This window comes from Amphiura filiformis, chromosome 14 (assembly GCF_039555335.1).
Source record: "Amphiura filiformis chromosome 14, Afil_fr2py, whole genome shotgun sequence".
Lineage (NCBI taxonomy): Eukaryota > Metazoa > Echinodermata > Ophiuroidea > Amphilepidida > Amphiuridae > Amphiura > Amphiura filiformis.
In genome coordinates this window covers 7,158,173-7,282,904 of record NC_092641.1, presented here as the reverse complement: position 1 = coordinate 7,282,904, position 124,732 = coordinate 7,158,173, and the positions used below count along the sequence as shown (strand labels likewise).

General features: G+C 35.3%; 1 protein-coding gene across 1 annotated transcript; it reads left to right on the top strand.

Moving 5' to 3' along the window:
• Nucleotides 1-5,476: 5,476 nt before the first annotated feature.
• LOC140169154 (MAM domain-containing glycosylphosphatidylinositol anchor protein 1-like) lies at nucleotides 5,477-111,176 on the top strand. The gene is made up of 14 exons (XM_072192411.1): nucleotides 5,477-5,648; nucleotides 6,981-7,127; nucleotides 47,665-47,814; nucleotides 65,845-65,868; nucleotides 69,328-69,501; nucleotides 78,954-79,265; nucleotides 80,360-80,528; nucleotides 90,095-90,127; nucleotides 94,714-94,814; nucleotides 100,279-100,439; nucleotides 103,179-103,389; nucleotides 104,297-104,344; nucleotides 105,218-105,235; nucleotides 109,168-111,176. Exons 1-14 carry the CDS (start codon nucleotides 5,477-5,479, stop codon nucleotides 109,314-109,316), a joined length of 1,869 nt encoding a protein of 622 aa, XP_072048512.1. The 3' UTR covers nucleotides 109,317-111,176.
• The last annotated feature ends 13,556 nt before the right edge of the window (nucleotides 111,177-124,732 follow it).

The following is a 124,732-nucleotide window of genomic DNA, read 5'->3' as shown; positions in this document are numbered from 1 at the left end:
ACTTCAGATTTAAATACGCTTACATTTAAGGTTTGATTCCATACCTGCTGTCCACACCAACATGTGGAAATTGTTACACTATTATGGTAATTCACTAGGGTACACAGTGGTGGCATACGCTGGCAGATGATGACAATGTAATGCATTGCATACTGTTTTAAATTTATCAAATTTATTTAAAGAATACTTTTAAACCGCGAATTTCAAACCTTAGAGCCACTTATCATATAACTTTGGTGTGTTTTGTACTTATTTGAATGAAGAATTCAAATGTTATGGAAATGAATAATTTTAGTTTTTTTACATCTTGTAATAAAATTGTTCAAGTATCGTCTGGAATTTGACAACCATGCGATGCGTAGAGTAGGGTAAATACTCTCTCAACAAGATAGTAAGAACACAACATCTTACCATCTAACGATTTTCACATCAAAGTCAGGACAACCCCTGAAATTCATTTCCCCTGAGATTTCATATAAACGTGATTTCAGTATACCACCATACGCCATACCGCTTTTTTGTGCGTTAAATAAAACCGTTGCCATGATAAAGTCCTTTCTTATTTAAGTCAATTTTATTATTTTATTATCAAGTCCCCGTCGTGTTATATAGACGGTAAAGACACTATCTGCTCAAGCAGCAAGTTCTCTTCCATCGTATTTATCGCGATCTTTATTCCTTTTTTATATATCTGAATTTAACCGTAAAAGCGTAGCTGTTAGATGATGAATTCATTCTAATACCGTTCTTTGATATGTCGCTTGAAATGTTTATGATATCAATTACGGTACCTTTTGAAATAAAATGAGTTTATTATCAATTGTGTTGTACATGGATGGTTTAAGAGCACCTTACCAACTAAATTAAAACAGGGAGTAGCTTGCTTTTATTTCTGTATACGTTGACAAGGTTAATCATTATGATTGGTTATCAGGATTATGAAATAAATAATAAAATAAGCATTCATTTCAAATAAATACAATAATTTATGTGTCTGTCAGCAGTTCTGTCAGTCCGCATCTGTCTGATTGTTTCCCACCCTTTCCCTTCCCCACTCTCGATTCCCGGTCTCGATTCCTCTCTCATTGTCTCTCTATCTTTCTTGTTTATTATGATGCAATGAAATTTAATGCGTAATGTGTACAAAATCTCTACAATTAAAATATAGGCTATTCCAGTTATAATCCATACACCTCCTGTGGAGGAGATGACCTTAATCTCCTGCAGAGGCGATGTAGATTTCAAATGGAGTCACACATTTAAGTAGCCCATTTGAAAATTCATCCTCCCTGTATGGGAGATTTAGGTCATGTCTTCCATAGAGGTTGTATAGATTACAACAGGAAAAGCCCAATTATAATTTACCCTTTATCGTCTTTTCCTACTACAGAGCCTGGCTCATGTTTGCTGAACTAAACAGAGTTGACGTTAAAATAATTATGTGGCATTCAAATAATTATACATTTTTGATGTTATACTAAATAATGCGTAACTGACTTTATAGCATTACAGTGACTCTAAGGCATGGTATATTTTCTATAAATGGTAGGATTTCAATGTTGCACTCGGATGCCTACAAGACCAATAGTTGATAAATAATATGAGACCGATGTCAAATTACATGAAACATGGTTTGTGACTGTTGGTCCAAACTCGAAAAACACACGAAATAAATATTTTAGTTCCGTCACCAGTTGAAAGATTACCAAATGCACTTGATGGTTTTAATAAACCCAGTCCTAGTCCGGCAGGAGGTACCCTAGGAACACCTAACTGATCTGATGCCCAAACCGAGCACAAATTAACTACATGTACTTACATCCCTTGGTCCAACGGGTGCTTGATTAGTCCGAATGAATAGGTTACTTCCCCAGGGCCCACTTTAAAGGTGACGCGTATGAAGGACTGTCCCTTTTTCAGCGTCGCTGTCACCCGAAGACCCCCTATTTTTCCATTTGATCTGTTACCCAAAGACCCTTATTTTTCAATTTGAACCGCAACTTTCATTTATCACTCATTTTGTTACTTATTTGGAAAAAACATAGAAATTTGAAGCCATTTAGAACTAGAAATTCGATGTTCGAGGTTTCTGTGGCGCTGTTTCGGCACTCTTCACCCAAAGGTTCCATTTAAAAAAGGTCATGTTCTCACCCATTGACCCCTATATTTTTACATTTTGCTCTCACCGAATGCCGAAAATCATGTTCTCACCCAATGACCCCATATGTTTTACATTTGTTACATAAATGCCCTAATACTGCGAAAGTGCCAGCCCAACACCTATTTGCTTCTTGACGGACTACACAGTCAGATGAGATGACATTGTCCATTGCCATCTTGCTGATGGGCTACTACTACTGACCAACGCTGTAATGGTCAGTAAACATTGACTAGGTGATAGTGAATTAATAATAATTACAGTAAACATTTATTTTATTCCATTGTATATATATACCCAACGCATTGTTTAAGTTCATTTCAGTTCAGTTTGCAGCTTGTTGCTGGTATTACTCTACTTGCTTGTGTCCCCATGTTTTGGTATTTTTGAAAGCTCTCAGAATACCTCTAAATACGGCTCTATAAGAATGTTTAATGCAATATGAAATTTTAGTCAAACCTTTCCTTTATATTTTTGAATGCTAATAGTCAATTTGAAAGGGTAAACAAATATTGTGTAAATGCAAATATATTAATTTTCTTTCCAAATGGACTATGAAGGTCACCATCGGTGTGCACTTTTTCTCTTTGTTTTCTATTTATTTATTCCCTTTCTAATGAAAGGGACAATTTATATTAAATTAATTTAAATTGTATATAGTCTTTGATTCACTTTAAGATTACAGACAATACACTTTGGAACCTTGGAATGCAGGAGTCTATATTACCAGTTAAGTCGCTCTGTTAAATTATTAATAACCTGTTTACGGCCACTCTAATATCAAAAACATTGTACGACATCACTCATTCTGAACAGAGCTACCCAAGTAGAAACAAAAAGTACAGTGACCTATCGCTTCACTTTATGTATGGTAATTTTCTGTCTGTAGATTTACATACCAAATACATTGTGTAGGCATTCTGTAATATTTATTACATATGTGTAACAAAAATCTCATTACTACGAATGTTTTAATGGGGTTAGTTGCTTTTTCAAGGACGTTATAATGGACTATTCCAGTTAAAATCCATACACCCCCATGACAGGCATGAACTTAATCTTCCACACAGGGAGTCACTCGTTCAGTGTCGTCTGCTCCAAAATGGGTTTTTCCAGTTGAAATCCATACCCAGCAAACACAAAAATGTTTTTAAAACGTTTCAGACTGTTATATTTTTTGGTTTTGGTTTATCTGAAAACGTTTCAATAACATTAAATGTCGGGTTATATAAAGGTCATGGAAACGTTTTAAAACGTTTTGTAGGATATTATTAACAATATTGTTGAAAAACATTTTCAAAATGTTATTGTAAACTATTTTTGAAAGCTTTTTTTGCCAAATATTAACGCTTAAATAACATTATGTTGGAATATTTGCAGGCAGTAGGTTATCAACAAATGTTTTTGAATGTTATGAAAACGTTTTATACCCTTTATATGTCCTTTATATAATCCGACATTTAAACGTTTTCTGGCAACCTTTTTCAAAAACGTTTTGCGAATGATGTCGAAAACGTTTTGTGTTTGCTGGGTAAACCCCCAATGAATACACTACTTTACGAGCGTATTCCTCCACACAGGAGTGTGAATATCAATTGACGAAATTAATTTCAAACAAGAGAAAACTTTTATATGTTTATCTATTTTTCAAAATAGGAATGGAATAAACATGACCTTTGAATATGTCGGGTACAAAAGGTCGCACTCTACCTCAAAAGTCAAGAGTCAAATGTTGAGCTATGATTAGTGAATGATGCAGGTTTTCAAAAGTGGAAGGTCAGTGGTTTGATTCCCCGACTGCTCAAACATTTTCGACTAACTTCGCTAGCCACAATTTATAGCCCACAATTTACCCCCAATGGGTGTATTTCCTTAAAGGCCCATTCAGTGATTCGCTCATCTGGGCAAAATAATCAAAATTCAGATTTTGGTACCTTTGTCATTGTCATAGATGTGCTAACATAGCTTGCTAATGGTTCAGCCAAAAGCCGTGTATTTAAGACAAAATCAGACATTATGCATGAATCTGTAATTTATATTGTGTGCTCATCCACTCAAATAAGAAAAAACAACCACGTAATTGGGTTATCAGGCCAGTAACAATACCGTAGTGTGAACCAATGACATACGCAATCAACACCTGCCGGTTTCAGTATCTTAGTCGCAGTATGTACGTGTAAATATTACTGCAGATAATACTTTTTTACAGCTCCCTTACTAAAGGGATAATTAGTGTAGCCTATATTAAGCCCATGGTATATAGAAATAAAATTGTATGTGTAATATCTACATTTGCACTGTAATTTATGTCTAATCTTGTGGTGATATCAAACGTTTAAAAAATAAATATGTGTAATATTGAACATAAAAGACCCAAAAGCTTTCAAACATTCCATTGTTTGAATAATAAATTAACTTAAATATTCGATCGCTTTGTTTCAATTTCAATGTAATACTGCGAAAATTTTAAATTCTAAACTTGATTTGTTTTTAGATATTTCGAGCAGTTTGCTCAAATGATAGGTAAGGGGCTAAAACAAATTGAAACTGACAGCTATCCATATGGTTCGCCAGTCTAAAATAAAAACTTGTGGTTATGGTTATGGTTATGGTTAGGTTTAGGGTTAGGGTTAGGATTGGTGTATGTGATTAGGGTTAGGGTACTATCGAACCTTTGGACTAGCGACCATTAAAACTAGCGAATCTCAGGACTAGGGGACCTTAGTACTAGGAAACCTCGGGTCTAGTGAATCTTAGGGCTAGCAAACCTTGAGACTACCGGATGTATACCGTCTAAATAGCAGGACTACACATTTTGTAACGATTGTTATTATCAAGTATTGATTAGCTTACTAAATAAGAACAGTGAATGCATGGTAGTTAGGCCAGTAAAAACAAACTTCATCAAACTGCTGCAAAAGTGTTCTACTCTCGTTTCATGCTCCGCAACCAGCCGTGACAATGTAACATATAAAAGAGTGTAAAAAGGTTCATGTTACATTTACGGAAGCTTAAAAGTGCACTTTGTTTTATGCATATTTAAAACAAAGTGCATAACTTGTTCATGTGCCATGAACTAGCGGTATTATAATATGCGTACGTGTTTGATATCGCTTAATGCTGCAATCATTAAAGGATAATAAAATCGTAACCGAAACGTTTTGTGCTGAAAATTTATCTGAAACAAGTGGATACACAATAACTAATGAAATATCAACAAATGTTATATGGGATGTTGTAAATACCAGGAATTATGTTTGTGATATTGTTAATGTTTGTTAATGTTTTAATGTTTCACATTATGTCTTATCACCCATAATGCATTGCACTTCGCTCCGTAGCACAGGAAAAGACACCATTATAGCAGGGTCAACGACCTTTCCTCTGAATGACCGTTCAGAGGACTGTATTCAGAGCTTAGCCCCTGAATTCGAAGGGGCCGTTGGTGTCGAGCTTAAACGGTGTATAAGAGAAATCCACACGACTGCAGGTAAATTCAGTTTACCAACTATCATCTACATCCATTGTCTTGTGTGTGTTCATGTTAGTCCATCCAGGAGTACCCTCGCCAGACAGCCCAATGGAGTACCCACGGTATAATACTACACTTTGGTTCACCAAAAGATCGATAGTGACGTCTGTGCGTATTTATTGCAGTATTGAATCGCGCTAATATAATAATCATGCAGAGCGTACACGCTCGCGTACAAGGACGGTTTGTCGGCACGCTTCCGGCGCAACCGCGTAAAAGCATTGACGTCACTACAGAACTTTAGGTGAAACAAAGATGAGAAACTCTGTAACCGGATTGGCTCGTTTGGGCGCTTTGTCGAGATTACTACGCGACGGATTAGTTCATGTTTGTGCTCAGTGTATTTTAATTGTCTTTCTATATGTTTGTTCAAACCAAAAATGGCTGATAACATATTTGAGTTTAAAATAAGTTTATTCTCAACATTTTTGTTTTGAACATTATTATATAATAGTTGTTAGTTACTATGGTAACACGTTCTTTGTTGTGCACGACAACGCTATGATTCTAAAATGGTAAATTCATAGGAGTTGTGTGAAATAGTGTAAAAATATAATGCTACAATGTACAAAATGAATGGTTGGGTATGTAAACGTCTTTACATGTGAGAATAGCTGAGATGAATGAATGCCATGGTCATCTCATAGGCAATAACACATATTGTCACAGATTGATGCCATACAAAATAATGTATACAGAAAGAGTTGTAGATGAAACACTATGTAGTCGAATATGTTTAAGCACAAACACTGCACTGGCTGTACACACCTGCATATTTCGTGCATATTCCTTAACTCTGTGTGCATCTTACACCGTAAAGCTACCGTAAATTACGTCAAATGTGGTACCGTAAATTACGTCAAATTTAGAAACTGATGAACAATGTATTTGATTGAATAGCTGACTGATACCTGCAGAGAAGAAAGGAATATGCTTGAAAGTTGACAATGCCATAAATGCACCAAGTAAATGTTCACATCAAAATGTAGCTGTAGAAAGTTCGGACGTCATCGGTCTACGTATTGGTACAGACGCACCCTTAAAATAAGCACACAGATTTAACCCAGCACCGTAGTGACATTATGCTTTCAGCTGCGATTGGGAGTCATATATATTTAAACAAAAGAATGCCCCGTTTACTAACATGCAAATTAATGTCTTATAACATATAGCAGTAAAATACTTTGAGATGTTTCATTGCTGCTTATGAATACACTGGTATGATTTCAAAAGATTCACGGACTGAATAAATATATTGCTATATATATGTCTGTATATATATCATAATAGGGCAGCAAGGACAGATTGTCAGCGGCTCAACAACCTTTCCCTTAAATGAGGAAGTGGAGAATTGTGCCAACAGGGTACAGCAGGGGAATCCCCGGAAACCTGGTTTGGCTGTCAGTAAATGTCTACGGACGCCTTTGTCTACGCCAGGTAAAAAATACAACCTGCAGAACTTAGAGCTCTTTCATACCGATCATCCACGTGTAGAGTTTAGGTACAAAACCATTTCTATTTGAAATGCATCTTGTGGAAAATATAGAAATGGTCTTGGAGACTGTATATGAGATCAATTGAGTCAGTGAAACATTTTTCCATAAGAATGGATAGGAACAATTAATCGCTGGTACAATTTACATGTGGTTGTATTGTTTCTTTTCATTCTTACAACACAAAGGTAGAACACAATTGATCTTGGATCTATTTGCATACTGTATTCATCATAACATATTGACCTTGTGGCGCTGTGAGTCACATCGTCACGAACCTGATAAATTTTGCGACTAATTTTACATTTTTCTCAAAAAATAACTACACACTGGTAACAAAAGTTATGAATATTATAGGGGCAAGGAATCCAATTACGTCACTGAAATTTCAGTGCTTCAAGACAAGTGGTTCATTATATATGTTAAGAAATTAAGTACATTCTAGCGGTACATCTTTTCTTATCATAAATAACGTACTGCTTGGTCTTGAGTCACTGAAATTCCAGTATAGTAACTGCATTCTTTACCCCTATAATATACATAAATTTTGTTAACAGTGCGTAATTTTTTTTGAGAAAATGCAAAAATAGTCACAAATTTATCAAGGGTGTGATACCACCTTAAGCGATATTGTGGCGCTTTGTGTCATAGTTCAAATGTCATGTTCAAATACATGTGACTGTAGCTGCAGTTTCCTGAACGATACCGTGGTACGGAAATATATTGAGCTCTCGGTGACCCCTATCTTGATCCTTGCATGGACTCATAACCTAACCTCGTCCATCCCACTTTATACCAACTAACACCTAATAATACCATATTTTCTTTGTTGAATCATTATTTTAGAATGCTGCATTATAACCTTGGATGTTTCATCAATGACGTAGCATAATGCATGTTTGAAAAAGTCGCAAGATAGACAAAACTTTATATGTGTTTAATACGCCAAGCTGTTAATTAATATCACTTGGTACTTATTTTTGATACGACCTTATTATAGACAATTTTATTGTTATCCATTATGTCAGTTGCAATTCTTAAATTCGATGACTTTAGCGACTGTAAATCCTGTGAATCTGTAAAGCAAACAACTGAATTTATAATGACCGTATATGACCGGGTTATAGATTTAAGGCCTAAATACCGACAGTATTTGTACCATTTATACTATATTTACAGCATTTGATACTATTTATTGCTTGTCAACATTAAGCGTAAACACAAATCAAAAATGCATTAAAATGAGTACAAATAAGCCTAGTATTGGTTTAGTGGGTCATGGGCTAGCTTTTGATGTTTTGAGAAAATAGCTTAAAATTTGGACTTTTTATGCTGAAGTCTATGGCTAGCACGCAGAGCATGAAGCAGAAAAGTTAGTAATGCTCGTAACTCATCAATAACCATATTATATCATGTATATTATGGCCAAAACAATGCATGCTTCCAGCATGACACCTGTTACCAACTGTCAACATTTAAAAACCGATTGCCGCAGAGAAAGGTCACTTTCTGGAAAGTTGGACTGAACATTTAATTCCGGTCAGTGTTATACATTGCCATGGTTAGACCAACTGCTATTAACATGATTAACTTGTTGTCATATCATGGATATGGAAAGAATCATTTGGGACCTAAAGCTATCAGGAGAATTGTTTTTAAACTTAGAGGACCTGTAGAATAATATACGTTCTATCCAAGTCGTTCTTCCCTCTCTACTTTCTAATCCTGCTCGTGCATGATCCTAACCCATCATTCCACTAACATCTAAGTCATTTACAAAAATTCCCATTCATATTTTAACATATTTTGACTAATAATTTGAATCAACTTCAAACATTGTATATCCTGCGGGCATACCATTCAATCGCAGTTGGATGCATTCATTCTTTATTTATCGCATCTTATTGTATCATGCATGTATTCATTCAGGAACTCGCATCCCTTCGTAACAATCTCGCAATGCTTCGTTTGGTATCAATCAAGATTTAACATACCGTAAAAAAGATCTTTGACTATAAGTAATAAAAATTTAGAAATTATTGGATTTATTAAAAGTATCATTTTAATAGTAAAAGTGATTTTTCCTATAAATTAGCCTTCGGTGCTTATTAAGAAGAATTTCGCTATAATTAATTAATGAGAATTGATGAATATAAGATTTTTCGATTACATATTATTCAGAAAAAATGCCTTTATACATTCAATTAGAATTATTTTAGCTCATGTTGTGTGTCTTTGCTATATAAATGTTGCATTTGCTGATCATTGTTCCTAAAAAATAATTCAACTAAACTTGATAGAAATATCAACAAAAATAGCTCTAATTTATATTCTTGCTGTTTATAGCACCCGTGGCCAACACTGCTTTTCAGGAAAGGTCCAAATCTAAAAGCCTATGCGAGTTAATCCTAGATACATCGCGCAGATGCGCACAATCACCGTGCGCAATAAAGATGGGCGCTACAGATGTGCACATATCGACGTGGTGTATAGTGTTAGAATTCAAAAATGTCGAAATGTTTTATTTATGAAAGTAATTAGTAGAGATCACTTACGAAAGAACTCAGTATGTACCTTATGTAGTATGTAGGAAAGAACAGATCATTTGAACTTGCACAACTTTGTTTGCCCAAACGTAAAATCTGACTATCATTTTATGCAAATTATTTGATTTAGAAGACGTCGTATCTCTTACTATCGCCGTTCTATGTGTTATTGTTTCATTATACATCTGTGTATTATTCATATATTTGTTTGGTTTGTAAACATGGTAAATGCATTGTATATATTTGATTGTTGTGCTTGTTCTTATCAATATGTTGCTGCTGTACATGCTGTAACTGGTATTTGTCTGTGTATTCATGACAACATTTTGTATTCATCTTTTATTCATTATTAATCGTCTGCATGTGTTTCATCATTGATGTTAGTAGTGTTTCAATGTCTTGCAATGTTTTGTATTATGCTGGTTTCATACTTTCCTGCCGCTTGCCGCTTTGACGATTATTTTGCTTCACTGCGCAGTTGCACCAGAAACGCTAGCGGTGACCAGCGGCAAGCCGATATGTCGATCACTCCACCGCTTTGCCCAGGCGGCAGCATCGCTAGGAGTTCAATTCAAGTCAACTCGGAGCGGTGCCGCACTGACGTATAAGAACAAAATACGATTTTGAGGGGTGCAGAGTGGTAACATTGGCTTTCAGAGTCATGCCGTTGCCGCTTAGTAGCGTGCCGCTCCGCTTGCAGAATAATTCAACCGACATTATATAGCGTCACACCGCTCAGCGGCAAGCGGCAGAAAGTATGAAACCAGCATCAGTACATAGTTACATGTATTAACTATTTTTAACATTGACATAAATGTATATTGATTAAAACAATAGTTAATAATCTACAAACAATTACCAATTGTAAATGCTTGGGCAAACTGTAATTAAGATATAATCACCCCGAAGGTCTGTGCCCTTTTATTCTCACTCAATTACACTATACAATTAATGTGACACGATCAAATACCCATAGTTATAGTAGTTTTGGGCACCTCTATGAAATCAAATACACCGGAACCGCTACCGTGACGGATAAGATATCGTGACACTTGAATGCTTATGTTGCTGTATAGCATTATCAGTACAAAATGGCCGGATGAATTCATTCTTAAATATATATAAAACTATACTTTATCCACACTACACAATAATTATCTTTACCAATAAAAATGGACAATAGTTAGAACTGTTTGAACTAAAAACATCAGCAAACAGTAAAAAAGGTTATTTTGAAACTGGTTAGCTTCACAACCTTGCAGTATTGCTAGATACCCATATAACGCTCGGTAAAAATCTTGATATATTGACAATTAGAAATACCATTTAAAAACTGACCGAATCAAAAAAAAAAATGTATGTGAAGAATATAGCAAAACAATAGGAGTTCAAATAATCAAATTGACTAAGGCGGTTCAGAGGGAACCATGACCTAGCTCAAATATTGAAACAAATAAAGCTGACATACAAAGAGATTGGTGTGGGTTCTATAAAGGAAGGGCGTCATTTGTGCCTTGTGTGGATGATTATTCTCGAGAAGTGGGAAATGTCCAAAACGTCAGTACTTTTATTTAACGGCTAAAAGTGGACAAATATGCCTCCTGCCATAACACATGCCTTTTAGATATCCACGAAAAAATCTTATTCTCAAAACTTCAGTTGATTCCGATTTTGCGTTTGCGAGTTATGCATGATTATGTGTATTGCACTGCTCCATATGCCACTGTGTTTACTTATGTCCTAGTAGTAGTACACCAGAACGTAATACAAATTTGACGATATTTTTGCTAAACGAATTAATCTGCAAGCAATCTTTGTACATAAGCAACCAAATATTTCCAGTGGTATAAAAATCTCATTGTTTAAGGAAAGTGGGAGATGAGGCTATGGATCAATCAGGATCATGAAATGCCCCTTTAAGTATTTACACTACATCTGTTAAAACGATATTGTAGTCGGTTGCCTCGGCATATTGTCGTACATTGAATAATACATAACATGATTTCATTCTGTGAGTGATCTGTATTGTAGTTTGTGTATACAGTTGCTTGTTCTTCTCTTCTAAGATTCATTTAACGTTGGGCAATTCTATTTGAAATACCACTCCCCTGTGGAATAGTTAAGAAAGGTCTTGCAGGAAGGGCGTATGTTTTTCAAATGGAATTAGTTAGGGTTAATTATTTTGAAATCCTTACTCCCTCTGTATAATGGCTTTGCCTATATCTTCCACAACTGGAATGAGAATTTCAAATGGAAGTTACCTAATTGTCTCTTCTATTTGAATATCATACTCCCTCTATGTACGATTTTAGCTAAAGCTTCCACATGGAGTCCATTTTAGAGTCTGCGTGTACGCATAGTGACAGATATCGGGTGTCTCGTCATAACATTCTAGAAAATTGTACCAAAATAGTGTAATGATATCTTTTTAATTTTTACGCAAAGAAGAAAAGTAAATTTTAAAAGAGAATATTCTGAAAGTGATAATTGTAAGAAAACCAACTTGTGCTGGGCACAACTTACAAAATAGATTACGAAATAATAACACGTATTCCCTTCCCACATCAGACACAAAATGTTCATTATGCTTTCATAATATACGATACTATTAAACGTTACTTCCCATTAAAAAATAACTTTTACTGTTATATAGCCATAAATATGATTTATAAATTACTAAACCATTTAAAATCATCTGTGTTTCAAATCCGCAATTAAAAAAGAAACACCTTCTAACAATAACAACTAACGCTACAAATCAATAATCATGAACATTTTTAACCTGATATTCTCTTATTAAATCCGTCGTGCTCATGCCCCAACCTGGCGTCGTCGGTCCCTGACAAGAGCGACGGAAAATAAGGTGTACACAAGTGACGGTATTTTCCGCCTGGGATCTGCTTTACGGGCGTATAAAATCACACAGTAGCCTGGGAGCAAGGATTGTGTTTCGCGTTTTCGCTCAATTTTCTTTCAAGAGTTCCGATCATAATTCCCTTTTGATTTTAAGCCATAATATAGGCATAATAAGTAGGGTGCTTCACAAGAACGGAGTCTATACTTCAGGTTTGAAGTTGGAATACATGTTTTCTTCTTCTTACTCTCGTTTTCTTTCTTTTTTCTACTTTTTTTTCTTCTCCTTTCTTTCTTCGTCCTCTTCTTCTTCTGCTTTCTTTTTTTTCTTTTTCTTTTTGTTCTTCTTCTTTTCTTCTGCTCCTTCTTGTTCTCCTTCCCTTCTCCTTCTCCTTCTCCTCCTCCTCCTCCTCCTCTTCCTTCTTCTTCTTCTTCTTCTCCCTCTTTGCATTCTTCTTCTTCCTCCTTCTTCTCCTCCTCCTCCTCTTTCTTCTTCATAAACTTTCTAAATTGAGACAAAGACATCTAAGACGTGTGTGCTGTACTTATGCAGTAAAAATATAATAGTCAACATAGCAAATCAGTAGCTTAATATCCGAAGGGTAATCTGATAAATAAAAGCCCTGGTAAAAAGTAAAAGTAAAAATGTATATCAAAAATCTTGTCAATAAAATTATTAAATCCAATTTGCTGTACCATAGTTACCTGATATAATAGGCGACCGATATCGAAATTGATGTTATGTCATTCTTTACAGTAAAGTAAACGGTTGAAGTATTTCGTACACTGAGCAGGACAACAACAGCCCATATCTGACGGCCATTTTGAAACATGCACCTCATTCAAACCATATATGTTCTCTATATTACTTATTACATTCATGCAATATTCAAATCTCAAAGTTGTGAATATATTTCCCTGTAGGGCTCCCATTCCTTGCATGCGCGTCGTAAGTATACAGTTACAGAGCTCATTTAAGTTGAATGTGTTAGGCGTGTAAGACATAGTTGTATTTCTGCTCCAGATATCCACGGTGTCCAAGAAGCTATTGATACTATCAGCCAATGTTTTGAGTTAGCAGCACAACCTTGTCCCTATAGACCTGGTACAGGGTGTCCCTGAAAGAACTGTACATCGTCGCAAACTGAATTTGTTGGGTATTTAAACGTATAAACATAACTAAATAACTGATGTGGTTGAGGTTTTTTTGTGGTTTTGGAATTTTTACAACTGACCGCTCCGTTTCTGAAATAAAAGAATTTTACGAAACTACCCCCATTTTCAGCCCTTTCCACGGAGTCAAATATCTGTCAATGACAAGACGCCTCATGCGCTGATGATGCACAGTGATTAGCACTCCGAATACAGACCATCGATTGATATTTGAATCCGTGGAAATTAATGTTTGAAAATGAGGGAGTTTCGTAAAATTCTAATATTTCACGAACGGTGTGGTCAATTGTCAAAATTCAAAAAGTATGTAATAGCTGATTTATACCTCAACCATACCAGTTATTTAATTGTGTTTAGTTGAGGCTTTAAAATATCCAAACAACTAAGTTTCCGGCGATACAGTTCTTTCAGGGACATGTTTAACAGCGTTTGTAACGACGCTGTTCATGATTCGTAAGATGAGGCTTTTCATCCATGTGGTGTTTGTAGATTATTATTGTAAATGGGAGGGCAAACTGGTCTAAGTAACAAACCACACCATATCTGGCGGCCATTTTGAAACATTCACCCATTCAAACCATACATGTCCTCTTTATTACTTATTACATTCATGCAATATTCAAATCTCAAAGTTGTGAATATATTTCCCCGTAGATCTCCCATTCCTTGCATGTGGGTTACGAGTATACAATTACAGAGCTCATTTGCGTTGAGTGTGTTAGGCGTGTAAAACATAGGTGTATTGTCGCTCCAGGCATCCACGGTGTCCAATACGCTATTGATACGAGCAGGTACTATATAAAGTTAGCGCCACAACCTTGCACCTAAAACTGTACGGTATTGCCTGGTGCGGAATTGCAATTGAGCCTGTTTTTGTTTTATGTAAAACATGCTTTTCTGAATATTTTCAAAAGCGCGGTTGCTGATTCAAAAGTTGACTCCTCCACCTAATACTAGTAAAGTTATCAGCCACATTGTGTTTTGCAGTTGTTTATAGTACAGTATTATCCTTTCGCTCTTTTACATTTGTATTATTTTTGTGGCTTGACAAAGAAATATTTTGTATGGAACTGTATTAGAGACAAATTCATATAATTTTATGACTTGAAAGTTTATTTAATTCACGATGTAATCGAGTTTTGAACTAATGACGTCAACAACAAACACTCTAAAAGTTAATTTATGTTAGGAGTGAAAACAATTTAGAACAATTTATTCTTTTATTACATTTGATGGGCATGTGAGCAAAATAAATTTCGTATGTAATATGATTTTATTAATGTAACTATTCATTCCAATAGTTCATATCAAGAACAGCGTAATAAGACATCCTCCAAAAGCCTTCGTACCAGAGTAGAATTATGGCATAGCTGTTAGCAAGTAATCGTATGGAAATCACGTTAACATGGAAAATACTTCACGTTAATAAACAATAGACGAAGTTATTAATAGACTCGCAAAAAGAAAATTAAAGGTTTACAAAGTTTGTTAAATTATATTTAATTTTTGGAATATAACAAGAATTATTTCAAAAATAAGCCCAGAGTTAAAATGGTATTCGTATGTGCAATGGCAAGGTTCTTCAGTGGGTATTGTATTGAGCGACGTAAAAACCCACCTACTTATATATTCTATAAGATTCAGGTAGACTTTTAATAACTGCACATGAGCGCACAACAATGTATACATATCATGTTACAATCCGAATAACATCGCATAAATACACACCAGGGTGTCTCGAAAATTTCGTACATTCGTTCATACCTTTATCATGCAGATCGTTAATCAAATCTGCCATAAGAAAAACCATCGTAAACCATTCACTTCATCCTATTCAATAATTTGATTTAAGTTGACAGACATCCTAGCAATATATTTACCTGCTTAAGAGGCTTATTTAGTTTATACAAGCCTTTAAACCTGTTTTGATCTTATGAAATAAGTAGTATTATCTTTATGGTATAATGAGATAACTGGGTTTAAGCACACAGCTAACTATTAATCCGGTTTAGTACACATATGCAGTCCACTAACCTGATTAAGACTTTATAGCGCCAATTATTTTAACAAAGTATAACACAGATTTAGAGCCGCGTATCAGAACGCAAGTGTTAATGACTTCTAAGTAAGATTAAAGTATGCCAACTTGAAGAAACAATTGTATTCTTTAATCGGTTAAAGGCTGTGCTGTCAAACTCATTTATATCGCTCTGTGGTTCTGCATAAAGATGTCGTTGAGTGTGATATCAGAGTTTTGTGAATATTTCAAGATTTGCATAAAAACAGGAAATCGTTATCCTTTTGTAGAAATTCTATAAATACTCGTACCTATAACTATTACAATTTTTACATGATGCAGTCATGTCTACAGTAGAATTCACCACGACCTTTGCAGGACTTAAACCCCATTAAAAGCTATTAAACCAAGATAACACTCATTGAAAACAGCTCAACTATGTTACATCAGATCTTCTCTGGTTAAATCCACACACACATGTGTCTGTTTTACCTGTGCAATGAGCTGGTATTATAGTTTCAGTTGGGTGAACGATTATAAACCAAACGCAAGGTAACAATTACCGTGTGGCCTTTGTTCACGAAATGAGACAATACTGTGCATATTGTTAACCACATTCTTGAAAATGAGAAACATAATGGCTGTGGGCCGTAACACGGTTTGGAAATAATTTCTTCATATTTTTTGGTGTTATCTGTCGTTTGCATATCCTTCCTAAAACACCAAAGTGCGAATATTTCCAAACACCTAAATTAGCTAAAAATTTAGGACATGTTACAAAACTATATTTTTTAGAATTTCAGAAGAGTACTTTAAATATTGGCCGGTTATTTTTCACATAGTGACGTTAACTAGGCAATGTACTATTACCTATAACATACACTAAAACACCAAAGTGCGAATATTTCCAAACATCTAAATTAGCTAAAAATTTAGGACATGTTACAAAACTATATTTTCTAGAATTATAGAAGAGTACTTTTAATATTGGCCGGTTATTTTTCACACAGCGACGTTAACTAGGCAATTACCCATACTTCTAACATACACTATTTGTAGAGGTTACGCGTAAATGGTATGAGCACTGTGTATTGTGTATAGGAAAACGGACAGTAACTGCAGTATGATTACTACGTTGTTTTGAAAAAGACGGGATAGTTTATAACACATCTGATTTTCCAAAAGAAACGCTCAATGCATTCCAATCAGAGTATCATTTTCATTTATGTGACTCTCTTTTACCTATTTATACCAAAATAAGTACCAATAATGACGGAGATGTCATGTATTATGTCACTATGACACCATAAACACCAGCGGTTGATGGCCAAACTTGTTGTCAAATATCCTACAAACATCAGAAAATCACAGGCTATCGTAGGAAATGACAATTTATAAATTCTTTTCATTTTTCTGTTCTTTTAATCGAAAATAAATTTGTTGGTAGCAAATTGATTAAAAATGGAAAAGCTATAAGTAATAGTGACAATCAAATTCGTAAATAAACACTTTTATTAAACCTTTCCCAATAATCACCGTCTTATCATCAATATTCTATATTACGAATACGATATACCTGCTAAATCTAACTGACTGAAGTGCGTTGTTATAGTGCAACGCTCATAAAGTATATGATACCATTTAAAGTATGATGCTCTTTAAAGCGAAAAAATCGCATATCCTGTACGTCAAACACATTTACAATTCATATATTTTAGCTGAACGTATCACAGAACATTCACATGCCTTGTCACACATAGCATACTACAGAAGCTAAAACATCAATGTATGTGAGAAAGAAGATAAGAGTGAAATGTTTTTTGATATGTTTTGAAAATCGGGTTCATGTTATGTGATGGCATAATAATGAACGATCAATATACAAGGTGTATGTATATTATGATAATTTGACAGAAAGAAATTATAATTTTACTATGCAAACATGTCTATGATGCAAACCTCGTCTTTAAAAGTACAAATCTCATCTTTTTGGGTACCAATCTCATCTTGTAGACAACTTATCTTTTCTTGTCGAATACAAATGCCTTCTTGTTGAATACAAATCTCATCTTTTTGAATATCAAGTTTCTGACTGTATTACACATTTTCATTTTACAACAGTGAGATAAAGTGATAGCAGCACGCTGGTGTGCCACAAAACATGCACAAGAGCATTTACCATGTTTACTGCATGTGCCAATGCGATATAAATATTGTCCGTGAGCTTGAACTCAAACCTTTAAATAATAATGTTTGGTTGATGAGTCTCCATGTATAAAGGTTAGAAAACATCAAGTGATAAAAATCGGACAACCCAGCTTTTAGTGATAAATATTTTATGATCTGAGAAATAGGTTAAATTCTTCGAATGCTAATATTTTTAAAGAAACTTATGTTTAAGCCCACCAGTAATATTTCTATCCGTGGAAAGTTAATATTACTAAAATAAATACTGGCTAATTAATTAAGTAGAAACATTACAAGAGAATAAATCCATTAAAAATAAAAGCGTTTCACAAAACCCACACCAAGCGAACTACTTTCAACTAAGTAGTATCAGTCTTCTTTGATGGACGCGTGACATTTTTAACATCATGAAACCATGAACTATCATGTGCTCCAATTGGCTACAACATGATTTGATGAATATCTCATTTAGTGATACATAAGGGCTTTTATCATTTTCGTGTCCGTTGGGAAATATAATTATGCTCAGTCATGTAGGACAAAACGAGGTGGGAAAGATTCAAAATGGAGCTAATACAAAAGGATTTTAGTGAAATATAATAATATTCATGGTTGCGTCAAGAACTGGTGACCATATCTTGAATTTTTATCATCGTTTTGGATACCGATGTAAGAAAGAAAGAAAGATCAAAAGAAAGAAAGAAAGATCAAGAGAAAGAAAGAAAGATCAAAAGAAAGAAAGAAAGATCAAAAGAAAGAAAGAAAGATCAAAAGAAAGAAAGATAAAAAGAAAGAAAAAAGAAAGAAAGACAGAAAGAAAGAAAGAAAGAAAGAAAGAAAGAAAGAAAGAAAAAAAGAAAGAAAGAAAGAAAGAAAGAAAGAAAGAAAGAAAGAAAGAAAGAAAGAAAGAAAGAAAGAAAGAAAGAAAGAAAGAAAGAAAGAAGAAATCCTTATTTCAAAATTTTACTGTAATCTTTGCGACCCGAATCAAGACAGATGACTTCTGATAATCATAAGCTCACTTTAAAACACATGTAAAGCACAACAAATCTCGCTCGCCATTACCTTCTTTTCAACCATGCAAAAGGTGTTAGAATATTCTGATTATTCCCGCTACGGGTTATAGCACAAGTAGGACATGCTAGAAATGTGATCTAGTAGCGCGGATGTAGCCTGATAGGGTATAAAGTGTTTAGCCAACCTAAGTTCTTTTAGCACAGGAAATGCTAGTAAGTCTCCGTAAATGGGGAAGGATGCTTTGCGCTCACCATCGGCAGTTAACTGAGGGAATTTTCTTATCTATTGAACAGATGATTTATAATGCGGTTTGCAAGTGTCCATAGGTTTCGATAGGAAATACCTGTTGCACAATTCAGAGAAGCCTATTTTATATATAAAAAATACATATCTTAGGAAACAGGACTTTCGTATTGCCTGAAGTAAATTTTCCATATGTACTTAAATAATTACATGAAATTATTATATATTTGAGTCAAAATGTGACCAAATGCTTCAATGCCTTAATAATACAGCAATACATACCTACTTCACGGTTGTTTGATGTGATCATTTATTAATTTTTCTAACAAAACATTATTAAAATAATGTTCAATTATAGACCTGAATAATTCCGAAAGCTATCACAATAATAAACAGTATATGTAGCAAATTTAAACATATGTGACCGTACAGCACGAATGAGCCGTAAATGTCCTCAATTGTATTCCGAGTTACAGTGTAAAATGGGCATGAAGGTCGTATTCATTGGTACCTCAATTTGGTGCTACGTGTACCTCATTTAATGAGATACACGTAGCCCCAAATTGAAATACCTATGAATATGACCTTCATGCCCATTTTACACTGTAACTCGGAATACAATTGAAGACATTTACGGCTCATTCGTGCTGTACGGTCACATATATTATCATTTCTGTATCAAATAATTCATCTTTCTCTGCTTTTTTGTGGTAATTTTATTTCTATAAACTGTATTTGTGTGCAAATTGAGGGCGCTATAATTTACATTAATTTAAATTTAAATTGGCCAAATAATATGAGTTATACCTTGTACACTTGTCATTTGTTAGTCTGTTTGCTGATGTTCTAATACCAGTATGTAAGTGTGTACCCCTTTTAAAGATGCAAACAAGATTTCAGATAAACAGCGCCATCATTGTTCAACTTTTCTTTAAAATGACTCAGTTTTACATGCCATCAAACAACCGTGACTTAAGAAGCCCTTTTAGTTCTAACAGTTCTTGGAGTGTTTAGCTCAGGAAATGCTATAAGTCTCCGTAAAATGGGGAAGGATGTATTTGCGCTCACCATCGGCAGTTAACTGAAGGAATTTTCTTTTCATTTGAGCAGATAATTTATAACATGTATAATGCGGTTTGCACGCGTCCATAGGTTTCGATGCGGAATACATGTTACACAATTCAGAATAGCCTATTGAATGTAACGAGATGATACTTACCTTAGGAAACACAACTTGCGTGATGCCTGAAATTAATTTCCCATATGTTCTTAAGTAATAACATGAAATTATTATGTATTTGAGTCAAACTTTGATCGACTGCTTCAATGTATTAGTAATACAGCAATATATACCTGCGTATTTTTATTTCTAACAGTTCACCGGTATTAATCAGATGAAAGTAATACTATCTTTCTCGTTTGATGAGATAATTGGTTTAAGTACACAGCCAACCGGTTTAGTACACACATGTAATCCACTAACCTAATTAAGACTATATAGCTCCAATTATTTTAACCAAGTATAACACAGATTTAGAGCCGCGTGTCAGAAAGCAAGTGTTAATGAATTCTACGTTAGCACGACGGAGGTGTGATTCTGTCTTCGCGCTTGAAGTAGGCCAACTTGGGGAAAACAATTGTATTCTTTCATCGGCTAAAGGTTGTGCTGTCAAACTCATTCATATCGCTCAGTGTGATTCTGTATAAAGGTGTCGTTGAGTGTGAAATCAGATCTTTGTGAATATTTCAAGATTTATTTCAAAATTTGCATAAGAGGAAGACGTATTTCTATAGATACTCGTACCTACAATTATTACAATTTTGCCTGAAACTTCTTACCAAGCTATATTACTACGTTGTTTTGCACAAGGTGGGATAGTTTGCAACCCATCTGATTATTCAAAAGAAACACTCTCTATGTATACCAATTTGAACATTATGTGACTCTTCCTCAAATTTATACCAAAATAAGTACCAACAATGACAAATATGCAAAGTATTACGTCACTATGACATCATAAACATCAGCGGCGGACTTCGAATTGGTTGTTTTTATAACATGGCCAAACTTGCTGCCACGTATCAGAAAATCACGGAGAATGTTGTTTCACAAGCTATGGGATATGACAATTTGTAAATTCTTTCGATTTTTCTGTTATTATGGTCGAAAAGCAACTTCTTGGTACCATATTTATAAACAATGGAAAGCAAGGGGCCAATTTTGGGCAGGATCGTAAATGGAGCAATAGCCCAAAATCTGCTCGGGAGTAAATTTTTCACAATTCGGGTTTGTTGCGAATTTGTGATGTTATTAATGTTTAAAATATTGTCTGATAGTTTCAGATCGGAATATAATCGTAGTTTCAGATAGGAATATAATTTGCATTTGGTATTTTTTGAGACATTTTTTAAGGTAATTTCTACTCTCAACATTGTCAATATAATACATAACTTACGAACTGAATATCTTTGCTTAGGAATATCTGATTTCATTGGGGAAAACGGCGTTGTGGAGCAAAATATCTCTATATTTAAGATATGTAAAAACCTCAAAATTGATGACCTGCCCAAAAGTGTCTCCTTTTGACATGACACGTCACATTTGTCATTCACAGTTGTTTGATGTGACCATTTATTAATTTTTCTAACAAAACATTATTATAATGTTCACTTCTAGACCTGAATAATACCAAAAGCTGTCACACTAATAAACTGTATATACACCTAATATTTTGTAGCAACTTTTAACACAGATTTTCGTTTCTATATCAAATTATTCATATTTTTCTGCTACTTTGTGGTAATTTTAATTCTATGAACTGTACATTTTTGTGCAAATTGAGGGCGCTATTTACATATATTTTACATTTGAATTAGCCAGATAATATGAATTATACCTTACATTTCATGATAAAAAGTTTTTTGTTTGCTGATGTTCTAATATCATTTTACAAGTGTCTACCATGTAAATATACAAACAAGATTTTAGATAGATAGCGCCATCATTGTTACCTTTTCTTTAAGGGGGTACTGCACCCCTGTGGTAAATTTGTGACTATTTTTGAATTTTTCTCAAAAAATAATATCACACTAGTGACAAAAGTTATGCAGATTATTGGGGCAAGGATCCCAATTATTACACTGAAATTTCAGTGACTCAAGACAAGCTTTTTTGGATTAAAAATGTATTATCTTGTTTTGCCAAATGAGACATCTGTGGAAGATATTTCCAAAATCTTCCACATTAGGGGTGTCGATTTTAAATGGAACATTCCATTACGCTGGTGTGCCACTTAAGAGTATTTATCATGTTTACTGTCATGGCCCACTGCGATACAAATATTTGTTTCCAATATCAAAACCGCGAGTTTGAACTAAAACCTACCTTAATTGATGTGTCTCCATTGTTAAAGGTAAAAAACATCTAGTAATAAAAATGTACCACCCATATTTAATGCAAAATACCGTTACTGTTAGGTGCCAATGCGATACAAACATTTGCTTCTAATTTATAAAATATCAAAACCGTAAGCTTTAACTCAAACCTTTGAATACTAATAATGTTCGGGTGGGGCTCCATGGTTAACGGTAGAAAACATTAAGTGGTAAAATTTGACCACACCCCTTTTAGTGTAAAATGCTCTTAAAATCTTAGAAATATGTTTTAAAAATTCTAGAAAAGTTGATTTAATTCTGATTATGTTAATATGGTTGAAGGACATTACGATCAATCCCATCATTAATAACTTCTACCCATTCAATGTAAGAAGAAGGCGCAGTCGGAGGGTTAATATATTGGTATTATAAATATTGGCTAATTAATTAAGTAGAAATATTGAAGAACAAAATGTAAAAGCATTTAATAGAAATCACACCAAGCGAACTACTTTCAACGAAACAGCATATCTCAATACGCTGATTGACGCGTGACTCTATTAACAACATGTAACCACGAACTCTCATGTGCTGCCAATTTAATAGCCAATTTTTGGCTACAACATCATTGATGAATAGCACATAGCGATACATAAGGGCTTTTATCATTCTGGGTCCGTAGGGAAATTAATAATACTTAGTCATGTAGAAGAGAAATAGGTGAGGAAGATTAAAAATGGTGCTAATGCCAGAGGATTACAGTAAAATACCATTATAGTCATGATTGCGATAATGAGGTTGAAGAACTGGTGGCCATATCTTGAAATTTTAACCATCTTTTGGGGTACTGATGTGGCACGTTTTGCTAATTGGTTGTTATGTGTGATATAAAAACTCACAAAAACTAACTCAGTCGTTACAAATATTGGTTTAATAGCTTCAGAACTATAAATTGCATTCATAATATTTATAATAGAAAGAAAGTTGGTTCATGTACGCGCATTTTGATACCACATTCGTCCAACTTTGTTCAATATATTGTAAAAAATGAAAAACCAAGAATTTAAAAGTTGCACTTACAGAGATCAATGGTTATTAAAAGCAAGCATCGTGTCATGTAAAATCCGCCATTATCTTTGCACTGAGTTCGAATCAATACATTAATTTACTGCAACCTTTGAATTCGGATGATTTTTTTAAAACCAAGAAGGCAATAGAAACAGTCTGATCCCAAAGTGAAAGATAGTATGAACTGGTAATTAACAAAGCATATAATTGCTTTTTTTTATTTTGGAGGGTAAAGGTGAAACATTTGACATACAAAATGTATCGGTGCTTCAAATGATTAGATCATTTATGATTACCATTTTGTATGCACCAAAAGCCAAAATATAACATTTATCTACACATCTTGTATATGCCTTCTAAACAAAAATTACATTTGTGCCACATTATATGCTCAAAATTAAACACCACCTTTATGTAGATCTATTATAAAAACACATATTTATATGTCAAGTGCGCCATATAGACAAGTGCACTAGTTGTTTTAGCAACTACTGTATGTATAAATGTAACGCACTCAGCATTGAATAATTAATTTGTAGATGGAGATGAAGTCTACTACATAACAAACTGTGGTAACGTTTGACCTTCACCGTGAATCAGGAAGTGGAAAAAGTACATTGACATCCTCACGCTAACTATTGTGCGTTATACATGTTGATGGATAATGAGAATCTAAAAGCAATATAGCCTACATACTAACTAAATGAATGGGAAACTGTGTTCTGTCGTGAGATATGTTACCATTCCCAGAATCCTTTGCAACACGACGCATCACCTCATTAGATCATATGTGACTCCTCGCCACAACTGAGCCCGGATGTCGCCAATCATCATATTTGAGATATTCAACCAAAATATTCTGCTTGAAATTAGCTTTAAAATGATGTATATCATGTCTATAGTACTTGACATTTAAGTAGTGAAAAATCAATAAAACAGTCAATAAATCCTTTCTTTCCTATTGTTTATTGTTAAGTTCGATGGAGCATATCTCAATAGTGGCACTGGCGACATCCGGGCTCAGTTGTGGCGAGGAGTCACATATTAGCTTTCTGGAAACTGGAACGCCTTTGGAGAAGCCCGTCCCTGCCAATCGAAACAAAAATCAAGCTGTTTCAGACAACGTGTGTTACTGTCTTTCTGTACGGGTGCGAGTCATGGGTAATTACCAAGGACATGGAAAACAAGATCAATGCATTTGCAACATCTTGCTACAGAGTCATGTTAAACATCAAGCGTGTGGATCGGATTCCAAATGAAACCATCTACAACCTGACCAACACCACTCCACTGGTTGCCAGAGTCAAGATTCATCAACTCAAATTTCTCTGCCATGTACTGCGTCTTGAAGATGGCGAGCCTGTGAAAGAATATGCGTTTTATATTCCACCACATGGGAAGAGGAAACCGGGACGGCCGCGCACACTGTACTTGCAGTATGTCCAGCACCTCCTGGGAGATACTGAAGGGATGCTGCAGCCAAACAAAATTGTTTCGCGTGCCCAAGATCGCATTAGTTGGAGAAAGCTTGTAGTCCGCAGCCGACTGATGATGATGATGATGATGATGATGAGATCATACGACACTCCTATTCTGTCTTTTGCACTGATTTGCTATCTAGTGAAACTGGTAATAATGAACAAAGCACATCCAGATCTTGTAGAATATGTTTATTTCTTGATTATCGACCCTCGTTTAGCCAGTCTATTCTCAACATGAAAACAAAGGAGGCCTGCACAAAGTAATAGAAGTGCCATTTGAGGTGATGCATCATGTTGCAAAGGATGCTAGGAAGGGTAAGATATGCACTAGTTTGTAATGCATTCTGGGATTACATTGAATCTTGCTTTGTCGTAGTGTGTTACATTATAATATACATTCATTGTGTTGGGTGCAATAATATTTTATCAAGAAATGATAAAGAATAAATTCACCCTTTGTGTAGACATATGAAGTGAATTTAAATTTTTAGCAATTGAAAACCTAATATTTATTATCTAATATCATTTCAACAACTCTTCCTATACCTTTGTACAGGAGCCAACCGTTGTTAATCCGTGATGAACCAACACTTTTACTGTAGCGTATACGCGAACGCGAGCGAGACTACGCGTTACGCGAGAGCGCGTAAAATTCGTCATGCCTGGAACCTTTGTGCGTGTGCCAGCTTACAAGTTGAATTCAGTATTTATCAGGAAGCGGATAACATTGCCGTTTTATTCTGTTATGTAGTTTTATTGCTGATATCAAAAGAGAAATCATCGAAGTTTTTGTAAGGCTGAGTGGCATTGATTAACTGATATTCCTCGTAAAATAATCGTGAATTATACGATTTTTAGCTTCTTTTCGTTGTTGAAAGGATTCAATCATGTTTCACCGTTTTTCATCACCATTTAACAACTCGCGTCCGGCGCGTCTGCGTGGTTTACTTCGCTCGGGCAGCTAAAGCTGCCCTCGCGAAGTAAACCACTCAGACGACGCGGACGGATCGTTGTTAATCGGTGATGAACAACGGTGAAACATGATTGAATCCCTAATTTAAACATATAATATTCTGTGATGAGTATATTTTTCTAAATTGATTAGTGCCGAAATACATTCCCACAATTCAATACGAGAGCTAAACCATTAATGTGATCGTTAGATTGATAAAAAAATGCTTGTTTTTTGGACGATGCTTCAAGTTTCAAATAGAGCATGAGAATAAAAACATCTGCGCCAGATATGGTTCCTTAATCACGACATTACTTTTTCAGCACCTAGTACGATTCGCGCCAACTTTTGTCACGATCTGTCTGAGCTGTCCAACTCAATAGTCTAGTTTAGGTAAAACAATGGGTTAAATACCCATCTGAAGTAAACGGGGTAAAACTACTGTCACAGTCATTCATTTAAAGTTTGGCAGCGCACGTTGAAGTAAGGATCCGATTATACGATCAAATCCCGGGCGCAAATTGGGTCATATAATAATAAACCCAAATGTTCGATGTTTTCGATAATTATTATATTCTGGCAATTTGTAAAGGAAATAACGTGAAATAGAGGTTATTATGGGTTTTGCTTCACATGGGTTCCTCTGTTTAAAATACTACTGTAACCGATGTGGTTTTTATGGGGTTATGCCAACGATTCAACCGTGGGGGCTTTTGCTCGGTGCACTAAAATGATACTGGAACGCAGGAAAAATACACAAGATGACGTGTTGATGAAGTTGTAGATCTCTTTATTTATTGCAATTGTAGATGGAGTAACAATGTAGATTGATGTAAAATAACTTGATTGAAAACTTATGCACAGTGGTTACAGCTAGATGTTAATCAGTTCGAAGCTTGGATGGAAGTGAAGTGAAAATGATCTAGGGGCACATTCTGCAGAAAAAAACCCTGAAAACCAACTTAAGAACCATCTCTGCAACAGCATAAATAATAACCCTAACTAAGCATTTACTTTATGATAGATCTTAACAATACATAACCTGTTAAAGAGATGATTAATAAGATAAGTGATCTTTTCAAATTAAAGATAAACCATGATCTATTAAAATAATTTCAACGACAATATGATGGAAAATAATAAGTTTACTTGATAATGATCATAATCAATTACAGATGAAAATATAATTTGATGTGAAACCAAAAACCTACATGCAGAACACATTTATGATTCTACATACATTAATTAAGTCATGTGAAAATGACACAATCAAAATAAATAAAATAATAAATTTGCATTTGATGGAAGCAAGTTATATTAAAACAAGTTACATGATTCAGCCCAGGTGGGTGGTTCTTGAGGCTATTACACTACCTTCAATGATATAATGATATATGATCAAGAATGCCTCTTTTCATCTACGACACGAGTCTCGCAATAAGAAAGAAAAAACAAATCGCGTTACAGATAAACGTACTTATAGCGTGAGTGTATAGCCTATAGCAAGCTAAGTGATAAAAGTACTTCTCAACACCATGAAGTGTCTACCCCATGAGCAATAATGTCTGACTCTCATCCCACCTACCATATAAATACAACTGAATATCAAGAATATTTAAGAATAATACATAGCAACAAGTCCCGCTAGACTTTGCAAGGAATTGATTCGATTTGGATGCCTTCCGTTCTGTTGTATCCCTGTTTTATTGGCCCCATAGAATATGATTTTAGAAAATTGTCAAGTCTCCGTCGGAAGTGAATACTAATATCTTGGCACGCGTAGCATAACACACACCGACATCGCCTGGCTAATATTTACTTGGTACAGCAGAGATACTAAAATAAATGCCCGGGATCGATACACGTAAATGTGCTATGCACGATTTTGATATCAGACGAAAATCTTTGGATACCGGGGTAGAAAATGATGAATATCTCCCGTAAATTATTTTGTCTAAAGAAACCAGATCTGGTTCCTTACACTTGAATATACGTGTTGAACAGATATGATAGTCGTTAGCTAGCGTCTTGAGAAAGAAGCGTGCGTCTTGAACTCAAAATCTGACCAAAATTCTGATTTTATATTGCGTTGGTCCTGTATGGACTACAACGCGCAGGCTATAGCTGCACTCACTACTCCCGTGGAGGCAGTATAAAAGTCGATGACCATTGACCTCAATGTCGTATACAAGCTTACTCACACAGAGATAAAATCAATTACCCGGCTATTGTCAGTAGCCTTAGTCAGGTCCCTCGGCTAATTATGTGTCTCAAAGGTCGGAACAAAATGGCCATGCGTGGCTGTGGATTCAACCTACCATGGCGATTTCTGCCATGAAGATATCGGGGCGATGACACTGTGCAACAGATGTCATTAAAATATATCAATCAATCAATCCCTGAAACATATATAGCGCCTAAAACCAAGAAAACTTGCACTAATGCGCTGGACACATACAAAGATCAATCATATGCAAACAAATGAAAAATACATACATGATACCAATTCAAAATATACACAATGAAAAAGAAAGTTAATGCTTATACGCAATTCCAAACAGGTGGTGCTTAACAGGTGATGCTTAAATATACCAAAGTATTGGGGTAAAAGTATTATAATTTATTCCAATACATTAGTAAAATTACCACTTTGAAGAAAGAAAACACAAACTTGATTGTTAGATTGCAGTAAAAAATACTTGTCTTTTCGGACGATGCTTCAAGTTTCAAATAGAGCATGAGAATACAAAAATACATGCGCCAGATATGGTTCCTTAATCACGACATAACCTTTTTCAGCAACTAGTACGAGCCGAGCAAAACTTTGTCACGATCTGTCTGAGTCGTCTAATAGTCTGGTTTAGGTAAAACAATGGTTCAAATACACATCAGAAGTAAACATGGTAAAACTACTGCCACAGTCATTCATTTAAAGTTTGGCAAAGCGCACTGAAGTAAGGATCCGATTATATGATCACATCCCGGGAGCAACTTGGGCCGTATATCAAACCAACATTTCATGTGTGTTTAACATTATATTCTGGTAATCTTTAAAGGAAAACGGTGAAAATGGGTAATTGGGTCTTTTGCTTCACATGGGTTCCCCTGTTTAAAATATTACCTTCAATGATGTTTGATCAAGATTGCCTCTTTTCATCTACGACACGAGTCTTACGATAAGAAAAACAAATCGCGTTACAGTTAAACGTACTTATAGCATGAGTGTATAGCCTATAGCAAACTAAGTGAAAAGAGTACTTCTCAACACCATGAAGTGTCTACCCCATGAGCAATAATGTCTGCCTCTCATCCCACCTACCATATAAATACAACTGAATATCAAGAATATTTAAGAATAATAAATAGCAACAAGTCCCGCTAGACTTTGCAAGGAATTGATTCGATTTGGATGCCTTCCGTTCTGTTTTGTATCCCTGTTTTATTGGCCCCATAGAGTATGATTTTTAGAAAATTGTATAATGTCTTAGCACAAGCAGCATAACTGCGTGTTGTGGCACATCCAGTGCAAGTAACCTCAGTTTTGGACAGATTTAATTAAGATATATCAAAGTAATAGGATGAAAATATTATAACTTTTACCATTAAATTCGTAAATTACCACATTGTAGAAGGAAAACACACATTTGATTGTGAGATCGCAATAAAAATAATTTTCTCTTGGACAATGCTTCAAGTTTCAAATAGAGCATGAGAATACAAAAACACCTGCGCCAGATATGGTTACTTAACCGCGACATTACCTTTTCAACAACTAGTACGAGCCGAGCAAAACTTTGTCACGATCTTTCCGAGTCGTCTAACTCTGTTGATAGTCTGGTTTAGGTAAAACAGTGGCTCAGTTACACATCGGAAGTAAACATGGTAAAACCACTGTCACAGTCATTCATTTAAAGTTTGGCAACGCACGTTGAAGTAAGGATCCGATTATACGATCAAATCCCGGGCGCAACGGGTCATAAAATAATAAACCCAAATTTTCTATGTTTCCGATAATTATTATATTCTGTTTCAAGAAGTTTAAACTGACTTTCAGCACCAAAATTCACTAACCTTGAATTTTCGATGTGTGACACACATCCTCATCAGAAGAAGTCCTAAGATGTTGTGATGGACTTGCCCATTTGTTGACCATTGGCGACTTTTGGTCGAATGAGGGCGTTGTATAACTTACATTTGAGTATTATATTCTGGTAATCTATAAAGGAAATACCGTGAAATAGAGGGAATTAGGTCTTTTTGCTTCACATGGGTTCCCCATTACCTTCAATGATGTTTGATCAAGAATGCCTCTTTTCATCTACGACACGAGTCTCGCAATAAGAAAGAAAAAACAAATCACACTACAGTTAAACGTACTTTTAGCGTGAGTGTATAGCCTATAGCAAACTAAGTGATAAAAGTACTTCTCAACACCATGAAGTGTCTACCCCATGAGCAATAATGTCTGACTCTCATCCCACCTACCATATAAATAACGACTGAATATCAAGAATATTTAAGAATAATACATAGCAACAAGTCCCGCTAGACTTTGCAAGGAATTGATTCGATTTGGATGCCTTCCGTTCTGTTTTGTATCCCTGTTTTATTGGCCCCGTAGAATATGATTTTTAGAAAATTATATATTCTCCGTCGGAAACGTTTATTAATATCTGGGCACGAGCATCGTATCTCAGTGCGGTTGCACTTCCAATGTAGCCATACTGTCAGTTCTGGACAGACGTAAGTCAAGTTAATGTAATAAAAGATTTGAAAATTGTACCATTTTTTTTTTTCTTTTTTTTTATAGAAAATTGTATAGTCTCCGTCGGAAGCGAATATTAATATCTTTTCACGAGCAGCACGACTGCGTGTTGTGTCACATCCAGTGCAAGTAACCTCAGTTTTGAACAGATGTAATTAAAATAATTATATGAAAGTAATGGGATGAAAGTATTATACATTTTAACAACAAATTAGTAAGTACCAATTTGAAAGAAAACACACTTTATTGTTAGATTGCAATTTCTTTTGTACGATGCTTCAAGTTTCAAATAGAGCATGAGAATACAAAAACACCTGCGCCAGATATGGTTCCTTAGCCACGACATTACCTTTTCAACAACTAGTACGAGCCGAGCAAAACTTTGTCACGATCTTTCCGAGTCATCTAACTCTGTTGATAATCTGGTTTAGGTAAAACAATGGGTCAAATACACATCAGAAGTAAACATTGTAAACCTACTGCCACAGTCATTCATTTAAAGTTTGGCAACGCACGTTGAAGTAAGGATCCGATTAGATAATCAAATCCCGGGCGCAACGGGTCATATAATAATAAGCCCAAATGTTCTATGTTTTCGATATTTATTATATTCTGTTTCAAGAAGTTTAAACTGACTTTCAGCACCAAAATTCACTAACCTTGAATTTTTGATGTGTGACACACATCCTCATCAGAAGAAGTCCTAAGATGTTGTGATGGACTTGCCCATTTGTTGACCATTGGCGACTTTTGGTCGAATGAGGGCGTTGTATAACTTAGATTCGAGTATTATATTTTGTTAATTTTAAAGGAAATACCGTGAAATAGAGGTAATTAGGTCTTTTTTTTTCACATGGGTTCCCCATTTTACCTTCAATGATGTTTGATCAAGAATGCCTCTTTTCATCTACGACACGAGTCTCGCAATAAGAAAGAAAAAACAAATCACACTACACCTAAACGTACTTATAGCGTGAGTGTATAGCCTATAGCAAACTAAGTGATAAAAGTACTTCTCAACACCATGAAGTGTCTACCCCATGAGCAATAATGTCTGACTCTCATCCCACCTACCATATAAATAACGACTGAATATCAAGAATATTTAAGAATAATACATAGCAACAAGTCCCGCTAGACTTTGCAAGGAATTGATTCGATTTGGATGCCTTCCGTTCTGTTTTGTATCCTTGTTTTATTGGCCCCGTAGAATATGATTTTTGAAAATTGTCAAGTCTCCGTCGGAAGTGAATATTAATATCTTGGCACGCGTAGCACAACAGATGTCATTAAAATATACCAAAGTAATGGGGTGAAAGTATTATAATTTTTCCAATACATTAGTAAGTTACCACTTTAAAGAAAAAACACACACTTGATTGTTAGATTGGAGTAAAAAATACTTGTCTTTTCGGACGATGCTTCAAGTTTCAAATAGAGCATGAGAATACAAAAATACCTGCGCCAGATATGGTTCTTAGCCACGACATAACCTTTTTCAGCAACTAGTACGAGCCGAGCAAAACTTTGTCACGATCTGTCTGAGTCGTCTAATAGTCTGGTTTAGGTAAAACAATGGTTCAAATACACATCAGAAGTAAACATGGTAAAACTACTGCCACAGTCATTCATTTAAAGTTTGGCAAAGCGCACTGAAGTAAGGATCCGATTATATGATCACATCCCGGGAGCAACTTGGGCCGTATATCAAACAAACATTTCATGTGTGTTTAACATTATATTCTGGTAATCTTTAAAGGAAAACGGTGAAAATGGGTAATTGGGTCTTTTGCTTCACATGGGTTCCCCTGTTTAAAATATTACCTTCAATGATGTTTGATCAAGATTGCCTCTTTTCATCTACGACACGAGTCTTACGATAAGAAAAACAAATCGCGTTACAGTTAAACGTACTTATAGCATGAGTGTATAGCCTATAGCAAACTAAGTGAAAAGAGTACTTCTCAACACCATGAAGTGTCTACCCCATGAGCAATAATGTCTGCCTCTCATCCCACCTACCATATAAATACAACTGAATATCAAGAATATTTAAGAATAATAAATAGCAACAAGTCCCGCTAGACTTTGCAAGGAATTGATTCGATTTGGATGCCTTCCGTTCTGTTTTGTATCCCTGTTTTATTGGCCCCATAGAGTATGATTTTTAGAAAATTGTATAATGTCTTAGCACAAGCAGCATAACTGCGTGTTGTGGCACATCCAGTGCAAGTAACCTCAGTTTTGGACAGATTTAATTAAGATATATCAAAGTAATAGGATGAAAATATTATAACTTTTACCAATAAATTCGTAAATTACCACATTGTAGAAGGAAAACACACATTTGATTGTGAGATTGCAATAAAAATAATTTTCTCTTGGACAATGCTTCAAGTTTCAAATAGAGCATGAGAATACAAAAACACCTGCGCCAGATATGGTTACTTTACCGCGACATTACCTTTTCAACAACTAGTACGAGCCGAGCAAAACTTTGTCACGATCTTTCCGAGTCGTCTAACTCTATTGATAGTCTGGTTTAGGTAAAACAGTGGCTCAATTACACATCGGAAGTAAACATGGTAAAACCACTGTCACAGTCATTCATTTAAAGTTTGGCAACGCACGTTGAAGTAAGGATCCGATTATACGATCAAATCCCGGGCGCAACGGGTCATAAAATAATAAACCCAAATTTTCTATGTTTCCGATAATTATTATATTCTGTTTCAAGAAGTTTAAACTGACTTTCAGCACCAAAATTCACTAACCTTGAATGACACACATCCTCATCAGAAGAAGTCCTAAGATGTTGTGATGGACTTGCCCATTTGTTGACCATTGGCGACTTTTGGTCGAATGAGGGCGTTGTATAACTTACATTTGAGTATTATATTTTGGTATTCTATAAAGGAAATACCGTTAAATAGAGGTAATTAGGTCTTTTTGCTTCACATAGGTTCCCCATTACCTTCAATGATGTTTGATCAAGAATGCCTCTTTTCATCTACGACACGAGTCTCGCAATAAGAAAGAAAAACAAATCACACTACAGTTAAACGTACTTTTAGCGTGAGTGTATAGCCTATAGCAAACTAAGTGATAAAAGTACTTCTCAACACCATGAAGTGTCTACCCCATGAGCAATAATGTCTGACTCTCATCCCACCTACCATATAAATAACGACTGAATATCAAGAATATTTCAGAATAATACATAGCAACAAGTCCCGCTAGACTTTGCAAGGAATTGATTCGATTTGGATGCCTTCCGTTCTGTTTTGTATCCCTGTTTTATTGGCCCCGTAGAATATGATTTTTAGAAAATTGTATATTCTCCGTCGGAAACGTTTATTAATATCTGGGCACGAGCATCGTAACTCAGTGCGGTTGCACTTCCAATGTAGCCATACTGTCAGTTCTGGACAGACGTAAGTCAAGTTAATGTAATAAAAGATTTGAAAATTGTACCATTTTTTTTTTTTTTTTTTATAGAAAATTGTATAGTCTCCGTCGGAAGCGAATATTAATATCTTTTCACGAGCAGCACGACTGCGTGTTGTGTCACATCCAGTGCAAGTAACCTCAGTTTTGAACAGATGTAATTAAAATAATTATATGAAAGTAATGGGATGAAAGTATTATACATTTTAACAACAAATTAGTAAGTACCAATTTGAAAGAAAACACACTTTATTGTTAGATTGCAATAAACAAAAATACTTTTCTTTTGTACGATGCTTCAAGTTTCAAATAGAGCATGAGAATACAAAAACACCTGCGCCAGATATGGTTCCTTAGCCACGACATTACCTTTTCAACAACTAGTACGAGCCGAGCAAAACTTTGTCACGATCTTTCCGAGTCATCTAACTCTGTTGATAATCTGGTTTAGGTAAAACAATGGGTCAAATACACATCAGAAGTAAACATTGTAAACCTACTGCCACAGTCATTCATTTAAAGTTTGGCAACGCACGTTGAAGTAAGGATCCGATCAGATAATCAAATCCCGGGCGCAACGGGTCATATAATAATAAGCCCAAATGTTCTATGTTTTCGATATTTATTATATTCTGTTTCAAGAAGTTTAAACTGACTTTCAGCACCAAAATTCACTAACCTTGAATTTTCGATGTGTGACACACATCCTCATCAGAAGAAGTCCTAAGATGTTGTGATGGACTTGCCCATTTGTTGACCATTGGCGACTTTTGGTCGAATGAGGGCGTTGTATAACTTAGATTCGAGTATTATATTTTGTTAATTTTTAAAGGAAATACCGTGAAATAGAGGTAATTAGGTCTTTTTGCTTCACATGGGTTCCCCATTTTACCTTCAATGATGTTTGATCAAGAATGCCTCTTTTCATCTACGACACGAGTCTCGCAATAAGACAGAAAAAACAAATCACACTACAGCTAAACGTACTTATAGCGTGAGTGTATAGCCTATAGCAAACTAAGTGATAAAAGTACTTCTCAACACCATGAAGTGTCTACCCCATGAGCAATAATGTCTGACTCTCATCCCACCTACCATATAAATAACGACTGAATATCAAGAATATTTAAGAATAATACATAGCAACAAGTCCCGCTAGACTTTGCAAGGAATTGATTCGATTTGGATGCATTCCGTTCTGTTTTGTATCCTTGTTTTATTGGCCCCGTAGAATATGATTTTAGAAAATTGTCAAGTCTCCGTCGGAAGTGAATATTAATATCTTGGCACGCGTAGCACAACAGATGTCATTAAAATATACCAAAGTAATGGGGTGAAAGTATTATAATTTTCCAATACATTAGTAAGTTACCACTTTAAAGAAAAAACACACACTTTATTGTTAGATTGGAGTAAAAAATACTTGTCTTTTCGGACGATGCTTCAAGTTTCAAATAGAGCATGAGAATACAAAAATACAGATATGGTTCCTTAATCACGACATTACCTTTTTCAGCAACTAGCACACGACGAATAAAACTTTGTCACGATCTGTCTGAGTCGTCTAATGGTCTGGTTTAGGTAAACAATGGTTCAAATACACATCAGAAGTAAACATGGTAAAACTACTGCCACAGTCATTCATTTAAAGTTTGGCAAAGCGCACTGAAGTAAGGATCCGATTATATGATCACATCCCGGGGGCAACTTGGGCCGTATATCAAAACAACATTTCATGTGTGTTTAACATTATATTCTGGTAATCTTTAAAGGAAAACGGTGAAAAATGGGTAATTGGGTAATTGGGTCTTTTGCTTCACATGGGTTCCCCTGTTTAAAATATTACCTTCAATGATGTTTGATCTAGCACTTGTTCAGTGCCTAGTATATCAGTATATGGGACCATGACAACCCCTCTCTGACATTACAAAATCCACCAGTCCTATACCCGCTGGCGCGCCTCGCTGGCCGCTTCGCGGCCATGCGCGCTTCGCGCGCACCCCCTCGAGGAACTAGATCTAGTTCTAGTTTGATCAAGATTGCCTCTTTTCATCTACGACACGAGTCTTATAGAAAAACAAATCACACTACAGTTAAACGTACTTATAGCATGAGTGTATAGCCTATAGCAAACTAAGTGATAAAAGTACTTCTCAACACCATGAAGTGTCTACCCCATGAGCAATAATGTCTGACTCTCATCCCACCTACCATATAAATAACGACTGAATATCAAGAATATTTAAGAATAATACATAGCAACAAGTCCCGGTAGACTTTGCAAGGAATTGATTCGATTTGGATGCCTTCCGTTCTGTTTTGTATACCTGTTTTATTGGCCCCGTGGAATATGATTTTTAGAAAATTGTATAGTCTCCGTCGGAGGCGAAAATATCTTGGCACGCGTTGCACAACTGAACTGAGTGTGGTGGCACATCCAGTGCAAGTATCCTCAGTTTTGAACAGATGTACTTAAAATATATCAGAAAAAGTGATGGAATGAAAGTATTATAAATTTTATCAATAAATTCGTTATTTACCACTATGAAGAAAGAAAACACACACTTAATTGTTAGATTGCAATAAAGAATACTTGTCTTTTGAACTATGCTTCATGTTTCAAATAGACCATGAGAATAAAACCACCTGCGCCAGATATGGTTCCTTACTCACGATATTACCTTTTCAACAACTTGTGCGAGAAGAGTAAAACTTTGTCACGATCTGTCTGAGTCGTCTAACTCTGTTAATAGTCTTGTTTAGGTAAAACAATAGGCCAAATTTACATTTGAAGTAAACATGGTAAAACCACTGTCATAGCCATTCATTTAAAGTTTGGCAACGCACATTGAAGTAAGGATCCGATTATATGATCATATCCCGGGCCCAAATCGGGTCATATTGTCACGGACCAGGGGTTTTGGAAAATGAATAAAAGTCCGACTTATGACGAAGTCGGACAATTCCCTGGCCGTGGGTAGCGTGGCCGAAAGGAACAGAAACAAAAGGTGATGCGGCGGGAAAATTTGAATAATAATGAGCACAGCGAAGCACAATAAAGTTCTATTAAAGACAATAAAATATAGCATATCAGACAAAAATATTTAATTATCAAGTTCATTTTTTTTTTCATATATTGCACATAATTAATATTTCTATTTCATGATTTTTATTTTATTGATTTGCAAATGTTTTATATAAGCGAACTTTTAACATTTAGACATTTAGAAAACAAAGACATAATGTTGGCATCAAATGGATTTTAAAAAGGAAATGGGCCAAAAATACAAATGAAACCCCGACTTGACCAAAGAAAGCAAAACTAACTAAATAAATCCTAAATTAATTACTAACTTAATCTACTGACGGAAACCTAACCTACAAGCTTCAAAATTAATTTAAATAAAGCACAGGCCTTTGCACATTAATATTTCACAATAAACCAATCACAAAACCACAATAAAGCAATAAATGGGCGGGGTTCTATCTACAAATCTAAAGCCCCCCAAATTTGCAACTGAACTTATTTTGGTGCAGGCACAATCCGCGGTCGGCAGAAACGGGCGGGGCTTTTTATACAGATAGGCGCCCAGCCACCAGTATCTACCGAACGTGCAAACAAATAAACAAAAGCTGAATCAGCAACAAAAGCTGAAAAGCTAAATACACATTCAGCGTATTTTACTGAACAAAATTCAGCGTGTACTGAAAATTTCAGTGTGTATCACTGAACAAAACTCAGCTTTACTCAGCGTATAAATTCAGCATAAATGCACTGAACATTTTTTTTTATCGAGACACAAAATAATAAAAGGCCTAAATTAATTATGAAAATCATCACCAAGTCCAATTTCCTACAAGTGTTGGCTTAAAGGACAAGGTGATAAATAATAAAGGCCTAAATTGATAATAAAAACCAAGACCAAGTCCGATTTCCTACAAGTGTAGGCTTAAAGGACAAGGTAATTAAACAAAAGCACGACAAGGGATGGGTTTTGTGAAAAGGAAGCGGTGACGTTCCAATTACCTGAAAGGGAAGGTAAAAACGTCAACTTCCTAAAAATGCATTCAGAAATACAAATAAGATTTGGAATTACAAGCAAGCTTATCGTGCAAAACAAGTCAGAAAGGGGATCACCCTAGACTCGCCGAGTCTCATGGACGCCGTTCCTATGTCCATCAGACTCGTATTTCCCATTTTGGATGTCAATGGGAAATACACACTTAACGATTTGCGCCGGTTAGAAACTTGAAAAAATATCTTTAAAATTTCATCAATGTATATAAAAGTGGTACCAACCGTATTGTGCTTGCTAATTTAAGACTCGGTTGAAACAAAATTAAGGATCGAAAGCATTTTAGTGTCTAAAAAGGCAAAATTATCGTCAAAGTTCTGCCGAAATCGGCACCCTTGCGAAGGGTTCAGAATTCGAATCGGGAACGAAAATATCCGATCTTTGCGATCAAAAACACAAAATTACAACTTTAAACATACTATTGGCAAAAGACATTATTACCAAACAATACAGAATAGAAAATTTGACATCATTTTCTCAAAATATTGAAAAAATTTGCTCACTAGACATCGAAAAAGTACGCAATCCAATTCCCGTTCAAACGAGTGAGAAACTGAAAGTGCATAATCCCGACTAGATCACCCGGAGTTCAAGACTCCTTTTTAAAGGTGATGCACAAAACTTTTCATGCAGAAATTGCGGCCAACCAAATTTTAATATCAATGAATTATGAAGGAAAAAAAAAAATATAGGCCTAATTAATTTTCTTAATGAAAAGATTTTTGCAACTAAATTTCATGTCTCGAGAAAACAAAATTGCATACCAAAATATCTCCAAACATCCATTTCAAAATCAGTATCAAACATATCCAAAACTTCTACTTCAAATCATCAGAAAACAATTTTTTGCAAAGGCCTGAAATTACTGCCAAAGTATTCTACACTAATTAAATTCCGTCATCCTAAAATTACTTACAACTAACCTAAGAAAAAGATTAAATAAATACCCCAAATTATTTTTATGCAATCTCCGGTCAAGGAAGGGTTTACAGTATAAAAATTAGCTTTGTTTTAGGATGCCAACATTACTCACATTCATCAGCTTTCATACATCCATTTACACACAAAAATCCTGCAGGAAAAAATTTGGCCTCACACTCCCATGTATATCCATCTCGTTCAGTCATCAGCTCACATCCTCCCCAACTAAAAAGAAACATGCATCAAACTCCTAAACAAAATAATCCTTTCCAAATCAATACACAGGCAAACAAAAGAGACAATACAGAAAATGCAAGATGCACCAATCACAGAGTGAGAGAAGCAGTGAAGTGAAGCAAGAGTGAACAATAAAGTAAAAACAGGTGTTCAACAAAAAGATGAAATTGAAAGGAGATGAAAGGTAAAAGGTCAGAAAGTTTCAGATAAAGACAGAGGGCAGCAGAACAAATCAGTAGAAGTAAAAGCAGAGGGTGATGGCACATCCAACATAAAAAAAAAAAAAACATTTTGTAAAATTAATCCAATTATCTATTTGCGACAAAACTCCCCCGCCCAACAAGATTCGTCCCCGAATCTTACTATATAGAAGTAAGTTCAGAGACTTTTTTTTTTATAAAAACAAATTGAAGATGCAAGATGCAACATAAATCAATATTGATCATTGACTATGATGCGAAATGTTCATTGTTCGTTTAAAAAAGGTATGTTGCTGCACAACGCCACCTGTCTGGTACCCGATGTTGAAGAATAGTTTGGTTTGGTAAGTTTGGTCGAAGTTCACTGGACGAACTTGTTAACTTGTTAAACCTGACACAAACTACATCTCAGATTGGTGTTCGAAGCGATGAAAAGATGATCGAAGTAAAGACTTGGTTTTCGAAGAGTCCCTAGAAACGAAGATTTGGTTTAAAGTAAAAGTTCCATTTCTGAAGATAACAGCCCAGCAAATGATATCGATGACGATGTCAGCATTGATAAAAGTCTTAAATATCAGCCACCAGACTGCACACCAAAGAATTGATAACAAAGTTCTTCAAATTCCTTGTTGTATGTAAACCAACCATGTACAAATGTATGTATGGCCATCACGATTGGTAAACAGCTTCAAAAACAAAGTTTATTTCAGGAAGAACTGAAGATGGAGAACAATGTGACAAAGTTCAAGTTTGGTTTGAATTTGACGTTGTTGAAGAAACGCCGGACTCCCAATATCAAAGTTATAACAAAGTTTATTATACGTTGAACTGCTCATCTCGGAAAGTGGTAGCAACTTGAACTGTTCTGTGCCATGTACATCTGAAGTTCTACCCAAAGTTGTTATATCCCACCGCTGCCACCAAAAATTATGTCACGGACCAGGGGTTTTGGAAAATGAATAAAAGTCCGACTTATGACGAAGTCGGACAATTCCCTGGCCGTGGGTAGCGTGGCCGAAAGGAACAGAAACAAAAGGTGATGCGGCGGGAAAATTTGAATAATAATGAGCACAGCGAAACACAATAAAGTTCTATTAAAGACAATAAAATATAGCATATCAGACAAAAATATTTAATTATCAAGTTCATTTTTTTTCATATATTGCACATAATTAATATTTCTATTTCATGATTTTTATTTTATTGATTTGCAAATGTTTTATATAAGCGAACTTTTAACATTTAGACATTTAGAAAACAAAGACATAATGTTGGCATCAAATGGATTTTAAAAGGAAATGGGCCAAAATACAAATGAAACCCCGACTTGACCAAAGAAAGCAAAACTAACTAAATAAATCCTAAATTAATTACTAACTTAATCTACTGACGGAAACCTAACCTACAAGCTTCAAAATTAATTTAAATAAAGCACAGGCCTTTGCACATTAATATTTCACAATAAACCAATCACAAAACCACAATAAAGCAATAAATGGGCGGGGTAAATAATATAATAATAAATCAAAATTTTCTATGTTCCGATAATTATTATATTCTGGCAATCTTTAAAGAAAATATCGTGAAATAGAGGTAATTAGGTGTTTTGCTTCACATGGGTTACCCTGTTTAAAATACTACCTTCAATTATGTTTGATCAAGAATGCCTCTTTTCATCTACGACATGAGTCTCGCAATAAGAAAGAAAAAGCAAATCGCACTACAGCTAAACGTACTTATAGCGTGAGTGTATAGCCTATAGCAAACTAAGTGATAAAAAGTACTTCTCAACACCATGAAGTGTCTACCCCATGAGCAATAATGTCTGACTCTCATCCCACCTACCATATAAATAACGACTGAATATCAAGAATATTTCAGAAAAATACATAGCAACAAGTCCCGCTAGACTTTGCAAGGAATTGATTCGATTTGGATGCCTTCCGTTCTGTTTTGTATCCCTGTTTTATTGGGCCCGTACAATATGATTTTAGAAAATTGTATATTCTCCGTCGGAAACGTTTATTAATATCTGAGCACGAGCATCGTAACTCAGTGCGGTTGCACTTCTATATATAGCCATACTGTCAGTTCTGGACAGACATAAGTAAAATATATCAAGTTAATATGATGAAAGATTTTATAATTCTACCGATAACGTTTCTAATTACCACATTTATATATGGATACTTCTTATATACACTTTTATATATAAATACTTGGTAGAACTCATAAGTCAGGGTGTATAGCCTAGGGTGAGGTCTATGCTCTTTCAAGAAAGAAAACCACACTTTGATTGGTAGAAAACCGCAGGTTGCAATAAAATACTTGTCTTTTCCTGTTTTAAATTGTGAGAGCCTTTGAACATAAACAAAACAACACTTGAATTGTTTAATCGTGACTTAGAAAACAAGCATTGGGCAAGCAAAACTTGGTCACGTTCTGTCTGAGTTGTCGGACATGATTGTCTGGTTTATCTAAAACAAAACGTCAGATACCCATCTGAAGTAAATTCACTGTCACAAAGTTTGTTACAGCACGTTTAAAGTATAGATCCGGCCGGTTGTATTATCAAATCAGCAAAAACAGACAAACAATCGATTGGTTAATATATAAAACAATTATAAATCACTCATCGCGTGCTGCGTCTCTTTCTACCAACTAAAACCGAGTGTTCGTTCGTTCGTTCGTTCGTTAGGTTCGCTCTCGTAGGAGCAGGGTCATTGCTAAAAGCTTGTCCCTCTGGTTGCAAAAAATCTGTTCAAAAGAACAGGAACTGGGTAACTTTTGGTCGCTGTATAAGCCGACCCACTCTGGTTGGTCAATCTGAAGTGACTTCTTGAAGACTTGTGTTTCAGCGTAGCCCCTGTGGCAGCCATGTAAGGCGCGTATCGGTTTTATACTAGCTCGCACTAGTCCGAGTCGTCGGTTCCCTTATAGCAAACTGCCAAGTCTTGTGAATAGTAAATTATTCCCCAGTCCGTTAACCGGTCAAGCCAGTACAACGAACCATAATGGGATAATGTTACTATTCGGTATAACTTTGGTTCGACCTTATGCTGCTGGAAAGCTCGGGATAGCTTGGGTGCTTCGACACAACAGGTAGGCTCATGTGCAGTGACACGGCGGTATGCACATTCAAACGTCTAGCTGTTGCCGCCCTCGTCACTATCCTTAACCTTCTTAGCGCAATAGGTCTTGCCTCTATTGTACCTTCACGTGCTCGTACCGTAGTCACTTCCCGACCGCCACTCACGACGAGTCGGTGACTGATGATGATTGATTGAAATCTACGCCCTTTATATATAATGACACGAAGTATTTTATGACACGAAGTAACCGTTATTGTACGTGATCGACGCACATTCCTGACCACATTAAAACTAGTGGGAACAGGTGTTTTGACCGTTAGATAGGTGCTAAAACATGAAACTAATTGAAATTAAAAATTGAAAACACAATAAGAGTACAGGTGTCGGCTGGTCAAATCGGTAACTTGGGATTAATTAAGGCCATAAGTTGTGAGATACAAGTGTCGATAATGAGTTCCATTATGGTCTACTTGCGTACATCCAGGTACATTTAATGCGATAACTTGTGAAGAATGCGTGGTCAGACTGTCACAACACTTTTTGCATCTTAATGTTGATTTAATTTTTAAAGTTGTACGATTGTGTCACCTTGACGCGTGTGCAATAAGCCATTAGATGATCGTTGGTCAATCTTCCGATGCTAATGGCTGTTATAACACCAAACAAGTATATAATGTCACTTCGATACCTTACGCTGAATTTATACTCGATCGCTAAGCGAATGCGATGAACAACTTTTGGAAATGGGCAATCGAATTTTTAGGGCGCTGACATTTCAGCCTCTAGTATAGACAGGATGTCTGGAAAAGTGACCTTTGGCACAGCGAGTGGTCTTCCTATATATTTCAATTGGAAACGCGGGATGCAATTTTTCTAGCAAATTTGTAATTTTTTGCAAATTTGTAGTACTATTGTAAGAGTTTCCGTCGATAACTTTTTTTCCGTCGGTAAAAACTTCCAAAATTTAGTTCTTGAAAACATACCAAAAACAGAATCCCCCAATGTGTAACTAAGTTGCCTTATACATTTTTAGCGATTTTGATGAAATTTGTCTCAGCACATCTACTGACCACTTGGTGGTCTTGGAATGGCGGCGCCCATGGGTCACGTGGGCATTAAATGTAGTGCCTTTTATTAAATAGCCTATGGTGACTGATCATGACATTTTGAAATGTAAACATTTTAACTTTGTAGAACTTTGGAACAGTGATGTTATCATGTTGGTATCTAACTTGCTTGAATATGATATTGACAAAAGTGTGTAAAATTCTTTACACTTTTGGTTATAAATTTCAAATGATAGCATTTCTTTAATTATTACCACGAATTGGTACTTTCTATTTGTTTTTGAATGAAACAATCCGTAGTGTGATTTTCTAATAATGGATTAAAAACGCTCAAAGTGTATCAAACTTCGAAACATAAAACAATTTCACCAACCAACGATACCCCTACATACCCCACACTCGTGAGGGCATACGCACCTTCTATCCACATCCCTTAACGCACACCCGAAAGCGGGACTTCACAAAAACAAACAACAACAACAACATCACGACGCCATATGATGATAAAATAAGGCCAATGTAATTAGCAATATTGATAGCAGCGTGCACTTACCGCTGACCGGTGAATCGTGCACAAATTCAACTTATATTAGAATTTGTTTTTCTTATAAATTTTAGTTCGTTAGTCTCTGCATTAATTCTCATGCTGCATTTACTTTATATCTGTACTACAATTTGCCTATATTATTAATGCGTACTGGGCATAGCCTTCAACAGAAAAGTTTTAAGACATGTTCTCAAAATATCAAGAGCTATCCAGAGAGCATCTGAACCAATACTAGGCTTGTTTGTACTTATTTTAATGCATTTTTGACGCTGATTTCAGATTTGGTCATGAAAATGTATAATTCTGACATTTTTGAATTTTCTTCTTTTTTTTTTTTTTTTTTTTATTTAAAATTGTCGTCTGCAGTCAACACCTGCGTGGAAAGAGTTAAACTACCATTTTTTACGCAATCGGATGCAACCAGATCAAAGGAAGCAATTTTGACATTTGCGTTATTGTCATCCTCAATTCACACTGTAACCAAGTGTACTACTACTGAAAACCTTACATTCCTAGCATAATTAGTTGCCAAGTTATTAGCTTTTATCATGCAATATATCATAATGTCATTGTTTTTTACTTCATATATTTGTCTATATCTCAATTTAACAATTGCCACCTTTGGGCTGAGCGCTGCTATGATCAGGTCGTGTCACATTTGATAATTACAACACAAATGAAGCTTTCCTTAGAATCAGTCATAATTGAATTGAAATAGTAATCTGCGCTGGCGTCACAAAAAATCATTACGCTATAACTGTTTCCTTTTTGTCTGGCGTGTAGTCTATTTATTCCGTCATATATACTACGGCATCTCTTTAACAGGTGATAATGACCTGATTATGGTATTTTCAAATTTCTTTAAACACCCAAGTTAAAATACGGTATCTGAATAGAAATAACAAAGCATTTACTGCCTTTTAAGCGGAAGCAGAATAGTGTTTGAATCAGTCTGTTATCAAAGTAGAAATGAAGTATCTCCAAGGAAATAGTGTAGCAAATACTGTGTTCTTATCTGGGATGCAGATATGTTTTAACGTGTGATTGTAATTGGCTTAATTTGTTTCAAAACTAGAACATAATATTAATTTTGTTCGTGATGCAGTGCAGATGCTGGTCTTTGTACTTGGGTAGAGCAACTATAAATCGCTATATCATTGTCAGCTTCCAGGGATGCTGTGTACTTTTATACACTGTTTATTCCATCGATTCTTATTATAGGACCGATTCATTCATGCAGTTTGATGCGAAATTACACAAAATAATTACATAAAGAATCGACCCAAATTTGGTCTCCAATTTGCTTTTCTTAACTGATAGAAATTTTTGGCATTTTCCCGAAAGCGTTTGCAATTGAAACCGAGATTACGTCATCCTCGATACGTCAACCATGTGCACATCGGAGGTTTCAATGCAAAGGCTTTTGGGACACTTTCAAAAAGTAATAGTCAAGCCATCGCTCGCTTTCTGCATCGCTATGCTTATTTTTGTAGTATAAACAATCAGTCGCCGATATCGTGCATGAGACCAAGATCAAATTCACCAATATTTCAATCTAGGAAGACTAAAAAATGCCACACAAATGTCAATGATTGTCTAATTTTACCGAGCTAAATGTATTGAAGCAATTTATCAAAATTTGGACGCAAGTAATAATTTCCTGTAATTTTATCAGCGCATATGGAAAATCAATTTCAGTCAATACAAACGTTCCATTTCCTAGGATAAGTATTATTTTTATATGATAGAAAATATGCTACTCTGAATTGTGTAACAGGTATTTCTCATCGGAAATTATGGACGCGTTCAAACCGCATTTAAATCATCTGTACAATAGATAAGATAATTCCCTCAGTTAACTGCCAATGGGGAGCGCAAATGCATCCTTCCCCGTTTTACGAAGACATACTAGCATTTCCTGTGCTAAAAGAACTCAGGTTGGCTAAACACTTTATACCCTATCAGGCTACATCCGCGCTACTAGATCACATTTCTGGCCTGTCCTACTTGTGCTATAACCCGTAGCGGGAATAATCAGAATATTCTAACACCTTTTGCATGGTTGAAAAGAAGGTAATGGCGAGCGAGATTTGTTGTGCTTCACTTGTGTTTTAAAGTGAGCTTATGATTATCAAAAGTCATTTGTATGATTTTGCTTCTTTCTAAACTAACTTTTATCATTATTTTTTTCATTTCATTCATTCATATATATTCTTTCTTTCTTTTCTTTGGTTCATTTCTTTCATCAGGTAAATATGAAATTTCTACGATATTTTTGCAAATGAGTTCAAAATGATATTGAAGACTTCTTGAGTTTGTGCAATAGTAAATTTGGATTAAATTATAAATTAAAAAGAGTACAGAAATGCCGAAAAATAGCACAAACCACCATATTCTTAAGTCCGCAAAAGTTCAATTTTACACACTAATACTGTATACGTGTGGAAAATAGAACAGTGGCATGGTTGATAATATAAATATTGCATGCTGAGCTGGGGTGGGAAGAGTACTACCAAAAATATTATGAAACACCGTCACGAAACAATGGCTTTATCAGGCAGCAAACAAAAGCAAAGGCTTTACTATAATAAGCGCCGCCTATTTTTTGTCTCCTTAACTAAACTTCCCTCACTCTTTCAACATCATTAATAGGCTAATTTTATAGTGATAATATATTATGTAACATTACCCTGCATGTATGCACGTTTTTACAAATAAAATAACATAATGTTGTATAAAAATATCTATCTCATATGTAGACTATGCAAAAAAGTGTAACACTCTCATGAATTCGTAAAAATTATTTGAAATTTAAAAGCCATTTATCTGTTATGTTTAAGAAAACCTCTCATCCGCAAAGAATGTGAAATCTGTGAGTCCATTTAGTGCACCTTTGTTAATGAACACGGCAAAAATGAACAAAGAAGGAAAAGTGTTCTATTAACTGGCTTTAATTGTAGCTCCAGGCGAGCTGTTAAAAGTCCACCTTTATCCACAAAAGGATACAGCTTTTCTCCATCACTGTACCTCCAAACATAAAGTCATAAATAGATGAAACCCTCATCATATTTTAGGATAATTACAGCCCACTCCGCTCCACACTTAACGAAAAAGTCCCCCATCATACATTTTCACCTCTCCATTCGTTCTATTCCCACATAACCTCATGAAAATTAATACCTTTTATATTAACCAGTTTTTACCTTTCCTCTGTTAGCTCCTGATGAACCCTATTTCGATCCTGCTGGATGCTCTGAGATTAAACGATCACCGCAACAAGGACAGACCGTCTCCCTGGGATGCAAAGTGAACCAATTGGGAACCAATCAGATCACTTGGCTTAAGACGATCAAGGGACATCCTACTAGTAAGTACTAATATTTAAAAACGTAGTATCCACAAACATGTTATAAAGCAGATGATGTCTTCTTGCACTAGCACAGCTCAGCCAGATTCCTGATTGTGCCAATTTTGTTCATTGTTATTCCTGATGGGACCTGATTCAGTATTATCAGAGAAACACATACATTCACCACTCCTGATAATTCCTGAAACTTCCTCATGATGAGCGGCTAAAGAGGATTACATAGTTGTGAAATGTTCTATTATTATGTTGTCAGTAGTATATAATACGCCGTAGAAGTGACGTCATAATCGGATTAACTACCATAGCAATAGATGAATACAATTTTTGAATAGACCGCCCTGCACTACAAGCAGATTGCACTAATCACCTGTGTATGGGGAGGGCGAGTTAGTGTAGTGGTCTTCTCACTCGCTTCTCACCACTGTGGCCCGGGTTCAATTCCCCGCGGTGCCACATGTGAGTTTGGTTGCCGATCCATGCTCGTCCTCGCAGGTTTTCCCCGGGTGCTCCGGTTTTCCTCCTGCTTCTAAAATCGGACCTCTTCCCATATTCCTGTCCCGTCATATCTGGAGGCATCCCTTGAATTTAGTAGCCCCTGAGCACTATTGGGTTTAGCCTGGCTTCGGCCGAATGTTATAAATAAAATAAAAAATAAATATGTCAGCAAAAATAGATTGAATACAATACCGCTCTTTTCAAAGATACTTATCTTACAGGTGCGAGTGATCAGCCTTTCATTTGACATCTATATGGTTCAATGCATCGGTACCGCGTGAACGTTGTAGTGCAGGGCGGAATAGTCAAAAGTGTATTCATCTATTGCTATGGTAGTTAATCTAATTAACTACGTCACTTCTACGGCGTATTGGGTTACTTAACTTTAAGCATGAATGATCACAATTATGAATATCCTTTGTGCTAATTAAAAACCGATCAAATAGTAAGTAACCTTTTCATATAAAGCATATATATCATTCGATTTCATAGCCAATAATTTGTATTTGCATTTCAGCTACCTCAAATAAGTAACATTAGATCACAAATCCTTAACCAGGAATGACAAGGAAAAACATGTGTGGCAATAAATGATTCTAAAACAGATTTCCATGTTTGTCATGATTTTTGTCCTTGTTCCTGATGCTGTATTAGGCAGTGCTTGGAAATCCACAAAGAATATATCCCATGATCAAAAAGGAATGCAAGGGAACATTAAGGGAAAATATTGGTACAATTAGGAAAACTGGCTGTGCTAGTGAATTGCTTGATCTCAACACAAAATTAAGAATTACCTTATGTTTTGGTCCCCACACATTCGTCAGAAGACTTTCATCCCCTGGAGCAGATAAGTGATGGTTTGTTTATTCTAATGTTAGTTACCTCATTCAAACGGAAAACAATTTGAGGTACACCTCAATTTTGTGTTGACATAGCGGGTCAAAATAACAATATATATGATAAGGGTGTTAGCTAGCCACCCGTTCACATGTCAATTTGGATGGGCAGTTTACTCCTGGGACATGCAAAATTAAAGCCGGCGGTTATAAATGCTAAATTCTAAAAATAATGCTTATATAAGTTATGTAAACTCAAAATAAGCCGAAACTAATCAATCAAGGCTATAGCAATAGCTATTTGAACTCACTGAACACCCAGAAGGTGAGAAGTTTGGTTTATATTTTCAAAGTTAAATTTTGGACAGGCACTTGTCAAAATCTAGTTAAAACCCTGATTATGATGTCAATATTGTGTAACAACTGACACCTATTGACTTTTATACAGAAACTATATATAAAGTTTTGTTGTGTAATAAACGTTCCAGTTAAATTCCTATCATTAACCTGTTGTATGTTGCATTCAGCCGTTACTGATGATCAAGGCTATCAAATGCCTTCTCATAATCCACAAATCCTAAAACTGAGGTTGAAGCCGTATTCTATTACTTTCTCAATATATTCTTTGTGCTATGTATTAATAAGTAAACATTTTTGTCCAATATAATTGTGTCTATTTCACGAGAAACATGTTCATACAAATAAAAGATAAAAGATGTTTGTTTGTGAGTTTGTTTGTGTGTTATCTTATGTATTTGGTTGCTTTGTTGTCATAATGATATTTTTATTTACATCAGCAAGGACATCCTGCATCCGAAAAACCTAAATTTCTAGCTATGATGTTTATAAGTACTTTAATTGTGAACAATACTTTACATAATCAATATAATCATTGGAATGAATTAGTGGTAAATTAAAGGTTGAAAATTGGAACAATATGAATACTTAACCTTGATATTCATACGATCATAAAAGTGCAAGAATATGAGTCATATGTCGGTGTTGTTCAATTTGTACTTTTTAATCACATTAATTACCTATTTGCGAAGACTATACTTTATTGAACACCGCGTTCATATTGACTAATATTATTTTAAGATTTTGAACTACTGTAGTGCCCTTTTAGACACTTAATAAGAACCAGTTGTGGGATTTTTGTTTGTTTATTTGTAGGTTTTCTTCACATTTTCCAAAATCGATTCTTCCGATATCAGTCTCATTTAGCTTGATTAAATCACACATTATACAATGTATACATTTATGCAGTGTGAATTAATCAAATACCTCAGGTTTATTCTTGGCTTAACAACATTACCGAGCTAAATTTCTCTACATTATGATTAATATGATTTGCTGCAATAGCTGCCTCATATCAAAGCTAATTGTAACTAAAGGAAAGCCGAAAGTGAACGCATGAGAGAAAAACTACTGTATGAAAACAAGAATTGTAACGCCTATCTTATGTTGGAGAGATCGACCAAATGATGCAAATATATAGGGTCCAAAACTTATAAGTTCCCCCTAGTGCTTTTTAAAAGTAATCGAAAATTATTCAATGAAATGTAAAATTGTAAAAATTTATGAGTAACCATATTTGTTTTACAAATCTGGACCAATTTGTAGTGTCACACATCATTGCGTTCGGTCACAATCGTTCATTTTGTAAATAAAGTTGCACCTGAATCCATAGGAGTCAATTGTCAAACAATACAGTATGGCAGGCCTGTTTATGTGTTTGTAATGGAAATAAAACTTAACGTCTAAGATGTTCAGTAGCCGACTGTATTGTTTGCGAGTTGAATCCTAAGGACTCAGGTGCAATTTTTAACACTGTTAAAAACGGTATCTTTTTTTACATAATAACCCATTGTGACTGAACGCAATGATGGGTGACGCTATAATTTGGTCCATATGTGTAAAACAAATAGGGCTATCCATACCTTTTTACACGTTTGCATTTCGTTAAATGTTTTTCGACTTATTTTCAAAAGTATTTAGAGGGGAACGTATAAGTTGTGGACCCTATATAAACACAATCGTTAAGTAAATGAGGTAAAATTTGACATATGGCAGCTATTGCAGTTAGAACAACTTAATACTGGAGTAGCGTAATGAAAGGTGATTTGTATTGCTTAAGGTCATATACTGGTCAATCACACCAACGTATGCCAAGAGGCGAATCATTAAATAAGTGGAATTGTAAATGACTCTAATTGATGTGATAAATGAGCGGTTATTAGAGTGTATGCTTTCCAGCCCCAAGACCTAAGCGGTCATGAACACTACATGTAGAGACACTGTGTTTATTGAGAGGCCTTATAGCCTATATGCTCGTGTACATGATCGGTCTCAGATATTGGCTATGTCTGATGATACACAGAAGATTGATACCAATTTCTTGGTGTAGATTATTCATCCAGTTGGTAAATCAAGAGTACAGAAATAAATCAAATACTGGAACTTACGTTTCGTTAACACGACGTTTCGTCCGAAACAATCGGACATCATCAGGCGACTGAATTAGGTAGATTGGTCACGTGAGAGACGGCGATCAATTCCCTTCAGTGCCTAGTCCCATGCGTGCGAGAGTTGAAAGCGTAGTCCTCCTGTTCTGTTCAGCGACGGTCTTTCGACTCTCTCCCAGACGGCTTCGCGCACACCCCTTTCAAACCAGCGTTCCTCCTTGGCCAGAATGATGACGTCTTCCGTCTCACGTGACCAATCGACCTAATTCAGTCACCTGATGATGTCCGATGGTTTCGGACGAAACGTCGTGTTAACGAAACGTAAGTTCCAGTATTTGATTTATTTCTGTACTATTGATACCAATTTGTTAAATATTATCTATCTGTCTGCGCTGTGGATACACGTACGCGCTTTCACTTGATGTATTTGGGCAAAAAAGTGATATTTTCTTTTTATCTTACACTATTATAAAAGAATACAAATATAAGTTGCTGAGAGGCCTTATAGCCTACATGCTCGTGAACAAGTACTCTGATCGGTCTCAGATATTGGCTGTGAACAAGTACTCTGATCGGTCTCAGATATTGGCAATGTCTGATACACTGAAGATTGATACCAATTTGTTAAAAATTATCTATCTGTCAAAATTTGCTGTTGAGTTTTTATGTGAGTTTGTTTTGTATTACACCGTTTGCTGTTGTTTTGCGCTGTGGATACACGTACGCGCTTTAACTTGATAGAAATAATTAGAAGTATTTGAGCAAAAAAGTGATATTTTCTCTTTCACTTACACTCTTATAAAAGAATAGAAATAATGGTTGCTGAGAGTCTTTATATCCTACATGTACTCTGAGCGGTCTCAGATATTGGCAATGTCTGATACACCGAAGATTGATACCAATTTGTTAAATATTATCTATCTGTCAAAAGTTGGTGTTGGGTTTTTATGTAAGTTGTGTTTTTGTTTTTTTACAGTTTACGGTTTATTTTTGCGCTGTGCATACACTACGCGTTTAACTTGATAGAAACATTAACTTGAAGTATTTGGACAAACATGTGACATTTTCTACTTAACTTGCACTATTATTAAAGGTTACTGTCTTATCCTTTATACCCAAAGCCCAAACAATGTGTCTTCAGCAGTAAAAATTTTTTTTTTAAATTGGTTGGGCTGTCCCTTACCCATTGTTTTTACGGCTTTGGACACATTATTTGGATGTAAGGGACGCACCAGTGGTGGGTTACAAAGCATAGTATTTTGTCTAGGTATGTATAACCAACAATTAACAATAAGAGGACATTCCTGAACCTCGTTGACTTGGAGATGATTTGAAATGACCGCCAATTATGACTGTTTGATATTTAATATTTAGCAATGTGGAAAACGAGACGCACGTAGAACCGAAATAAGGAGCAAAGTTCAACAAGCTTCTGGATATCGTTTGAAGTCAAATGATATACCATTTTAAAGCTTATGATATATATTTCTAACACAATTGACCAGGACCGACATTACGGCTGGTTTGTGGTGGACGGTCACATATAGTAATTGTCCCTCGGATGGTTCTTGAATTTAGTGTTGCAGAGGACGTGTTGTCGCGAAATTGTACTAAAAAAATAGGAGACTGATGGTCTAGAAATGATTTCGCATTTTGATAACAACTTCTAATTTATTTTGAAAATGAATACTGAGCACATTAATGTTTTCAGAACCGGTTTGGCAATTGTATGACAAAACATAATACCTTTTAAATGGGAGACATGTGTTTTGAATCAGCTTGCCCACAAAGTATACATAGAGTACCTTCAAGCAAACAATATTAAATCTTCTTCCAAATGCAATATAGGATCCTCTTGGAATGGCCAGAATTAATAGTGTTGACCTTTTATCACATTAATTTAACAAAAAGTTTATACTGCATTTTGATGAAGCAGTCTTGCCCATATTCACTGAAAACCGATGGGTACCAATCATTTTGATGCAGTCTGTATTATTAGATCAGATCAATATGAGTGTCCCCAATGTATGAGGTATCTGATATATTATTATAATTGGCAGACCCTGTGTTTGCGGGGGGGCAATGGGTTCTTATTACTTAGAGACCCCTGTTACGGAAGCTTTTTCTTTCTTTTAAGATTTCTTTTTCCCGCAATACCTGTCATGGTTAGGTTTTTTAGAGCTAGGTTAGGGTTTAGGGTTAGGGTTGGGTTTTAGGATAAGGGTTAGGGATTAGGGTTAAGGGTTAGGGTTGTGATTAGTGTATTACCGCCAATTATGGTTGCAGAAATAAATACGCGATCCGGAACCACTGCGAATTGTGGGATTGATAGACATTGGGATAATGGTTGTATGATTTCAATTGCAATGTTCATTAACGTTTAATAACAAAATAATGAATACCATTGAATAAAGAAGGTCTCACCTCAAATTCAAAATAATTTTATTATAATGGGCCCTGTTTTGAATAACTTACATAACTTTCAAAAATGAGCATAGTTATACGATACATGGGAATGAAGTTCTACACGTACACTATCACAATTTAACTTGAAATTACAAAGGCAACTTAACATGCATAAGCAGAAAAGTCAGATCTCAAGTCTAGTACTAATGGATGAGAGGCAGGGTAGACAGTAACGATAGTTTATCAAGGTATCGTAGACACTAGGATCCACAACATGCTCATCTATCAGGGACACAGTTCTTTAACCCCAATACATTTGTACAATCATTGAATGACCTTTGAAAACTTGGGTACTAAAACTCATACTCTGCAGCTTAATGTTAAATTTTGCACTATGATTGATTAATGTAGGTCACTGAACTATGCCATTGGGATGAGGCCATTGTGGTCCATAGTGAGATTGGCCTCCGTTATGGAAAAATTATCCATTAAACATGACCAGTCATAAGACCATGGCCGATAAAAATGAATTAAGTTAACTGCTGTCCACTTATGAATCTAATGTGGATGTAATTATTCCTTTGGTTATTTCGCTGAATGTATATTTTATTAAGCATCACACTTCCCACCCCACGCAGCATACCACAGGAAGGAACAAAATAAAAAATGGCAGTTTAATGTTCTAATCAATGGAAAACACGGCGCTAGTTCTCTTCTTCAAGAACGCTTTGTATACATATCAATACAGTAAGCAAAATAATTAAGGTACCAGTTATGTTCAACCCTGTATATCCTAAACAAAGACAGATATGTCATAATTGTAACCAGCAACCAATAGCTGCATCTTTTAGCTCGAATTTAAGACCTTATTCGTTGAAGAAATTGTTCAAGAAATAAAGACACGACGATCCAAAAACCCAAGGAAGATGCAAATAAAAAACTCCAGTATACTCCATTGCATGCCCTATTGATTTGTATAGAAAGCGTTCTCGAACAAGAGAACTAGCACCAAGCTTCCATTGATTAGAACGTGTTAAAAATAGCGTCATGTTTTCATTGATTCGAGCACAATGTGCAACTTTTGATTTCGTTTCTTCCTAGGTTTCAGATCGCCGTTTCATTATTTCTCAACTTATTTCAACAAAATAGGTCTTAAATAAGAGGTAAAGAGTACATGTATTGGCTTATTTTGACATATTTGTCTTTGTTTAGGATATACAGGGGTCAGCTTAACTGGTACCTTAATTCTTTGGCTTACTGTAGGGCTCAAGTGGAGCAAACAGCATGCAACTTCCCAATTTGCATCTTCTATATTCTTGACCGATTACAACGAATGAGATCTTAAATGCGAGCTAAAAGATGCAGCGATTAGCTGCTGGTTCTAATTATGACATATCTGTCTTTGTTTAGGATATACAGGGTTGAAAATATCTAGCACCTTAATTATTTTCCTGTCTGTATGATATCAACTTGGAAATTGCACATCAGGGCATTGTTTCGGTTAGCATATGACATTGGGGATAAACATCCATTTCTTAATTTTATTTTCAGATTTACGGATTTCTTGATAAGTGCATACTACTACGAAAACCCCTTGACCTAATGTATTAACTAACTACATCGTAATGAAACATCGAAGGCTACTACTAAAAGAGCTATTACCTATTTCAAATGGGTTATCTCTGCTATTTGCTGTAAGCAAAAGTAATAATGCTTTTATGAAACAAATAAATAAAGATAAAGCGTATATTGGAACTAACCCTAACAGGCTACTTAACACTAATATGTCTGAAGGACTTGAGATTCTTGCAGACATAGAAGCGATACGAAACCTATGCATTGAATATTTCCATTAAATTCTAATGGATCTTCCATGAGATAAACATCCTTTACAACCGTAAGAATACTACATCATTAGAAGGCAGAGACAGTGCACTGAGGTGGAGTTTTCTTTTTTGTAGTAAGAACCCGTAATAATATTCATGTAGAGTTAATAGATATCTCAAAAAAGTGAAATTTCGGAATATCCATAAATACTTTATCACCCGATTACTTTAGGGCTCGGATAGCATCGTTTGCACAGTATATTTTGCGGGTCATGAGAGCACATCAGACTTATCGAATTGCATTCTGAATACGAAGGATATCCTTCTGATATAATTTTTTTTAATTTTCGATATAATACAAATTTTAGTCCAATTAGTATTTGTGCTTGAAATATCCAAGAACACTTTCAGGTCAGCGAGTGATGAAACGTTCACAGGTTGTGCCCCCAAAGCATGGGACAATCTTCTCATTAACATAAGACAGTCACCATCAATTCGTGCACTTAAAATGCTATAAAACACATCTGTTTCCTGCATAATCATGATAATTCTTTGCCTGATCTACATTTCATTTGTTCTTGTAGTTCTAAGATGTATTGCATGTTGCGTCTTAACTGTAGGTTTAAGTTGTATTTCATTATAAGCGCTACGAGCTTGTTTAAGGAAGAGCAAATCCAAAGGAATCTACAATATAATGTAATGTAATGTACATAATGTTTCAAAACATATTATATCGCTAACACCTCATCTGCTTTGAACATCGGAGTAGAGGAAATTATTGGTGACACTTTGACAGTCAAGAGGAGGTATCAACCACGTCCCATAATGCAACGCGGTTATACTAGCCATCTACTTCACAAGTAAAACTGCAGTATCTATCAATAAATAACAAAAAATGTAGCAGCATGTAAACTGATATTGGACTCTGTCATATTGCCATAAGCTTAAAAAGTTACCTTTTCAGAGTCTGTATTGAGCAGCGACGTAGCTTGTGACGCCATCAGGGCGTCTTCATTCTGCGTACGATCTGCTGTCACTACCCACCGGGTGGTCAGGCGACCGGAGTGTAATCACTGCGCTGAATAAAGACGCCCTGGTGGTGTCGCAAGCTATGTCGCTGCTCAATACAGACTCTAAAAGGTAACTTTTTAAGCTTATATCAATATGACAGAGTCTAATATCAGTTTACATGCTACTACATTATATGTTACTTATTGATAGATACTGCAGTTTTACTATGTACATGGTGTCGCATAAACAAATACCCGGCGAATGAATTTGGATGTAAGTCGAGAAATAGACATCAGAATCCAAACATCTAAACTTCAGCGTGTATCCCAACATATTTTGCATCTTATATGCCAATTTGACTGGAATCGGTTGACTGATTGTAAAAGAAATGAGCGATTACATAACGCATGCGTCAATTCACTTCATTCCAAGTTTGAAAGAAAGATCATTCAACACAATGTGCACTAGTGGTGAACTGTCAATATGCTTCATATTTTGTTCTGTGAATTTTTTTTTTGTTCTTTTTAAACATCCTCAGGCTGACTGATCAGGCACTGAGCTATTGACCTGTGACACACTTGATGGTTCGATGCAGCAATCATGAAAATACCCCGACGACTCTCCTGTGACGTCATACCATGAAGTGTGTTACAAGTCAATAGTTTAGTGCCTGATAAGTCAGCCTGATGATGCCACATGGATGAGACGCGATACTGTCACTATCAAAATATTAAGTCCAGATGAACAGATTTAATACTCATTTTATTATACTCATATTTCACTTGCAAAACTTTTCTTTGAAAAGATGTACTTGAATATAAGCATTCTTGCTCTGTAGCGCAAAGCATCATGGTGTACCTTTGTAACTCTTCCTGTCTCTCACGGTATTACGTTGAAGCTTTAATACCTCCTGTGGTGACACTTTCTTTCTCTCATCGTAGATACGTAGCTGTGTCATGTCAAATATCATTTATTACACTACGATTCTTTGCTATACTGATATATACATGCAGTGAGTCAGGTGTTGTCTTCTACCAGATGTTTACATTAAAGTGATGCTGTGAACAGTTCCGTTTTGCAGCTTTTTCCTAATGTAAAAAAGAGAATGTGATGATAAAAAACAAAACATGTCACGTATTTTGACACCGTTGTTCTTCCTGGTTGAAGGTATACGGAGATGTGCCACCGTTTGGGGGTATCTTTTCAGCGATTTCGGTATATCGAAGGGTGAATTTGCGGTGTAGATCAATGCTCCCAATTTGATGTATTTGATCAAAAGTGGCCCTAAAAGTCTGCGTGGCACATCCCTGTGCAATTCTTTTCGAAGACCCCCTCCCCTCCCCTAGCATTTTGACTTGGTAGGTTTCTAGTACAAATACAGTATCTACTAGTAAATTACACCGCATACAGCCTGTCTCAAAAAAATTGTGCAAGAGAAAGGCGCCCTCTTTGGCAATTAGAAAATACCGTCGTGACATCATGCTTACATCAACGTCACGGGCGCAGTCTTAGCTCTCAAATGCCGTTTGTTCTGTTCAATTTGCTTGTTCCAATTACGAGATATGTTTATTTAACAACGAAAGGGTAAAATCACAATTGTGCCACTTTTAATAGGGAAGAGAGCTGTACATGTAAATCAATGATATGTGATGTTAATGCGTCTAATGCACTCCCCCTTTCAGAGCGCATGCATTAGACGCATCAACATCAGCGCGCGTGCATTATTTGGTCTAATATCTCTCCTAACAAGTAATACGTGTTCATTAACCTATACGCAATATTTGTTTTTCTTATAACATGTCTTAAGTGACTTAGAGAACAGTATTTACCATGATAAAATCATGGTAAATATGCACATGTATGTAATTTTTACAGCAGAATGTGAAATATTTATTCATCTTTTAATCTCTTTTAAGTGGAAAAAGAGAATCATCATACCTGCATCATGATAAAACAGTAAAAACAGTAAAAAAAAATTATTGTGTAATTGATGCATTCTTTTGATTTCACGAAGGAACTCTTTATAAATTTGATGCTATCACTGTTACATGTGAAGCCCTCTTGCCTCGTAAAAGTGGCACAGTTGTGATTTTACCCTTTCGTCTTTAACTAAACATATCTCGAGATTAAAACAAGCAAATTGGACATAACAAACAGCATTTGAGGGCTAAGACTACGCCCTTGACGTTGATGTAAGCATCATGTCACAACTGTATTTTCTAATTGCCAGCGAGGGCGCTTTTTACTTGCACAATTTTTTTTGAGACAGGCTGTATACTGCCTTTTTACATTTTTACTACTCAAAGTACAACAAAGCATCTGTTTGTAGTTCACTAAGCTAAGCATATTATACTATGTATTTACTTGAGCGGACCCCACAGTATCGGTGATAACAAACCATAGCCTATTTCCTAAGATACCGAGAAAGTTACGGGAAAATGTCTGTAATATGCGCAATGCGTCGTTATTCTAAAGACTTCACAAAAGGTAACACAGTCGTTATAAATACGTCTATAGATTCAGAACTAATAACCAGTTTCACAATATTTTAACAAAGAAAGGAGGATGATTTATTTATGCGCATTTTGTTACCCCATTCGTCCAATACGTTCAATATTAACATTACAGCAGTTTTGAATACCCGCATTTAAAAGTTGCAGCTGATTTGCATTGATTGCTATAAACTGCAAATTTTAATTTCCGATATTTTTCTTAAAAAGCATTACTGTGTTGTTAATATCGAACGACATTGGAAAAATGGGGTATCTAAATGCGTGTGAATACACCATCCTTTACAACGGCTGCGGTACTTTTTGTGAGGTCTTTATTTCTTTTAGAGTAGTCAATGGCCATCTCACGAGTATGTCAATGCCTCGAAGAAGAAGTAGTGCTGTAACAGGATAGCAATGTGGCTACACTCTTATATTCCCCAACGTAGACATTACGTCATCATAACATCGCTCCATAGATTCAAGGAACAGGGATAAAAATCCGGATCGTAATTCTGTAAGAAAATCACATTATGCTGAGTAGGTCGTGTGTTTTGCTCGCACCTGTTGGATAAGTAATTAAACAAATGCACAAATATGATGCAAACAAGCAAAATCGGTCGGAACGCGGAAATATTAAATTTTCAGTTTCATTCACAAAGCTGGATTTTGCAGAAAACCCAATTGAAATATTGAACAACTATTTCCAAAGATATGAGCAATTAAAGAGTTTCCAAAGCAACAAGGAACAAAAGGAAATATTTCCTTCGTTGGACAATATCTCAAAATCAATATTTCCGAGTTCCGACTGATTTTGCTTGATCGCATCACAAATGATGAGTGCAGTCTGCTAATAATTCTGGGCGGGGTATTCAAACAGCCACGATATGTGTGTAAACACATTTATATGGTAATTATTCCTGTTATATCACTGCTCCTACGGCGAATTTAATAGTTGGGTTATTGTTATTTTATTTATGCAAAATGCTGCCTTCCGCACATCTTTAGAAACTTAGAAACTCTTTTGAGCTGAAAGTGAGAGTATTCTTTTCATCTTTTTTAATATGTGAAAAAGACTAAGTGAAAGATGACGTCATACACAACAAGAATTAAAGGGCGCTTTACCTCTAAGTCAATTTAGGCCAAACAAAAAAATTATTTGTTTCATCTCCCATTGGGAATTGAAAATAAAATGCGGTATGCGGTTATTTATTTATTTATTATAATAAAACAATGCCAATTTGGGGTATTGTACTATATTCCAAATGTAATTTGATTGTTGTACATGTAGTAGGGCCTACAGAATAGTATTGAAATGGCATTTCATCCTACATTACTTCAATTTCATGGGTTTCAAAGATTCATGTTGCGTTTAAGCTGTATGAGTCCATTTTTGAAGTTGCTGATTTGATCGGAAGCAAATTTGAAACTAAACATTAATATTTTAGCAGAGTTTCAACAATATTCGTTATAATGAAAAATAAGAAACAACATTCAAATTCTTTAATTTTTCATGAGCAAACGCGCAGCATAAATCTAATGCACGCGGGGGACATGAGACAAATCTTTTTTTATTATTATTTGGCCTTAGTTGAGACATTTGACTTAAAACACCCAACATACCCATTGAAATTAACATTCATCGTTTCCATTATAATGCCTGGTAGACTTCCGGAGAGATGATGCGGTTACATACTTGAAATGTATTACTTTCAAAAAGTGCATTTCAAGGACATACAGTGATATTGAAGAATTTGTTTGATCCAATTCATTTCGGAAAGATTAAGAAATTTTATACTTTTAAAATAATTCGACCTCTGTATTTTTGAGGAAAGAGTTTATCACTTTGCTCTCGCCTTGACAGTGATAATTAATACCGTTTGGACTTTAACCATGCAAACAGAAATAATTTATCAAATTCTATGCACAGGTAGAACATTACAGGTCCCTTTTAATTATAACCATTTCTCTTCGGAGTTTTAATTCCTAAACGAATTATTAACATGTCCCTGAGGGGACATCAATTTTGCCTTTGAGCCAGGGCCAGTACGTGACCCACATGTTGAGTGAATTACATCAGATGGCGGTTTAGTACAGCTTTCCAGAAATTGACCTTCGTCTGTGGCAAGTAGTTGTCGAAAATATTTGTAATATTAATAATCGGGCAAACCATACAGAACATAACCCCGGAACATAATACACAAATCGTGTCAAGAATATTGTAACAACGCGGAAGTCATGGTTCTCTCACACAAAAGATAAAAATCTTCTATCTCATATACTGGACATAAACATAAATACTATTATTATAGACGCATATGTTTTATCGGTATCCTCTTAATTTCTTTCATCTTTATGTAATATGTAGATTGTAAAGCATTATGTTGTCGAGAAAAAATTTCGTAGTCCATTATGCCTAAAAAATATGCAACCCTCTTGGGTTTCCAGCCACAGCGCTAAATGCTCAAATAAACCACCAAACTACTTGGCATAATCGCAGGGCTATCAATAGCGTGCGTTCGTTATCATGGTTTTAGTGAAAATAAATTACTCCACTACCTTACCCCGGGTTACGACTGATAATGGTAGGGGGACTTGTGAAGTTAAAGTTTTTATATAATTATATAAATATTTTGAACTGGACTACAATTGGTATTTATGTTACGATAGCCATAAATTATGCTGTGAAAGTCACTGTTTTGTAGATATTTGCAGCCGAAAATCAACTTTTGCCCTGTGATTGATCCTCGTTTGTTTGTTTTTGTTTTTTGGGTGTTTTTTTTTCAATATCGTGAGGCACTCACATAAGATGTTACATTGGTATTATGTGGGAAAATGTTTGTAGTTATATTTAAAGTACTTCTGAATATGAAAATGGGGTTGCCACAATATACCCCTCCTTTCGGGAAGATGTGATATAAAGACTGCAAAAAGACTATGAATATCACGTGATCATGATGATTCATTGTAACCAACACGCATTGTGGGATTGCGTGACTGATCTACAAACACGTGACCTTGGGTGACCCATCAATTATCTCATACAACCAAAACCTTGCCAGTCTTTCGCGTAAACCTTTTCCTGATAAAGAGAGAGTGCGCTTCTAGCATCGTATTAGAGGTGACCATCAAAGTAGAATAATTCTGCCTTCCAGTCGAGTTCCAAGTATATCGTCGGCAGAGTGCTACACTTTCGTAAGTGCAGAAGAATGTAATAGCTGCCATTTGCAACATTTCAATAAATGTACCTACACTAATAACACTAGAAAAACACCCAACTACATGTAGGTGATATTTTGGATTAGCTTAGTGGCCATCAGGCAAGTAATACAGAACATCAACACTTTACAATGAGGGGATGTACTGCAAATAATAGGTGTTTTACAAAAGGCAGCTATTACATTCTACTGAACTTACGATAGTGTAGCACTCTGCCGACGATATATTATATGCTCTGTTAGTTACTGCAAGATGCTGTCTTCTACTTTGGGAGTAGACTGTTTACTTGCCGCCCATTAAGGTGGTACTACACCCCCTGATAAATGTTGCGACTAATTTTGCATTTTTCTCAACAAAAAAAACCACATTGGTAACAAAAGTTATGTAGATTTTAGGGGCAAGGAATTCAATTACTTCACTGAAATTTTAGTGATTCAAGACAAGTTGTTCATTATATATGTTAAGAAATGAGGTACATTCTAGCGCTATCTCTTTTCCTATCATAAATAACGTACCGCTTGTCTTGAGTCACTCAAACTCCAGTGCAGTAACTGGATTCCTTGCTCCTAATATACAGAACTTTTGTTACCAGTGTGTTATTATTTTTGAGAAAATGCAATTTATCAAGGAGTGTAGTACCACCCTAAGGTTATTTACTTCTATACTATATTTCTACCTTTGAAGCAGGCTGATTCAAAATACCAGCCTCAAAAATGGAAAAAGACAGTATCTTATATAGTAATTATTTGCAGTTACTACGTATTTACTTGAGATAGCATCAAGGTAGACAACGTGCTGATATCCGAGTCACTGTGAACCAGTTTCAAACACCCAGATATACGATTTTATTGAACCACTCTGCAACAATCACAGCTGTGACCAGAATATTTTAAGGCTTATTTCTCCCATTATGAAGCCCCCAGGAGCAGAGGGACACAACATTTGAGGAAAGTTGAGTTATCACGAATTTTATTGGACAATAGTGTTGGGTTTCGACCGCTTACCTAAATTATTATTCCAATAGTTTTTGCCCTTCTGTACTTTAGGGGCAACCCGATTCAAAATTCAGATTCAACAACCTTTATTTTCTATTCTTTTACATTAAAAAATAGTGCGATTTAAAGAAAACAAAATCACTTTTTCAAATATTTAAAGTTGTTTACATCAAAGTAAACGAGTACACGTATTCTCTGCGCATGTGATAATGTGTATGGCGTAAATTTTGTACGCGTAACCAAGCGTAATGCCTTGCGTAGAATGTGTTACGGCGCTTGACTTGTTACTGCAGAATAAAGGGCTTTCACGTGATGTGTTATATAACAAATCAGAGAGCGCGATTCTGAATAATGGGTAGTCGGGGTAATAGAATTGTAGATACAGCATGTTTCAGCATCTGTTTACGATACATTCACAGATATTGCATTTTTAATTGCAGGACAAAATTTCTTATCACTATTCTTTGCTCATCATAAAGGATGTACAAAAATTCGACTACCTCGCGATCCAAGAGTTGAATGGAACAGTTTGACATACGCGTAGCTTGTTTTCATGTATACAAGCTGTAATGAAGCGTTCCCGCACATTTCCGGCTTTAATACATCCCTGCACTCGCATCAAAACTTTACGAGACCCATTAAGACGGTAAGGGAGCACAAGGTTGAGCCACTCGTTTAAAGCATCACTGCAAGCCGATAATAGCATCAGTGATGTTTCCCAATTCTCTATTGGTTTTTTTCTAATTATAACAATTACAACGAAAGCAGTGATTAACAATCACAGTGTAGGGTGTCTCAGAAAGAACTGTACCTTGGGATTTTTTATTATTTTAATTCCAGAACTATTCCGTTATGTTTCGTTGTGGCCTTAAAATCCTCAAAAATGGAATTCTCTGATGTTATATTTATTTAACAGATAGCCTATGCAATTTTTGGACAATCGGGTATTTTACTCATCGCGCCCAATTATCACCATTATGACATATATTTTGTTTTTGTTGATATGAATTTGTAATTTGATTTTATAAACAAAAGTGTATTGTTGTTGTGATTTTTGCGTGTTTTTTGTTTTGTTTTATTGTTGTTATTGCCGTTGCTTTTGTTGTTGTTTTGTGAATTCGTAAAATCTCGCCATCCAAATATACTATTCATGTAGTACCTCTAAATAATCTTACGTCAAGCCAACTTATAAGGGGGTATTTTACAGGGAGCGTTAAGTTGGTGCAGAAGGGTGTATCAATGTATCTGATCCGAGGTGCTTTTATATGAACGGATCAACATGAATGGTTGTTATATTAATTGAGTGTGTCGTTTATTTTATAGGTTGCTGATAATGTTTTACAAGGTTCTAACCACTAATTATCTATTTAAAACACGGTTTTCAATGGAAAAATAGCTCATTTGGGGCAGAATTTTCTCATATTCAGAACTCTCACAGTTAAAAGCCACCAATATCAGGTGAAACCAGATGATTTAGATCCCAAATGATCAAACAATCAAACATAGGTTGACCTGAGACTTTTCTTGTTTTAACACCTTATAATGTCATTGCGCCCTCGAACCTGATAGTTACTATTAGGTAGGGTGAATATATAATAAAAGGAACTGATACTGTGCGGATGAATTTTGGTAATAGTACAACAAAAATTTCATATAATGAGAGAAAATATACCATTCATTTCGAAGCATCAAAACCCTTAATGTACTTTTTGGCAACATAACGTGGGTCAAATTCAGTGACTTTAAAGCAGTCTTTTCAGATGCCACGCAAACAAATAGTTCATCATCGTATTTCCGTGCATCACCCAGACCTATGGTTCTTGTCTGGCTTGTCCTTTCCATAGTTTATCTGTTCCTTTTTGTCTCATTGTCTGCATAATGTCGTTTTTAACCATTATGATTATTTGTTTCAGATTCCTGCTCATTAGGCAAAAAAAAAGTTCGTCTCAAAGCTTGCGCGCGCGTTTGTAAAAGCCCACGATTTGACAAAAAACAAATGCGGAATTTTTTTTTATTTCGAACAAAAATTTTTTTTTTTTTCCAGAAAAAATCAGAGAAAATCAGACTTTTTCTCAAAATACCATGAAAAAAAGTCGGGAATTAAAAAAAAATCGCATTTCGCATTTGTTTTAAATTTCTCGTGAGCTTTGAGACAAACCTTTTTTTTTTGGCCTTATCATATGTTCTTATTTATCCTCTGAAATAATATAATGGCAATTGATTTTAGTGAAAACAATGACAGAAACAAGTTCGTCATAGATTTATTTCCGATTATGTTTTTTCCATAGACAACAACAAGCTAAATATAATAGGTATGATGATATTATGTAATAGTAATGTCACCTGCGATTTCCATTCTAAGGAATTTCACAACTGCTTATGGGTGTATCCATGGTATCGGAGCCGAGGTGCTTTAGGGAACGGATCAGACATCGATGACGTATTGTAAACGAGAATAGTTTACCTTAGTTTGGCAAGGAAAGATGTGGGGGTTATCTTTGTATTATAAAAAGAAGGGTAACATAATCAATAAGAATTATGACTTAATAGGCAGGTAGCGAGTGTGTCAGCCTTCTGGTTTCATTTATAGGACGTCATCGATTTATGGTGAGTTCCCTTAACACTTTAGGGTCGTTGCGGAGAAATTTTATAAGAAACGAGCTCACACCTTCCTCACAATGCTCCAAGACAAAGATTCGAATCACTAGAGCCTCAAACATATTTTTGAACTTTGATTGTTGAATGGAGGGAAATAAACTGTACCACTGACATTGGCACTATTTTAGCACATGGTGAATATTTCAAAACCACTTCTAGTTGGCCCTTTTGCAAAGGGCAGGTACGAAATCTCTTACCGGCCAACAGAGTCGCTTCTGTGCCCTCCAGTACGTTACCAATATTCCGGATACACTCATACCTATTATGCAGCTCTGCCATTCCAAGTAAAAACTCAGATTCTGCAAACAACTTACGAAGCAGATATTGCCTTTTTACTTAGGATTTATGTGCTTTTTCAATCACTCTGTTCTTACACTGCGAAAGATGTGGTCCAAAGTTTGTTAAGTAAAAGCTTTTATATTAGTTCCGAACTATATACTAAACAAGATAGGTAGTTTTGCGAGTTGAATAAATTTCTAAAAATCGCTTCGTTGGACGATTGGATTTGTACCAACAATTTATAGTCAACAAACGTATACAAGCTTAACTGTTGGTTAAAATATACTAACTGTATACTATCAGCTCAACGTTGGGTATAGCAGTATCAAACATTATAACAGTGTAACATTAAAAGGCAGTACGTGTAAAGAAAACACAATACACAATATGTTGAATTTTACCTTGCGTCAAATACGAGTCCATCTTTTTCCAAAATAAACGGCAGTTTTGGGAGGGCAGTACTTTGGATACAGACATTTGGTATAATTATAGAGTACGCATCTCACACGCTTTTTAGGGTTATAGGTTGCGGCAGGGAACCTTCTTCCCACTGTGTAGCCCTTTTCCCTTTCTTGTCTTTTCCTTTTAAAATGCTTTGCCTACTCTGTAAATGGTGCTTTATAATTCTCAATGTTGATATTTATGTTTAGGATTAGGATTGGACTAAGGAGAATACCCTATAATTCCACAAATTCAAATGGCTTAAAGGGCTGGGGTATGAACGTTTGGACAGTATTTATTTTGGGACATCAGAGCACATCAGACATATCGAATTGCATTATGAATACGAAGAATATCATTCTGATATCAAATAATTTTTAATTTTTGAAATTCGCAATTTAATACACATTTTATGGCAAATCATTAAAAATTGATATTTTTGATATTTAACAGTACTTGAAGTAAACTTTGTAAATCTGATGATTTATACTTAAAGTGTATGTAGGTGGGATGAAAAGCCGACGATCAATTGACAAATTTTGACCTTTCGTATTGAAGATATGGATTTTTTTCCCAAAACACCAAAAAAAAATTAGGTCTTTTTGGGAAAAAAATCCATATCTTTAATACGAAAGGTCAAAATTTTCAATTGACCGTCGGCTTTCTCCCCTGCTACATACACTTTAAGAATATATCATTAGATTTATATAATTTACTTCGAGGACTGTTATATATCAAAATTTGAAAAATATCAAATTTTTATAATTTGTCATAAAATTTGTATTATATTGTGATTTTCAAAAAATGAAAATTATTTGATATCAGAAAGACATGCTTCGTATTCAGAATGCAATTCGATAGGTCTGAGGTGCTCTCATGTCCCACATAAAATACTGCCGAAACGCAATAAACGCTCATTTTAGATCCCTTAATTGTTCACAATTCATTCTGTTTATTTCTCTATTGTTCTTCATAATATTATTTTCCACAGGGTATGTCAAATTAAGCGACGACTTTAGTTCTTGTTCTGAACAGGTTGTTCATGACAAACACACAACTTTTAAAAATAAAGTTCTAGAGTGCGTGTTAAAATGCCTACTGTCATGACCGTGTACGTGGGTGGTGTCGGCAACAACTCTAATAATTCAATGCGACTGGTGAAGAAGCCTATTAAGGCTTTATTAAAATAAACCTTATCTTGAAAAGTGTTTGATTGTTGGATCGGGTTCTTTTGTCAGGAACACAGGCTAATTAAATCTGACACATACAAAATGTGGCATGTGTACTAATTAATATAAAAGATCTTATTTTTTACTTGGAAAGTAAACCTAGCTAACCTTTTTCTTGTTTAACAATCTTGATAATTGCCATGATTGTAAATTGCCATGATATCGCGAGGTCTTCCAGTCGCATCAAATGTTATTGTGGTAACTTAAAAGTATGGCCTTTGTTAATGTTGATTTTGAAACGAATTTTGGCTCCAAAAAGGTAATATTTTAAGTAAGGATAAATTTAAGACAACAAACACCAAGTGGTCTATTCGGGGAATTTACCTTACTTTTTTTTTTTATAAAAGACCATACTGATCTTTTATCTAATCCCATTATTGACCCACTCGTTACCATGGCTACGATATAAAAACTATCCACATTCTTTCCCTGCAAATCCTGTAAAACAACACCAAATTTTCTGCTCAACTTTTCAAACCTTTTATAAGTGTTAGTGAATTTTTATCTTTCTAAAACCAGCTGGACACTTACCTATAGAAACCGTCAACTTTTTGAACATGCAAAAAAAGGTTTGATGACGTCCTATAAAAGAAGTCCGTTCGTGAGGAAGCTGATCCCCTCCCCTCCCTGACACGTAAAGCAATAGAAATAAATTAGTTCGATGTTTCGATCGACCATCGATGCTTAGTCGATCCTTATTATTTATGAAATCAATTAATTGACTATTGTTACTAGTCATAATACATGGATCTGTAGTTGTTCATTAAAAGCAGCATCGACGGTCGATCCAAAGATCGAACAAATTTGGTTCTGGTACCTAAGTGTGAAATGCTGAAAATTTCAACCCAAAAAGGGTTATGTTAAGTAGTTTCTTACAAACGTAATCGGGCTTTTTGACCCCCGACCCCGGAAAGGATTTTTGTTGATAGGACATCATCGACCTTTTAGTTTGTTCCCTTAAACAAATGTGAAATATGTTGCTGTTACAATGCGGAGTTTGTAAACACTGCTTACTCTATGGCTAATTTTATCTCTGTACTTTTCTCCATGGTGCCACAAAATGTATTCTATCATATCAAGATTGTGACAGTGTGTTCTGTGATCACGCTAACAATATAGTAGTAAACAATTTTATTGTACGTTTTGTTTAATCCCAATATATAGTGATCTCTTTTGCCGAACACATAGCACTCAAAGATGACCGTTTCGGCTGGGCAGGGAACCTAAATAATACCTTTGATCTGGAAATAGAGAATATTAATTCAGGAGATGATGGAGTGTACAGATGTCAAATTGCTGGCACACAGAAGTCATGGAATATTACTCTCAAAGTACAAGGTAAGGCGATTAAGTTTACAATGGTACTATTGAACGTATTGTGCTACACATTATCAAGACAACGACACCTCAGCATACTTCCAAGAATGCACCAAAATGATTTTCGGTCTGAGGCACCCTTACGTATAGTGAATTCGATGTTATCGAACTAGTATCGCCATGTATCCTAAATTTTACCGGGGTTATGACCAAAATTACAAAGCTTTCTTCAGATACCAAAATTTCATTTTGAATGAAGTTCAGTGGGGGTACGGCTGCCAATTTCGGGTCATCCCCCTTTAATATTACTTTAGGCAAGATTATGAATGTTTTGAGTAGTATAAAATAGACAAAAATATGAATCAAATACTGGACTCACCAACGAATTTTCTAGTAACGTTGCGACCCGTTCACCGGGTCTTCATCAGACTGCGCAGAAACTTGACTGATGGTTTGGTCACGTGACCAAACTCATCGCCTGTGTCTGTCTGCAATCATAAATTGAAAACATTACCGCTCTTTTCAAAGATACTAATCTTACAGCTTACAGGTGCGAGTGATCAGCATGATATGGTTCAATGCATAGGTACCACGTTAACGTTGAAGTGCAGGGCGATATAGTCACAGATTGTATTCATCTATAGTAGCCTTACGTCAATTCACTTCTACAGCGAATAATATCGTTGTACAGCGTAACTCGCGCTGGTTCAACATCAAAAACATTTCAATTCAAGTCAACTCAATTCAGTTCCGCTACAAATTGCTACAAATACAATATACATGTACAGCGGGTTAAACGCCGGGGTTAAACGTCATGCTAATGATGTGCTAATATAGGATTACGATGTCCCATATAGATTAAATGGGAATAAAAAATTTAAAATGACAGCGTTAACTTTAACATATCAAATTATATTAGTCTCACGGTCGGTGATATCTAGAATATTATACATACAACATTGAGACGTAAAATCCCCAAATCGTTTTTTTATTTCGTCTTGATTAATATGATCTGCTACACATCGCGTCACATTTTTCTACGTAATACATACTAAAAGGTTAAATATGTCATTTTATCATTACAAAGAAGATTACCTTTATTACATGTGATTAGCCTAATTTTACCATGTGCACTCCTATTTACGCTATTGTCAAAATTACACCACATTTCGCCATACTGCATTCTAGAAACGCTTGCTGTTAGAATAAGAAAAATTTTAATGCTAAATTATTGCACATTCTAGGGAAGCGTGGTTACCGTTTTGAAATAACCGAGTGAGAGGGTTTTCAAGAAAATATTTTTCCTGTCAAAACTAAAGCATCCTCTATATAAAAGAAAATATGAATATTAACTGCACATCATATATAACGATTCGTGATACCCAATTGTGGCACATCTGATGTCGTTTACGAGGCAGAGAATTTTATTTCAATTTTATATACGCCAAAATATTTTTTAATTGAGCAAGAATAAGGATAGAAAAAACGTTGAAAATTCTATGTATAAATAACATTAGACCCGGCAAAAGATTACTGTTTCGTTTTTATGGTAATCTAATCTTTTATTTCCTGAAGAAACATTTGGGGTCTAAAATGGATTTTTTATGTAATTGATAAAAACATCGAACGTGTATACAAGAAAAATGGTAGGTTCCTCTATAGTATTTTACTGACCATGGAAATGTACTGACACCGTGCGAGCACATGTCAAAATCGATAAATGTATTGTCTATATAGACGCGCATTTATCATGTTTATTGTCGGATTAACAACAATTGATCGCTATTAATACACATTAATGTTTTTAGGCAAATAAAATTCCAAAATATGGTACGTTTTCTGCTTTTGCTTGTCACGTGGTAGGCCTATATTGAAGTTGCGATTATATCTTCAAATAAGTTTCAAATGGATTCCATCAAGACAAGTGGCCGAGTGGTCTAAGGCGCTAGGCTCATAGAGCATATCCAAAGCGGCGTGGTGCGCCGTGAGTTCGAACCCGCCTCTACCAAACTTTAAAAGAAGTAAAATTTAAATTTAAATTTAACTTTTTTTAAATTTCATATTGGGGAAATGTGACTGGGAGAATTTATGTATGGCGTGGAGTGGTGTGTGTCAAAATAATGCTACCAAACGCTACCACATTAATCGAAAAGAGTTGGTACCAATTTGTCTAAGTAATGTAAAACGAGCACACACCTGAAAGTCAGGCATTCCCATGATGCATTGTAAAAATATGGAACTTTGCTGGGAGGTTAAGGGATCTGGAATTAGCGTTTTGAGCGTTTCGACAGTATTTTTTGTGGGACATGAGAGCACATCAGACCTATCGAATTGCATTCTGAATACGAAGAATGTCTTTCTGATATCAAATAATTTTCATTTTATGAAATTCACGATATAATACAAATTTTATGACAAATTATTAAAATTTGATATTTTTCACATTTTGGAGTTATAACAGTCCTCGAAGTAAATTTCATAAATTTAATGATATAGTCTTAAAGTGTATGTAGCTGGGAGGAAAAGCCGACGATCAATTGAAAATTTTGACCTTTCATATTGAAGATATGGATTTTTTTCCAAAAAGACCTCATTTTTGTTGGTGTTTTGCGGGAAAAATCAATATCTTCAATACGAAAGGTCAAAATTTTCAATTGATCGTCGGCTTTTCATCCCACCTACATACACTTTAAGTATAAATCATCAGATTTATAAAGTTTACTTCGAGTACTGTTAAATATGAAAAATATCAATTTTTAATGATTTGCCATAAAATGTGTATTACATTGCGAATTTCAAATAATCAAAATTATTTGATATCAGAAGACCATTCTTCGTATTCAGAATGCAATTCGATATGTCTGATGTGCTCTAATGTCCCACAATAAATACTGTCCAAATGGTCATACCCCTTCCCTTAATCCATCTCCTTTTTTATACAATACGCATATTGTATGGTGGGAAAGAATTTCGGTCAAACTGCTAACCGGTAGAAAACCACAGGATCCACATATTGAGCTAACCGGACTGCTCATGGAACATCAATAAACATGATAAAGTCAATTATGTGTATTACATTTACAACCATTTTGCACATCCAGTCGAATCGATTGTACTCAAAATAGTGTGTTATGAGGCACTGGAGCAAAGTATGTTGGGAAGACACGAATGTCTGCTGTGATACGCGCTGTATGCATTCAATAACCACATTGATGAGAAGCAACCAAGACATGAATTATAAAGTAGGAATGTCAGCCCAATATCGAATTCTTTATAGAAAGTCAATCTCCTTTAAGGAGAACACATTGATGCGCGATTCAGCGTGCTAAAGACACATCTAAGGCACCTTATCAAGGGAGGAACGACATTTTTCATCGCATGCTCTATGTCCCTTACATCTCTCTCCGTTCTCCGTTAGATTTCACAATATTGCAGTTCAAATTCCGAGATCTAATCTTGTTATTCATGAACGGTCCTTCATTCCATATACAACCCGCACAAGGAATGCCTTCTCATCTTACATTCCACGAATTGTGAAACGGGTCAGCTTCAAAAAGGAGGTTAACAGCATCTTGGCGCCAACCCGTCAGCTGTACCGTAATGATAAAAAGTTGATAAATGCCTTGATATGTCATGAAAAAAAATATTACCAACATTCTGCTGAATCTTTGCAACCAGAAATACTTTTTTAGCATATTCATTCCAAGAAAACGTTTATATCCTTGGTTTGAATACTTGTATATTACTAATACTTTAGCGAAATAGTATCTGTAAAAAAGAGACCCTTGCTTTTGGAAACATCAGCGAGATCAAATTACCGCGAAAAAGTAAACGCAAAAAGCGCATACACGGATTCTGTACCACACCCTCCCTAAATGTTTCAACATTAAACACACGGCAAGACCGAGGTGCCAACCTTTATAATTGAACTTAAATCCCAGATGTTCTATAACATGCGCATGGAAATTGGGTGATCAAGATACACGGGGTGTTTTGTTTTATGGTTTGCTCTTGCAAAGCTAAATTGCATTGTCTTATTTAGCTTAAGGATTCACATATTTAACCTTGTTTTAAAATGTTGTTCAAAGAACACCTGCTTATTTACCGACACCGGTGGTGCAGGATAATCTTGTAGCTGCGACAAAGCAGTAGTTTGTCATTATGTTACCGTAACAAATGCGTGGTCATTTTGTTTGCTACTATACGGTGTATCATGACCGCCAATTTTCTCTATAAACAAAATTAGAATGATTGATTTGTCCAACGTAAATATTGTGTATGTGATGAAATAATTTATCCTATGTGAATTATCTAGTGCAAAATAATTACATATTTTAATGCAATAACTTCTCCATCACGACGAATTTCTTCAACATAATTGGCAAATTAATTTGCCATGTTGGAGACATTAATAGATTGTGCTGGAGAAATGAATGCATTATATTTGCGAAATTAATTCGAATTTATGAAATCATCGGAGAAATTATAAACATTTTTATTAATATTCGGTTTGTAAAAATTAATTATTTGAATAGAGAGATTATGCAATTGTGAGTCCAAAATTCATTTTGAGTATTTGGCAGTCACTGTACTACTGTGATATGACTGTGTGTGTGCTTATCACTACCAAACCAATGTTTAGAAACACGCGCGTATCTTCTCCCGTACTGATATACAGGGTGTCCCAAAAAAGAGGCCCCTCATTGCGCCCTCTTTTTCTCCTATTTTTGGAAAGTTGATCAAATATATTTTGGTGTGTAAAGAAACCTCGAGTAGTTAGCTTTAATAAACCAAAACAATTATATCAATCGGCTCACAACTTTTGAAGATATGCTCTTGTAAAGAAATGTACCCGTTTTTCACTCTGTCCACGGAGAAGGTTTGGCTACTTCAAAGATTGAAAAGGAGTACACATACCATGCATGAATATCAAACATTCCTCAATGACAACTTTATAAAATAACTTTATTTATGGAATGGGCTTTATCGGTGGGTTTATGGGCAATGGATTTTGTTAATAGTGTCATTAATTTGTGGGTAAAATAGATGCCGAATGGGACTTCTTTTGCTTTAATTGCAATTACTTATTTTTTCTTGGTTATTTATGGCTTTTTGTTTTATTATGTTTCTTACTTTCTTACTTTGTTGTTTCTTGCTGTCTTTTTTTTAGTTACAACATAAGTCATTTCTCTTTTTAGGATAAAAGTTAGCCCTAAAAGGCTGTTTGGTTTGTCTTTGGTTCTTCTGAAGTGAGTTTACTGTACTGCTCTGCCCTCTACCTGGTTGCCTCCTTGGCGAATACAGGTTTCAGCCCTGGTCCTCATTGCATCAATTGCGTTGCGTACCATCCTTGTGCGCCGGATACTTGTGAATGCATTCAGTAATACGTTTGCGAAGATCTTGGATTTTGCCACAAAGGACAAAAATCAAGTGGTGTGAGGTCTGGTATTCGTGCAGGCCACTCCACAGCATGAGCCATCCCAACCACTATGTTTGTTATCCGTGGACAGAGTGAAAAACGGGTACTTTTATTCAAAAGGGCATATCTTCAAAAGTTGTGAGCCGATTGTAAAAATTGTTTTAGTTTATCAAAGCTAACGATTAAAGTTTTCTTTACATACCAAAATATATTTAATCAACTTTTCAGAAATAGGAGAAAAATAGGGCGCAATGAGGGGCCTCTTTTTTGGAGGGACACCCTGTATCAACATGGAGTGCCGTACTCAAGAAATACAGAATAACCATCATTTGCATGTTTATTGCCATATGAATACTACCTACATTGGGCGACTGGAGATTTATATAATTCACATTATGTGTCCGTTATGCATATGTTAGGGAAAACTGATTACAATTCGTGATTGTTTTCGTAATTTCACAAAAGGGGACCACCAGGCATACTTGATAGTCAAAAACGGGTCGGTTTCGCTGGTAAGAAACAGGTTGATGTCAGTATAATCTCCAATTTCGTAGTAATTTAGTTAAAAACCTACCCATCTATACATTTTCTGCGTTAACACACTGATCTAAGTGTGAAGCACTCCGATAATTGGCAATGTTCGGGAAGTTCCCAGCGGCATATCTGTAGCGGTATTGAATATTGACAACACTATGGAACAAAACGTGTGAGTAAACTATAAGGAAGAATCCACTATACCTCATTAAAATATACAATCCTTAAAAAAGTATGACATATATATAACGCATGTTCAATACCTACGGGGATGAAGTACGTACGTCGCGAACTATGCAAAAGTGTTAATATGGATTTTAGAGTAAGTACGTGAGATTCAGAGCAGTAAATAGGCAATTTACCCTATCCGTGTAGGAGTTATCATAGTTATAGAAAACCATAAATATGAGGGATTTCTGCGCAATCGTTTCGAGTGCGTTTAAAATCATTGAGAAAATGGTGTTTTTGGCATGCATTGTTTTGAGGGGGAAAGACAAAACTACGCTAAATAGCTAAAACACTGCCTTCCTAAGCTATTGTACATAATTGAGTATGTTGTGGGTTATCAGTTAACATAGCGTTCATGGTGATAACTTTTTCATTTTTTTTTTAAATCATGCCTATAATTACGCAGCAATCATCCGTGACTTCGAACGTTTTCGTCTCTCAACATCTGATACGTCACTACAACGCATATTCTTTGATGGATTTGAATTAATTTTTTCACTCAACATGTGACTGTGTTTTTAGGAATGTTAACTAAGGACTAATCTCGTCCAAGAAGATACATACTAGTATGTATTGCATACAACATACACCAAGACAATACATTATATTTTGTATTACATTTTCTATTCAACATCGAGAACTAAAGTCTCACAATTGTTTTAAAAAGATTCCATTACACAAATAAGGCTCTGAAAATAGAAAGGCGAAAGGCGACCAGAACTGTCAGTGACCCTTGCGAGTGAAAATACAGCTCATTTGGCCAATGTCAACATGATGTCATCGGTTTGAATATTTTCCTAACATATCGGACTAACACCACAGTATGTAACAGTAATGGGAAAGAAAAGTGCGAATGTTCGTCATCTCCTAATTTGCATATAGCCGCCATTCCTCCAGGTAGCTGGTCATGTGATTGGTCCTTTAGTTATCTAGGTATTATCTATATCTGTGGATAATACTTCGCCCTCTTACCCATAATCCTTCACGTTACTTACGAGCCAACAGCAGAACCCAATATCTTACGAAATTGACTCAACTTAAGTTCAGTCGTTCTACATCTTCGCAATTAAGGTCTGAGCTGTGCTGATCATAAATAAGGAAAACTTTAGTGAGCCTTCGATAAGACTAGATCCCAAAGTACAGTATTTGCAAGTAAATATCGCATCAGATATTGTATGTTTACTCTTGACTGCTAACTCTTACAATAAAAGACGCATCTGATGGTAATTTACTAAGCAGATACTGTACGTTGACTTGGGAAAACAGAGTTACCCCAATGCATACATAAAGTAGGCCATTGATTGTGCTCCAGGTTGAAAATAATTCGACACCTCAATTTATTCGCTTAACCTTCAAATATACCACTCCTCGTTATTAGCGCAAGGTTATGTACGAATTCACTCAATCTCTTTACATACGTGACTGCAAACAAATTGAACATACATAACATTCATGTAGTTGCTCATATTTCACAGACGAATTGAAAGCACACCACCAGTTCTTCAAAAAATCTCTGGAAAGGACACAATGCGCCTGCGCGAAGTTTATGCTTCGCAATAATTGATTGACATGTAAGGTGTGACGGCTGCATGCTGCTCATACAGGATTGCAGATTTACCATTACATTGTAAACTACGTGAATTTCCTTAAACAAATTTATTTAGACAATAGCTCTATACCCCACGAGATTTATGTATAGAGAATTTCAAACCATAATACATTTGGTTGGGGTGGTACTAGAGCACAATGGAATTGTACAATCTATGCTAAACAGTTTTGATCACAGTTTCGCCATAGAACACCACTGAGAACCAAAGTCCAGGGCCAAAGCCTTAGTGTTTCCAATAGTAGGCGTGTCTTGTAGATGAAAACATCTCGAATCGTTTCACGACATAGAGGTACCAACACCTAGTGCATTTAAATGTACGAACGGGAGGTGGTGGTGTGAAATGCAGTGGTAATCTGGTACCACTCTTGAAGATTTCCTTCCTCGTAAAATCTCGAATTTATGCTTTATGACCAAAAGGCAATGCGTCAAGTCAACGTGTCCTATAGGGGCATTTACTTTATATACAATATTCTAACAAGAAAATACGAGCGCGAGTGTCATTTGCAAGCTACTTAGAACATTTACGCCTTCAAGAAAAATATTATCATTTTAGACCATTTTCTTTCTTTGAACGCGACAAGTAAGATGCCTAGAGCTATACATTATCTATCTATTGTATTGACAAAAGAAGTTATCTGTTGAGTACTAAAGAAGAAATGTATAAATTCTCACAATTGCAATCATAATAATGGATATGGTAAAAGATTGCTAAAATATAAGATTTATAATTCATTCAAAATGGTGTCATTCTTAAATTCAAGCTTTCCGGAAGCAACCGTTAGCAACGCTTTCTACATTGCATTATCCTTTTGTTTCACAAACAACCACAAAGTTACCTTATGAATTTATTATATTTACATCGCGTTCAAATGGTAATTCCTTATGTACAGTAAAATTTTATGTTAAAGGTGTGTAACCAGAACGACAGCCTCGTCCCCCATTTTTCCTCATCAAAACTGAGATTTTGGTTTTAGAAGAAAGTTCATATTTATCTCATTACCCAAGTAAAATTTAACACCCGAGATATATTTCATTGTTTGATAGCATGTAAAACTACGTCATTTTAAAAAAAATGAACACTGATGCTGCTATTTATCTTAAATCGCGTTTTCATCTTTACAAGGGTAGACTCTGGAATAATGGCATTAGAACAAACAAGTAACAAAATAACAACAACATTTTCAAAAAAAAATTTATCATGAAATGTTAGCAATAACTTATATTATTTGGCTAAATTAAATTTCAAATGTAAATAGCGCCTTCAATTTGCACACAGATATACAGTTTATAGAATAAAAAATACCACAAAAAGCAGAAAAAGATAAATAAGTTAGAAAAGAAACAAAAATCTATGTTAAAAGGAGCTAAAAATATATGCACATATATTATTAGTGTGATAGTTGTTGGTATTGACTACTGTCCAGGTCTAGAATTGAACATTATAATATGTTTTGTTAGAAAATTTAATAAATGCAAAAACGTGGTCACCAGTGATAGCACCACTATAGAAGTGTGTATAAGGAAACATTGTTATATACACATACACATTTTGGTTCCAATAGTAAAACCGCTGGAGCAACACAACACAAACAGATTTTATCAACGGCAGGCCTCATTGTAAGATAGAAAAATAACGTGGCAAGATATCTGATCACTTTTACTTTTTGTATTTTTTTTCTACAGTGCCACCATCAATAAGAGAGATACAACTTGTACCAGGCAGCGATGGAATCATAGAAGAACGTTTGACCAGGAAATATGTCTACAACGAAACGGATACAATGCAAATAAGATGCATTCCAGACGGCTTTCCTTTGCCACCTGTGATTTGGCGTAAAGCCACTGAAAGAACTCCATTTAGGTTAGGACCTAATTTGACTGTAACAAATGCCAATCGGACTGATAGTGGTGTGTATATCTGTCAAGTCCAGTATAAGGAGGACAGTATGTGGGACAAGAAAGACACGGAAAAACGGATTGAAATTGTTGTGCAATGTAAGTCGAAATTTGAGGTATCGTCAACACATGTCGCACATGGAGCACAACGCATAACCCTGACCCTTTATTCGGGAGCACTAATCCAACCATCACCCTAATTCTAACCATAGTGTTCTAGTAACGCTATGTGTTGACGAAATCATAATTTTGAAATGTTAGTCGTAACGTAAATACTTGAGAAGTTGTAATTTCTTACGCTTTACCAGCCAGCACAGTACGTTTTCACGACGGTCGCTGACGTTGTACTTAGGTTGTCGTCTACGTTGTAAATACGTAAATTTGTGAACTCGTATTCGAGTTGTGACAACATTATTTTCGGACGTTGATATAACATCATTATTACTTTGTTTCGATGTTATATCAACGTCCGAAATCAACGTCGAAAATAATGTTGTCACAACTCGAATGCGAGTTCACAAAGTTACGTATTTACAACGTAGATGACAACCTATATAAGTACAACGTAGATTACTTTTAATATATTGTTGTAACAACGTAAACTTGTTGGCTGGGTTGGTACTTACGCCTTGGTGCTTACGCCTGTCTTAGGATTCACACTCACGTCACAGGAGAGAGATTTTGAATAGCCCGACGTGTGTAAACACCAAGGCGTATAAGAAACCACCAACCTGCTTATTTAGAGTTCAATATTTTGTCAAGACCAAATGAAAATCTTATGTTTCGCTAGAAACATTCTGACTAATTTCTCAAACCGTTGATGATTGTATTGATCCATCTGCTTGAAACAAGAACCTTGATTTTTTATTTTTCGGAAGTATTACTCCTGCTTCAACTTAGTGCTTCAACGTAGAGGATCGAGGATGTGACTTAGAAAGAATGTCCCCTCATCTATGTTCATGGTGTTGTATATTTCTTCTTTGACCCATCTTGCCCTGCGATTTCCTTCTCTATCAATGATTGGTGTTCTAGTCTATTATATGGATTTCTCTTGACACATGATCAGTAATATGATATGATTTCCGTATGAGAGGGCCCCCTTTCAGCTTCCCTACTGAAATTATCAAACATGTTTGACTTACATTATGTTGCTCCATGCAACTTTGACATTTATTTTCTACTTCCTTACCAAGATAAACCCGAGGTAGTACCAAGAAGAACAGACATACGGGAATCAGCTGGCAAATACGTGCAACTTGAATGTAGCGTCAGGTCCAATCCACCTGCAAGATATGTATGGCTCAAAGACAACATAACAGTACCAGAAATACTTTCCCAGGTGGATAAACCAAAGAGTACAAGGTGAGAAAATACGCTATATCAGGCTATTCCATTTGAAATCCATACACCCCTGTGGAAGACATGGCCTTAATCTCCCACACAGGGGGTATAGATTTCAAATGGGTCACTCTCATTCACACTCTCTGTGTGTGAAACTAAGGTTATGTCTTCCATAGGGGTGTATTGATTGCAAGTGGAATAGCCCGTTACGTTACAGACTGCCTTAAAAAAGAAGTGCTATTTTACCAAATGTTTTAGCTTTAGGGGGTAATGACTCATTCAACCGCACAATGCTTCTAATATGACACCTGTTACCAACTGTACCTCATGCGAGGGTCACTTTCTGGAAAGCTGTACTGGACAAGGTTATCCGCTGTACTATATAACGCATTCCCCACCCGGGTCATTATTGCCCTTGGCTGCAAGACAAACTGGTATACTTGTCATTTCAGGGACAGGGAAATAATTAATTCAGTACTAAACCTGTCAAGAAAACATACCGAAAATATTCTTTGTAAAAGTATATTTTTGTTACCTAATCATTTCTACAACAAAATGTTACAGAAAGAAGCCAAATGTGTTTCTGAATTTGACCTCAATATCTCGATATGTAGGACGTTTCTAAAATGTTTACACGTTCGAGAACATCAGCTCATAAAATTTTCAATAGATTTGACAAGTTATAAGTCATTAATTATAAGTCCAGCTGAAGAATTTAATTTTGTGAGATATGGTTTATATATAGCTCATAGCAGTTTTTTCTTTCCTTTAGGCATAAGATACATAACTTGTTTTTTAATTTTGTTTTTCTTAAACTATGAATAATTTTCCTATGTTCTAATTTTTTTTCAATTGTTTGAGTTAATGTCACATAACTTATAAATTTTCATCATTCACGTTATCATGGTTTAAGAATATCTAGGAGAGTGTTATCTCAAACAGGTCTTTAGAAAAAAATACAAAAGTAAAAATTAAGTAGGTTAAATCTGCATTAATAAAGCTTTTTTGAGAAACGTGCTGTCATTCAGATCCGACCCATACCTTAGTTTCCCATAGACAATACATCTAGATTAAGTCAAACTTCTTCACAACTACCTTGTTAATCAACTTCACAAAGGCTTTTCCCTTCAAGTTTACATAAGAGTATTTTTATTGGGTCAAGTCGTGACACAAAATGCTTTCTACCAATTTAGATTGCCTTATCTGTAATAAATCAGAATGAATATTCCACAAATCAATAGCACAAGTTATAAAAATATCCACTGTTTCGAATTGATTCCAATACTTAGGCATACCTTTTCCTCTGGAAGCTGAGATAGATAGAAAACCAATTACTAAAATCTACCACTATCTTCTAATATGTTTTCGTTAAGCTTTTAGAATTTATATACACGAAACTAGGGAAGCGGTGAATCATGGATTCAAATGAGTATAAAAAATGACTTGATTCTTTCAATTAATGTTCAAAACTTTAAAGATTGAGAAAACAGATAAGAATATGTTGATATGACAGTGCAAATGCTTTATAGCCGTGGCCACAAATGTAATGTGATCAAACAAAATCAGTCGGAAGTCGGATATATTGATTTTCAGATATAGCCAAACAAAGACAAAAATTCTTTTGTTGCATATTGTTTTGGAAACACCGTGACAAACCAGCTATCAACTAAACTGATATAAAGGGCGTTGGCTGTTATTAAAGTGGTTCCTTGTTATGCAAATGAGACAGGTTACGTTCCATAGCTTTCACACTGATATTCGGAGGCTTGTTTTCTTTTCCTTTTCTTTTCTTTTTTTTTTTTTTTTTTGCTATCTCAAAATCTCAAACAGGCATTTCTTCAAAAAATACCAAAAAAATTAAGTAGGTTAAATCTGCATTAATAAAAAAATTTTAAACGTTTCTGTCATTCAGATCCGACCCATACCTTACCCAGCAAACACAAAAACGTTTTAAAAACGTTTTTAATAAGTTATATTTTGGCTTTTGGTTTACATAATAACGTTTTAATAACATTAAAATGTCGGGTTATATAAAGGTCATGAAAACGTTTTAAAACGTTTTGTATGAAAACACACTACAACAATATTTTTAAAATGTTTTCAAAAATGTTATTGTAAACTATTTTTGCAAACATTTTTTGACAAATATTTTGTCAACACTTAAATAACATGTTAAAATATTTGCACCCAGCAAACACAGAAATGTTCTTAAAATGTTTTTTTCAAAACGTTTTAATAACATTTAAATGTCGGGTTATATAAAGGTCATGAAGACGTTTTTAAAACGTTATTGCAAATATTTTGGGCAAACGTTTTTCGCAAAATATTTTTTCAACCCCAAAATAACATTCTATTTAGAATGTTTTGTATCAAGTTTTCAAAAATGTTTTTGGAATGTTATTAAAACGTTTTTATACCCTTTGTATAACCCGACATTTAAACGTTTTCTGTAAAACATTTTTGTTTGCTGAGCAGTAGATTATCAAAAATGATTTTTAATGTTATGAAAACGTTTTATACCCTTAATATGCCCTTTATATAACCCGACATTTAAACGTTTTCTGATAACCTTTTATAACCTTTTGCGAATGATGTCGAAAACGTTTTGTGTTTGCTGGGTAGCTTTCAAGAGACAATACATTTAGATTACGTCAAACTTCTTCACAACTACCTTGTTAATCAACTCTACAAAGGTTTTTTTCCCTCAAGTTTACATAAGAGTATTTTTATTAGGTCAAGTCGTGACACAAAATGCTTTTTAGATTGCCTTATCTGTAATAAATTAGAATGAATATTCCATAAATCAATAACACAAGTTGTAAAAACATCCACTGTTTCGAATTGATTCCAATACTTAGGTAAACTTTTTCCTTTGGAGGTTGAGAGTGATAGAACTCCAAAAAATACTAAAATCTACCACTATCTTGTAATATTTTTTCGTTAAGCTTTTAGAATTTATATACACGAAACTAGGGGAGCGGTGAATCATGGATTCTAATATGTGTAGAAAATTTCTTAACTTTTTCAATTTATGTTCAGAACTTTAAAAATTGAGAAAACAGATAAGAATATGTTGATATGAAAGTGCTGTTTTCCCTTGGCCACAAATGTAATGTGATCAAACAAAATCAGTCGGAAGTCGGATATATTGATTTTCAGATATAGCCAAACAAAGACAACAATTCTTTTGTTGCATATTGTTTTGGAAACACCGTGACAAACCAGCTATCAACTAAACTGATATAAAGGGCGTTGGCTGTTATTAAAGTGGTTCCTTGTTATGCGAATGAGACAGGTTACGTTCCATACCTTTCACACTGATATTCGGAGGCTTGTTTTCTTTTTCTTTTTCTTCTTTTTTCTTTTTTTTGCTATCTAAGTAGGTTATATCTGCATTACTAAAATGTTTTTGAAACGTGCTGTCATTCAGATCCGACCCATACCTTAGCTTTCCAGAGACAATACATCTAGATTAACTCCAACTTCTTCACAATTATCTTGTTAATCAACTCCACAAAGGTTTTTTCCCTCAAGTTTACATAAGAGTATTTTTATTAGGTCAAGTCGTGACACTAAATGCTTTCTACCAATTTAGATTGCCTTTTCTGTAATAAATCAGAATGAATATCTCACAAATCAATAACAAAAGTTATAAAAACATCCACTGTTTCAAATTGATTCCAATACTAAGGTAAACTTTTTCCTTTGGAAGTTCAGAGTGATAGAACTCCAGAAAATACTAAAATCTACCACTATCTTGTAATTTTTTTTCGTTAAGCTTTTAGAATTTATATACATGAAACTAGGGAAGCGGTGAATTATGGATTCTAATAGGTGTAGAAAATGACTTAACTTTTTCAATTAATGTTCAGAACTTTAAAAATTGAAAAAACAGATATCTATATATATATGTGTGTGTGCTATATGCAGGAATGGAAATACCCATCCGATCGTCTACCCAGGGTAAGGTTACCCAGGGTAACCTTACCCTGGGTAGACTCTATATTACTTTGGTAAAATCTGGATATATATCCGTGTGCTGTTACTATAACAGACAAGGTATATGACGTATTACTTCTTGCCAACGTGTAATGTCTATGAAAATTATTCGCCTATGAACATTATACGTCTTTTGTACGTTTAACGTTATGTGCACAGTGAAATGAATCCACTACTATTACATAGCATCAGAATTATCGAAGGGAGGGAACACTGTAAATACAACAGCGCGCACGTGTTCATTTCTTATTGTTTAATCCAAATTGCGTGGCCATGCAGATGTAAAATAACAATCAGAAGTTATATTAATAAAAGGTCCTTAACGATAACCCCGGGTAGATACTGCGATTTTGGTTTTGTTTCAATCAAGGAAAAGACATAAATTTCTGGTTGTTGACAATATACATTTGGTGACAATATTACATTATTGAGCGCTTAATTTACATGTATAGAACTTTCCCAATAAGCATCACTTCACTGAACTATATTCATCTTACATGTTCAACTATTCATCTTACATGTGTATTAAAGTATACATCCCGACTACCCCAGGTTGACACGCACACTGTCTACTTCACAATGCTAGGATAAACAATTAAAAACATAAGATTAAATTTCCTTCAGAAGCATGTGCCGTGATAATTATTCATGCTTTCATACCTGGAAACATTTTAATCAATATCATCGTGTACTTTACGTGACTGTGCAGTGAAATATTAAAGCGAACTGTCGTCATAATGATAAACGAAGTATGTGACAAAAAAGGTGGTAAAATAACACGCGATCAACCGAGAGTGCTATAATAACACAAAGTACATGACTTTGTGTATTATTAAAGGATAATTTGTTGGAAGAAGGTACCCATTTAGTAAGTAACATTGCACGCTATTAGCAGTTATGACCTTCTTGCATTAAAGAAATAGGTGGTCCAAATAGTGGTCTGAATATAACACATGTGTTTTCTACCTCACACTGAGGCCCGACACAAACATTGTTATTCCAAGTTTTGAGTCAAATTGTTCCAGTGGTTTGGATTCTGGAAGCAAAAAATGCTAGGAATATGTGACAGAATTTGATCCACAATGAGGCGACGAATTTTATAATAAAAATAAAAACAGAAGTCTGTTATCGAAAAAGCCAAAGTGTTCGATGATGTCCAATAAACGAAAGCAGGGCCGGATTTACCATAGGGCCAGATGGGCCCGGGCCCAGGGCCCCCAAATTTTTGGGGCCCCCAAAATTGCCTTGTGCAGTGTGCATCTTCCATTTTAGCCGAAAAACACCATGTTTTGGACCAAATTAGGGTAAAAAATTACAAAAATTTTCGCGCATTGCGCGCACTGGCATGTTTATAGTAAATTTCAGATTCAATTTGAGCTAAAATTATTTTTTTTCGCGCGCTTCGCGCGCGTCAATGTCCTAGTGAAATCTAAAACTTGGCCACTTGAGTGCACATGCCTTCCTCGCGGTGCGTCTGGGGCCTCCAAATTTTGGCCTGGCCCAGGGCCCCAGAAAAGGTAAATCCGGCCCTGAACGAAAATGACTTTGTAACTTTTAATAATACCAAAAAAAACATTTTGTTTAATGATATTTTCGAAATTTGGGTCGGCATTTATTTACAGGAAACATTTATTTCCCAATTCATGTAATATCTGGGTCGGTCGGGCTCGCAGAACAGGGTTTTCTTTTTTTCTTCGCCTAATCGGACTTTTTTGACCCCTTCCCCTAACTAAAGGGCATTCGTTTGTAGGACTCATCGAACTTTTGGTTTGCTCCCTTAAGAAACAAATGATTGTGTATAAATGCGACAGAGATATGGACTGGTCAAATTATTCGAAAGACTTTCTTTGATGGGTTTTAAAAAAATGAGTGAACAAATTTAGTAGGGCTCGTAAACATTTTTCCAAACGCAATACCAACACAAATATACGTGTGTACGGTTAATTGAAGTCAACTTGGGCATGTTGGGCAGCAGGAGAATGTGGGGGGTTTTTTGCGGGGGGAGGGGGTGGGGCAGGAACTGAAATATCAACAAAAAAAAGTTAATTATAGAACAAATTCTGACTTCAAGCTTACCTCGTAATTCAGATCAGAGTGAAAAGCCTACCTATATTTCCCCGCGTGTGTTGCTTACTATATTGTATTTCCAATTCACCTCGATATTTGAACATCGCTATGAAATGTAGAAATATTGAAATGTATACATAATAGAGATGTTTGATACAGTATGATCTGATCACAGCTGTATGTTCAATTTATCTCTATATTGAGAATAATTGCCCATGGGAAATCATATAGAAATGCATGTAATGGTAGTCATGGTATCGTTTACACTTGAATAGTTTAACATCAACAAATTTCAATTTCCAGGTAATTTGAAATTTGATGGATTGAAGGTTAGCGCCACAGAAGGTGTAACATTACTAGGCAATAGACTAAAATAGATTTTTTTTAAATATTTGAAAACAGATTTCTACAGATGTTGCAAAGCTCTGGTCTAATTAATTGTTTGTTTGTTTGTTTGTTTTTGTTGGCTTTGTTAAGCTGATTTCAATCATATTGTATCTTTGTGAATCTCATTTGTGATACTCTTTGATATACTATTTTCTTTTAAAGAACATAAACGATGCACCAACTAGCAACAATCTCTAACTAGATAGCGATATTCGCTTTAGTCTTTAGTCTAAGTAGAGCACCTTTAACAGCTAAATTTTCATTATTTTCAATCGCTTTCATGCATGTTTTCTTTCATTGTCACCATTTAATATAACGCTAAAATTCATAACGTAAGAGTTACACAAACACCCCACATCCACAGTACCTTCCTCCAGCCCCTCACACCACCCCCTCCAGAAGAAATACACCACACCACCCTCATACTAACCCATAACATACTCGTACATATCGCACATACGCCATTCACAACTCAAGAAATATTTTATAATACAAAAATTGAAACTAGTAAAACAACTTTGTTGTCAGACACCAAAAACAATTAATTCCATATGCTTCGGAAACTTCTTACTAAATGGCAGTACTCCCTGAGTCCCTTTATCCCACATACCACTATATTTCATCCACTTTAACACCACTCCAACCCACCCAAAAAACCCTGGGACCCAAACGTATACACAACAACAAAAGTTCACCCCACCTTCCCAAACACTCAAAAATATACATAATAAATCATCACACCTCTTGATTTAAGTCATGCCAATTAAAGCAGCCTTGGTAATGCCGGTATATATAGACGAATCCAATTTCACGCATTCTTACACCTCAATGGCAGCCATAGCTGGGTCCCTTCTTAGGTCTATCCCATCTAAAATGAGAAATGATGTGGCCTTGGCAAGGATATTAAACTACATTCCATCTCCCGTGTTACAAGTAGACAAAAGAATGATGAAACGTCTATAACATCGTATTCCCTTACTCTGGACCTCCTTGCTAAATCTGAAACTTATTAATTTATTAAATACTGCATGTGAAGGAGACAAATAAGCAGCCATAAGCACAAACACGCCCACATAATCACTGTATACTTTCATGATCAGGCAAGAAATAATTGCACAGGCACTGCTATTTTCACGCACAATTCTGAATTAGATAAGATATGTTAAACTGGATTGCTTAAATGAGAGGATAGTGTAAGCAATATTTTCCCTTGCTCATCTTCATCGCCGCTTCAACTTATTTTGCATGATTACTTATTTTTAATTTTTATGATGCATGAAATAAGTTTATAACATATCATGATGTTACCACATACAATCGTAATGTAGTGTGTTTTATATTAAGTCTTGACCCCAATAATTTTATAATGGATAGATTTGAGCAATTTGATTGAGCAATATACCATTGGTATCTGGGTTTGGGTTGAACCTCTACATGTAGTTGGAATTTCTTAGCAATGTCAATGTTAGACATTCATATGACCGTGCCGAAATTATACGACCCCGACATTTCAATAATTGTGTTATTTGACGTTTTATTTTAAAGTATCGGGCTTTTTTTTATCTTACTTCATATCATTTAGACCACGCGAACATTATAGCTAAGTTGGAAGAAGGGACTATGGTGCACCTTCTTGTACTTCGTAGTAAAGCCTCTTCTTCAAACTTAACTATTAGCATTGCTCATCAATGCCAATGGCGGCGCCACAGGGGGCAGGGTATATCCCCTCCCAGTTGCGGTGGAACGATTTTGAAAATGGGGGAGCCAGTCAGTGACGGAAGTATAGAAAATGTAAATAATGGACACAAAGCGCCTATTGTGTCTGAAGGGGTGTGCCCCCTTCTGAAGTGAGAACCTTTTGCAAAATGAATGCCCAGTTGAAGTCATTAGGTACACCATTTTGGTACTATTATTGTGTATAATTTTAGTTCGAAAAAAACCCGAAAATTGGTGAAATGAAGGCAAATTCAAGTTCTCACTATCATTAATTATTAATTCTTCGTGGGCAAGTTCTCACTATTATAGATTATATAGATGATTGCTTTAAATACTTAAAAGTGTCGGGTGTCCAAATCAGAAACTTTTGCAAACTAAAGGCCAAATTGAAAACATTTGGTGCACTCGAAATTTAAACAAAATGGTAAAAAATACCTAATTACTTGAGCAAAAAGGGAAGAGAACAACCTAGATGAGTACAATTTAATCAACATTGACTTAAAATTCGCTCATTTTGTTGCTCTGTTTCCTCAACAGTTGAGTAACAATTATTTGCAGTTTTGACCATTTTGGCACTCTTATTGTGTACAAGTTTAGTTTGAAAAGTACGAACATTTGGTTAAATGAAGGCCCAAATTGATGCCATTCGTGGACACGTTTTTCGGGCTGACACCAATAAAAGTGGTAAAATGACTTACACATCAAATAAATCATAATTACTTCTGTAATTTGATGCTTTGTAGGTCGTCCTTTATAGCAATGGTCAAAAAATCGTCAATTACTTAGCAAAATTGATAGGAATATTTTACCGATATAGCAACAGTATATTTAAACCGACATTTCTATGAGTACGCCGTCGCTTATCATATTACAGATGCAACCGGTCCCTATGTGAGTGGTCGAGCTTTCGTTAGATGTGTCTCCTGTCATCAAAGAGTATGCCGTATGCCGTCTGTCTCTCTATTCATCAGAGAGTACGTACAGTACCGGTGCAGCCTGTCCCTATCTGTTCATCAGAGACATATCTGACTAAAGCTCGACCAATACCACAGGGATCGGCTTCACTGGTACTGTGATTACCGACGGCATACTGGTAGAAATACTATAACTTATTACGAACTACCGTCTAGAAAGTCTAACGTTTGAAATTAACACATATCTTTCATTTGTTCTCAATCGTAGCAGAATTTGCTTGTACAGATTGAATCGAATTATTTAAATTCATTAAGCTGTAGAATTACTAGAACTCATTTCATTCAAGTTTGCATGTTTTCATGTTAATGTACGTTACCTTGCTGTCAACAATCGGTGAGTACATGTACGCTTGTATTAATGTCAATTAAGTTGCTTTTTTATGTATACGTCTTGGATTTTTATTAATTTTGATGTCATTTTTCTCTTGTCGCTTACTAACTCAGGATTCCTTTACTTTGCAACGAAGACAAAACACGGCAAGTATTTTCATTTGATTTGTGCTACCCAACGGAAACAAACTACACTATACTGGGTGGTCAAAAAGAATTTGGTATAATGCACACATGGTACACATCACTGGCCAAAGGTTTTGCAACATCACTGAAAAGAACAATTCGGCAAACTTGTACGTGAACATTCATCAAATATTCTGTCACTTTCAAAATATGTACTATATAGATAGCAATGTTATTTGCATAAAATAAACTCAACCCAGAAATTATCGAAACGATTATAGATGGTCAGATATATCGGGAACTGAATTATATAGCAAAAACTTATTTAATGTTTATAAAGCGCAGCTTTCTCCTGCGCATTTTGATACCTCTTTTGTTGCTCTACGATATCATTTGGTCGAGTTATGGGCGCTTGAGTGGCTTCAAGTCGGATTTTGAAAGTTGCACTTAGCTCCTTAGTTACCCAATTGTCTATTGTATTCAAAACTCATACTCCCTTTGTGGAGGACTTTAACCAAATCTTCCACAGGGGTAGTGTGGATTTTAAATGGAATGGCCCACGGCAGGTGACTCCTTTCATCCCAATGATTAGCCTGATCTTATATATTTCATTAAAAGAACTTGCCATCTAGAACGTAATGTGAAATCGACAGGATATTGGATGATATTCATCTTACAATTTGCCGAATTCCTCTGTTTTCATCAATTTTGCAACACTTTTTTTTATTATAGTTTTTATTGAAGAGAAACCAACTTGTCGCAGTGGTCTGAATTAGGTTATTCCAATTGAAATCTACACCTCCTATGAAAGACATGATTACCTGAATGGGTAACTCCACTTGAAATATTTCCCCATTTGAGTGCCATCGGGATGTATGGATTTCAACTGGAAATGCCCATTATAAGCAAGTACCTTTTTACTATCTAATGCTCCCAAAATTAGACAAGTGTCTACTTTTGTAGTTCAAAAACTAAACCCATCCCAAAAAGAAAGTATCCAGTTTAATTTTTGTCCATAGATCAAAGAAGGGGTATTAAATCACGACCTACCAAAAGTATGTTATAGATACATTTATTCCGCACAGTTTGATACCTCATTTGTCCAAATCAATTCAGAATTGATGGAAAATGATTTCAATACATCTCCATTGCATCTAGGCCTATAAGACAGGATTTGGCGTAAGGCCATCCTCTTTCAATAGAGCAGCTTGCGCTCGGATAGTTCTGACATTGGGCGGAAAGGCTGCATAGTGCGCAACACTGTGCTGAATGTAGCTGTGTGTGAATGACCATTTGAGTACTTCTCTGAACCACTGAACTGGAAAACTGTGCAATGTGTCCCATAGAATAAGTTGTTTATGATAATATTATACTCAACGAAATGACATAGGGATACAGACAATGTTGTTTGCAAATCAGGGCACTTCGATAAGTTGATAGGATGGAACTTTGCAATCACAGTTTTGATATCAACCTATCATAATTAAGCAATATACATGCAACGAATACATGCAACTTTTCCATTTTCATTTGAGACTAAAATAAAATGTGCCAGATCTACGACGAAAGTTATACTACTTTAAAAATGAGGAGTTTTGTAATTCAATATTTTCAATTTAGCAGGTTGGTTAGATTTTGGTTTTATATAATCATATTGGTATTTCATTCCAATATCACCACCTTAATCAATAGACCTACTTTCTGATGCTCCTTCAATGATGTTTACCGAAAATGAATGCCCCAGTTTTATTGTTTTAATAAACAAGAATGACTATTTTCTTAATTTATTCCACGGAATGATATTGTCCTGAAACCTCATCATTTGCCAATGAGCAATGATTAAAAGGGCATTTTGTGATCCACAGCCTCATCCCCCCACCTTTCTCAAAAAAAGTTGAGATTTTCATATCACTGGAAACCTCTGACTACATAATGTTTATTTACAAAAAAATTCTTGCAGATTAATTCGTTTAGCAAAGATATCGTGAAATTTGAATTTGGAGCACATTGTCTATGGAGCAGTGTAATACACATAATCATGCATAACTCGCAAACGCAAAATCGGAATCAACTGAAATTTTGGGAATATGCTTTTTTCGTGGATATCTACTGAAATAAATAGAGGATGCTAGGATCACGAAATACTCCTTTAAACTATCCTATGAACAATAACAGTGTGAAAAGAAAAATGTATTATATCTCGGTCATCAAGGATTCCCATATGTGTTGATATTGTATATATGAAGAAATATTTATAAGAAGTTTAATTATTCATAATTTAATCTTAAGGAACGACTCTTAAATCCACCATAAGTGACGATATATGTGGAGACAAAAATAGCGTAACATAGGTTAAGCAGAAAATGTTTAAATCTCGGGTTATAAGGCAGGTACGTAGCAAGCGGGGGGCCAGGGTGGACGAAGTCCATGGGCCCGAGGGTTCAGGGGCCCCAAGCAAAAGAGAAAATGAAATAAGCGCTGCCGCTGATTAAAGAGATGCTAAAAAGGCAGAGCCGAACTTACCTGGGCCAGGGCAAAATTTGGAGGCCCCAAATTCAACGTGAGGAAGTCATGTGGGGCCTACTATAAGATCGACAGTGGTGGCATGCAGAAGCATTTCATATTAGAGGGAGATATGCATATTTTGTTCCAATCTTACTAGGACATTAATTTGCGCGCGAAATTATTTTAAATTTCAGACAATTTTAGCACAAAATGATGATGAATTTTGCTATATATGCCTATGATATGCACGAAGCGCGCAAAATTGTGCAATTTTACCATATTTTGGTCCAAAACAATTTTGAGGGCCCTATGGTAAATCTGGCCCTGCTAAAAGGGTCCTTCTGTTTCTTGTCCATGGGCCCCCGAGGCTCTTGCTACGCCCCTGCCTAAAGGGTATAAAACATGTAAATAACATTTAAATGGCACATTTCGTGATACACAGCCTCTTCATTTTTATATACTTCATTTTGACGTGGCAGTATTGTTTATATAATCACTATTATCTATTCCAGCTCCAGTGACACCTCATTAATTTCACTGGACCGTTTGATGTATTGAAATATGTATTTAGGTATTACGTGGGGGAAAAGTAACAATCAGATGGCCCAAATATCCCCTTCTCCACCACCCCCTTCCCCGGCGCCGCCACTGCATACCAGGTGGCGTAAACACACCACTCGTATTACTTGTATTCAGTATTCACCTTATTCGAAATTTATTATCACCAATTAACTGAGGTTTATTTTGAACCCACTTCACAGGCATTATTAATGTGTACTGCATGCTAAATGCTCTTGTTGTAAACATCATATTTACGTTGCTAAGTGTCTATTTATTATTGCATGAAATTCATAGATTCATCATTTCCTGCATGCACAAATATCATGGCTCCAAGTATCATATGACCAAATGCTTCCATCTCATATGCATGCATAAATTGCACAAATCACGGATTAGTATAGTATTATAATCATCAACAAACGACTTTACTAATATATAGAAGGGCTGCAAATGGTTCCTTGCGGAACCGCATATTTATGGAGGCAATTACTGTACACTGTACACGCATCACCCATGTTTAATGTGTGTTTAAACTATGAAATGTATATAGTGTATGTATATTATCATATCTCCATGTGTTATTACTTCAAAGGAATGTTGAATTGCTGTATAACAACTTATTTATATTTGTGAATTACATTTTGTCGTCACCCAATGAACATGAGGAACAAATGTATCTCTGAATATACCACTATACAATTGAGTATAGTAATTATCACCTTTCCTACTTTCATATTTGGGAATTTGTGGAAGTTATTTGAGATACTTTTATGAACACGTCCAACTTTCATACTTTTTGACTATGAACTCGTCAATATTCCATACCCTTAATACATTCATCAAAATATCAACAAGCAGCAGGTCAAATGTTCTTTCTTCTCGACAAATATTAGACCAAATTCCGACGATAACCTGATGCTATTTTGTTGGGAGAAAGTTGATATCAGTTATGGTAAAATGATATGAGCTTAGTATAAGAGATGGCCAAAAGCTAATAGTCTGTTGGCTTATGTAAAAAAAGCAAATTTTTAGGCAGATTCTTGGCACCCATGTTTAAACACATCTAGAAACATCACTGATTAAAAAAAAGTGGGTGCCAGTTGTTCCATTAACATTTAGCACATTGCCGGTGCCACGCTAAGCAACTTCGACCGAGTGCGTTGTTTTGATTTGCAACTTTTAGAAATGCACCAAATTTCATATACTGGTATTAATCTTTGTCAATTTAGAGTGTTTGGTAGCAAATTTGGTATCAAATCGGAGCTAACAAGATTCTGCACACGACATTTATATCAATCAAATTGTCATAACATGAACAGGTTATGATGTAGGACGGGTTATATAAGTGCGGATTTTCTTTATGTGAGTTTCAACCATTTTAAGCGACCTGGAAAGCAGCAGTCTTTAGTTGGCACAATATCTAGTTTTGCTAATATTGCATATTTCAACTGAGTGGTGGATACCATGTAGGATGATTGCATTGCTCTTTTTCCAATGTATAATATTTAATGTATCTTTATTGATTTTTCATTTTCATACAGATTAATAATATTAAGCCTTGATCCAGAAAACGATTATGGGAACTACACCTGCGTAGCAACAAATTCCCTAGGCGCGGCTATGGGTTATATTGAAGTCAGTGGTGAGTACATTACACTATTCCATTTAAATTCCACACTACATGTACCCCTGTGAAAGATTTACTTAAAGTCTTCCACAGAGGGAGTATAATAGAATAGACAAATTGGATAACTTCCAGTTTGAAATACTCACTCCAGTTGTGGAAGATATAGGTAAAGCCATAATACAGGGGCGTATGGTTTTCAAATGATTAACTCTGATCAATTACATTTGAAAAACATACTCCCCCTATGGCAGATATTTCCAAAATCTTCCACAGGGGTAGTGTGGATTTTAACTGGAATAGGCCATTACACGCACAACCCAATCAACCTATACATTCAGTGGTGTAGCGTGAGCCATCCTATTGGGTGGAGCCGACCATGATTAGTGGCACCGGGTCTGATTGGGGATACACAATCCGTTTTCTGACAATGTTCCTACAATTTGCCTCTCCCCACCGTACGCTATACGCCACTGTTACACCCCTCCATTTTAGACCCCGGCATGTACACCCCGATACATTGACAAGGTAAATTTGCTTAGGTCGCGTATCACCTATCATCCGAAGCGTTTGCAAAGCAAAACTATATTAAATACAAAAAAATAAGTATACACTCAGTACGTCTTAAATCTCATCCCTGTGAGCCACTTGTTACAACCCCCTTAAGTTTTACAAAAACATCATAATTACACCATTATATAGTGCGCAAAAAGAATTAAAGGAGGATTTCGTGACCCTAGCATCCTCTTTTTATGACATTTTTCAGTAGATATCCATGAAAAAGCTTACTCCCAAAATTTCAGTTGATTCCTATTTTGCGTTTCCGAGTTATGCATGGTTATGTGTATTACACTGCTCCATAGGCCACTGTTGTAATTTCGTTCTGGTATACCAGAACGAAATTCAAATTCCCTAACTAAACGAATTAATCTGCAAGAATTTGTTGGTACATAAACATTATGTAGCCAGAGGTTTCCAGTGATAAAAAATCTCAACTTTTTTGAGAAAAGTCGGCGGATGTGGCTGTGAATCACGAAATGCCTTTTAAAAGAGCATTTCGTGATCCATAGCCTCATTCCCCCACTTTTCTCAAAAAAAAGTTGAGATTTTATACCACTGAAAACCTCTGGCTACATAATGTTTATGTACCAAATATTTCTTGCAGATTAATTCGTTTTGCAAAACATCGTGAATTTGAATTTCGTTCTGGTATACCAGAACGAAATTACAAAACATTGTCTATGGAGCAGTGTAATACACATAATCATGCCATAACTGGCAAACGCAAAATCGGAATCAACTGAAATTTTGGGAATAAGCTTTTTTCGTGGATATCTACTGAAAAATGTCATAAAAGCAGCTGCTAGAATTATGAAATAGTCCTTTAAGCAAAAAGTTATGTTCACCCGGTATATCTTAACTAAAGACGAACTTGTCAAAATTCAAACAAGCAGCCAATAACTGTACTCTTTGACTCTGATTTAAGACCTCATGTGTTGAAATTGGTTGAGAATTTGCACTTTGGGGTTGTAATCGATGAAACTACAACGCTGGTTTTAATGCGATAATCAATGGAAAGCAAGGCGCCAGTTCTCTTGTTCCAGAAAGCTTGTCAACGAATGGGGTCTAAAATTCGAGCTTAAAGATGCAGTTATTGGCTATGGACTCCAATTTTGACATTATCTGTCTTTGTTTAGGATATTCTGGGGTGCACATAACTGACACCTTAAAACTTTTGCGCACTGTATTTGGTACCAATGTACAGCTATGGGACTTATCTCTTCTATCCAGAGATACCAAAATAAACTGCGCCAAAAAAGTATCCTTACATTTGGAAAAATAATCACAATTTCAAAACTGAACAATATTGGAGTAAATTTGTTTTTGTAATAGATGCACTATCTAATCCTGCACATTATGACACCACATTGAATCCAATGTGACTTCAAGAAGTAAAGTTACAAGCAATTGAATAGAGGAGGGTCCAATTTTGAAAGTGACAAACTGGCCTATACAAGGCGCAAAAAGTTTCCAACAAGCGCAACAAAGAGACAACACAGTTTCGTCAATGAAGCGTTATTTAAAGCAGTTTTATTTCAGTTTTAACTTCTCTGTACTTTTCATAACTTTCATTTTATTAGCCAGTTCTTTTGTTTCAGTGCTTTTATTCCTTTTGTTTTAAATTAAAGCCAAACGCATAAATGAGCCATTCACCACTCTCAAACCAGATTTGTGGTCTGTTGAGTTTTGAATAGGCCAGTTTGTCACTTTTGAAACGGGACATTTGTCTAATCAAATGCTTATAACTTTACTTCTTGAAGTCACATTGGATTCAATGTGGTGTCATAATGTGCAGGATTAAATAGTGCATCTATTAAAAAAACAAATTTACTCCAATATTGTTCAGTTTGGAAATTGTGATTATTTTTCCAAATGTAAGGATACTTTATTGGCGCAGAATATGTGCAAACATCGTCCACATAATATCGCTACGATATCACAATGTGAGCGTACCCTCGCAAAATTGGGAAATTCTGGATCTAGGCAAAATTGATTTTCGGCTAAAAATATTCCGAAATATAAAAGGAAATGACTATTTCAACCTAATCTCTTTGAATAATTAATTTTACAAGAATAAAAATCATGGATTTAAAACCATGATCGACCCTACCCCTGGGTAAGGTGCTGGGATAAAACATTTATGATTAAATAAGCGTACAGGATGTATCTATGATTAACTTTAGTCGTTTGTGTGTAATTATACGCGTTTTTTATGCCGGATAAAAAACCTTAGGGGTTGTGACAATTGGGACTACCCCCCCCCCTCTTCGTAGTACTAGCGATATCGAATTCCCAGCAAACGCCAAAAAATGATCTTAAAACGTTTGAAACGTTTTAATAAATGTCGGGTTATATAAAGTTCATGAAAACCTTTTAAAACGTTATTGTAGGATATTTTGGGCAAACTTTTATACAAAATATTTTGTCAAATACCATTCTGTTTGGAATGTTTTGCATCAAGTAAAGATTTCACAAATGTTTTGCAGCAAGCTTTCAAAAATATTTTTTGAATGTTATTAAAACGTTTTTATACCCTTTAAATAACCCGACATTTAAACGTTTTCGGTAAAACATTTTGTGGTGGCCACAATTGTTTGATGTGATCATTTATAATATTTTCTAAAAAAACATTATTAAAATGTTCAATTCAGACCTGAATAATACAAACAGCTATCACAATAATAAACTGTATATACACATACGTTTTGTAGCAATTTTTAACAAAGTTTTTGTTTGTATTATTCATCTTTTTTTGCTTTTTTGTGGTAAATTCAATTCTATTAACTGCACATTTGTGTGCAAATTGAGGCCGCTGTTTACACATAATTTAAATTTAAATTAGTTAAATAAGATGAGTGATATCTTACATTTCATGATAATTGAAAATTCTCTTTTCATTTGTTAGTCTGTTTGCTGATGTTCTAATTTTACAAGTGTCCCCGGCAAGTGTCTAACCCTTGTACGGATGAAAACAAGATTTAAGAAAAATAGCGCCATCATTGTTCAACTTCTCTTAATAATGACTTAGTTTTATATGTGTGGTTGGGTTGTTATTACAAGGCTGAGTAAAATTATAGTTTTGGTTATCGACTGGAGGATTTTCGGGAATTGACGAGGGAGGAAGTATGAATCGGCCCTCGGGACAAACCTTGTAACTGTGTCAACATTAAAATCTGCACACTTCTTCACACCCTGCAATGTTCAATTTACCAATTCTGTCAATTCTGAAAAGTGACGTGAGTTGATATGTATATTAAGAATTGATTTTTTTTAAATGACTTTTCCCAATTTTTACCCAAAAATGTCAATGTCAAAATCAAAGTATATACACGTAGCTGTAACTTTAAAGGAAAATTACGTACAAACTTAATAGCTCTGTGGAAGGCATTTGCAAATTGGACTGTTCCAGCGGAAATCCTTACACCCTCTGTGGAAGACATGACTTAATTTCCCACACAGGAGATATAAATTTCCAATTAAAACACCCGTCACGGCAACCGCATTTGGAATTCACACTCCCCCGGGACACTCCCTGTGTGGGAGATTAAGGACATGTCTTCCACAGGGGTGTATGGATTAACTGGCATAGCTCAATCGGTAAAAGTAAAATCCCAGTATCTGGCATTTATAACGACTGTCCAGTGTCAGAAGTGGGTAATTGGAATAGCTGCCACATATGAAAACGGTTGGCTACAAAACAATTCTCTTATAAACGCATCTACGCACAGTTTCCACCTCGATACACTCGAGTACACAGATATCTGCAGGCACAGCGAGTCTAGCCTCTACGCAGTCTGTGTTTATACTGCACGGTTGAGTGCATTGAAGTATTTCGTTCATCCAATCAGAAATTTATATATATATATATCGAACGAAAACTAACACTTCCCCCTAAAAACACTTCATTACGTCAACAGATAACGCAATTCAATGTTTATAGCAAGGCAAATGGGGTAAATCTGTTGAAAACGACCTATCCAAGCACAATTTTTGACCACAATGTAGGTTTTAAAAGTCAAAACCTCAAGTGTTCCTTACAATATTTTTCAATATTTTACACTTATATTGTCCATATACTAGCCTCTTTTCAATGAGCAATGGCCAATTCTCTTTAAATTGCAAATCTTATGCAAAAGGTTACTGTTCTCGCCTGTTTTGTCATACGGTTGTAAATTCAATGAACTATGACTTTGCTAAAGAACGCTTACAAATTAATATATGTGTAGCTAATATGTGTAGATGAGTACAATAAATTGCCAGATGTTCACAGGGCAGCTATTGCATTTACCCACTTTTGGAAATGAGCAGTCGAGAAGCGCAAACTTTGCTCTTATGAGTTATAAAATATTTGCACATATTTTGTGTCATTGTGACCCTTCAAACACAATCCAAAGGCTAAAATAAAAATTGAGGACAAATGATTTTGGCATGTCACTTGGATCGTATCGCCAAAATATTTAGATTTTGATTTCAATTCCTATTAGCCAAAAATCCGGTAAAAATATTATGTTTTCACGACTTTTTAGCCAATAACCTAAAACGTTATTACATACAAGAGTATGTGGGGAATTTGGTAATACTTATTTTGGTATCAGTGGTTAGAGAAGGCTATCAATTAATACAACAAAAACAGCATATGGGTTTAACAGTTTAATGTGGAATTTCCAGAAGATGTGTTGAACCCTCCCTCCTTGGTAAAGTGTGTAACCACAATCACCTTTATAAGACCATTAAGGGATCAGATAGTAACGTTTGCACAGTATTTTCTACATAAATACTGTGCAAAGGTGTGTTACAGAATCCTTAATGTACAAAATTCCAGAAGGTGGGGTGAACCCTCCCTCCTTGGAAAGTGTGTAACCCAAATACATTGGTAAGACAATTAACATTGATACCAATCCACTCATTTTTTTAATTACAGGTCGACCACTTAAGCCATCAATAAAAAGCAAATATCTAAGTAACAAGAAACATTCCTACCGTTTAATATGGACAAGCGGACAGAATGGAGACCCGTCAGAAGATGCTAGCTATATTCCAATTACGCAATATGTTATACAATACCAAGGATGGTGGTATGAGGTACGTTATCGATTATGCCCCCTCCTCCCAAGTACAAATGACTAACTGCAAATAAATTATATTACAAAGCGAATACTATCGTTTTACTTGGGAGATTTTTAAAATCAGACTTCTCCCTACGTCATCAAAATTCAGTATTAAGGTTAGCAACTATTTTAAACTGTTGCCATTTGGTAGTTCACAGCATCTAGCGAATGGTAGTGAGCTTTGGCAAAAATTGCATTGATCAATTCATAGCGACTTTGTAGATGAATTTAAATATCACAGATTTACTTTTGTAGGTCCTGTGGTTCTTGAGTTATGTTGTAAAGAGGGCTGAAACAACAACACTTTTTTACAACGTACATAGCTCATTCACAACAATACAATTTTCAAAGTATATAATTTGCAGAGTGAACTGTTGCGTAACATCAAAGTGTTATTTTCAATTATATATTGATTTAGATAATGAATATCGATTTTATGACTGCTTCGACCAACAATACCTAGTCTACCCTTAAACTACACTACTTGATTCCTATTGGTGCCGACATACATTGCTGCCCAGCTACTATATGTTGCTATTCTACAGTACCAGTGCAGCACCGGTATTATAATAGTCTATCCAATATAAGGTGAAACTTGACATGCACCAAAATGTACGGATCTTACACAAATGGGGCAAAGGTGATGTGGCCAACTTATCATGCTTATGGTAGAACATACTTTGAACACTTGCTTTATTTATTGTTGTGAATGAGTTATGTACGTTTTACAAAAGTGTTGTTGTTTCAGCCCTCTTTACAACAAAGAGGCTGACTGAGTTAATGTTCTTTGTTTGCCGGGACCTGTACAAGCCAGAAGTATGCCCTTCGAGAAAGGCCCATTGTCCCCCCCCACCGGACATCATACAGACATACTACTGGCTTGAATAGGTGCGTAAGAAACAAAGAACACCAACGCAGTAGCCAGGACGTCTCGAAACTACCATCTTGCGACTTAATACCCATTTCATGGTAGCTGGTCACATATGAAGCACTTCACTTTTTAGATCATTTCAAACTTACTCATTGAATTTCTACATGCTTATTGAATATTATACCCTCTTTAAATATAACTTCTGTTCAACTTCTCTTAATAATGACTCAGTTTTACTTGTGTGGCTGGGTTGTTATTACAAGGCCGAGTAAAATTATAGTTTTGGTTATCGACTGGAGGATTTTCGGGAATTGACGAGGGAGAAGTATGAATCGGCCCTCGGGACAAACCTTGTAACTGTGTCAACATTAAAATCTGCACACTTCTTCACACCCTGCAATGTTCAATTTACCAATTCTGTAAATTCTGAAAAGTGACGTGAGTTGATATGTACAGGGTGTAACAATAAAATTTGTACAATTTTGAAAATAGAATGACACAAGCATGCCGCCTATTTTTTGGTTTGATATTTATATGTCTATCAAGATAATTTCTTTAGCCACCAGATAAGCTTTGTTCCATTAAAATCGTAGGTATACAAGTGAAGATATAGCCAATTATGTAACCTAGTCTTAAAACCGCTTGGGCCACTTTTGTCTAAGTGTTACAAAAGTGACTGAATAGAGTTGAATTATGGACCAGTTGGACGGCGCTCTTACGATAGGTCGATTTAAACAATGGGGTATTCGAAGTGGTAGAAATGATTACATAATAGAATATCTCCTTGAGTTTTTGAAAGTAACAACTAAGCACTGACATAACAACCTCATTTACTAGAAATCGTGGCTGCAGCTCAACACCTTCAACCCCAATTCACGTTGGAAGAGTGTATTTTTATGGTTGTGATATTCGGTAGCACATGGAGTCAAGCAGAAACCATAAGATTGTTTATCTAGCTCATTTTCCAAACTCACATCTTCCATCAAGGCATAGAATTACATATAACTATGAGAAGTATGTAGAATTTGTTAACAGAAATGCTGGCAAAAGTGGTCGCCCCAAAACAGCTAGAAGCCCAGCTGAACTTAATTTCAAAATCTTATTGTTTTGTACTTATGGATGCAAAAACTGTTCTCGGTTTTACCAATGATATCTCAGGGATATGATAAATTACTTTATTTGTAAGATAATTTGTAAGAAATTTCATGACTTCATTTATAGAATTTAAAGAAATATCATATTATTATTAAGTTCATGTTAATCATAATTATGAACAAACACCACTTATAATTCTTTTGTGTCAGTTCTTTTGATGTTAAATGCACGATAAGCACAATCTACGCGGTTCAAACTTGATATACGCTAACATGGCAAAAGTGGCCCAACCCGTTTTCTGGACGATTTAATTAATCGAACATAATTTTTGAACCCAAGCTAGTAAAGAAACCAACTAAACGTCTTCTTTTAGCCAAGATATTTCTGATTGTATTGCATATAACATATGTGCCGTAACTCTTTTAGTTTTTTCCTGAGAAGTCAAAATGCAATTGTACAAATTTTATTGTTACACCCTTCACTTTTTAGATCATTTCAAACTTACTCATTGAATTTCTACATGCTTATTGAATATTATACCCTCTTTAAATATAACAGCCCACGCTCGGGTAGGTCTGACCTTGGGCGGAAAGGCTGCATAGTGCGCAACACTGTGGTGAGCGTAGCCAAGTGCGAATACTTTTTCTAAACCACTGAACTGAAAAACTGTGCAATATGTCCAATGCAATAACTTTCTTATAGGAACAATATTAATCAACGCTATACATTTGAACATTATTTTTACAGAAAAAGGATGGTAAGATATCAACACAGTTTTCGCATAAGTCACCGCTAACTGAAACCTACGATCCACTCGATTTACTACCAAATAGCGGCAGGAGGCATAGTTTTAGGCTAATGGACTTACGGGATAATATAACATATCAGGTCTTCTTGTATGGACGAAACCAGTATGGAGATGGAGAAAAAGTAGAATTCCAATTTAAAACTAATTCAAGTGAGTAGATTATATTTGCGTTCTTCTCAATATATTCAAAATTGTTTTCGCTATGGTAATTAATCCTGTTGCATCACTACTTCTACGGCGTATAAGGTATACGTTTATGATATGCCTATGGTCAGAATAAACGATTCAGTCAAAAGATAAGCACGGGGTCTGACATTGACCCCTTGTGAAATTGAAAGTAAATGTATATTATCCATTTTATTCAGCTGTTGCTCATTAATTTATGACCAGCTGGTTATTAGCCCTATTTAATAAGATGGTAGTAGCTGATTTAGTTTCTGAGATATTGCCCTTTAAAACGGGTAAAAGTGGCCTGCTATTGACCAAATTCAGCTCGACATGCTCAAGGTCACGAAATTTTCGACAAAAAAGGGGGAATTTGGCGTATGACCTCACCTGGGGAACAAAAAGTACACAAGCACATTTGACGTTTCAGTACTTGTATACTATCACCTTAACGACACACGGGCTCATTGTGTCATTTCATCATCTTTTAAACATCTGGTCATATTGAGTTGGGTCATATCGGGTCAACGGTGAGCCCATTTAGTGAATTACCGATATTTTGTTGTGCGCATTATATAAACCGATATCTGTATATAGGCCTACTTTAGTAAGCTGAAGATAAAATGAAATAGTTTTTACGGATTTTGGTTCATTTTGGGGATTTCGGCCGCCATCTTGGATTTAAGGGGAAAAGGGAGGTGGCCTCTGTATGGGCTTACTTTACTTCTTTCATCCAAAGTAACATACATGCCAAGTATGGTTTTGGTAGGAAAAAGCAGTATTTTTTTTTCCTGGTTTGCATGGATATTATGCATATGGGTGTTTCTCAGAGGTGAATTTACTTTTTAACACTGATCAGATTTTTTAATTTCTTTATTGTGTGTTTATGCAGAAGATTTAGATGATCCAACAGTAAGTCCTGCACCAACAGAAGCAATATGTAAGTAAAATCTATTACCATGATAAATGCGGAATTGTAGTGACATCTATGGCAAGTATATTGCACAATAGAACAGAAAAACCTGGTTTTTCGTCGAATCGTCGATAAACCTTTTTTTTGATCGAATAACCAGGTTTTTCAAATCGAAAACTAGGTTTGTCAATTCGATTGTCAGAGTTTTTTATAAACTTGGTTTTTCGGCTGATAAACCAGGTTAATCAAAAATTATGATAGGTTTTTCATAAACCAAGTTTATCGACCGAGAAACCTGGTTTTTCGCCGATAAACTTGTTCTTTCAATTCGATTGTCATATTGTTTTTGATAAACCTAGATTTTAAATCGAAAAAACAGGTTTTTGAATTCGATTGGCATAATTTTGACAAAACAAATTTATCGACCGAGAAACCTGTTTTTTTCGCTGATCGAAAAACCAGGTTTTCGATCGAAAAAAAAACAGGTTTATCGACGAAAGACCAGGTTTCTCTGTTGCATTGTGCAATATACTTGCCATAGACATCACATCCTTGCTTGTCTAGGTTACCTGTCGTACTATCTGGTATTCGTGTGTCTTTTGCGAATCAGTCCGGTCCACGACTAAAATACGTTTGTGACGGGTACCCATCAAAGTATAACTTAGAGGGCGTCAAACAAAAATATATTTTATATTCAAATATTAAACTCACAGTTATAGATGATTTTCGCGCTAATAAGCTTTAATGATTTTTTACATTATATAAATAACCACGGTATTTTATTCTACTGGTTTAAGATTAATGTACGATTATGTGAAATATTCTACTTCTATATATTTTTTGTTAACATCCTTTCAATAATTTTGCTGTTTCTTTTATTTCTTATTTTCAACCATACAGTTGGTAACCAGAATGCAGGTAAGTTTTCGTGGTTGCACAAATTTGTTATAATAAAAACCTGCGGAATTAACTCAAGGGAAAGGCAGAGAGAGATTTGAAGTCCACAAAGGAGGAGGAATAATGATGGGAGAGGGAATGACGAACACGAATTTAACAAGATGAAACCAGAATTACGTTTATGAAATTTACTGTGATTTTACATGACGGGAACATACACATGCAGGAGCAAAATTAAAAAAATATGTTTGTATTACTGAACCTACAGTAAACAGGGTTCTTTGTAATCCCGAAAATGTACTTACTTGTGTCAGTTTCAACAACCACCGTTGCCTTATTCAACACTTACCTACTACTGGCAACTCTAAAATTAGTGTTGGACAGTCATAGCTTTTGTTGCCAGTAGCAATTACTTCTCATCAAGTGTTGAAAAAGGCTACAGTGGATGTTGAAACGTACACAAGTAACTGCATTTTCTGGATCAAATACAAACAAGAAATGTCTTTAAAAAGACAACGCCATGGATGAAGATCATGTTTCATAATTTTGCATTGCAAGTACTTGGAAAGCTAGTAAATTTTAATGTTTGGCACAACTAACTGGGTGCGAAATATTGGCATTTATTGGTAAATACCACCAATGACATACTAGGAAATACTCAAAATGTTCATGTCGAAAGCTGAATTGGAAAATGTGTGCTAAATTGGTCTACATTTAATTCATACTTGTAACAAACGGCTCAATTGAAATCACATCCTCTGAGTTTTACAACAATCCAACAATCTATATTCAGATAACCTTAAGAATGTTTGCTGCTAAAGAGATTTCATATCAACCAAATTTCATGACAATCCAACTATCTATTATCAGTAACTGTTAACCTTGATATGACCTTGATGGTTTTGACCCTTAGGGCCTAATTGTGATTAGGACCCGGTGCTTAATCTCGCCGATTACCTCTGCGTCGTCTCGCAGCATTTCGATGGCTCTACTGCGTCTTACAGTTTCAAGCCGCAACACGCCGATGAATTAATATAGTGTAGCCATATACCTGGTTGCGAATTCGCGAGCAGTTATGGGCATCGAGTTCGCAACATCTTGCCATCTTCTTGCTCTGCGGTTTGCCATTCATTACTCAAAACCTTTATATTAATGTTTATTGTAGTACGTACTTGAGTTTACTCACCGTGAGCAATTTTCGGATCAGTCGATATAATCCGGCAAAGAATCAACGCACTCAAGGACACTAATTTGTAAGGGTATTGTTGTCAAGTGTTATAAGCCGGTTGCGAGAAATGTAGGAGTTGGGCCGATCAAGCCGATGAACGGGTGACTGAACATGGCTTTTCATCGAGCAGACACACATTTTGTTAGTGCATATCGCAACAGTATTTTATTTCTCAGCATAGGCGCATCGGCTTGGGTCTGCGTCTTGGGTTGCGCTTGGGCACGCCGCAGACTTTATCGGCGAGATTAAGCACCCAGACCTTACATGCACCACGTTTTATGAAAATCAGACTATCGATGCGCTGTTGACATCAAATGCGCTTGACACCACTTTGAACATTCTGACAATCCAACACAATATATACTTAGTCGACCTCAAATGACCTTTAACAATTTTGGGCAGAATTGTTATCCACAATCTGACAATCTATACTCAATTCACCTCGGGTGACTTTGACCTGCATGACCTTCAATATTTTCCGCTTAATAACCCACCATGTCAATAACAATCTAACTCCTTTGAATTCCTCTCAAATCTTTTATTCATCTAAACTCCAAATTTCTGTCCTTTATTACCTTTTCTGTGTTTTACTATTTACCAATATTTAGTATAAAATCCATTAAAAGCATGGTAATTAATTTTAGATATATTTATTCACAATGTATAGTTTACTGGTAGTTACAATCACATTATAAGGCCACTAACAGTCAATTTTGAGTTTCCCGTCACATAATTTCTGAAAACAAGTGAGGTAACTTTTTCATTATTCATTATTTTTCTGCCTTTCATTATATGACCAACACGTATGTAAAATGTGTTGTTATTTGCCACTCATTCACTTGAAGATGGATGTTTAGCCCTAATGAGATTCAAAAGTATATTAAAAAAAGTCACAATAATGAATTCAAGTGAGGGTCAGAAAATGAAGTGAGGGAGGTGACGGGAAACTCAAAATCGACTTTCATTGGCCTAATCAAAAAGACTGATTACTCAATCCCAGGGATTCCCGGTTGCTCTACATGTACCAAAAATGTATAAAACCAAAGCCACTATTATCTACCCCAATTACTGGTACCCCCTCCCCCCTCGACGACTAGTGTCACTCCCAACATCAATTAGTGTTGGTAGTAGGCACCTGCACTAATTATACCCAGCTCTGGTCAGATCAGGGAATGGTCAGATAATGCTCATTATTATTGTTTAATTAGTGGTCACTGCTTGTCAATGCTTGTTGACAGCTTATCAGTAGTCGGGATCAGCAGGGGTGCAATTGTATCCTTTTTCATAGAGCAAAATTGTTCAAAATGTTTATTGTCGAATGGTTCCAAAAAACCTTATTTCTGAACGGATTTCCGTCGTTAAGAAAGCAAAATGTATGTTTAATACATTAATTATTTCATTAATAGCAATTTCCTAAGTTTCCATCCATAAATAACCACAGAGCATTATCTGTTTACAAAATAAGTGTTTATTTTCAATTAGCCATCTTATCAGTAAAACTGATAGGAGGCCAAATTATAGTCAAAAAACAGATTCTTTGTCTGGTAGTCCCGGCAACCCAGTCTGTATGTTGCTCAGTTGTAAACATACACAACAGAAACCGACTGTGAAGGAGCCTATATGCACGTAAACAACTTTCTAGTACATGTATAATAAAATCCGTTTTTGAGTATAATAAAGAAAGTCATGCATTGGCAACATGAAGGAAATACCTATTGCTAACTTGATAAAATGCATACTCGTGGCCCAATCTTGTACATCATAGCACCCAGTTTGGGTTTGTAGTTTCGAAATGTTGCAATTAAACATTAGTTCTTTCAAATATGAAACGCTAAAACACAAATCTAGAACAAACAATCATTATATTTAGAAAGATATAGCAAACTTTCCATGATAGAGATTGGACCCAAGACAAAGTACACCCAAATTAGGTGACAATTCGGAATTAAGCCATGGCTGGAAAAACTTTGTTTACTAAGCTTTCAGTTTGTAAGGTTTCTTGCTCTTTGCTGTTATGGATTAAAGGCCCATTCAGTAATCCCAGCGAAAAAAAATGTACACAAATTAAAATTGTGTATAAATTGCTTAGAAGTGAAGTATAATCATTTAAATTGTCGTTAGGTATTTTTGAAATGGAAAATTTGGCAAAACCTACTAAAACAGTATTGAAATCTGAGACTACTATAAACATATGTAGCTAATTTCCTCTACTTTTCAGTAGAGAAATTCATGATTGGCTACATGTACTAATTAGGTACATGTAATTAGCTACTTAAAAGTAGAGAGAATTACAGATTCATGAAAATTGTTTACAGCTTTCGGCTTTACCGCTATCAGGACTACGTTTAGCATATCTATGACACTGACCAAGGTGCCAAAAGCTGAATTTTAAAGATTTTTACGTTCCTCCGGATAAGCAAATCACTGAATGGGCATTTAATTCATATAGGCCTACTTGTAGTTTCGTATGTGCGTTGTTTGTTTGTTTATGTGTCTATCTGTTTGTTTTATCGTTTTGGTTTTCTTTTTTTTTTCTTTTTTTTGTTTTTTTGTTGTTGTTGTTTTGTTGTTTTGTTTTGTTTTGTTTTTTGTTTTTTGTTTTTTGTTTTTGTTTTTATTTATTTATTTATTTATTTATTTATTTATTTTTTTTTTTTTTCTTGCTTTTTTGGGAAAAACTGCTTTCTAGTGCTATTAATCACAATTGCTTTTGTTGTCATTTCAGAATCGATGAAAGTATGGTCTGCGGACGACAACAGATCAGGCTCAAGCCGTGTAACATCAGCGCTATCAATTATACCATCTATTTATATTATTACATATTTTACTTCAAATGGTCACATAAAAGTTGTTTGTTTTTGTATGGAATTTTGAAATGAAGTCAAGAACGTATTGTACTTTGAAAATGGATTTTAATAAGAGAAAATTAATCAAAGTTATTTTCACAATTTATCAACTTATTTATCATCTATTTTCGAACTGCTCGTATGTTTTAAAGGGTCTTTTTCATCGATTTTTCAACAAAATCTTTACGACAAATATTGGTGATGACTCAATCATGAAATTATTTGGATTACTCGTAAAAGAAAGTAAGCTTTAAATATTTCGACCATTTGACTTCAAAATGTAGCAAAAGGAACCGCAAAACGAGTTCTGCATTGATATCGATTTTAATAGAGAAATTCATTTTCAAAATAGAATGCGCGTTACCTTGGTAAAGTTTGTAATGACACTGTGTAATTTTGAAATGTAGAAAGTAATTTTGTACCACACAATAATGATGATATCTGATTGGACAAGGCTAATGTAAGTTGATTTATTTTAGTTTCATTATAGAAGTTTCAGTTTTGACAAAACGATGAGGGCGCTTTTACATGGGCCTGCAATCAAGGAAAAAAATTAGTTGGTACTCGTTTTGGATTCAATTCGCCAGCGAAGTGGTTATGTAACTCCCTGGTAACAGGATCACGCACCTTTTGGAACTGGTAGTACACGCCATAGACTTTGTGTTGCGGTCATTTTGATCATGGTGCAGAACTCAAAAGCGTGATCCAGTTGACATAGTGATAATCGAATTACACGTAACACTTCGCTGGTGAGTTCCTGCCCTGGAGTCGGACGTCTTGAGGGCGTTTAAAGTTGCGACAGACGTGACGGAACGGCTAATTTTACTTAGCGGGTGCAATTTCCAGCAGCGTCTTCTGCTGCGAAAGACTTCAACAACAAACGCAGTCCCAAACTAACTTTCATTTGAGCGGAAACAACTGAAAATCGCCGCGAACAACAGAAAACGCGATGTCTCAACAGAAAGCGCCGCTAAAACATCGGACTGTTATAACTATAGAAGCTTTTAAAGTCAGAATATAGTCCGACGTTTTTGTTACGTTTTATCGTTGCATCAAACGTCACGTTTTCCGTTGTCCGCCATAATTTTCAGTTGTTTACTATGACCTTCGGTTGTTTCCACACGGTTGTTTGATGTGATCGTTAGTTTTCTAATAAGATAGACCTTGGCAATACCTACAGCTGTCACACTAATATGCACATGTATATTTTTGCCATTTTAAACATAGATTTTCGTTTCTATATCAAATTATTCAACTTTGTCTGCTTTTTTGTGGTATTTTTATTCTATAAACTGCACATTTGTGTGAAAATTGAGGGCGCTATTTACAAATATTTTATATTTAAATTAGCCAAATATTGAGTTATTCCTTACATTTCAACATTTCGTGATAAAAAGATTTTTGAAAATATCCTTGTCATTTGTTAGTCTTTTTCTGATGTTCTAATACCATTATACATGTGTCAACCGCTTGTAAAGATGCAAACAAGATTAAAGATAAATAGCGCCATCATTGTTCAACTTTTCTTTAAAATGACTACAGCTTTACATGTCATCAAACAACCGTATCCAGTCAAATAACCAGCTCTGTGAGGAGCGTTGTTTGTCTGCAGTCTGTACTCAGTTGCACGTCTCGCGGAGATGATTTATAGGCAATATATCAAATTCTCGATCATGAGAGCCAACAAGTACATCTTTTGAGAATTGACCAATCACGGTCTTTGGTCGCACGATAGTGTAGTTCCACGAAAAGTGTGCTGACCCAACGGTACGCAGAGGGTACATCCGCTCATGATTGAGAATTAGGTAACTCTGATTGACGTCTTCTGAAGCGAAAGACGCTGCTCCGAAATTGAATGTACCCGGTGCGGATGATGCTACGGAAAATTGTCTGCCCAACGTCAAAACGCCCGCAAGACGCCCGATTATAGGCAAAAAAAAGCTAATTCTCGATCATAGGAGGATGTGTCTTCTGCGTACTGTTGCGTCAGCGTACTTTTCGTGGAACAACACCATCGTGCGACCAAAAACCGTGATTGGTCAATTCTCAAAAGATGTGCTTGCGCTGTAATCGTGCACTGGTCTTTGCGTATACGCTCGACGCAAATATCTGTGCGTATCCAAGTTGCATGGCTCTCATGATCGAGAATTCGATATTTTGCCTATAAATCATCTCCGGGAGACACAAGACGTGCAAGTGACGTCATATTTCAAGGAATCAGTATAATACATCGCGGTATAACTAAATCAGCAACGTATAAAAATACGGTGAAACATAAAAGTTCAGAATTTCTGTAAAACAGTTAACTTATTATTATTTTAGGCTCAGAAGAAATAGTGTGCATTCTATTTACGATATTTCGATCTATGAAACTGCTGATTGTGTGTACGTGTATGACATATGGTATATGATAATTTGTGCCAAAATGCGATTGATTTTTTAGTTGAAGCACTTGATTTTAAATTTTGTTTCTTCATATTTGAGAAATGCTGCTAACCGGTTAACAAAACCAAGTAACATTAAGGCCACTATAGTCCGATGTCTCACGCACTCGGCTAATTTCCGCACGGTCTTTCGCAGCCACTAAAATTGTCCGCAGCGTTTTTCGCAGTTTGGCAGAGGGCCGAATCCTGATTCGTCTTTTTGTTAAATTTATGTTTCGCATGAATTATTTTGAATTAGAGAACAAGGGATCAGTGCTTTAGCTAAAGAGGGCAGCATATCAATTTTAGGGTAGTGTGTCGTTAGCTAACACTGTATGCCCTCCCTTTTTCGCTTACTCATCACGCGCGAATCCTGATTCGGCCGTCTGCCAAACAAGTATTAAACGACATGGACAAAGCTCCAAACAAAGCTATTAATTTGAGCTGTAAGAACAGAAGCAAACGCCCGTAAAGGCGTCGGCAATTGGTGGCCTTAACGCAATGAAGCCGACTACGATTGCTGAGTGGTTTGTCCGCCTTTCCCCGTGGAGTCCATTGATGATTTTTGTATTTAAAGGTTATATGGACTACGTATATTCTGAAAAATATCATTCCGATATTTTGTAGCGTTTGCCGTTGCGGTAAAAGCCGCTGTCGTTTTCCATTCTCAATGACAATAATTATTCACATCATGTGTTTTTCCGTTTTGCGAAACATTACGTTTTCCGTTCTACTCAAAGTCGCACGATGTGAATATTGTCATTTATCTTGTTTAGTGACAAACTATGTTGCTTGATGTAGTTTTTCTTAGTCATAACGCATCATTTTTATTCCATGGATATAAATAGTGGTTCCTATTTTCTCAGATGTAGTAACAAAATATAATTATGTTTTCAAATGCAATTTGCTTGTACCAAAGAAGAGCAAAAAATGTATAGTTTATTATTTAAATATCAAAATGAATTTGTAATTTGTAGGAATGACATCTACATATATAGCTGAATTATGACATTATGATTATGACAAGGTCTAATTGTTTTTTAGTACCACGTGGGGGTCAGGAAGGGGACTGTAAGCCACGCTCCTATAAGGCCTAAAAATTGTTTGATTGGCGTAACATAAACATTTTGTTTTTGCAAAAAAAGAAAAATAAAGGCTAGGGTAGGGTCGGGCCTACTTTTGGGGTCGGTTGGTTTACGCCAAACATTTTTAGGCCTAATTACTATCAGAGATGCAAGGTCAAAAGAAATGTGGTTAAAAATTATACCAATGTGTTCCTCTCAGCATTTTGGTAAAATATAAAGCATCTATGCATATAGGTAGGAGAGCTATATCGCCCAGTGGTTAAGGGGTGGGGTATGAACGTTTGGACAGTATTTATTGTGGGACATAGAGCACATCAGACATATCGAATTGCATTCTGAATACGAAGAATGTCCTTCTGATATCAAATAAACTTGATTTTTGAAATTCGCAATGTAATACACATTTTATGGCAAATGATTAAAAATTGATATTTTGATATTTAACAGTACTCGAAGTAAACTTTATAAATCTGATGATTTATACTTAAAGTGTATGTAGGTGGGATAAAAAGCCGACGATTAATTGAAAATTTTGACCTTTCGTATTGAAGACATGGATTTCCCCCCCAAAACACCCAAAAAAATAGGCCTTCTTGGGAAAAAAATCCATATCTTCAATATGAATTTTTAAATTTTCCATTGATCGTCGGCTTTTCCTCCCAGCTACGAAATTTACTTCGAGGACTGTTATATATCAAAAATGTGAAAAATATCAAATTTTTATAATTTGTCATAAAATTTGTATTGTATCGTGAATTTCAAAAAATGAAAATTATTTGATATTAGAAAGACATTTTTCGTATTCAGAATGCAATTCGATGTCTGATGTGCTCTCATGTCCCACAAAAAATACTGTCGAAACGCTCATTCCAGATCCCTTAATCAAACTCATCCACTATTTTAACAAATGTTGACATATCGGTCTTTTCTTACTTTAATTTCTATTCTAATTTACTACATATACCCGCACAAAGTAAAATCCGTGTTTATTTGATTATGTTAAATGTATGTAGAGATAAATTATAATACTAGAAAAGTATAATTTTGATAGTTTTGCTGTTCGTTGTAAAAATTAACTATGCACCTTAAGGCCATATAAAATTAATGTTTTGGTTCTCGTCCAGGGGATTTTCATGAATTGATGAGGGAAGGAGGTGTTTTTTTTTCAATGTAAACTTAGCATTGTCAGTAGTTTTCGGTCTTCTCCAACAGTGCTCGAGGAAACGATGAGGCCTTTTTTTTTTCTTCAAATGTGAGATTCTGAGGGATAAACCCCTAGAGTACCACAAAAAGACTTGGAAGTGATGCTTGTTCTCTAATAAACTTATTTATATGTATGAAGATTTCATAAATCATTCCAAAGTCCAAAAAAATTGCAAAATCTAAAAAAAAAAAAAAAATCTGACAAATCCCAGAAACTGAGGAGGGAGGGGACGAGAACCAAAATATTAATTTTACACGGCCTAATGTTGAAAACTTTGAATGTTTGTAAAATAACAAATTCATAATTATGTTAATTTATTCTTTATCATGAAATCACATATTCATATTCTATTAGGGGAGGGTTGGGCTACTCATTAGGCCTATCATGATTTTGAATGTGACGGGATGATCCGACAGGGGTCAATTGGTGACATCATTTTCGGACAAAACTTAGTCATACGATGAGAATAGTACAAAAATGGCGGGGAAATAGGGATCAATTGTTTGATAGTAACTCTTTAAAACATTTATCTTGCGTTTTGATACAAAAATCATCAAATTGATGTTTGTATTTTCATCAAATGAAAATTTTTACCAAAAATCACATTTACACCAAAAATCACATTTTTTTACATTGGGGTCAAAGAGGCCGAAAATCCCCGTTACCCAATTTTACGAGTGCCCTATCTCACGGGTGTTAGTTCCCGTCAAATCGGCAAAACCAGCCTTTTTGTAAGTATTGACGCCTACTTTTAACCTCTCAAATAAAAATAAAAAAGTATGACGGGTTGCTTATATTATTTTCATATTGACTATCTATATATATTTACTTCAATGTAAAATCTGTGTTAATTTTATACGAGTGAGTGAAATTTTGCAAACTATGATAACTGTTGAGTGTATGTAACGGAGACAAGTTCCATGTTAATATTTGTTTTGTTATTTATTTCACAAGGGGCAACAATCATTTTGTAGAATAAGGGTATACTTTCACCCCGAACCCTATCACTAATCTCACCATCCAAATTTGTTAACCTTATACCTATAACTCTAACCAGGGATGTAAGTAACCCTGAAGAAAAAATACGGTAAATTGGGGGGGGGGGACACATAAATTCGGGCTAAAAGCCACAAAATGGGCTAAAAATAAAAGAAATTGCGTAAATCTGGACTACAAAAAAACCTGAATTCTGTAAAAATACAGAAAACTTACATCCCTGCTCTAACCACCTTTTGAGGGGATTCCATTTTTGCAAAGTCTTACCATTGCTTGTCACATTCAAACAAAAACATACTGAGCCCCTAATAGGTATGAAAACAAGCACTGACATAATTTCCTGAAACTGCTTTAACATTTCCTGAAAATGCGTATTTCTCTATACGTTGTACGGGGAAGATCCAAGCAAAATTTCCTGAAATCAGGAAATTTCCAGAAGATTTACATCCCTGCTAATAAAAAATACAAATAAAATACAAATGTTGCCCCTAATAAAAAAATTGTATGGCAAATTTTCACAGCTTGAAAAATCTTCATTTAAGGGGGTACTACACCCCTGGCCAATTTTATGCCTATTTTTGCATTTTTCTCAAAAATTATAGAATATTGGTGACAAGTAAGATATGTATATTATAGGGGCAATGACTACAACTACTGTGCTGAAAATTCAGCAACTCAAAGCAAGTAGTTATTGATTTATTGATCAAATATCGGTTTTCCCTCATTTTTGACTGTAACTCCACAACTGTTGTCTGTGCTGTAATAAAATTTACAGTGCAGTAGTTGTAGTCCTTGCCCCTATAATATACATATCTTACTTGTCCCTAATGCGCTATAAGTTTAAAGAAAAATGCAAAAATAGGCACAATTTTGGGCAGGGGTGTAGTACCCCCTGAAGTAAATAAAACTAATAGGTGAGAATAGTCCCATTTATGGTAATCTACTCGAGGTTTCTATATATATGGCTCAATTTATAATTGTTTTGTTAATAATAAAATATTTCTTAAAATCAAAATAGATAACAATGGTGCGACTCAATTCGGCATGTGCAAATACCAAATAAAATCTGGTGATTCCACACAAGAGCAGGATTCACATGAGAACTACCTGCCGATTGGTCAAAATAAATATTGTGTCTAAATTATGAAGCAATCAAGGAGGGTATTATATATCAGATCATCGACTGCAAATGCAAGTTTGACAAATAGAAGCCTAGCCATAATTGGCCATTGAAATGAGCATTTCAAGTTACCAACCAATCAGAAATGCTGTTAGATGACCAGTACGCGATATTTTTTTTCCTAGTCAACATTTGCATCACATAATACATTTACATGATATAGGCCTATATGAGGCTGGATTGAGCTGTGTTCAGTTTTATACGGCGGATTTATTGCCATAATTATTACCTCTTAACAAAAGAAAAGCAAATTTATTCCAATTAAAATTCTACCAGGGTTCGAACCCACAACCTTTTGATTAACAGTCGAGATAGAATACCACTACGCTGTGAGTGCTTCTGCCAGAAATGCGTTTGTTCATCATACTTATTGATTACAGAATAAATCGCAAACACACGATATATATATATTACTTGTCTATTACTAATAAATACGTATATAATCTCCAATCAATAATGAACCTTGCCTCCGACTATGCGGTTCCTATGCAAATGTTGACTAGTAAATTAATATAGGCGACCAGTACAGTAGTGTCCAGGGAGTTTAAACAGTGAGATCTCCTGGGATGCGCAACCATTGAAGATGGTGTCTACATGGCACTCAAATCCGCATCCGGGAGATGATCGTGAATTGATCGCATTTCTTGTAAGTGCGTTTCAGGGTGCTCATGGCACAATGCTGTGTGCAAGCAGGGCACGCATGACGCAATATGCTGTCGCACAAGCATGACAAGAGATCACATTGGAATGCATCCTTAACTCCCTGGACACTACTGGTCATCTAACAGCATTTATAATTGATAGATAACTAGAAATGCTCATTTTAATTGCCAATTATGACTATGCTTTAAACTATTTATGGTCAAACTTGCATTTGCAGATGATCTTATTTATACCCTCCTTGGTTGGTTCAAAATTGGACATATTATTCATTTTGGCCAATCGGCAGGTAGTTCTCATGATGTTTAAAAGCAGATCTCGCCCCTCTTGTGTGGAATCATCCAATGTGATGTTTAGTAGAAAGTTTTTGATGAACTTTTGAAGAAAGAGTTGAGCTCTTTATAGATTGTAAATAAATGTAAATTGTGTACAGATTTTTTTTCTCAAAAAGCATTTACAACTTCAATGTAAGATCACATAGTATTAAAAACTACTTTGATAATAAAAAAAAACATTTGCGACTGTTCCTTTGTGTTTTGTAAATGATATTGAACTACAGCAGTTTTTGGGCTTGGCATAACTATACTATTCGCTCGGATGCCACCAAGATGCTGCTTCAGCACCTTGGCGTCAAAGCGACATTAGGGTGAAAAATGTAGAAAACATGTGTTACAAACAGAGCACACACCTTTTTATTTAACATAAGTGGATTTTGTGCGTACCATGTCAGTGGCTGGATATACATCACACAGATCATTTACAAATTCAAAAACACAGAATAATTCATTTAATACACCTTTTATTGCTGGGTATTATTATTGCTAAACACACAACCACCCAAATATGGGCATAAAACATAAACTTGTTAACTTCCTTCATTTGGCATAAAATACTCAAAAAAGTTTGGAATATTTCAATTTTTTTCCTGGAGATGCACTTGAAATGGTGTCCAAGCTTCTCAAGCACTTAGCTTGGTGGTCTTTTTACAACTGGCTAATGAAAAAATATAGGTTTTTTTGGTGGCCTAGCCTTAAAAAATAATGGGTTCTTTCAGTAATGGATACAAAAACATGTGGTCTTCTAGCATCATAATAAATAATTTATAATAAATATTAATACAAATACAGGGTCTGTAAGTGTCAATGGGATTTTTCAATGATATTTGTGTAGGGGTGTGTGTGTCTGTGTTACAAAGTTCTGGTAAAACATTTGAGCTCAATTTATGGGGTCATTCTGTAAATGGGCATGTACCAATACCATACCATATTACATAAATGACCCTTCTTCTCCGGGCTGTTTAAAAACATGTATTCCATGTTCACATTGTGTAACATTATATTCTAACACATGTCATGCTAAAAATTTAAAACATTCCAAACATGCTCCCTTTACTGGATCCCATCTTTTTAATCTTTAACAGATCATAAAATGATGAAATGAAATGGACTGTCTGGGGTTATTAACGGACAAGGCACATCCAAAAGCATTTAATCATTATCAGATCTATTTCAAATGGGCTAAATGACTAAACATACTTTTCTGGACTATTTAGGACTTCCTGGACAAGGATCACCTAGAAGTTGAACAAGACTCAAGTTGATTTCTCTTTTACCTGAACTTTTCTGGACATAGTTAATATGTTACCTGGACTTTCATGGATCTTCCTGGACTAAATTGTATGTAATTTACTATTTACTCATTTTAAACTAAATGGGTTATTCCAGTTGCAATCACCCTGATGAAATATATAACCATCTTCCACAGAGGGAGTGTGAATTTCAAATAAAGTCTGTGTGGAAGATTAAGGTCATATCGTCTACATGTATACAGGGTGTACAAGTTTCAATAAGGAATAACCCAATTACATTGCCTGATTCACACACAAACACATATATTGCTTATACATCAACTTCATACAAATCAAAATCAGCTGGAATAAGAATACAGGTACTTTGCTTAATACCATTTGATTTATTGCCAATAAAATTTAAAATGCTTTCAAATTATTGGAATGTATGGCTAGAAAGACTAAGTGGAAAAGGCACATTATATATCATTGCTTCAACAGAATCATTAAGGGAACTGGAATGAGCGTTTTAACAGCATTTTTTGTGGGACATGAGAGCACATCAGACCAATCGAATTGCATTCTGAATACGAAGAATGTCTTTCCGATATCAAATAATTTTCATTTGATGAAATTCACGATAAAATACAAATTTTATGACAAATTATTAAACTTTGATATTTTTCACATTTTGGAGATATAACAGTCCTTGAAGTAAATTTTATAAATTTAATGATATAGTCTTAAAGTGTATGTAGCTGGGAGGAAAAGCGAGCGATCAATTGAAAATTTTGACCTTTCATGTTGAAGATATGGATTTTTTTCCCAAAAAGACCTAATTTTTGTTGGTGTTTTGGGAAAAAAATCTTCAATACGAAAGGTCAAAATTTCCAATTGATCATCGACTTTTCATCCCACCTACATACACTTTAGGTAAAAATCATCACATTTATAAAGTTTACTTTGAGTACTGTTAAATATCAAAAATATCAATTTTTAATGATTTGCCATAAAATTTGTATTACATTGCAAATTTCAAAAAATCAAAATTATTTGATATCAGAAAGCCATTCTTCATATTCAGAATGCAATTCGATATGTCTGATGTGCTCTAATGTCCCACAATAAATACTGTCCAAACGTTCATACCCCACCCCTTAAGCAAAGTTCAAAAATAATTATGTAACATTCTTGTAGAATCCATAAATCTGTAAAATCTGACAAAATTTTATAAAACAAAACCACCAGCATGTATGCATCCCACATGATGCGATGACTCGATCACCTTAAACCTTATACACATGGTGTCCTTGGCCAGGACAGCGAAAGACATGTGGCTACTAGTCTGGGGTTCAAATCTTGATGATGACAAATAACTTCTTTGTTCATCTTTTCTCTTTTCTGATAGCCAAAAACCACTTTTAGCATTAGGGTTAATAACTAGCGTAAGAAAAATAGCGTAAGAAAATTTGCATAAACACAAAATTATTTTCTGAAATTTTCAAAAAAGAGTTTAATTCCTCTACACATTCAGGTTGTTTTCTACCACTTATTAATATTTTGGTGAATTGGGTGACGACAAAAGAAAATTATTTTTCTTGGCTCTAAATGTAAGTATATAATGTCACACACAAAATTTTACAAAACATGTTAGGGTCACAATCAAAGTTTTACAAACCCTCTTAATTAAATATCAAAGGCACTTTGGAGAATGATTTCAGATTTGGAGCTACAAAAAGAGCATTTCACAACCATTTCAAAGAGGTAGCTGTGCGCTCCTTTTTTACCACTAGAGTAGAATGGCGGAGCTTTCCAGCAAATGCAAAAATCTTTTGAAAATGTTATAAACATGTTCCTTTTATGTCAAACAGGTATACAAAATTCAGGGTTCAAAAGAAATAACTACACCCCAAAAATATTTGAAAAAACTTGACATACATTTTGTTTATTTGAAAATTTTAAAAACCTGTGAATAGATGAATCTTTTCCTACTCTCCCAAAGTTATCCTTTCAAACAATTTGTGTTTTCATCAAAAATAAACACATTTTCCAAAAATAAAAAGTTGCATTCTACACAAACTCATACCAGTATGTATGCTGTATAAGATATTTACACCTAGTTATATAATAATAATATGACATATCATGTGTTTTCTGAGTATTTACACATTTTGCACAAATTTACAAATATTATACATACAACAAATAACAATTAATAATGTATTTTCCACATGTATTTACAGAAAATTGTTGACTGTATCCAGTACCTTCACTCAAAACCATAGCACCATGATTTTTCAAACATTCCATATCAAGGAGGTTTTAACCTCCTCCCTCCCCCTTTTTCATGCAAAATTTGGCTGTTTTTCAACAAAAACTTATGCAGGGTTAACAAAAATCTTCATTGTCATCAATGTTAAGTGCAGGCGGTTACCTTTTCAACTGGTCAACACCCGACTCATGAATGAAAATTCATACCATTCCATGCATAAAACGGTCTATTGCCATTTGGTCTAATACCATTTGGTCTAATTCCCGTTTAGTCTATATTCAATTGGTCTATTACCAGAAAGGCTAATTGCCACTTAGTCTAATAATCATATAGTCTATTGTAAATTTAGTCTAATATTGTTTGGTCTAATAACCGGTATGTATACTAACCATAGTCTAATAACCATTTGGTCTAATATTTCTTTAATAACCAGTTAGTCTAATACCATTTCGTCTATTTATTGATAAACTAAATTCTTGTAAGACTAAATGGTTTGTAGACCAAATGAGTATTAGACCAAATGGCTATTAGACCTATTGATTATAGACCAAATGGGTATTAGACTAAATGGTTGTTAGGGTAAATGGTTTTAGACTTATTGGTTATTAGACTAAATGGTTATCGGATCAAATGGTTATTGGACCAAATGGTTAAAGGACCAAATGACGTAGTGGATATAGACGAAATGGATGTAGACGAAATGGATATTAGTAGATCAAATGGTATTAGACCAAATGGCAAAACATCCCCAGTGACTGTCCTGCCCAGAGAAAAAGGGCATTTTTTCATGGATAGCTAACTGTTGTGATTTTCCATTGGATTGGAAGGATGATAAATTAAGTCCACTAAAGTAGACTAGAATGATCATGGTTACTCCCTATACTTTTGAGTGGAGGCACCTGGGATATAAATGAGTTAATGAAACAATGAATTTTAAATTTACAAAGGCACAAATACATGTTAACTTGTTCAGCTTTTTTTATGTACAGGAATATAATTATTTACACAAATTGATGTTTTCCAAATATATACAAAATATAAAAAACTACATCGTCAGTAATTCGTTGGTTTGACAATATTCACAATAATTTTGGCGCATTTTCATTGCATGATGAGATAAGAAAAAACTTCTAATGACCATTTCAGTATACCCCGAAAGCCTTCACCTCTGAATACGCCATCATGCCAGTGTGCATTCGCAACACTCAGTACTGTGCATGTTCCAACACAGACGTTACACCCATCGAATATAGGTCATTGGCCCTCAGGAACTGTAAGAACCCATGGATTCAATTCATGTACATAGACGTAGCGGTGTTGTGTTGCAGCCTTCCTACATGATGCAGTTGAGAGAATATATGCTGTACGTGGTGTATGTGGTGTTGGTTTATATTTGCAATGACTTTCAGGAATTACAGAAATGGCCTATTGGGCTATTCCAGTTGAAATCCACACTACCCACGTAGAAGATTTTAGAAATATCTTCCACAGAGGGAGTATGTTTTTCAAATGTAATTGGTCAGGGTTAATCATTTTGAAACCCATACTCCCCCTGTATTATGGATTTACCTATATCTTCCACAACTGGTTGAGTATTTCAAATGAAGGTTACCAATCCACACTACCCATGTGGAAGATTTTGGAAATATCTTCCACAGAGGGAGTACTAGTATGTTTTTCAAATGTAAATGGTCAATCATTTTGAAACCCTTACTCACCCTGTATTATGGCTTTACCTATATAGTCCACACCTGATTTGAGTATTTCAAACGCCAGTTACCAAATTTTCTATTGTATTCAAAATATGTACTCCCACTGCGGAAGACTTAAGCTAAATCTTCCACGGGGGTAGTGTGAATTTTAAATGGAATAGCCCACCTTGCAGACTGCAGTAGAAGTGCCAATTCTGCCTTACGTCATAAAATGCCATAAGGCCACTATACTCTGATCAGGACTCATAATATTGTGGATTGATATAGAATAGTTTGGCGCACGAACATGTGCGAACTGCGCTTTGCACATTACGTGAATGATGCACTTTTGTGAACTTACACAGGCGTAAGTTGGGACTTTATTGACACGCCCAGTAACAAAAACCGAATAATTCTCGCCTATTAAAAGCTGATCATAGTATAATGCACTTGAGTTCTTCTTTCACTGCAGTCTACAATTACAAACATAAATACAAATCCCTGAATTAGTTATAATACAGCAACAAAATAAAAATAAAATAAAAAAGTACAAAACTAATTCTGAATACATTTAATAATTGCTATATGGTATTGCTTTTCAGTACACAAAAACGAACGTTAGAGACACTATCTGTGATTCGCTAAATCAGAAAATAAAAAAGAAATCTTCAAAAATCAAAAAGCAAAATCAGTCGGAAATCGGAAATATCAAATTTTCAGTTTTTTATAGGATAATAAAAAGCCGATTTCCAACTGATTTTGCTTGATCGCATCACATTTTAGTTAATGTTGGAGGAATTTGTAAAAAACTATATTCTCTCGACTATATCTAAAGCATTTGTTGGATCACAAAAGCAATACATGTATATTGCTTCTTTGTGTAAGCAATATATTGCCTATTTGTGAAAGCTATTATATATTGCTTTTAGTGCAAGTAATATATGCCTAAATATCAGAAACAAAGCCTTAAAATATTGCTTAAGTATGCCTAAGGTATGCCTAAGGTATACCTAAGGTAAGCCTTATATTGGTGATTTTATGCCTTTAATATTGCCTATGGATACAAGGCTTTTGAAGCCTTATTATATAATTTATATTGCTAGGTATTGCTTAAATATGTATTAATTTTTGGTAATGGTTGCAGCTACATGCAAGTGGATGAAGCTTCATAATTATCAACACTGCCATTTAATATTTTTCATATTGTCACCCTACTACAACAATAGCCCAAGTCAGTTTTTGCAGATTTGAGAACAATGCACAAAATATGGTTCAAGCATGAATTTAAACATATTTATTCACCACATCTTTGCACAAGAATAGGTCCATATTATAGTGAGACAAAGGAAAGGGAATCAGAAATAATTAGGGTGATTACGTAACCAATGAATGCTTCAATCATATTTAGAACGGTACTTTGTTCTCAAAATTAAAAAAAAGACTTTTGCAATTATCATAGTAGGGTGATAATATGAAACACCACCCGGTAATAATGACTTACCCTTCACTTTTTAACTCATTTCGGAAAAAAAAATTTAAAAACATATTTACTCCTTTGCAGGGATCACTGATAATGCCTTTAACAGTTCCAATGGACTATTCTAGTTGAAATCCATACTCCCTGTGGAAGACATGACCTTAATCTGCCATACAGGGAGTGTGAATTTCAAATGGGGTTACCTGACAGTGACTCCATTTGAAATCTACATCCCCTGTGTGGGATATTTAGGTCATGTCTTCCATAGGGGGGTGGATTTCAACTCGAATAACCCATTTTATAATATTGCTAAACTTTGCATCCAAAACATTATTGCTTATTACACACACATTTTGTTAATTCAAAAATATTTTTCTTCCATAGTGCTAGCACATATTATCAAAAACAAATTATTATTATAAGTATTGCACACAAAAACATTTCTATACCATCCATTAAAACTATTTGAACTATTATATGTTACAAGTTGCTCAAGTCTATTTTCAAATAGTGCCACTGTGGTAGTACACAGTGGCATAGCCAAGGGGGTGCAGCTGCCACCCCTGTGAGAAGTCTCCCATCTGTGGGATGATGGCTACCCTAATATTTAAGATTTTAGACCTTTGCTGTGCTTTTTATCCCATTTTTGACAATATGTGACATGATCAAGGGGAATGAGTCACATATGTTTCTAAAGAGGACATTTAGAGCTTTCTGAAACTGAAAACCTCATGTTGATACAACTTTTCTTTGCAAAGTTACATCAATTAATCAATCGCTGAAAACAATATAAAACAAAAGAATTTTAACACTTTCTTTGCCAATATCTCAAAATCAATATTAGCGACATCTGACTCATTTCCCTTGATCGTGTCACATATTTGTCACA

Excerpts from the sequence above, each read along its gene's own strand:
- LOC140169154 (XM_072192411.1), top strand. The coding sequence starts at position 5,477 with ATGCATTGCACTTCGCTCCGTAGCACAGGAAAAGACACCATTATAGCA. Across the intron at positions 79,266-80,359 it reads GATTGAAATTGTTGTGCAAT|ATAAACCCGAGGTAGTACCA; the intron begins GTAAGTCGAAAT and ends TTCCTTACCAAG. Across the intron at positions 94,815-100,278 it reads GGGTTATATTGAAGTCAGTG|GTCGACCACTTAAGCCATCA; the intron begins GTGAGTACATTA and ends TTTTAATTACAG.